Source organism: Ruditapes philippinarum, unplaced genomic scaffold, assembly GCF_026571515.1.
Source record: "Ruditapes philippinarum isolate M1 unplaced genomic scaffold, ASM2657151v2 ctg1396_1_1_1_1, whole genome shotgun sequence".
Classification (NCBI taxonomy): Eukaryota; Metazoa; Mollusca; class Bivalvia; order Venerida; family Veneridae; genus Ruditapes; species Ruditapes philippinarum.
The window spans coordinates 1-144,179 of NW_026859488.1; the positions used below are offsets into that span (position 1 = coordinate 1).

The following is a 144,179-nucleotide window of genomic DNA, read 5'->3' on the forward strand; positions in this document are numbered from 1 at the left end:
TAAGAAATCCAATGTATGTATATGGTTAAAATCAAGAACAAAATATTCAGTAGAAAATGGTAACACCTTGATCCAAGGTGAAATAGAGGTTGATAATCATCTTTTTCTGAAAATCTGCATTAATTTTTTTTTCCAGCAGCAGATTAAATCCGGATTATCAACTGATACCTACTTTCATTGTGAGTATGAATTTTTTTTTTATCATGATAATATATTTGATTCTCCATCAGTAGTTGCTGACATTTCTTTAATACTTCATTAAAAATAAGGCAAAAGTTAATGATAAAAATTCAAAGTTTCGCCTTTATTGTAAAAAGTTTATTCATACTTCAGACATAAAAACGAAATGTATTTTATAACCACTAGAGTTACTTTATAAAAGCTCAGAATACCTGGTGTTTGACATTTTTTCTCTCCACTCAAGATCACCTGAGTAAATTTGGGTGACCTATTGCTTTTTTATATATTTTTCATGACTCCAGGATCAAGCTTATTGTCAGATTTTTTGTTTGTTTTTCTTTTAGCTCACCAGAGCTGAAGGCTCAGGGTGAGCTATTAGTATCAAAGAGGGATGCTCCGGCATATGTCGTCCGTCGTCGAGCATCAACAATCGTCTTCTCTGACACTACTAAGCAGATTTACTTCAAATTTGGTCTGTAGCATGCTTGTGACAGTTACACTTGAATTTGCTCATGTCATTCCAATTAGCCCCTTTTAGGGGTCAGCAGAGCTAAAAATAGAAAAACCTTTAAACATCTTCTACAGAACTATTTGATGGATGATCACCAAATTTTGTCTGTAGCATTCTTGGGTAGTCTTTAATCAAGTTTGCTCATATGAATTTGATTGTCCCCTTTTAGGGACCGCTTAAGCTAAAAATAGAAATACCTTTAAATGTCTATTTCTACTGAACTAATAGATGGATGATCTGTGACCAAACTTTGTCTGTAGCATTATTGGGTAGTCTTTTATCAAGTTTGCTCATATTAATTTGATTGGCCCCTTTTAGGGGCCCGCTAAAATTAAAAATAGAAAAACGTTTAAACATCTTCTACTACAGAACTAATTAATGGATGATCACCAAACTTTGTCTGTAGCATTTTTGGGTAACATTTTATCAAATTTCTTCTCGTTAATTTGATTGGCCCATTTTAGGGGCCGCTAAAGCTAAAAATAGAAAAACCTTTAAACATCTTCTTCTTCAGAACCAATTGATGGATGATCACCAAACTTTGTCTGTAGCATTCTTGGGTATTCTTTTATCAAGTTTGCTCATATTTATTTGATTGGCCACTTTTAGGGGTCGCTAAAATTAAAAATAGAAAAACCTTTAAACATCTTCTACTTCAGAACAAATTGATGGATGATCACCAAACTTTGTCTGTAGCATTCTTGGTCAAGTTTGCTTATATTAATTTGATTAGCCCCTTGTAGGGGCCGCAAAAGCTAAAAAGAGAAATACCTTTAAATGTCTATTTCTACAGAACTAATTGATGGATGATCACCAAACTTTGTCTGTAGCATACTTGGGTAGTCTTTTATCAAGTTGGCTCATATTAATTTGATTAGCCCCTTTTAGGGGTCTCTATAGCTAAAAATAGAAAAACCTTTAGATATCTTCTTCTACAAAACTTATTGCTGGATGATCACCAAACTTTGTCTGTAGCATTTTTGGGTAGTCCTTTATCAAGTTTGCTCATATGAATTTGATTGGCCCCTTTTAGGGGCCGCTTAAGCTTGAAATAGAAATACCTTTAAATGTTTATTTCTACAGTACTAATGGATGGATCATCACCAAACTTTGTCTGTAGCATTATTGGGTAGTCTTTTATCAAGTTTGCTCATATTAATTTGATTAGCCCCTTTTAGGGGCTGCTAAAATTAAAAATAGAAAACGTTTAAACATCTTCTCCTACAGAACTAATTAATATTTAGATGATCACCAAACTTTGTCTGTAGCATTTTTGGGTGCTCTTTTATCAAGTTTGCTCACGTTAATTTAATTGGCCCCTTTTAGGGCCCGCTAAAGCTAAAAATAGAAAAACCTTTAAACATCTACTTCCGAACCAATTGATGGATGAGCACCAAACTTTGTCTGTAGCATTCTTGGGTGCTCTTTTATCAAGTTTGCTTATATTAATTTGATTAGCCCGTTTTAGGGGCCACTTAAGCTAAAAATAGAAAAAACCTTCAAACATCATTTCCTACTGAAATAAGTGATAGATGATCACCAAACTTTGTAGCATTCTTAGGTAGTCTTTTATCAAGTTTGCTCATATTAATTAGATTAGCCCCGTTTAAGCTAAAACTTAAATGCCCCATGTCAAGGCATTTCTTCAAATTATTGTTTAAACATATTCTATGCTCAAATTTAATATATGAATATATTGACATTCCAACACTGTAAAGTAGTTGTTTCTGGTGAGCGACCCAGGGCCATCATGACCCTCTTGTTTTTTTTTGGGTTTTTTTTTTTTGGGGGGGGGGGGGAGCGGGGAATTCATACCCTCCGCCCCCATAAGGGTTTTATTGCTTATTGCTCCCCACCCACAGGCGCGGAGCTATTTGTGTTTACTTTTTTTGGTCCACGGACCTGATTTTTATCAATTAATCCCTTTGATTTACAGCTAATAATAAATTCGGATTTAAGAATTCCTTACGAAAGTCATATATTGTTTTCCCCTTCGGTGATTTGCAGCATTTTATATTTATGAACGAGGACGGGATTCAGCCGCTGGAAAGACAGAATAAAAGACAAAACAAAAATTAACTCAAATTCGGTAATTTATTTCTTACATTTGATCTTCTGCAGGCAATTACTTAATATTATGTAGTATATAGTGGGGTAAGTATTGAATGAATTCGAAAGCTTTATATAGATGGCGTAGCTTAACATTGTGAAAGTCTGAAATTCTATTTATAGAAGTGGTTTAAGTTTTGAGTCTGAAACTAAAGGAATGTGTCATTCGTGTCGCGCTATGGTAACAAAATAATAACGAACTGGAGAATTGGCAGGAAATTAAATGCAAACATATTCAACAATAAATTGCACCCTTTATAGATTTATAAATATTAATTTTTTATGATATTTTAACAACTGTACAGAAACTTTCGTCTGCAATTTTAACATGAGGTGTTATTGGTTTATTGATAGAAATGTAAACACACTGGTCAGATTTTGAAGCAATTCAACAAAATAGTAGATTGATCTCCCAATAAATCAATTAACAATAGCCCTTTTTTATCACCAATATCAAGTAGCTTTTACATATATCTTTGATTAATGTGGAACATGACGTAAGTGAACTTCCTCATACCTGTCTAAAATTCAGGTAACAGTCTTCCATGATATTGATAAATAATGTTTCACCATATAACATGTGCTAGTTCATCATCATTTGCTGCATATCTTGCTTGGACCCTCGTTGATGTTTTGCCTCAATGCTTTTCTTGTTATATCATGATATGCTGCGAAACATGTTAAGGACATTTTGAATGTTTTTAGCTTATTTACATATAGATTTTTAGCTCACCAGAGCCGAAGGCTCAGCTAGAGTGAGCTATTACAATGTAACTTCTGAAAACCGAACACCTATGGGACTAGCCAAAAAGTTCGGATTTGGAAGTTTCCGGAATTGGAATTGGAAGATACTGACATTTTGTATGATTTTGAAGGTTTTATAATGTCAATTATAATACTCCTTCACACCTTTTTAGCTCACCTTGCACAAAGTGCAGATGAGCTTTTAGGATGGCCAACCAAATGTGTCCGTCTTCCGGCGTCCGTCCGCATTTTATTCAAACGACATCTTTTACAAAACCACATGGTCAATATTAATGAAACTTGGCAGGAATACTCTTTGTATGAAGCTCTATCAAGATTGTTCAAAGAATGTCATTCCATGTTAAACTCTGGTTGCTATGGCAACTAAAAGAAAAAACTTAAAAGTTCTTATACTTCAAAATGGAAAGGGCTAGAGCTTAGATATTTCTCACAAGGCATAAGCTTGTTAGTTTCTACAAAGTATATTCAAATTATGGTCTAGAGTTGAAAATTGGTCTCTGTTTTGGGAGTTAAAGGGTTTTTTATTGCAAGGTTATACAATGTATAGACTTTCTTTGTAGGGATAAATTGAGATAGTGTATCTTGTATTTTTTGTCTCAACAGACATTGTTTTGTAGATTTTTCTGTTAAAACATAAGAAAGATGAAAAGTTTGTTGAATGTAAATGTTAATTCAAAACAGAGTCAATCAGAATAGCACAAATTTAAGAGCTACAGTGAAGTTGATTTCCCCATTCAATAATGGATTCTTTAATTAATTTCGTAACACCATCAGAAAGGGAGACTGTGTCATTTCCGAAATACAATGTAAAATATTTCGGTTCTTGACAATGACTTGCACTTTTTATTGTGTAAGATATTGCACAAAGAAACGAAAGTGAACAAAAAAATGTTGTTTTTTTTTTCACAAAAATTAGTTGATTAAGATAAAAGTTTAATTTACAGTACGGATATTACTTTTTGTATCCTTCCGGTTTGCGGGAAAAATCATATATTTCAACATCGTCTACACCGCTCTTACTGATGAACGAATTATGTCATAATATTTCATTCTGAGAACAAACATACGATTCAAATCATTAAATAATGCATACCAATCAGTCCATAAACAAGAAAAATATTATATACCAGGGGCGTACCTTGGCTTATTATGAGTGTACGGCGAGTGTCAGTTTTTGGCTGAAGGATCAAATATAGCTATGTGCTTTAACTAAGTATTTAGGGGATATTTAAGCTAATTGTACTTCTGTTGTCTTTATCTATAGTTATGAAAATAACATCAAGTACATATTTTGAATGTAAGAGAAATAGCACAAAGTCTAACGTGTACACTGTTTTAAATAGTTCTTTAGAAAAACAAAACATAGCCAGGTATCTCTCTTGTAAAAAAGATGGGTTTTATTTCCTTTTGTAACAAGTTTAGTTTTTTCTTTGTTATTTTTCTTTTGTTTCACCATAACTTAACGTGAGATATAATCAAGGAAAATACGCTTTAAAATGATCTGTATGACTTTAATACAAACACAAGAGCTTAAATGTTTTTATCGTATTCACAGCTAAAATGTAGTATCGCACGATCATTTAGCTTCCTTAAAATAGTTTTTAATGCGTATTATGTCAATGTTGTAGACAATAAATATTGTCTTTAACATTATTGTTCCAACTCTAGTCTTTCAATTTCCATTCGAAATATTTAACCAGGTTTTCCGAAGGAAAAAACTGGTTATTAGATTGAGGTATGTCGGCGGGCGGACGGGCGGGCGTTAACAATTTCTTCTGTGCGCAACTCCTTCTACATTTCTCAACAGATTTTGACCAAATTTTACAGAAGCTTTGTCATCAAGTGCCCTGGCGCATATTGTCGGGGTTTTGCGATTGGATAATATTTGACCTAATTATGGCCCTTTGTTTTTTTTCCTTATAAAGAATATATAGTGAAAAATTTCTTCTGTGCGCAACTTCTCCTACATTTTTCAACAGATTTTGACCAAACTTTCACAGAAGCTTTGTCATCAAGTGCCCTGGGGCATATTGTCGGGATTTTGCTATTGGATAATATTTCACCTAATTATGGCCCTTTGTTTTTTTTTCCTTATATAGAATATATAGTGAACAATTTCTTCTGTGCTGAACTCCTCCTACATTTCTCAACGGATTTTGACCAAACTTTCACAGAAGCTTTGTCATCAAGTGGCCTGGGGCATATTGTCGGGGTTTTGCGATTGAATAATATTTGACCTAATTATGGCCCTTTGTATCTTTTCCTTATATAGAATATATAGTGAACAATTTCTTCTGTGCTGAACTACTCCTACATTTCTCAACGGATTTTGACCAAACTTTCACAGAAGCTTTGTAAGCAAGTGCCCTGGTGCATATTGTCGGGGTTTTGTGATTGGATAATATCTGACCTAATTATGGCCCTTTGTTTTTTTCCTTATACAGAATTATCAATATATAGTGAACAAATTCTTATGTGCTGAACTCGTTCTACATTTCTCAATGGATTTTGTTCAAACTTTCACAGAAGCCTTGTCATCAAGTGCTATGGCGCATATTGTCGGGGTTTTGTGATTGGATAATTTTTTACCTAATTATGGCCCTTTGTTTCTTTCTTTATATAGAATATATAGTGAACAACTTCTTCTGTGGCAATTCCTCCTACATTATTCATGTTTTACATTGCTTGTTGCTTGTATTTCAAATACAACATATTTATCTACAATGCTGATAATTGAAAACCTGGTTTCATGGCATTGCCATGTTTCTTGTTAAGTTATTTCATTACGAAGTTAAATGCCTCAGGCACATAAAGCATGTTGGTATAAACAGACTCGCCAATTTGTTATCTAAAGTCGGCGAAATTAAAAAGAATTTAGACATGATGTTTCTTAAATGGTTATACATTGTTCTCAATGTTTAAATATGTATAGATGAGACTACGTATAAGAAGGAAATATATATATGGATGTTGGCAAAAGTTCACTGCAAAGATCCGATTCACAGTGTCAAAACTATTCTACATAATTTTTAATGAATATAAGTTGTATGAATATTACTAACTTAAAAATGATATACTGATTTACAGTAACAAGGTAAAATATAAAAAGACATTCCATACAGCTAACTCACTCCCTTGCATTGTGCTGCAAACGCCAAGTTGCAAACAAGATCTTTATTTTGCATATAGATCCAGATGTAAAAAATGAAATAAATGTTTACTTTTCAGTGATTTGATTCTTCTGAAAAAAAGGAAGATTTCAGTTTATTGGAAAATTTCTTATCCTAATTTAGATTTTGACGAGGTTTATTGGCATTATAACGCTTAACTCAAGCTGAAAAAAGAGAAAATTCCAAAGGAATTGTTCATATCATTTTTTACTCCCTTTCTTCATAATTGAAGTTTTGATTGTGCATAAAAAGGTACGCGTATTCGAATAAGGTAACATCCTAAGCATACCTGTAGAATCAATTAGCAGCTACGAATATGTTGATCGAGCTACGCCCAAAGTAATGATTTCATTTTTGAAATTTTATTGTTTTCGAAACTTTCTTTTTATACGCCCGTGCGTACTGGCATATCGGTAGGTACGCCACTGCATACATTCGTATGTAATATAGGTACGATTGCATACTACTTTCTGTGAAGACTTTTTAGCTCACCTGAGCATGCTCAGGGTGAGCTTTTAGGATCGATGATTGTCCGTCGTCCGTCCGTCGTCCGTCCGTCGTCCGTTCACATTTAGTTGTTAACACTCTAGCGGTCGCATTTTTGCCTCAATCATCATCAAACTTGGTCAGGATGCTTATCTAGTTGATAGCTCGGATGAGTTCGAACATGGGTCATCTCGGATGAGAAACTAGGTCACAAGAGCTAAAAATAGAAAAACCTTGTTAACACTCTAGTGGTCACATTTTTGCCTCAATCATCATCAAACTTGGTCAGGATGTTTGTCTATGTGATAGCTCGGATGAGTTCGAACATGGGTCATCTCGGATGAAAAAGTAGGTCACCGGAGCTAAAAATAGAAAAACCTTGTTAACACTCCAGCGGTCACATTTTTGCATCAATCATCATCAAACTTGGTCAAGATGCTTATCTAGTTGATAGCTCGGGTGAGTTCGAACATGGGTCATCTCGGATGAAAAAGTAGGTCACCAGAGCTAAAAAAAGAAAAACTTGTTAACACTCTAGCGGTCAAATTTTTGCATCAACCATCATCAAACTTGGTCAAGATGCTTGTCTAGGTGATAGCTCGGATGAGTTCGAACATGGTCATCTCGGATTGAAAAAGTAGGTCACCGGAGCTAAAAATAGAAAAAACCTTGTTAACACTCTAGCGGTCACCATTTTTGCATCAGTCATCAAAAAAACTTGGTCAAGATGCTTGTCTAGGTGATAGCTTGGATGAGTTCGAACATGGGTCATCTCGGATGAAAAAGTAGGTCACCGGAGCTAAAAATAGAAAAACGTTGTTAACACTCTAGAGGTCACAATTTTGCCTCAATCATCATCAAACTTGGTCAGGATGCTTATCTAGTTGATAGCTCGGATGAGTTTGAACATGGGTCATCTCGGATGAAAAAGTAGGTCACCGGAGCTAAAAATAGAAAAACCTTGTTAACACTCTAGCGGTCACATTTTTGCATCAATCATCATCAAACATGATCAAGATGCTTGTTTGGGTGATAGCTCGGATGAGTTCGAACATGGGTCATCTCGGATGAAAAACTAGGTCACAGGAGCTAAAAATAGAAAAACCTTGTTAACACTAGTGGTCACAATTTTGACTCAATTGTCATCAAACTTGGTCAGGAAACTTGCCTAGGTCATTGCTGGCAATAAATCGAACATGGGACATCTCGGATGAAAAGGTAGGTCACAGGAGCTAAAAATAGAAGAATCTTGTTAACACTCTAGCGGTCACATTTTTGCATCAATCATCATCAAACTTGGTCAGAATGCTTATCTAGTTGAAAGCTCAGATGAGTTCGAACATGGGTCATCTCGGATGAAAAAGTAGGTCACCGGAGCTAAAAATAGAAAAACGTTGTTTACACTCTAGAGGTCACAATTTTGCCTCAATAATCATCAAACTTGGTCAGGATGCTTATCTAGTTGATAGCTCGGATGAGTTTGAACATGGGTCATCTCGGATGAAAAAGTAGGTCACCGGAGCTAAAAATAGAAAAACCTTGTTAACACTCTAGTGGTCACAATTTTGACTCAATTGTCATCAAACTTGGTCAGGAAACTTGTCTAGGTCATTGCTAGGAATAAATCGAACATGGGACATCTCGGATGAAAAACTAGGTCACAGGAGCTAAAAATAGAAGAATCTTGTTAACACTCTAGTGGCTACTGTTGTGATCCAAATATTCTGTTAATTGGTCTGAAAGTTTGTTTGGTGATTTCTAAGTCAAGATCGAACATGGGTCATCTTGGATGAAAAACTAGGTCACACCCCGCCCAAATATGGAAAAACCTTGTTAACATTCTAGTGGTCACATTTTCGACTCAATTATCATCAAACTTGGTCAGGATGCTTGTCTAGGTAATTCCTTGGATGAGTTCGAAATCGCATGTGAAACTAGGTCACCGGAGCTAAAAATAGAAAAATCTTGTTAACACTTTAGTTGCTACTGTTTTGATCCAAGTATCCTGGAAATTGGTCTGAAAGTTTGTTTTGATGATTTCTAGGTCAAGTTTGAATATGTGTCACCTGGGTAAAAAACTAGGTCGCACTGCTAAAATATGGATAATCCTTGTTAACACTGTAGTGGTCACATTTTTGACTCACCTGTCTTGAGATTTGGTCAGAATGCTTGTCTTGGTAATTGTTTGGATGAGTTTGATAAGTCAGGTGAGCCATCTAGGGCCATCATGGTCCTCTTGTTTATGTTTGCTGCATGAAAGGTGTAATGTAAAATGAACATGTCATGAGATATTTTATATCTTTAAACATTTCAATGGAATGTAATTAATGTATCATCATATTAAAGTAGCATGCCTTCAGATAAGAAAAATGATTTCAAGGAAATCAAAATATGAAAAGAAAATATACGATCAATTGACTGCTTTGAAATAAAATTACAGGAAATTAAAAACCTTTTTAATACACTAAAGGTAGAATTTCATTGTTAATCACAGTCGCAGACTTGAGATATGATTACTTATTCATATGTGTCATGGAATGCAAAAAATGGGGTTCCTTGACCAAATTTTGGATTCCACTTTTTTGAATTTTCTGAATCTATGAAATATTAGAAATATTATTATTGACAAAGATATACATAATTGTGTGTGTATGGTGCCCAGAAAGCAATTAGAAATATAAAGCATTAAAAACATGGATATTTGTGATGTGATGAAGGTGCATGGGGAAACAACTTATCATGTTATGAAACCAAAATGACTTTAGTGAAAAAAGTCATTTTGACTTTTTAAAGTTAATAAATCTTATAGAATATATCTGGGATACAACTATCATAATTAAAGCATCATTTACATTCTGTTGCCTAGCAACAGACCTATTCCTGGGTTCTTCCTGGGCTTTTTCATGTAAAAAGTCATGTGCAAGGTGTATTTTATAACACTTGTAACAATCAATACCAAATGGTTCTATTGCATTTCTATAGAGTTACCAGGTCATAATACTGTTTAGATATATCATAATACAACTCTAAAAGAACTGAACAGAGTGTCCATTTATCATTCATTTATTATTTAACCTCATTCTGACAGACATTTACTGTGACAGCAGACAACAGTTTAATACAACAGTAAATGAAATATGACTAAAGTGTAACATCATAAAAGGTAGCTGTACCAAATAAAGGACATGATTACACAAATAAAACATAAAGGTAGCTATATTCTGTTACCTAGCAACTATGGAATATTCTTTTTTTTAAAATTTATTTTACACATTACACAAAGTTTACACATTTCTTGGCAAAATACAGCTAACAAAGCAGCAGAAATAAATTAATTTTCAATAAAATAACAATGCCTGTTATTTACTTTTAAAGAATTTTTCATTTAAGATAATTTAAATTACATACATTACATGTACTGTACACTTGACCAGTGATAGAAAGCCATGTTAATTTTAGCAGAAACTCCGTATTTTTGCCAGAAATATTGCTCTGTATGTTATTGTTTACAATAACCAATAAGCATTTGATCAAATGTTAATTTCCATATAATATAATAAATATATCTATCTGCTGTATAACTGGTTTACTTAATACCTTAACAATTAGAAACAAGAGCTGTAGGTAGGAAAGCAACGCTCGACTATTCTAAGTGCTTGACAGTAAAAAGGCCTTGATGATGTAAAATTTTCTAAGTCAACAAAAGGAGATAATTTTTCTTAAAAACCATGTTACAGTTATAGGCCTTGAAATGAGTCATATTATGCTCTCAAAGAAGAGTATAAAATTTCAACTTGTTTCAAAGCCAGATGTCAATAGAATATGAAAATATCTGTGGTGGTATGCAAACAAATGTAAATTCTAAGTCGCAAAAAGGGGCATAATTCTGTCAAAATGCTTGATACAGTTACCTACTCCTGTCTACAGGCTAGGGCCATGTTGGAGAATAAGTGTGCAAAGTTTCAAAGCCATATGTGAATGGACTATGAAAATATTTGAGATATTACAAAAACTTTAACGTAAATTCTATGTCGAAAAAGGGGCATAATTCTGTCAAAATGCTTGATACAGTTACCTCCTCCTGTCCACAGGCTGGGGTCATGATGGTGAACAATTGTGCAAAGTTTCAAAGCCATATGTCAATGGATTTTGAAAATATTTGAGGTATATCATAAAGACTTAAACATAAGTAGTTACGCCGACACTGACGCTCGGGTGACTACAATAGCACTACTTATTCTTATCAAATAGCCAAGCTAAACATCAATCAGTGTTGCCAAGCAACCACAATATATTCCATAATTTTCTTTCAAATTTAACAAATTGTAAGTGCACAACTGGCTATTTGAATAAAAAAGATCTCAACATATCATGAACAAAGCAGCATGACCACAAAAACAAAAATATTAGAACTACAAATGCAATCTTAACAATGATTCTTTGATCAATTTTGATCAATCTTGTATCCTTAAACTCACTTCACTGTAGTTTTGAACTTGTTAAGATAATAAACATATTTTCATAAAAGTATTTTCAGGAACATCTGGTGTTAACTACACTGTGGTAGTAAGGACTTTGAATTGACTAGCATAATTAATTATTTAATGACATAAAGAACATTCTTACCAAAAAATGTCACTTACTCTCTTTGTATATAATTAGGTTGCTTAGCAACCAATGAATAATTTTTATTTTGTTATAAATTTCTACATTTTAAAATTTTACAGGCATATAGGAGATTAAGTTACTAAAAGAGTTACAATGAGATCAAACATACAGAGTTATTTTATGATGTTGTTCCTGTTAAAATCCTTTCTAACTGAAGGAAATTTTGGTTGCCTAGCTACCATGAAATATTCTTTGATTTTGATGCTTCTTTTAACAATGTTCAGGATTTGTGATAATTTCACAAAGTGATTCTACACTTATATCAACATAAAAAACTAGCTGACCTATCATTGTTAGAGTTTTTGTTTTGTTTGTTTGTTTCATTTTACGCCTTTTTCCAACAGTATTTCAGTCATATAGGCGGGTAGTTTCCTAACCATCGTTCCTGGAGAGTTACACCCGTACAAGACTACCTTCCTCCGCGCTATCATTGTTATAGATAAAATAGTTTTCATATTCTACAACTATAAAATGTTTAAAACTTGACAACAAGTACTGAAGCTTATTACTTCACATTTTCATGCAGTCATTTTCAATCTAGGACACAGCTTAAGATATAGTCACACAACCAACTAAAACTGTTTATTTATCTTGAAATCAATACTATAAAAACTTGTAAAGACAGGATTACAGTTGATCAATTCATAAAATGCATAGGTTCAATGCAATTCTATAACTTAAAATGACATGACAAATGTTGTATTACAATATACTCAATCACATGAGATGTTTTAAACATGATGGAAATAAGTAACTGGTAAGCTGACATCCAAAACTAATAAAGGAAACCATTAATTAATGTATACATCCATGATCCACACACTTGTCAATATAGCATTAGTCCTTAGAGCAGCATTTATGCAACACAACACTCGCAGTCTTATCTTATGAAGCATAAAGACAATCATCTCACTTCTACTTGTATCATAAGCTATATTTGAAATGAAGAAAATAATGAAAGTCCATACATGACCACTATGTTATAGGAACTTCAATTATATTAATAATAATGGACTGCTCTTTCTCTTTCCATCTTTTTCACATTATTGTCAATATCCAACTTTATTTGGTCACAAAGTATTTTAGCTATGTCAGATTTGAAGAACTGTACAATTTGCTGCATCATTACTTTACTTCAGATAAGGCATTTGTTTGAGTTAATACATTTTTACCTCCCCAGAGCTAATATAGTCTATACAGGTTATAACACCTGGCTTCATTGCACTTGCAAAAAAATGGTGGTATTAGGATAACTGTTAGAGGGGTTTTACTCAAGAAATGATTTCCAATGGCTTTTTAGATCATCTATAAGCTGTGGGATATTGTGACCATGTCTTGATGACTGCAGGACAGTACTGGCAACCTGTTGCATTGTTTCCTCACTTTCCAGAGCATGTTGAGACTGACACTTCCATGAAGTCCTAAAATACATATTAATTAGATGTTCAAAAAAATTGTATAGGATATAAATAGTACTTAAAATTAAACTAAAAACAAGAATGTCGCACGACACATATGCCCCACTTTCTAGCCCTTGAGTCACATAATTGGTAGTTTTGTTAAAGGAACTTGCCTTAAATGGGTACATGGAAGTGTTCAATTATGGAATAAAGAGAAATAATGAAGACTGTGATAAATAGTTTTCAAGATAATGAGAACTAGTGACCCAAAATCAAAAGGGGTCACCTTATACGTATCACCAAACAATATAAGAAATATGAAGACTTTGTGATAAATAGTTTTCAAATTAATAGGGGTCATCTACCACTTATAAACAATCAATATGTGAAATATGAAGACTTAGTGATTAATACTTTTTAAGATAATCAACAAAAACCGTTCTGACATTTAAGGCCCCTGTGACCTTGATCTTTGACCTAGTGATCCCAAAACCAATAGGGGTCATCTACTAGTAATGACCAATAACTATGTGAAATATGAAGGCTTTGTGATGAATACTTTTCAAGATAATCACCTGAAACCATTTTGACATTTAAAGCCCCTGTGACCTTGACCTTTGACCTAGTGACCCCAAAATTAATAGTTTTCATCTACTAGTTATGATTAATCAATATGTGAAATATGACAACTTTGTAATGAATACTTTTCAAGATAATCAGCTAAAACCGGTCTGACATTTAAGAACCCTGTGACCTTGACCTTTAACATAGTGACCCCAAAATCGATAGGAGCCATCTACTAGCTATGACCAATCAATATGTGAAATAAGACTTCTTTGTGCTGAATACTTTTCAAGATTATCAGCGGAAACCATTTTGACATTTAAAGCCCCTGTGACCCTGACCTTTAACATAGTGACCCCAAAATCGATAGTGGCCATTTATTTGTTATGGCCAATCACTATGTGAACAAGAACGTGTTTGTTAAACACAAATGCCCTTGGCTCCCATTCTTGTCAGTAGCAATATTTCAAAAAATGTTTACCCATTCACTCAGTTATGGACAGAAACATTGCCAAAAAATTGTAAACACAAGTTATATAGCTTGACAGAGTCATGGCATTTTGTAATTGTGAAGTATATAAGTTGCCAAGTCATTGCTATGACTTGTTGAAGTGATAAATATTCAACTTTATAAATATTATATAAATGTTTTAGAATCTATACTTGGCACCCTTGACCTTGACCCACTGACACCTATAGAATATCATGCAAGTTTCTTCCTATCAATATGAAATACACCTGTCAATAAATAAAGGCTGTATAGCAAAAATGTTAAATCTATTTTTGAGCATTGATGGACCTTGATCAAACTGACCCTAACTCCATCGAAAGGAAGAATACCATGCAAGTTATCTTCCAACCAAATATGAAATAAATTGTCAATAAATAAAGGCTGTATGGGCAAAAGTGTAATAATCTATTTTAGCACTTGTGACATTGACCCAACTGACCCCTAACTCATCCAAAGTAAGAATAACATGCAATTTATTCCTACAAATATGAAATATATCTGTCAATAAAAGGCTGTATGGGCAAAAGTGTAAAAATCTATTTTTAGCACTTATGACCTTGACACACTGATCCCTAACTCAATCAAAAGAAGAATACCATGCAAGTTATCTTCCTATCAAATATGAAATACACCTGTCAATAAATAAAGGCCTGTATGGGCAAAAGTGTAAAAATATTTTTAGCACAAGTGACCTTGACCCACTGATCCCTACCCCAATCAAAAGGATGAATACCATGCAAGTTATCTTCCTACCAAATATGAAATATATCTGTCAATAAATAAAGGCTGTATGAGCAAAAGTGTAAAAATCTATTTTTAGCACTGGTAAACTTGACTCAATCTGACAACTAACTCCATCAAATTTTATGTTCCTATCCATTTTAAATGACATCTGTCTATAGAATATGGTTAACACACTTGTAAAAATCTATTTTAAACATTGCTGACCTTGACATTGGTGACATTGACCTTGACCCAAATGACCCTCTACTATGCCCAAAGAAGGGGACCTCCCTTGGCATGTTTGTATTAAACATGAAGCATCAAGCCGAAAATAAAAGCTGTATGAAGCAAAAAAGTTTAAATATTTTCTAAACCAGCCTTGAACCTTGACCCCTAGAGAAACCATTACTCCACAAAAAATTAGGAGAACCATAATATCCACTATCAAAATTGCAAGATATCATTAGATTAATTAAGAAGATTAGAGACATATTACGATCACATTCAACTCGCCGGAACTACGGTTACCAGACCAAGGCCCATTCTTTCAAAGCTGACACAAAACGCGAACTCAACTCGGAATTTAGAATGACAGCTATATACACTTGGCCTATTCATGTACTGTGTTTCGTAAGCGTAACGCTGTGAAATGTAGTAATTAATCAACTTAAAGACTATTTCCCAACCTTGCCTTTTAGTGTTAACCACTTATCTCATATCTGCTAAGTGCTAAAGGGCAATACTTGGTAACCATGGCAAGTCTATCTTAGCTAACTTGCACCGATTCATGTACTTCTGATTGCATTAGCTTACAGAATGTCGTAACTAAGCGCCATTGGGAAGTAGACGTTACAGAACAAATCCACAACTGGCCGTTTAGTTAACTTTCATACGGAACCAGACAGACGGCACGCGAACGGATTCCACATTCACCATATGCCCGGCCGGCACTTACAACCATGAAGCACCTTGGTGCACTAATAGTTTTCAACGATCAATCACGTCGGACACGATGTGGCTCTCTACGCACGGACCAGACGCACACATAGCAAACAATACACCCCTCTCATATCGCTAGCTGCGGGCGGCCAAATTAAATCTTTTACATCTGAATATTCTTTCCTGCTGAAATCCCAGTGGCATAAAGGTTCATAATACAACTTTCTGCCAAAGAACGTCTCTTCGACATAATAACTTACAAATACCTGTTATCAATCTTCTCTTAAATATTTTTCTCAATTGCATTATGCCTCACTGAAAAGATGTCAAAAAAATGTTCATCTGCCAACACTACCTGCTCGCTCTGCAATAACAACCAAACATGCAATTTCTTGGTCCTAAATAATGAACCCACATTGAGCCTGATTGGGCACTACGCCTGCACTTGCCTTGGCATACATCGAATCGTTAGGAGTTACCTCTACCATACCAAGAGTCGCATCGGTGACATGCAGAACCTCTTCACTAGCTTAAACTTTAAAACATTCATTACTCGAATACAGATTTAATTTACTTAACAGATTTTCCTAAGTCCCAGTTTGCTACAAAAATTCTGCCAATATAATTCTTCATATGTCCTTCTAGGAAGCTTGTCATACAGCTGTGACTTTTTTTATCACAACATATATTAGTTAAAATTCAGGCTGTCTAAAATCACGAATGTGCGTTCTAAGTCTGAACAACATTTGGACTATTTCCCCTGACGATCTTTTGCCGTGTATTACAAACATTATAGTGTTAAAAACATAGTGTAACACTATAGATTAGGTCAAATGAAAATTATTTCTTTTCCGCTTCAAACAGTCTGAATCATGATAGGATATGTGATTAATAGAATATTATAGTTCAGGTTATGTTAATCCTTAACCTTTCTACCCCAATGTAGCTATATTGCAAAAAGATGGCCTTTTCATTGAACAGCCTCCTGTAATAAGTTCACAACTTGATATGCAACTATGAAAAATGCTTCAATACTGATGAAACTTGGGCACATATGTTGACTAGTCTAACCTCTGTAACAGCTAGCTCAACCGTTAATTTCTATTAGTAGGGCAACGGGGGAACTCTCAAAATGCCAAAAAGACCACTTTGCCTTGTTTTTCCATCAAAACTGGATTTCAGTGCTGCAATTTCCTAGGAAATTGAGATAGAGTGCTTTCCCAGCCTCAGTAACTATACCTTAAGTTGACTGAGGCCTTTTAGACCTGTCAAATGTCCAGAAATTTTCTTGCAATGAGGGGCGACTACCCCCTTCAAAAGCCCCCCCAAACTGAGGGCACGGTCCTCCTTTGGCAACGCCCGAATGTACTTATGACGGCGCCAAAAAAGTGGTTCACTTTAACAACATTTCTCAAACAAAAAAACTTGTTATGGAAGTATCCACTATGATAACCACGCCAAGGCACTACATGCAATATAGGGAAACGTTAGGGAAAAGCCTCCAAAACAGATCATCCAAAAGTGATATGGTTGCATATAAAACATACCATAAGCAGTTTGCGAATAACTCTGATAAATCCATGCTAAACAGACACTTACCTCTACCTATTTCTTTAGCATATTTTCCATCTCCTTAGTCCATAACCTTGCCTCCCAATGGTTCAGATTTACCAATACTAACGCTTCAAGCTTTACAAACACATCTAGACCTGAAAAGAGTTAAAAAAAAACAACTATATTAAACTGCAACTGCCCAAAGGCCCTTATTAGAGCTAAGCAAATATTTTTGCCCCAAGATTATACAAAATAACAACATTCCCCATTATAAACAGTTATTTTATAATATTTACTAAAAATCTTGGGAAAAGCAGGTCCATTGCTTTAGGCTGTCACATTTCAAGGCCTGTTTATTTTTTGGCAACTTTACGTTTAATCCATAAATAGCCAAAGGTAAATGCGCACTTGGATGCCTTCTTTTTCCTATCCCCAGCAATAATATGCCCATTCAACAATATGTGATTATTTATTGAACAACATTTTCTCCACCAAAAATCTAAATTATTCTATGAAACCAGCGCATAACACCAAAACAACCCGAGATGCCATAACAGCAATGCACATAGAAATTCATATCCCCCACTGGGACTTTCCATGCCTCATAAAACAAGAGCCACCGCCGGGCAAGGGCAACGCTCGACTTTTACTTTTTCTAAACGCAAACATAGAAAGGTTTGAACATTTCTTAACGTTTCCTTTTTTATAATTTAGTTGGTCTGTCTTGTCACATTAGTTTTGTTTATCTATTTTTGTATATATATATGAATAGAAACACGTAATTCTATAAATAGAAACACGCAATTTCTAAAAATAGAAACATTACGCAATTTCTAAAAATAGAAACATTACGCAATTTCTAAAAATAGCAACATTACGCAATTTTTCTAAAAATAGAAACAGTACGCAATTTCTAAAAATAGAAACATCAATTTCTAAAAATAGAAACATTACACAATTTCTATAAATAGAAACATTACGCCAATTTCTAAAAATAGAAACATTACGCAATTACTAAAAATAGAAACATTACGCAATTACTAAAAATAGAAACATTACGCAATTTCTAAAAATAGAGACATTACACAATTTCTAAAAATAGAAACATTACGCAATTATTAAAAATAGAAACATTACGCAATTTCTATAAAATATTACGCAATTTCTTAAAATAGAAACATCAATTTCTTAAAAATAGAAACATTACGCAATTTCTATAAAATAGAAACATTACGCAATTTCTAAAAATAGAAACATTACGCAATTACTAAAAATAGAAACATTGCGCACTTACTAAAAATAAAAACATTACGCAATTACTAAAAACAGAAACATTACGCAATTTCTATCAATAGAAACATTACGCAATTTCTAAAAATAGAAACATTACGCAATTACTAAAAATAGAAACATTACGTAATTTCTATAAATAGAAACATTACGCAATTTCTAAAAATAGAAACATTACGCAATTACTAAAAATAGAAACATTACGCAATTTCTAAAAATAGAAACATTACCCAATTTCTTAAAATAGCAACATTACGCAATTTCTAAAAATATAAAACATTATGCAATTTCTAAAAATAGAAACATCAATTTCTAAAAATAGAAACATTGCGCAATTACTAAAAATAGAAACAAAAATAGAAACATTACGCAATTTCTAAAAATAGAAACATTACGCAATTACTAAAAACAGAAACATTACGCAATTTCTATCAATAGAAACATTACGCAATTTCTAAAAATAGAAACATTACGCAATTACTAAAAATAGAAGCATTACGTAATTTCTATAAATAGAAACATTACGCAATTTCTAAAAATAGAAACATTACGCAATTACTAAAAATAGAAACATTACGCAATTTCTAAAAATAGAAACATTACGCAATTTCTAAAAATAGCAACATTACGCAATTTCTTAAAATAGAAACATTACGAAATTTCTTAAAATAGAAACATTACGCAATTTCTAAAAATAGAAACATTACGCAATTTCTAAAAATAGAAACATTACACAATTTCTTAAAATAGAAATATTACGCAATTTCTAAAAATAGAAACATTGCGCAGTTACTAAAAATAGAAACAAAAATAGAAACATTACGCAATTTCTAAAAATAGAAACATTACGCAATTTCTTAAAAAAGAAACATTACGCAATTTCTAAAAATAGAAACATTACGCAATTTCTAAAAATAGAAACATTACACAATTTCTAAAAATAGAAACATTAAGCAATTTCTAAAAATAGAAATATTACGCAATTTCTAAAAATAGCAACATTACGCAATTTCTATAAATAGAAACATTACGCAATTTCTAAAAATAGAAACATCAATTTTTAAAAATAGAAACATTACGCAATTTCTAAAAATTGAAACATTACGCAATTTCTAAAAATAGAAACATTACGCAATTTCCATAAATAGAAACACTACGCAATTTCTAAAAATAGAAACATCAATTTCTAAAAATAGAAACATTACGCAATTTTTAAAAATAGAAACATTACGCAATTTCTAAAAATTGAAACATTACGCAATTTCTAAAAATAGAAACATTACGCAATTTCCATAAATAGAAACACTACGCAATTTCCATAAATAGAAACAGTACGCAATTTCCATAAAGAGAAACATAACGCAATTCTATTAATAGAAACACAGTTGTTGTTGTTGTTGTTGGTCAGTTATTTAACCTTCAAGGTCAAGGTCATTAAAGAGCCCAAGCAAATTTGGGTTTGATTAACAACAAGGTCTGGTCCTTAAGAATATTCTGTTATAATATGAAGTTGATCCCTTCAATAATAGCAAATTACAGTCAGTTACCGCCAAAACAATGAAAATTTCAATAATTTGACCTTCAAAGACAATGTCATTAATGAGTGAAGGTCAAGGTCTTTCGGTATATTTTTAACAGTTATCTTTGAAGATTATTATGTTCAAGTTTCAAGACAATCCATTCAAAAATAACAAAGTTACAACCAATAATTTCCAAAAAAATGAAAATTTCAGTAATTTGACCTTCAAAGTCAAGGTCATTTATGAGTGAAGGTCAAGGTTTGGCTGGCTATTTTTAAGGGATATCCTTGAAGATTATTATGTTCAAGTTTGAAGACAATCCATTGAAAAATAACAAAGTTACAGCCAATAACAGCATGAACAAGCAAAAATTGGACTTTTAACCTTGAAGGTCAAGGTCATTTATGGATGAAGGTCAAGGTTAGTGTGGTCTACTGAAAGGTCTTGTCCCAATGGTTGTTGTGGCCAAGTATGAAGACAATACACCAAGAAATAAAAAAGTTATGATCCAGGTACAAGTTTGCGGACGGGAACGGTAACGGCAACGGCAACAGCAACGCCGACCCAACTATAACAAGCAATTATCATAGTATTGCAAGCAATCCATAAGTCCCCTACCGGTTAGAAACCCAGCAACTTTCTGATGGGCCATTGGCCAGTCAATTTTACCAGTGAATGAATGACATGAATTAACTTAAATCCTTTGAGTTCTAAGTTTGTCTATATCACAGTAATGTGTTAAGTTTCCCTGCCAAGTAAGGAAATTATGTTTATACAACCTTGTCATATTATTACGATGTGGGATTTTAAAGTAAATCCTATAAGGAATGAAGAAGTTGGAGTGAAAAACACCAATTTCTCGAAAAAAATCTATGTTCAAGGGGGACATAATTCTGGAAATAGTCTTGCTAGAGTATTTAACCCATTCAAAAATGTTGAGTGATAATAAGAAACATATATATGAAGTTTGAAGTAGATACATTATGAAATAAAGAAGTTATTTAAAAAAGACAACATTATTTTCATAAAAATTCTAAGTTCAAGGGAGGTAATACTGATAATTTTTGTGCTAGAGTTGTAAACCTTGTCACATATGATGTGGTTGATGACCAGAAACTTATATTTAAAGTTTGAAGTAAACACCTTAAGAAATAAAGAACTTATAGTGAAAAAGCTGAAAAATTTAAATCAGAAATCTTGAAATTCAGGCTATTTGTTGCCATAGCAACCAGAATTTTCAACATAGGAAGAAAAAAAAGACGTGCATAATCTCCATACTGCCATCTATCCATATATCAAGTTTCATAAAAATATTTTCAGTACTTTTTGTGTTATCGCGGGATCCAGTTTTGTGGACGGACGGACTGACAGACAGACAGACTGACAGACGGACAGACAGACAGACGGACAGACGGACGGAGGGTAAACCTAAAGTCCCCTCCGGTTAAACCAAAACAAAAAAGTCGAGCCAAAAATGCAAAAAAACATTCAGATCAATAATTTAACCACAACCCAAGTTTTCAGACCAACCTGCCAATACACGGAGGCGGACCTCCAACACAAAAAATTGTGAACACAAGTTATATAGCTTGACAGAGTCATGGCATTTTGTAATTGTGAAATATATAAGTTGCCAAGTCATTGCTATGACTTGTGAAGTGATAAATATTCAACTTTATCAAATATATATAAATGTAAGAAATCTATACTTGGCACCCTTGACCTTGACCCACTGACACCTATAGAATATCATGCAAGTTATCTTCCTATCAAATATGAAATACACCTGTCAATAAAAAAAGGCTGTATGGGCAAAAGTGTAATAATCTATTTTAGCACTTGTGGCATTGACCCAACTGACCCCTTACTCCATCCAAAGTAAGAATAACATGCGAGTTATATTCCTACCAAATATGAAATATATCTGTCAATAAAAAAAAGGCTGTATGGGCAAAAGTGTAAAAATCTATTTTTAGCACTAATGACCTTGACACACTGATCCCTACCCCAATCAAAAGGATGAATACCATGCAAGTTCTCTTCCTACCAAATATGAAATATATCTGTCAATAAATAAAGGCTGTATGAGCAAAAGTGTAAAAATCTATTTTTAGCACTGGTAAACTTGACCTAACTGACAACTAACTCCATCAAATTTTATGTTCCTATCCATTTTAAATGACATCTGTCTATAGAATATGGTTAACACACCTGTAAAAATCTATTTTTTTACATTGGTGACCTTGACATTGGTGACATTGACCTTGACCCAAATGACCCCTTACTATGCCCAAAGAAGGAGGACCTCCCTTGGCATGTTTGTATTAAACATGAAAGACATCAACCAAAGAATAAAGGCTGTATGAGCAAAAAAGTTCAAATTTATTTTCTAAACCAGTGACCTTGACCTTGACCCTAGAGACCACTTACTCCACAAAAAATTAGAGGACCATTAAAGGTATCCACCTATCAAATATGCAAGATATCATTGAATTAATTAAGCAATTAAGAGAAATTTACGATAAATCCAACTCGCCGGAATAAGTTTACCAGACAAGGCCCCATTTTCAAAGTGAAAAAAGGGAAATAACTGGGAAATATGAATGACACAGTTATATAACTTGGCAATATCATGTACTTTGTATTGATAAGTAAGTGTGGAAATTATGAAGCCATTAGTATAGATAAAACTTAAGATATTTCCAACTTGCCGTTTTAGGTTAACCATTATTCATTTTCTAAGTGCTGAAAAGGGCAATAACTTGGTAAATATGGAAGTCATATTTATGTAACTTGACCAGATCATGTACTTTGTATTGATTAGTAAGTGTGTAAACTAAGAAGCCATTGGTACAGGTAGAACTTAAGAAAAATCCAACTTGCCGTTCTAGGTTAACTTCGTACGGACAGACAGACGGACGGACGGTTCAATTACTATATGCCCGGCGGCATAAAAATGAAGACTTTGTGATAAATAGTTTTCAAGATAATCAGCGGAAACGATGTGGTCTACCGACGGACAGACCGACATTAGCAAAACAATACACCCCGCTTATCCGAAGGGGGGATAATTAAAATTATTTTTAACTGAATATTCTTTTCCGGCTGAAAATACCATGGCATAAAAGAATAATAATAAAATATATGGCAAAGGAACACGTTTGACATTATAAATTACAAAAATATACCTGTATAATATTCTTAAATATTTTTTACAATGATTATGCTCATGAAAAATATGTCAAAAAATGTTATTGGCAAACTAACCTGATCGCCTCTGCACAAACACCAAACACATGGAATTTTCTTGGTGTCCTAAAATATATTGGACCAACCTATTGAGAATGATTGGGATAGTGCACTTGTTGGGCATAATCCCAAGGGTAGGAGTACTCTACATCAAGAGTGCATGGTGGAGTGCCTGAAATGTACAGTAGTTAAATTTATAAATTATGTATTACTGATATACAGATTTTACAATTTATGTAACAGATTTTCCTAAAGTCCCCAAGTTTTGCTAAAAAGGCATCTGCCAATATAATTCCTTTATTATATGTCCTTTCTAGAAAGCTTGTCATAAGGCTGTGACTTTTTTATCAAAATATATTAGTTAAAATTCAGGCTTAAAAAATCATGAATGTGCTTCTAAGTGTGAACAAACATTTTGATATTTTGATGTGACATCTTTTGCCTTATACAAACATAGTGTAAATACATAGTGTAACACTATAGATATGTCAATGAAAATTATTCTTTTCCGCTTCAACAGTCTGAATGTAGGATATGTGATTAATAGAATATTATATTAGTGTATGTTAACTTAACCTTTTACCCCATGAGCATATTGCAAAAAATGGCCGTTTTCATTGAAAAGCCTCCTGTAACAAGTTCAAACTGCTATGCAACTATGAAAAATGCTTCAATACTGATGAAACTTGGCACATATGTTGACTAGATCATAGCCTCTGTAACAGCATGCTCAACCGTTAATTTCCTATTAGCATGGCAACGGGGGAACCTCTCAAAATTGCCAAAAACCACGTTTTTGCATTGTTTTTTTCCATCAAAACTGATTTCAAAGTGCTGCAACTTCTCAATGAATTGAGATAGAGTAGCTTTTCAGCCTCAGTAACTATTACCTTAAGATTGACCTGAGGCCATTTTTAGCCTGTCATATGTCCAAAATTTTCTTGGCAATGAGGGGGACTACCCCCCTTCAAACCCCCCAAACAGAAGGGGGCACGTCCCCTTTCTGGCAACCGCCCGATGTACCTTTATGACGGCGCCAAAAAAGTGGTCACTTTTTTAACAACATTTCTCAAACAAAAAAAAACATTGTTTGGGGATATCCACTATATAAACCCACAGCCATGTCACTACATGCAATATAGGGAAAAGTTTGGGAAAAGCCTGCCAAAAACAGATCATCCAAAAGTATATGGTTGCATATGAAACATACCATAAGCAGTATGCGAATAACTCTGACAAATCCATGCTAAAAACAGACACTTACCTCTACCTATTTCTTTAGCATATTTTCCATCTCCTTAGTCCCATAACCTTGCCTCCCAATGTTTCAGATTTACCAATACTAACGCTTCAACTTTACAAACACATCTAGACCTGAAAAGAGTAAAAAAAACAACTATATTAAACTGCAACTGCCCAAAGGCCCTTATTAGAGCTAAGCAAATATTTTGCCAAGATTATACAAAATAACAACATTCCCATTATAAACAGTTATTTTATAATATTTTACTAAAAATCTTGGGAAAAGCAGGTCCATTGCTTTAAGGCTGTCACATTTCAAGGCCTGTTTATTTTTTGGCAACTTTACTTTAATCCATAAATAGCCAAAGGTAAATGCGCACTTGGAGCCTTCTTTTCCTATCCCCAGCAATAATATGCCCATTTAACAATATGTGATTATTTATTGAACAACATTTTCTCCCACCAAAAATCTAAATTATTCTATGAAACCAGCGCATAACACCAAAACAACCCGAGATGCCATAACAGCAATGCACATAGAAATTCATATCCCCCACTGGGACTTCCCATGGCCTCATAAAACAAGAGCCACCGCCGGGCGGGGGCAACGCTCGACTTTTTACTTTTTCTAAACGCAAACATAGAAAGGTTTGAACATATCTTAACGTTTCCTTTTTATAAATTTAGTTGGTCTGTCTTGTCACATTAGTTTTGTTTATCTATTTTGTATATATATATGAATAGAAACACGCAATTCTATAAATAGAAACACGCAATTTCTAAAAATAGAAACATTACGCAATTTCTAAAAATAGAAACATTACGCAATTTCTAAAAATAGAAACATTACGCAATTTCTAAAAATAGAAACATTACGCAATTTCTAAAAATAGAAACATTACGCAATTTCTAAAAATAGAAACATTACGCAATTTCTAAAAATAGAAACATTACGCAATTTCTAAAAATAGAAACATTACGCAATTTCTAAAAATAGAAACATTACGCAATTTCTAAAAATAGAAACATTACGCAATTTCTTAAAATAGAAACATTACGCAATTTCTAAAAATAGAAACATTACGCAATTTCTAAAAATAGAAACATTACGCAATTTCTAAAAATAGAAACATTACGCAATTTCTAAAAATAGAAACATTACGCAATTTCTAAAAATAGAAACATTACGCAATTTCTAAAAATAGAAACATTACGCAATTTCTAAAAATAGAAACATTACGCAATTTCTAAAAAAAGAAACATTACGCAATTTCTAAAAATAGAAACATTACGCAATTTCTAAAAATAGAAACATTACGCAATTTCTAAAAATAGAAACATTACGCAATTTCTAAAAATAGAAACATTACGCAATTTCTAAAATAGAAACATTACGCAATTACTAAAAATAGAAACATTACGCAATTACTAAAAACAGAAACATTACGCAATTTCTATAAATAGGAACATTACGCAATTTCTAAAAATAGAAACATTGCGCAATTACTAAAAATAGAAACATTATGCAATTTCTAAAAATAGAAACATTACGCAATTTCTAAAAATAGAAACATCAATTTCTAAAAATAGAAATATTACGCAATTTCTAAAAATAGAAACATTACGCAATTACTAAAAATAGAAACATTACGCAATTACTAAAAATAGAAACATTACGCAGTTTCTTAAAAAAGAAACATTACGCAATTTCTTTAAATAGAAACATTATGCAATTTCTAAAAATAGAAACATTACGCAATTTCTAAAAATAGAAACATTACGCAATTTCTAAAAATAGAAACATTACGCAATTTCCATAAATTGAAACATTACGCAATTTCCATAAATAGGAAGATTACGCAATTCTATAAATAGAAATACAGTTGTTGTTGTTGTTGTTGTTGGTCAGTAATTTAACCTTCAAGGTCAAGGTCATTAAAGAGCCCAAGAAAATTTGGGTTTGATAAACAACAAGGTCTGGTCCTTAAGAATGTTCTGTTATAATATGAAGTTGATCCCTTCAATAATAGCAAAGTTACAGTCAGTTACCGCCAAAACAATGAAAATTTCAATAATTTGACCTTCAAAGACAATGTCATTAATGAGTGAAGGTCAAGGTCTTTCGGTATATTTTTAACAGTTATCTTTGAAGATTATTATGTTCAAGTTTCAAGACAATCCATTCAAAAATAACAAAGTTACAGCCAATAATAGCCAAAAAAATGAAAATTTCAATAATTTGACCTTCAAAGGCAAGGTCATTAATTAGTGAAGGTCAAGGTCTGTCTAGATATTTTTAAGGGATATCCCTGAAGATAATTATGTTCAAGTTTGAAGACAATCCATTGAAAAATAAAGTTACAGCCAATAACAGCATGAACAAGCAAAAATTGGACTTTTAACCTTGAAGGTCAAGGTCATTTATGGATGAAGGTCAAGGTTAGTGTGGTCTACTGAAAGGTCTTGTCCCAAAGGTTGTTGTGGCCAAGTATGAAGACAATACACCAAGAAATAAAAAAGTTATGATCCAGGTACAAGTTTGCGGACGGGAACGGTAACGGCAACGGCAACAGCAACGCCGACCCAACTATAACAAGCAATTATCATAGTATTGCAAGCAATCCATAAGTCCCCTACCGGTTAGAACCCCAGCAACTTTCTGATGGGCCATTGGCCAGTCAATTTTACCAGTGAATGAATGACATGAATGAACTTAAATCTTTTGAGTTCTAAGTTTGTCTATATCACAGTAATGTGTTAAGTTTCCCTGCCAAGTAAGGAAATTATGTTTATACAACCTTGTCATATTATTACGATGTGGGATTTTAAAGTAAATCCTATAAGGAATGAAGAAGTTGGAGTAAAAAACACCAATTTCTCGAAAAAAATCTATGTTCAAGGGGGACATAATTCTGGATAGTCTTGCTAGAGTATTTACCCATTCAAAAATGTTGAGTGATAATAAGAAACATATATATGAAGTTTGAAGTAGATACATTAGGAAATAAAGAAGTTATTTAAAAAAGATAACATTTTTTCATAAAAATTCTAAGTTCAAGGGAGGTAATACTGATAATTTTTGTGCTTGAGTTGTAAACCTTGTCACATATGATGTGGTTGATGACCAGAAACTTATATTTAAAGTTTGAAGTAAACACCTTAAGAAATATAGAACTTATAGTGAAAAAGCTGAAAAATTTAAATCAGAAATCTTGAAATTCAGGCTATTTGTTGCCATAGCAACCAGAATTTTCAACATAGGAAAGAAAAAAAAGACGTGCATAATCTCCATACTGCCATCTATCCATATATCAAGTTTCATAAAAATATTTTCAGTACTTTTTGCGTTATCGCGGGATCCAGTTTATGTGTTCAATTTGCCATATTTTCAGGCTATTTGTTGCCATAGCAACCAGAATTTTCAACATAAGAAAAAAAAAGACTGGCATAATCTCCATACTGCCATCTATCCATATAGCAAGTTTCATTAAAATATTTTCAGTACTTTTTGTGTTATCGCGGGATCCAGTTTTGTGGACGGACGGACTGACAGACAGACAGACTGACAGACGGACAGTCTGACAGACAGACAGACGGACAGACGGACGGAGGGTAAACCCAAAGTCCCCTCCGGTTAAACCGGTAGGGGACTAACAATACCTCTACTTTTTTTTTCAAAAAAAAAGTCGAGCTAAAAATGCAAAAAAGTATTCAGATCAATAATTTATCCACAACCCAAGTTTTCAGACCAACCTGCCAATACACGGAGGCGGACCTCCAACACAAAAAATTGTGAACACAAGTTATATAGCTTGACAGAGTCATGGCATTTTGTAATTGTGAAATATATAAGTTGCCAAGTCATTGCTATGACTTGTGAAGTGATAAATATTCAACTTTATCAAATATATATAAATGTAAGAAATCTATACTTGGCACCCTTGACCTTGACCCACTGACACCTATAGAATATCATGCAAGTTATCTTCCTATCAAATATGAAAAACACCTGTCAATAAATAAAGGATGTATGGGCAAAAGTGTAATAATCTATTTTAGCACTTTGACCCAACTGACCCCTTACTCCATCCAAAGTAAGAATAACATGCGAGTTATATTCCTACCAAATATGAAATATATCTGTCAATAAAAAAGGCTGTATGGGCAAAAGTGTAAAAATCTATTTTTAGCACTAATGACCTTGACACACTGATCCCTATCCCAATCAAAAGGATGAATACCATGCAAGTTATCTTCCTACCAAATATGAAATATATCTGTCAATAAATAAAGGCTGTATGATCAAAAGTGTAAAAATCTATTTTTAGCACTGGTAAACTTGACCTAACTGACAACTAACTCCATCAAATTTTATGTTCCTATCCATTTTAAATGACATCTGTCTATAGAATATGGTTAACACACCTGTAAAAATCTATTTTTAACATTTGTGACCTTGACATTGGTGACATTGACCTTGACCCAAATGACCCCTTACTATGCCCAAAGAAGGAGGACCTCCCTTGGCATGTTTGTATTAAACATGAAAGACATCAACCGAAAAATAAAGGCTGTATGAGCAAAAAAGTTTAAATTTATTTTCTAAACCAGTGACCTTGACCTTGACCCTAGAGACCACTTACTCCACAAAAAATTAGAGGACCATTAAAGGTATCCACCTATCAAATATGCAAGATATCATTAAATAAATTAAGCAATTAAGAGAAATTTACGATCAATCCAACTTGCTGGAATCAGTTTACCAGACAAGGCCCCATTTTCAAAGTGAAAAGGGGAAATAACTGGGAAATATGAATGACACAGTTATATAACTTGGCAATATCATGTACTTTGTATTGATAAGTATGTGTGGAAATTATGAAGCCATTAGTATAGATAAAACTTAAGATATTTCCAACTTGCCGTTTTAGGTTAACCATTATTCATTTTCTTAGTGCTGAAAAGGGCAATAACTTGGTAAATATGGAAGTCATATTTATGAAACTTGGCCAGATCATGCACTTTGTATTGATTAGTAAGTGTGTAAACTAAGAAGCCATTGGTACAGGTAGAACTTAAGAAAAATCCAACTTGCCGTTCTAGGTTAACCTCGTACGGACAGACAGACGGACGGACGGTTCAATTACTATATGCCCGGCGGCATAAAAATGAAGACTTTGTGATAAATAGTTTTCAAGATAATCAGCGGAAACAATGTGGTCTACCGACGGACAGACCGACATTAGCAAAACAATACACCCCCTCTTATCCGAAGGGGGGGGGGCATAATTAAAATTATTTTTTTAACTGAATATTCTTTTCCGGCTGAAAATACCATGGCATAAAAGAATAATAATAAAATATATGGCAAAGGAACACATTTGACATTATAAATTACAAAAATATACCTGTATAATATTCTTAAATATTTTTTACAATAATTATGCTCATGAAAAATATGTCAAAAAATGTTATTGGCAAACTAACCTGATCGCCTCTGCACAAACACCAAATACATACAAGATACAAGATACAAGAAACTTTATTTTAAGTCGGTTTACATATTGCAATAAACATTAGCTAATTAGCTATTTACCGACAATAACAAAGGCATAAAACATATTTACTAACATATAACAGTTCTGAAAATAAAAACATATAAACTATTAGCAGCTTTAAGCATGAAATAAAAGTATCAAGGTTAAGAAGAACTTTACAATAAAGTGGTAAATTAAGGCATAGTTTGATGACATGCACAGTACATATTGTATTAAGAGTAATAACAGTTTCTAAAAGTAATAAATGATTGTAGTCTAGAAATTAAAGTATGATACATATAGCAATGTGAAATAAGAATAATAATAAAATTTAAAAAAATAAAATAAATAAAAAATAAAAAAAATAAATAATAAAATACAATTTATAAATACGTAATTGAAGATTTCCTAAAAAATAAATATATAAATAGATAAATAAAACTTACTTATAAAAGTGCATAAAAATTTATGATAGAACTAATACAGCATAAAAAAGAAACAAGATAAAGCACATTCAGGGTAACAAACAAAGTTAACTAAAATTAAGTTGCATGCATAGCCTAATGGAATGGGGAATAAGGAGTTTTAATATGAACAAAGCATACAGATCATACAACAAAGACTCAGCTAGCATAAATATAGGGTTTAAGGAAAATTAACACACAGCATATAATCAAAGCATCATAGCAAACTAAAAAGGAATGCACAAAAGCAAAGCAAACAAACAAAACATGTAGTCTAATCATTTTACATAAATCAAAACTAAGCAAAATAACAAACACATAGCAAATTTACAAACACATAGCACATTTACAACTTCGGCCACTCCAGACCTGGATCAGTCTCACATGGAATTTTCTTGGTGTCCTAAAATATATTGGACCAACCTATTGAGAATGATTGGGATAGTGCCTGAAATGTACAGTAGTTAAATTTATAAATTATGTATAACTGATATACAGTTTTTACAATTTATATAACAGATTTTCCTAAAGTCCCCAAGTTTTGCTAAAAAGGCATCTGCCAATATAATTCCTTTATTATATGTCCTTTCTAGAAAGCTATTCATATGGCTTAGACTTTTTTTAACAATATATATTTGTTAAAATTCAGGCTTAAAATATCATGAATGTGCTTCTAAGTGTGAACAAACATTTTGATATTTTGATGTGATCTTTTGCCTTATACAAACATAGTGTAAATACATAGTGTAACACTATAGATATGTCAATGAAAATTATTCTTTTCCGCTTCAACAGTCTGAATGTAGGATATGTTATTAATAGAATATTATATAAGTGTATGTGAACTTAACCTTTTACCCCATGAGCATATTGCAAAAAAAGGCCGTTTTCATTGAAAAGCTTCCTGTAACAAGTTCAAACTGCTATGGAACTATGAAAAATGCTTCAATATTGATGAAACTTGGCACATATGTCGACTAGATCATAGCCTCTGTAACAGCATGCTCAACCGTTAATTTCCTATTAGCATGGCAACGGGGGAACCTCTCAAAATTGCCAAAAACCACGTTTTTGCATTGTTTTTTTCCATCAAAACTGATTTCAAAGTGCTGCAACTTCATAATGAATTGAGATAGAGTAGCTTTTCAGCCTCAGTAACTATTACCTTAAGATTGACCTGAGGCCATTTTTAGCCTGTCATATGTCCAAAATTGTCTTGGCAATGAGAGGGACTACCCCCTTTCAAACCCCCAAAACAGAAGTTGGCACGTCCCCTTTCTGGCAACCGCCCGATGTACCTTTATGACGGCGCCAAAAAAGTGGTCACATTTTAACAACATTTGTCAAACAAAAAACATTGTTTGGGGATATCCACTATATAAACCCACAGCCATGTCACTACATGCAATATAGGGAAAAGTATGGGAAAAGCCTGCCAAAAACAGATCATCCAAAAGTATATGATTGCATATAAAACATACCATAAGCAGTATGCGAATAACTCTGATAAATCCATGCTAAAAACAGACACTTACCTCTACCTATTTCTTTAGCATATTTTCCATCTCCTTAGTCCCATAACCTTGCTTCCCAATGTTTCAGATTTACCAATACTAACGCTTCAACTTCACAAACACATCTAGACCTGAAAAGAGTAAAAACCAACTATATTAAACTGCAACTGCCCAAAGGCCCTTATTAGAGCTAAGCAAATATTTTGCCAAGATTATACAAAATAACAACATTCCCATTATAAACAGTTATTTTATAATATTTTACTAAAAATCTTGGGAAAAGCAGGTCCATTGCTTTAATGCTGTCACATTTCAAGGCCTGTCCATTTTTTGGCAACTTTACTTTAATCCATAAATAGCCAAAGGTAAATGCGCACTTGGAGCCTTCTTTTCTTATCCCCAGCAACAATATGCCCGTTCAACAATATGTGATTATTTATTGAACAACATTTTCTCCCACCAAAAATCTAAATTATTCTATGAAACCAGCGCATAACAATAAAACAACCCGAGATGCCATAACAGCAATGCACATAGAAATTTCTATCCCCCACTGGGACTTCCCATGGCCTCATAAAAAATGCAAAAAAGTATTCAGATCAATAATTTATCCACAACCCAAGTTTTCAGACCAACCTGCCAATACACGGAGGCGGACCTCCAACACAATATATACACAAAATGAATATGGTATTTCAGCCCAACTTAGTTTCAAATACTGAACATACAATATTTAATACAGGCACCTGTTGACAGTTTATTTTTCATTCCACCAAGTAGCCCAACTAAAATAAGTAAACACATACATATAAAAATAACTAAGTAAGCAACACATTAAAGTTTATATACCAATGACAGCTCAAATCAAATACATGAGTTAAACAAAGGATCCAACCTACCTGCACACTGCACTATAATCTTATCTTCCTATGTCCTACATTTGCAAATAACATGCACACTTTACTATAACACAATTTTCTAATGTTTCAAATTTGCCAATATCGACTCTCCAACGACACAAACACAACTAAACCTAAAAAGGGGAAACAGAACTATAATAAAGGCTAACAGTGATAAATAAATGGACTGGGACTGTCAACGGAACACAAAACTAAACATGCGTACCACCAGTTTTTTTATGCAATTACCTTTTTACCTAAAAAAATAAGCTTATCCCTTGCTTTAAGTTTTTTTGTGTTTCCAGTCCAGACGAGCTAACACTTACAAACTCGCTTGCATGATTTTAGTCGGCCATATTCCCTAGCCACGAGAAATAACTGCTGTTTTCCTGTCTAAAATTCCGCCAAATTATTCCCCTTTTAAATGAACTCAAAGAAGAGACCTTTTCTAAAGACTGTGTATTTATTAATTCTAATTTTTGTGAAGAAACTGACATTTTTTCAATAACCTTATTTAATTCATTTTCTATCTATATATGGTTGCTATGGTAAACATATGAGTTTTGATGGTAAAAAAAGGGAATTTTCTGGATCGGAACTAATCTAAAACAGTGTTCGACTGCTAATTAGCTGTCTTCACATGTAAAAAATATATTAAACGGGAAAAAATAGAAACTTAAGATTTTTCATTTATCGTCTCAGCAACAACCAACTATATCTTTAACAAACTGTTGGATATTTTAGATGCACACCGAATTTTCTTTTCTTCAACTTTAAATTTTTTTATAAAAAACAAATGCACATAAAAATTCAATCCCAATACATTAAATGTCCCAGGCATCCAAATTCCCACTGAGATAGTAAGCAGCTAGCCATCAACCCATTAAAATAATAAAAAATTCTTGCCAAATTAAGGCAAGAGCATAATTTCTTTTTTAATACGAACTAGAACTGTGTCCATAGGACACGGATGCCCCCACTGACAACATATATACAATGGTATATAGTGACAAAATCAACAAAAGGCCACAATTCTGTTAAATTTGGTCGCAGCAAAAATTCCTTCCTTTACTGCCATATACACATTAGGGTTGTTCATCCCTGGAAGTTTAAGCAAAATCTGCCACCCGGTTTAAGAGGAGTTGCGTTCAGAACATTTCTGCATGGTATATAGTGAAAAAATCAACAAAGGGCCATAATTCTGTTAAATTTGGTTGCAATGAAATTCCTTTCTTACTACCATCTACATTAAGGTTGTTCATCCCTGGCGGTTTAAGCAAAATCTGCCATCCGGTTTAAGAGGAGTTGCGTTCACAAGATTGTGGGGGCATAAAAAGTATTCATCAACAAGAAAAGCACACATATGCACAAACACTATAAATGTGAATGGCAGCCCCAACCAAACCCATGATTTCCACAAAGAAAACAAATAACTTACCTAAACACCTGGCTATAACTGTGCCTCCCAACGCCTTCGTTGTGCCAATACCAATCCTTTAACTCCACAAAACATCTACACCTAACTTTTAAACTTCATAGACACATTGAGACCCTAAAAAAGGATAAAAACAATCTATTAAATCTTAACCACCCAAACATCTTAAATAGTGCCAAACAAAACACGTGTCACTGTTATATAAAAATAACATAATATCTCTATTATAAACCAAATTTTGTAACGTTTTCCTTTAACTTGAGGAAAAAGCATTTCCCCACAATCGCCTCTGCTATGTACCACGCATGTCAAATTAAATTGAAATAATTTCTTTTTCCACAAATATGAAGGTAAATACCATTTTCAGATGTTTGAATCTCATTTCTGGTACCCCCTTTTCTAATTCTAATTTATTGCGCTATATTTTCCCCAACAGAAAGCCACAGGCACTCCATGCGCATACGCCACCAACTATACTGCTACCGACTGAAGATATCCCCCCCCCCCAAAAAAAAACCGACTGAAGATATCCCCCCCCCCAAAAAAAAAAATCTGTTCCCTATAGCATAAGTTCTTAAATAAATTCTTAACCAAGGTGTCAAAATCAAATGTTTCAATTAGTTTTTGTTTTTTTTGCATTAAATAGGAACAAAAAATATACTCCAAAACCAATAAAGAAATGCAACTCTTGCATAAAAGGGAAGTAATTTGGGCTTCTCATCAGGAAATTATCATGACAATTCCCCTATACAACTGATACCAGTAAAAAGGCACCGCCCCAAATAGAAAATAGGCAACAAATTCCCAAACTCATGACCGATAAATCCCTAGAAAAACACTGGAAATTTCCTAAACAAGAAAGATATTACATACATTCGTATGTAATATAGGTACGATTGCATACTACTTTTTTGAAGACTTTATGTTTGCTGAATTAAAGGTGTAATGTAAAATGAACAAACATGTCATGAGATATTTTATATCTTTAAACATTTTCATGGAATGTAATTAATGTATCACCATATTAAAGTTGCATGCCTTCAGATGAGAAAAATGATTTCAAGGAAATCAAAATATGAAAAGAAAATTCACGGTCAATTGACTGTTTTGAAGCATAATCACAAAATAAAATTACAGGAAATTAAAAACCTTTTTAATACACTTAAGGTAGAATTTCATTGTAAATCATAGTCAAATTGAGATATGATTATTTATTCATATTAACATCTTTATTGGTTATATATTGATAAAAAAAAAACCCGAAAGACACAGTTTGTAAATATTTATTACAATAAAATATGAAAAAGGTATACGCGCCGAGTTTAGCTAAAATTAAAATTCCCGCGCAAAGTCGCGGTGGTGCTTGGGATAATCACTTGATACTGTAAATGGCAGCCATTTTACGATACGAATCCTCGGACAGTTTATCCTGCCGAAAAGATATGAAAAAATACTTGCAATTCAAAGTTTGCTGGCTACATAAAGATTATCGATTTACTCTTTGTACACCTTTTCTCTGCCTGAGTATAATAATATTGACGTGTCTTTATTGGCTTAAACCATCACGTTACCAATACACATGTAGGTGTGAACTAATTTCGTGTTCATTAAAATTATTCCGTTAATAGACATATAACAATCTTATTTACAAATGAATTGATAAAACAACAATCCCAGAAGCATTTTAGATAATAACAATCATTGGAAAAAATAAATGCATATAAATTGTAAATTTGTGTATGACAACTCAACCCCCTAAACAAAACATAATAGACTCAACCAAAACAATCGCCTGCTTCTTACCTAACTATGTAGTTGCATGACCATGATTAGCAATTTAGCAAACCAAATCTAAGAGATAAACCTATTGTAAAAATAATACTATGACCACAGAAGATTTCGTACAGAAAAAATCATCAAATTTAAAGACGAACAAAAACAGAAATACCATTGTTAAGCGATATGCGATAAAAATTAAGTATAACCACATGAGTGATATTCCCTGAAACATTCATTTTCCTCTTTGAACTAGATCAAATCAAATATTTTTATGGTTTAAAAATTTAACTTTCTCCGCTTTATCAAGGATAACCCACCAACTGAAGCCCAAAATAACCAAAACCATTGCAGGAAACCGCAAGTAAAATCTCAACATGGAGGCTGCCATTTTTTCTTGACTTTAAAGGGAATATTAAATGTTTAGAATTCTAATATCTAATAATAAATGAAGTTGCAAATACAATTACCAACTATATGGATGCATTTTCATCACTCTTAAGTCATTTCAAACTTTGAAGTTCCCTTTTATCTAACAAGCGCCATTATGCCGCATTCCGAATATTCTGAAAATGAATGTTAGCATGTGATTTTCATACATAATTCATTATTCTGAAGCCAATTTTGTAACAACTTCTATAAAACACTCAGATAGCAGTACTACAACTGTTGCTCATTGACATGAAGTTGATTCAAAATAACTATTTTGTAGCAAAAGGATGTAGCAGGGAGCAATTTTAATCACCCCCCAATAACAAAATAGAGTGATTTTTTCACGACCAAAGTTCAACTATTTTATTACCAAATAGACTTCCTGAATGAAGATTGAGCTTAGCAAACATACTTAATAACTACTGTCACTGGGTATACCGTACCCCGGATATTGGCTCGATATTAATAGGACTTTCATCCCATTTCGGCTTTGAACGGGGAACGAAAGGTAAGTTCCAGCGACGATAATTTTCGCAAACTTATGCTATTTCATTTATCTCACGGGATTTTATATATCGTAGAGGTATTTTTGTAAGCTCTAAAAGACAACGTAAAATATTACAGGTGTTTTGTAAAAATTGATTAAACTACCCCTAAACGATGCCGCTGCTCAACTAGAAAATACTGACCGCGAATACTGTAGATATCGTTAGAAATTATTATATTACCAATATAAAAAAAATTGAATCGAGGCAATTTTTTTATTACAATCCAAGTATGCCTTGTCCCCAAATTTCAGAACAAAAAAGTGTTGAAAAGTACAAAAAGATACAGGCCAAAAAAGATACAAGAAAGTGTACCGAGTATTGATTTTAAGTGTACAGGAGTATTGCAAAATATGCCCAAACTTTAAAGTGTACAGAGTATTGCAAAACAGAAATGAAGCACAATTAGTATGGAAAATCGATATTTTTTTTTTTGTCTAATTTTCACAGTCTGTTTATCGATTCAATTTCATTTTTCTGATAATGTACTGTTTATAATGAAATATTTATTCAAATATTTCAGATTCAACAATGCATTTTCAGTGTTTATTACTTGTTCTCTTTTCTAACGGGCAAATACAGAGATTTAATTTCCCATTTTGATTGAAAATCACACTATGGATGAAATAAAGGATGGCAGGGTCGGAAGGCGCAGGGTAGAAACCATCAAAATTGACGATAAAAAACTTTAAATACATGTCTCAAGAAACTTTGATCAAGGAGACCCATCTCTGAAAAAGGACAAGAAATAAAAAAAACATATTTAGTATGACATTAATAATAAGGTTTTACAGGGCAAGTTTGCCTTAAGAAACATATCGACGCACTTTAATCGGGCACAAATATTGGCCCAAGGGCTTAATGCCGTCCCAAGCATGCCGGTATCGTCTTAAACCCTTTTACTGCATGAGCATCATGCGAAAAATGGCTGTTTTCATTGAATTATTGTTACAACTGCTATGAAACTATAAAAAATGCTTCAATACTGATCAAACTGGGCACAAATGTTAGCTGGACCATAGCCTGTGGAATAGCATGCTCAATTTTAAATTTCCAGTTACCATGGCAACGGGGGGTGGCGTCTCAAACTTGCCAAAAATCTCTATCTACGTTGTTCTTTCCCAATCAAAACTGATTTCAAGGTGCACCAACTTCTCAATTGATTGAGATAAAGTCTAAGGTTTTCGGCGTTGATTACACTGTACCTTTAAATCGACCTGAGGCCATTTAGCCCCGCCCCCACAAGTCCCAATTCTTTTCGACGATTAGAGGGGCTACGGCCCCACTTCAAACCCCCAAACAGAAGGGGGCACATCCCCCTGTGTAACCCCTTGTGCTTTTTAATTGGGTGGCGGCCGAAAAAGTGATCACTCTTTTTGAACAACCCTTTCTCAACGAAAAAAACAGTATTTGGGGCCTAAAATAAGCGCATGTTTTACAACTATTTGAGGCCTCAAAAGGGGTGGGGTGTAAAGTCTTTAAAAAAACCACGCATTTATGAGGTAAACGGTTATAAGGAACATAACCTTTTTATTGCATCTGCTGCTGCCCTTTATCATAATTTTTATCAAAATCCATTATTCGTTTTTTTTTTTAGCTGTACCCGCTCGGCAGTCATACGGTAACTCATTGCTAAGGCGTAACAAAATTTCACGTGCAGAAGGTCTGCCGTTGCTAGAGTGCAGGTGCAAAATGCCCGAAAATTACCTTTATATGGATTTTTGGCATTGAATGAAGTCGGTTGATATTAGATATTGGCACACTTGCTCAATAACATCTAATATTGACAATCTTGAGGCAGTATTAATGCACTTTGGATGCATTTTTTTTACTAATTAAAGTAACATATGCAATAATTATTAACAAATTCTGGAAAGGTTGATCCTTCGATAGCAACGAAAACATTTTAAACACAGAAAACTGAGATTTTTCACGAGCAGGAATGAAAATCTGGATTATTCGCAGATGTTTCCAGTAAAGTACCTCCGAATTCTGCATATTCTGCACATATAGTGTAAATAAGTATACACAGTAAGAAATATTTAAAATTAAATGTGGTAAATACTTTGTGTTTACTTCTTGCATTTACTCTTTATTGATAAGCAATACTCGTTACACTAAAAAGCAATACTTCGTGAACACCGGCGGGCAACTCCAAAGCAATACTCGGTACACTGACATGTGTATTTATTCTCAAAATGCACTGTCATCTGAGGTTCTATTTGTTGATTGAACATTTACAACATAAACATTATCATCATTATCACATTTCACTCGATTCAAGTTTTTCTTTTAAGGAAGTATTGCACAAAAACATCAAATTTGATTGATCTGAGCTCATTTATCACGTGAGCAAAGAGACGAATTTTACCTCCTAATTACATTTCAAAGCTATTTCTCAACATTTTTGGGGTTTCAGTAACTAGAGAAATTATCGAAGTATTTGTTTTTCTACAAAATTTAAATCAAACCAATTCAAAATGACTAAATATCGTCACTAAACATACCTTCTTTCCTCGTTCAAAGTCGCGAAATGGGATGAAAGTCCTCATAATATCGAGCAATATCCGGAGTACTGTATACCGCAGTGACTGTATAGTGACCTGATTATGGATAACATGTTATTTGTACACACATAGCAACATTTTGGGTGTAACTAGGTATCTTAAAACTGCCCCTGCTATATTTTTCTACTGCAAATATTTGCTAATATAGTCTTAAATACAAGCCTAAATGTCAATAAAATGCCAAAATTAATTTATATATATTTTGTTTCTCTCTTTCATGGATATAAAAAATGAAATATATGGAAAAACCAAGTTCCTCTGGACTTAACAGCACTGTTATAGCCTAAAATTTGACTTCTTCACCTATTTTTTGACAATTTTTGCATTCATTTAGAGCCAAATATGGGAATTGAAACCTTCTTTCAGGTGTTTGACATGTAAATCACCTCTTCAGGCCAAAATGTACTTGGAATGGAAAGTATTTGTATATTTTCTTCACATTTAGGTACCCAAAAACTAGAATTTATGCACTAATCTAATTTTCTTAATAAATAAAGGGAGGTAATTCACTGAATGTGTGCATAATCACCCCCTTTGTGTACATTTATCTACCTGAATAAGTGCTTTTTCTCTTTATAGACACATCAGATACACTAAAGCTGTGTTATAATTGTGCCTAATATAATTGTGAAAAAGTAGATCAACTTTAACTTATCAATAAAACTTTTTCTACAAAATAATTCTACCCTTGGCCATTATGATGCTCATTCAAATATGCCTTTAACATACATAAAGTCTAAAAACTATGGCATTATGCATTGTGAATGTGTAAATATGTATTACCAAATAGAAAACATTAAATTCTTATCACTATTTTGCATCTAAACCACATAATAAGAGGCTATTCAGAGGCAACCTTACTGAATTATGCTACATTTTTCAATGCATTTCAATTTCTAAGTATGTGTTGATATTCATGCCCTGAAACCAAATCAATTTTAAGACAGAAGCCTTAAAATGCTATTTATTTGAAGCTTTTATGCTATCTATGCCTGTAATTGAAACACATAACATTCTTATATGGGAAACAGACACAGAAGCAATTTATTTGTGACATTCTATGTAAATATTTGAGCAAAATGGAAACAAATTAGTGCCGAGCGAAGAACTTTCCGCCCCTAAACAAAGTAAAAAAATGATAACCGAAACAGCACCCTAGACTTTTTTAAGTATTAATATATTAGTTTTGAACCCGACAATATGCATTCGTAGTGATATACCTGCAACACCCATCAAAAGTGGCCAATGTGCTTACATCAGGTCCTGTCAAGTTATAAATGAAGTCTTCAAACCTGGCATGTGTATAGCCAATGTACAGCATTTCTTTGAAATCTGAAAAAAAGAATTAATGACCAAGGTCTACATTATTCATCATCAACATATCACCAATTGATTTTCACTCAAATTCACTGTTTAAAGAAAATATAAACCATTATTAACTGTTAAGTAACACTAATACACTAGTTCATATGTATACAATGCTTGTAGATTGACCCCTGTAATTGAAGTGTCATCAAATCTGACCTGGATTCACCTACACTACCTAAGACAATTAGTAGGCATTTACACTGGTACTTTTTTAACCTTTAAATGTATGTTTGTTCAGCATTTTATTTAAGCATACCATGTATTGTAATCATACATGTAATCATTGTGATTACTGATTAATTGGTCATGTTATTGATAAAATTATGATTAAATTAAAGGGAAAAAAATATGATTACTGATTACTGTGATTACTCAAAAAATTGTAATCGATTAAATTAAATTAAATTACCGATTACGAATACCCCATGTCTGAACACTACCTACCCCAGCCTTCGAAGCATCACATTGTATAGTAATTGGCTTCGTATGATCAAAGTATGCAAGAACTGGGGCAGATGACAGAATAGTATTGACTTCCTGAAGTGCCTTATTTTGTGCATCTTTCCACTCAAATTCTACATCTTTCTTAAGTAATGCACGCATAGGGGCTGTGACCGTAGCTAATTTTGATAAAAATTTTGACATGTACGTGCACATTCCTAAGTATGTTTGCTCAGCCTTATTATTGGGCGGTTGCTTTTGAGGATCGGGCTTCACACCAGTTTCAGATAGAATAAGACCAAAATAGGACACTTGTGTAACTCCAATTACACATTTGTCAGGATTGAATTTTAACACCACATGTTTGTGCACGTTTTAAGACCTGTATCAAATTTGAGTCATTTTAGTCCTTTGTCTGTCCGTATAATAAACGCCTTGTAATCTTTCGAAGGCTTCATCAAGTTTCTGTTGAAATATGTCCTGTGAACATATAAGTCCAAAAGGTAATCGCTTGAATCGATACCTACCAAATGGTGTGTTAAAGGTTGTGTAATATGATGAAGTTTCATCCAATTTCACGCTCCCGTAACCACTTGTGGCGTCCAGTACTGAGAAGTACTTTGCACCTGCAATTTGCGAAGTGACTTCTTCGAAAGTTCTCATAGGGTAATGAGGTCTGTACAGGGCTTCATTGAGTGCCTTGGGGTCCAGACATACCCTTAGTTTTTTTTAGTTTTGGGCTTCTCTACAATCACTAGATTGTTAACCCATTCAGTTGGATATTTGACCATGTCAATTATTTCAAGCCTTTCCATCCGATCAAGTTCCTCTCGTAATTTGTCTTTTAATGCGACAGGAACCCGTCGAGGTGGGTTTACGACTGGTATAGAGTCGGGCCTCAAATGTAATTTAACTTCACCTGACATTAAACCAATGCCATCAAATACAGGTTTAAATTCATTGAGTATAGAGGGCTTGTAGCCAGTCTCAGGAGATATTTCCTGGCTATCTAATGTGTAAACAATTTTGATTAAATTTAGGTCAGTTGATGCCTGGAGGGATAACAGGGGTGATGATGTAGTTTCTGCAACATAAAATGTAATAGGCATAGTGACTTGTTTACAGGTTACTTTTAACCTAATTGTACCTTTGACCTTAAGGCGGTTGCCAGTATATGACGAAAGCTTTGCACTTGAGGGTTCTAAGGGGTACTTAATACCAAGGTGTTTGAATTTTGATTCTGGCAAGATATTGACCTGACTTCCTGTGTCAATTTTAAATAAGATGTTGATACAATTTGGACCTATGCTTAAAGTGGCAAATGCTTGATCTTTTTGAGATAAAGAAATATTTACCGTATTAACATAGAAATCAACATCAGAATTTTTGGAACTATCATAATCCGTATTTGCCTCAATGTCATGCACTGTTTTTGCTCCCTGGAGTATTCATAATTTTGACAGATTTGAATAGCTTTTTCTAAGGTTAAGTCCTTTCCTTGATTTATTAATTTCTCTCTAATTTTGTTCGAATTTGTCCCAAATACAATCCTGTCACGTAACATTTCATTTAAATTTAGAAAATCACAATCTTTAGCTTTAAGTCTTAATTTTGTTACAAATGGGTCTATTGATTCGTCTTTTTGGATTTCGTTGAAGAACTGGTATCTGGAAAAAAGTGGATTAAGAGTTGGTCTCAGATAGTTTCTAAATTTTTCATAGAATGTATCTAGCTTCTTTGCATTTCCCTCCGTTATGTCTGTCCAAGAATGACGTATGTCACGACCTTTATCACCAAGCCACAAAAGTAGGTATGACACTTTTTCCTTTTCTGGTTTGTCTGCTAGAGGTCCACTAAATACTAAATTTGCATGTCGTACAATTTTTTCAAATGCCTCTGGTAAATTGGTGTCGTCCCATCTCATTGATGGCGGTACAATTCCTTCCTTTTTTTACTGTTAATTATTTAGTCCATAATTAATTATCCATCATAACAAATATTGAACAGTATTTAATCCAATATATATTAAAACATAGTATTGTTTATGTCCAAATTATTTCTGACACCATGTAATATTTGGTACTTTGTATAGACAATAGTCTATAATATTATAATGACATCTAAGTCATTGTATAAACAACTAACACAAAGTGTGTCTTGACTGTTTAATTTATTCACTCCAAGTGCGCTGTAGCTGCATACATTTAAGCGGGAATACATGTTAAAGAGAATCATGGGAAGTATAGACTTGCTATAGTGATAACATAAATGAATTATAAGTACATAACTCTACAACCCCCTTGACACATTATCTGCTGTAAACACCAACAGTTGCACTGAAATAATGAAATTTCATACCTAGAAAGGCTGTATACATCCATTCTTCCAAAATATCAGCTTTTCATGGTGTAATCAATGAAGACAAAGTACTACAAAGAATTCTGACAGTTCAAATGTCCCTCTCTTTAGGTCAGACACTCACATTGATATTTCCATAGACTTACATTATAAGAAATGGTCCCTAATCCTACTTTAAAATTGAGTTTTCATGCTAAAGAGGAGATTTTTCTAGCAGAATGAAATGCCTGAGACATAAAAATGTTCCTGTTGTATAGTGGTAGCCAACCGAATTTTTTGCAAAATGACTTCAAAGAGGATTACCCCCCATTTCATTGAAATTTTCTGCTGATCACAGGACTAACATACACTTTTTATAAATGCAAATATCCAAGTCAAAATTATCATAGAGACTCATGAAATATTTCATTTTCTTCAGAAAACAATGTAGTGTTACTTTTTAAATTAGTTTTTATACCTAAAAATACCCCATTCTCATCCAATCACCTCATGTATAAAGTGATTCATACGGTTTTCCCTGCACTTTTTTCAGCCAATCGCTGGCCATGTTACAGTGCGATTCCCTGACCTATATCCCGTACTGAACGGTACTATCTCTGGAAATCAGTTGCTATCAAAATATTGCCACTTTCTTGTTTATTTTTAGGAAAGTAATAATCAATTATATTTTTGTATTTCTTTTTATTAAAATGACTTGTATGGAGCCAAAGTGCGCCACAGATACACTATTACACCTATAATATACCGCATTAAATTTCATACAAAAATAGAAGTATAAACAACAATCACCACCATACATAATAAGGTGTTATTCCGAAAAGAATATTTTGCATGATGATAAAGTCTTTAAGGGAACAAAATATATTGCATAGAAGAAATAACCCCATAATTTCCCCAAATCGACTTATTTTGCATATTTTATCCCCTCCCTACCAGCGCCCAGCGTCTTCCCCTTTCCGTAAAAAAAACCTGCGTCGCAAAAGGAATAATTTTGTATTGTGCAACGAAATTGCATTTGTCGTAAATTCCTAATTATTTCCTTATAGAATGCCAATTTCCTGTGCCCACTTCATCTGTTCTTTGCACAACGTACGGTTCAAACTGCATTGGCCGCCAAGGAACAGTGTAAAAAACAATTACATTATATTTACATAAAAATTCAATTTAAAGACCAATATTCAACATACTCGTATATTGTCTCAACATCCCTTCTTAACAAAGATAATTTCAAGGAACAAACAGTGCAAAAAACAATTACATTTATTTTCATAAAAATTCAATTTAAAGATCAATATTCAACATTTATTGTCTGGACATCTCTTCTTCACAAAGATTATTTCAAACAACAAGTACATGTCCACTGCCAACTTTTTCAATTTCTGTTTTTTCAGCGATCATACCTTTGAATACTTCTATAATAATTCACTCCTTATTTTTTTCCCCAAACTAACAATGTTAACAATCCATATTGTAATAGGTTTCCAATAGAAGGCCAAGTTGACCTGTGTCGAGTTAATATAAGCCCGAGTCGACCCTTTACCACAAAAAAAAACCACAAAGGCTAAACGCCCATGTGAGCAGCGATTTCTCTCACTTAATCGGGAAGAACCCAAAGTTAGCCTCTTGGCTTTGAGGGAAAAGTTATAGCCAAAATTGCTAATTTGATTAGCAAAAAAGCAATTTAAGATCAAATTTTTTAGGAAACTGCACAATCTAGAAGTATATTTCCTTTTGGACGAGACCATTTATTGGATTTGTCATATAAGAAAGAAAATCACCAGCGAAAAGACCTGGAATATTTACAATGACCATGCCAACATTAGGCACCTTACCATGACATGCCTAATCGGGCTTATGACATAAAAAATCACATTTCTAGAAAAATAATGAAGACATTTCGAAACTTTATTTCGTTATTTAGCATAATGTACAACAAACAGAAAGAAAAATATTTGGTAACTGTCACTTTTGTGAGAATTATTACCCCTTTTTTCATGTTTATATAACACATAATTTTCCAAGTCATTAATAAATGTGTTACATATACAAAATATAAAACAAAATAGGTTTAATAACTTCTTTATCATCCAATTCATATCGCCAACACCTTTTAACATACATTTCATTAAGTTGTCAAAGGTAGTTTCAAAGTATAATGTTCAGTGTCAAAGAATTGTCCAAGTAATTATGACAGAAACAGAATATTAAATCCAAATATATATAATAAAGGTACTGGCGCAATAATTTGGAGCAAAATGAAGAAGTTGGACACATTTTTGTTAAGAAATTTACATTGCAACATATTTCTTAAGGACTTCAAAAATTACGTGTCATATAATAATGAAAAAGGGGAAATAATTCTCACAACAGTGACAGTAACCTATTTTTTTTCTATCTGTTTATGTCATATATTATGCTCAATAAACAAACAAAGTTTAAAAGAAATATCTTTATTATTTTAATAGAAATGTGATTTTTTATGTCATAAGCCCGATCAGGCATTTTCACCAGCCTGATGACCGTCATACATGCCAGTAGAGTAGAGAAAATTACTAAATCGACAAAAAAACCACCGTTCCAACAAAAATTAGACGAGAAAGTGCTACAACGCATTTATATTGTCAAGTAATGTCCGTGGTGCTACGCAGGCTAAATGCACATACTATTTACTACTTTTAATCACTTTATGAAAAATATACAACCTTCAGTGCAGACAACATAATGAAACATAAGCAAATAGAACAAAGACAGATAAAACAATAACAAACCAACCATTTTTTCCCGCCAAAAAGTCCTTTGTTCTCCAAGCCAGCTGGTAAATTAGGTCACCTGGGCATTCTAAATCATAGCTAACACGAACTGCCAATGGGAAATCAAGCAGATCATTAAATAAATACTTATCTACAATATAAATAAAGCATACAAAATCAATAATTACAGTTTAAACTTGCTAGTATATTTAAATTATCGCTCTGAAATAAAACCCTCTCTCTTCCTTAATGGCTGCCTGTTTGTCGATGTTTTTTCATTGGCTTACATTGTCACGTGATCAAATTAACAAAGGTGTGGACTAAGTTTATTTCTATTGCAGTTATGCCTTTAATTTTTTTATCATAACTTAATCCCGAAAAAAAAAATATGTTGAAACAACTCCAGAATCATAACAAATATTAAAATTATCGAAAACATTAAATGTCATATAAATTGTAAATTTAGGTTTCACATTTCACCCCTGAACAAAACATAATGGACTCACCCAAAGACAAGCGCCTATTTCTTTATCTAATGATGTATTTACATGACCATGATCAACAAATGTAAACCTAGTGTAAGACCAAAGCTATTGTAAAAATAATACTATGACCACAGCAGATTTCGTACAAATAAATGAGTGCAAGTCAGTTGAGTTTCGGCACCTTTGATGATTCCGATTAAACACCGGTTTAACCGGAGGGGACTTTACGTTTACCCTCCGTCCGCCTGTCTTTCTGTCTGTCAGTCCGTCCACAAAATTGGATCTCGCGATAACGCAAAAATTACTGAAAATATTTTTATGAAACTTGATATATAGATAGACGGCAGTATGAAGATTATGCACGTCTTTTTTTTCTTCCTATGTTGAACATTCTGGTTGCTATGGCAACAAATATTCTGAACATATGGCAAATTTAACACATAAACTGGATCCAGTGATAACTCAAAAAGTGCTGAAAATATTTTTATGAAACTTGAAATATGGGTAGATGGCAGTCTGGAGATTATGCACATCTTTTTTTTCTCCCTACGGTATGTTGAAAATTCTGGTTGCTATGACAACAAATAGCCTGAATTTCAAGATTTCTGATTTAAATTTTTCAGCTTTTTCACTATAAGTTTCTTATTTCTTAAGGTGTTTACTTCAAACTTTAAATATAAGTTTCTGGTCATCAACCACATCATATGTGACAAGGTTTACAACTCTAGCACAAAAATTATCAGTATTACCTCCCTTGAACTTAGAATTTTTATGAAAAAAAAGTTGTCTTTTTAAAATAACTTCTTTATTTCCTAATGTATCTACTTCAAACTTCATATATATGTTTCTTATTATCATTCAACATTTTTGAGAAGATTAAATACTCTAGCAAGACTATTTGCAGAATTATGTCCCCCTTGAACTTAGATTTTTTTTCGAGAAATTGGTATTTTTCACACCAACTTTTTCATTCCTTATATGATTTACTTTAAATTCCCACATCGTAATATATGACAAGGTTGTATAAACATAATTTCCTTACTAGGCAAGGAAACTTAACACATAACTGTGAAATAGAAAACTTAGAACTCAAAAGATTTAAGTTCATTCATGTCATTCATTCACTGGTAAAATTGTAATCAGAATGTTGCTGGGGTTCTAACCGGTAGGGAACTTATGAATTGCTTGCAATACTGTGATAATTGCTTGTTGTTTTTTTTCCTCCTCCGACCCTACCTTTTTTTGGAAAAAATCAGTTAACCAAAATATAAAAAAATGGCATAATGGGATATCTGTTACAACTATAGTACTGGTTTTCGAAAAAAAAAAATACATATATGAAAAAAAAAATACTGTTAAGCATCATGTATTGATACTTGATTCCGGGCAGGCAGGCGAATTGGTTGGGCCATTTTTCGTTACAGTTTTCTCAGCAACTACTTATCAGAGCCTCATGATATTCATTATAAAACATTAACCCATTGTCCCATACCATGGGATTCGATTTTAGCTCTGTCACTCACCAACTTCATGTTTACTGACTTAGTTAAATTCATAATAATGGTCAATGGAACGAATTTTCTCAGCAACTACTTATAACAGCCTCTTGATATTTGGTCTACAGCAGTGATATGATTTCAGGTATGTGGCTCATCCACTTTCCGTTTGCTTACCTAGTTAAATTTCCGGCATTTATTGTAAATGGAAAGAAATTTCCTTAACAGTTTTCTTAGCAACTACATATTACAGCCTCTTGATATTTGGTATTGTGACTGCATTAACACGTTGTCCCAAGTTCAGGTATATCCACTTCCTGTTTACCGACTTAGTTTAATGTTCGATATTAATGGTCAATGGTAGGAAATTTTTGTAACATCACAGCCTCATGAGTCATGTTATTTGGTATACAAATGCAACCCGGCCATTTTGTCTTTGACCCATTTTTATTAAAGTATATCCAAATTTGTACTTCGTCTTGTTAATTATGATGTCATTGTTAAAATTTTCATGATGTAAACACGCTACAAGGGGTGTATTTTTTAGCAACCTGTTCTTTAAAGAAAAGAAAAAAAGAGGTATTTCTATACACTTGTTAGCATTCCTGTTGCTGTCAGCCAAAATACATTACATTTGACACTAACCTTTAAATGACATTAAAGAAATTTATAAACATATTGCTTGTTTTTAAAAAGAAAAATACTTATAAGATCTATTCCGTAAGGTGAGCGATATAGGGCCATCATGGCCCTCTTGTTTCAATTTCCGGATTTTGGAAGTACATTTTAATTGATTTACCCCAAATTTTACCAGAAAATCGTTCGGAATTCAGAATTTAGAAGTTACGGAATTCAGAGATATTTATAACATTGCAAATAGAAGGAGAAATTTCAGAACCCTGAAAAATGTTCGGATTTTAGAAGTTTCCGGATTTTAGAAGTTCCGGAATTCAGAAGTTACACTGTAGTGTCAAAGGGGGATACTCCGTCGTTTGTCGTCATGCGTCAACAATCTTCTTCTTCTCTGAAACTGCTGGGCAGATTTACCTAAAATTTAGTCTGTATCATCCTTGTGACAGTCACACTTAAATTTGCTCATGTCATTTCAATTGGCCCCTTTTAGGGGTCAACAGAGCCAAAAAAATAGAAAAACCTTTAAACATCTTCTTCTACAGAACTAAAAGATGGATGCTCACCAAACTTTGTCTGTAGCATTCTTGGGTAGTCTTTTATCAAGTTTGCTCATATTAAATTGATTGACCCCTTTTAGGGGTCTCTAGGGCTAAAAATAGAAAAAACCTTTAAACATCTTCTACTACAGGACTAATTGATGGACGATCACCAAACTTTGTCTGTAGCATTCTTGGGTAGTTTTTTTATCAAGTATGCTCATATTATTTTCATTGGCCCTTTGTAGGGGCCGCTAAAGCTAAAAGTAAAAATACCTTAAAACATCTCCTTCTACAGAACTTATTGATTGATGATCACCAAACTTTGTCGGTAGCATTCTTGGGTAGTCTTTTATCAAGTTTGCTCATATTAATTTGATTGGCCCCTATTAGGGGCCTCAAAACCTAAAAATAGAAAAACCTTTGAACATCATTTCCTTACTGAAATCACCAAACTTTGTCTGTAGCATTCTTAGGTAGTCTTTTATCAAGTTTGCTCATATTTATTTGATTGGCCTCTTTTAGGGGCAGCTAAAGCTAAAAATAGAAAAACCTTTAAAAGTCTCCTTATACAGAAGTAATGGATGGTTGGTCACCAAATTTTGTCTGTAACATTCTTAGGTAGTCTTTTATCAAGTTTGCTCATATTAATGTGATTGGCCCTGTTTAAGCTGAAGCTTAAATGCCCCAGGTCATAGTATTTTTTCAAATTATATATAGCCCAAATTTAATATTAGAAAATATATACAATGGATACAGAGTCTCTTTATGAATATAAAATAAACGTGTGTTGACTTCACACATAGTAGATATGTTATGTTTTAAACTATTCACACTATAGTTGGTCACAGTATAAATATAATGATGTTGGAATGTGTACATATGTTATGCAATTTTTAGCTCGACTTTTTTTTGAAAAAAAAAGTAGAGGTATTGCTATAGTCTTGGCGCCGTAGCCTTTGCCGTCCGCAAACTTCTACCTGGATCATAACTTTTTTATTTCTTGGTGTATTGACTTCATACTTGGCCACAACAACCCTTGGGACAAGACCTCTCAGTAGACCACACTAACCTTGACCTTCATCCATAAATGACCTTGACCTTCAAGGTTAAAAGTCCAAATTTTGCTTGTTCATGCTGTTATTGGCTGTAACTTTGTTATTTTTAAAAGGATATCCCTTAAAAATTACCAGACAGACCTTGATCTTCATTCATAAATGACCTTGACTTTGAAGGTCAAATTATTGAAATTTTCATTTTTTGGCTGTTATTGGCTGTAACTTTGTTATTTTTGAATGGATTGTCTTCAAACTTGAACATAATAATCTTCAAGGATAACCCTTTAAAATAACCAGACAGACCTTGACCTTCACTCATTAATGGCCTTGACTTTGTAGTTCAAATTATTGAAATTTTCATTGTTTTGGCTGTAACTTTGCTATTATTGAAGGGATCAACTTCATATTATAACAGAACATACTTAAGGACAAGACCTTGTTGTTTATCGTGACTTCACCACGTGACTGACACCAGGTGACACCACCACGTGACTTCACCACGTGACACCACCATGTGACTCCACCACGTGATTCCACCACGTGACTCCACCACGTGTTTCGACCAAGTGACACCATCACGTGACTCCACAACATGTCACCACCACGTGACTTCACCGCATGTCTCCACCACGTGTTTTCACCACGTGACTTCACCACGTGACTCCACCATGTGAAATCACCACGTGACACCACCACAAGACACTCCACCACGTGAATTCACCACATGTGTGCACCACGTGCCACACCACGTGACACCACCACGTGACTTCACCAGGTGTTTCCACCACGTGACTTCACCACTTGACACCACCACGTGACACAACCACGTGTCACCAAGTGACTCCACCACGTGTATCTACTTATAGAATTTTCTATTTTTAGAATTGTGTGTTTCTATTTATAGAATTTTCTATTTATAGAATTGCGTGTTTATATATATATATATCAATTAGTATATTTATATATACAAAATATATAGACAAAACTAATGTGACAAGACAGACCGATTAATTTTATAAAAAGGAAACGTAAAGATTTGATCAAACATTTCTTTGTTTGCTTTTAGAGGAAGTAAAAAGTCGAGCGTTGCCCCCGCCCGGCGGTGGCTCTTGTTCCAAAAGAGATTCAATGGCTTGGAGAAAGTCTTAATGTTATGACATGTTTTTGATGTGAAAATATCTTTCAGCTCTAGAATTCGGACATCATATTGCATCATTGTAAGGTCAGTTGTAGGTCATTAACCAAGAAAAAAATTAGGCCTAAAGAAACATTACATTTCCTTACTAACAAAGTTGAGTTTGTATGCTCAATGTTTTTATTGAATTTTGTTAAAAAATTAAATTTTTTCCTTTTGTTTGTTGAATTGGATTTAAACTTGGAGAAAGCACATTTCAATAAAATTTGGGACATACTGTTGAACCTGAGTTTCATGTGCATAATTGAATTTTGGCATCAGTTATGCTGTTTTTGATATTTTTGAAACCATTGCACATACTTTCTTGTTTTTGATGTATAGAGACTTGAAATTTGGAATGATGTACAGAGACTTGAAATTTGGACCAGGAATGTAATTTCTGATAGGAGTTGAATTAAGATATCAACTGACTACTTTTGATATTATTATTTGATATTGTTTGACCTAGTTTGTCGTTTTTAGCTCACCTGTCACAAAGTGACAGGGTGAGCTTGATCACTTTTCGTCCGGTGTCCGCCGTCCCCCGCGCCCGAAAAACTTCTATTTTAAATAATTCTCATAAACTATAAGCAATTTCACCCCAAAAATTAAAGAATGTTTTTTTGGTACTTTGAAAATTTTAAAAAAATTTAATTCAGGGAAAACTTGGTTGAAATGGAACCCAAAAAGAAAAAATTTAAATATTTTTTTTTTTCTTAAAAAACCCAAAAGCTAAAATTTAGATTTTTTGATGAAAATCTTAGTGAGTTTACCAAAGTTTGTTAAAATAAAGCCTGGGCCCAAAACGGGCCCCCCTTCGGGGTTTTTATTTCCCGATATGCATACGAAAAAACTTAAAAAATTTTTTTAAAAAGCCCAAAAGTTAGAAAGTTTTAGCATAAAAACTGTTCTCTGGGTTACCAATTTGTTCAAATAAGAGCCCTGGGGTCAAAATTGGCCCCGCCCCGGGGTCATTGATTTTCCTTATATGTGTATAACAAAAACTTGAAAAATCTTCTTTGATAAAAACTAAATAGCTAGAGTTTCGATACTAAGCATGAAATATTTTCTAGTGGGTGTCTACAAAGTGTGTTCAAGTAAAAGCCCTGGGGTCAAAATTGGCCCCGCCCCGGGGGTCATTCATTTTCCTTATATGTGTGTAGCAAAAACTTAAAATCTTCTTTGAAAAAACTCAAAAAGCTAGAGTTTAGATATTAAGCATGAAGCATCTTCTAGTGAGTGTCAACAAAGTTTGTTCAAATAAAAGGCCTGGGGTCAAAATTGGCCCCGCCCCGGGGGACATTGATTTTCCTTATATGTGTATAGCAAAAACTTAAAAATCTTCTTTGAAAGAACCCGAATAGCTAGAGTTTAGATATTAAGCATGAAACACTTTCTAGTAAGTGTCTTCAAAGATTGTTCAAATTAAAGCCCTGGGGTCAAAACTGGCCCTGCCCCAGAAGTGTCATTGTTTTTGTTTACTATATGTGTATAGTAAAAACTTAAAAGATATTCTTTTAAAAAACCCAACGAGCTAGACCTTAGATGTTTAGCATGAAACATCTTCTAATGGGTGTCTACCAAGTTTGTTCAAATAAAAGCCCTGGGGTTTAAACTGGCCCCGCTCGGTGGGCCTATATACAGGTGAGCGACTTCAGGGCCATCATGGCCCTCTTGTTTGATGTACCTGCTGAAAATTTGGACAAGGGATTTAATTTCTGATCCTGAATTGAATTTTTATATGAATTGGCCTACTTTTGATATATTTGATATCCGATCGCGGCTTTACCTACTTTTTTTTGTCTTTTATGTTGACTTGAAATTTGGACCAGGGTTGTAATTTGTGTATTTTTTGATGTTGAATTCAATTTTGCTACCAACTTACCTACTTTATGTATTATTGACACCATTTGACCTACTTTCTTGTATTTTGACATTCAGATTTTAAATTTGGACCAGGTTTGTAATTCTGATGCCGAAATGAATTTTGATATCAACTGACCTTTTTTTGATATTTTTGATATTATTTGACCTTCATTCTTCTGTTTTTTGACATACAGGCTTGAAATTTGGACTAGGGGTGTAATATTTGATGCTGAATTGATTTTTGATATCAACTGGCCTACTTTTCATATTTTTTACAATGCTTGACCTCTTGTCTTTTTTTTGAGGTACAATTATGTTACCATACAGAATGTTTAAAAAAAATGTTGTCCCAAACTGTAAACTTCAAACATCTACACCTTACATGTTTGCATGTGACATTTTGTGTTTTCATTCATAAAAGTTATAAAAAAAATTGTCCAGTCAAAATTAATCCTGCTCTAGTGGTCATTTATTCTGCATTTATTCACTATTCATAAAACTCTTGCAACTACAATTTTTACAAAAGCCTTTTCCAAAAAAATTAGGGCAAATATTTTAATTTTTATAGTGATAAGAAATGATGGGTTTGATAGAGATCTTTGGCCAATTAGTGGTTTTTATGTTTATTATGAAAGGGAAAAAACTAAAAAAATATGTTGTAAAATATATTACTAAGGGGCAAATTTAAAATTTTATTAACTTGCCCAAGAGTGGACTTGCTTTACAAGTCTTTTGAAAATTAAATTTTAAAACTTTAAAAGGGTTGTTCTGGTGGCGACACAGGGGGTAAAGGCCCCCCTTGTTTTTATTTCTTACATGATTTGTTTTTTTGGGTATCGGAAAAAAAGGGGTAGCATTAGGGGGAAAAAAAAAATGTAATGCTTTTTATATTTTTTTGCCCCCTTTAGTGGGGGGGCATTTTAAAATTTACCCCTTTTCCCTTTCCCTTTTTTTGTGTCGCACGAAACTCAAAAAGTATTTGACCTAGAGTCATGAAACTTTACAAGAATGTTGATCAGCATGTGTTGTTGTGCACCTGGGTATTTTCGTCTGGATATTTTTAGTATTTTTAGAGTAATTGCCCTTGACTTAGTAAAATTTTGCAATTCTCAACTGGTGTCGCATGTAACTCAAAAAGTATTTGACATAGAGTCATGAAACTTTACAGGAATATTGATCAGCATGTGTTAGTTGTTCACTGGGTAATTTCGTCTGGATTTATGTAAATTTTGAGTTATTGCCCTTGACTTAGAAAATTTTTGCAATTTTCAACTTGTGATGTCGCATGTAACTCAAAAAGGATTTGACATATAGTCATTAAACCTTACGGGAAGGTTGCTCAGCATATTTAGTTTTGCAACTGGGGTTTCGCTTGTGGATTTATCCAGTATTTGTAGTGTTATTTCCCCTGACTTAGTAAAAACCGTTTCATTATGTTGTTATTTGTTCCTTAAGTGCTTGAGTTAGAATCAAGCGTCTTTACAGGAATAATGATCAACATCACTGAATTACAGGAATAATGATTCACATCGCTGTTAATCTATGCACCTGGGACTTTGCAAGTGGATTTTTTTCAGTTTTGTAAGAGTTATGACCCTTGACTTGCAGTAGTATAAATTTGCAATTTTCTTTTTCCAGAAAATTGTGATAGAGAAAAGCGTTTGCCCTGATGGATTTTACCAGCCAGTGAGTGATGACTGCTACAAAGCATGCACTGACTTTAAACACGAAGATGCAGATTTAGTTGCACATTGGGGAATAAGAGTGTTGTATCCAGGAAAGAATACCGATCCGGGGCGTGGATACTGTGATGTGGATAATGAATTTGTAAGCTCGAAAACCTAAAAAATGTACACAAGTTTAGGCCATAATGAGGTCTCTGTCTGTGAAAAATTGGTTGAATTTGAGACTTACTGCCCTGCCGATAAACGCCTTTTACTAGGTAAGAATAGTATGCTTAGAAGAGCTCCTCCAAATTTATGTTATAAATCAATGCTTAGTCATGTTATGTACTTTAAATACTGAAGTCTTGAATTCTTCTGTTAATAATGTATTGGTTATACCAGTGTAGTCAGCTAGTCAACACATCTATACATATTGGTCAGGCTATATTACTGACTTCATTTTATATTGCTGTATATCCACCACTAATTGACTGGGGAAGAGGATATTGTTTTGACGTGGTCTATCTGTCCATCTGTATATCTCAGCAACTAATCATGTCCTTAAGTTTTACAATGTATATTCCTGAGATCAGAGACAAAAAGAAAATTAGAAATTTAAGGCAGATCTATGCAGAAAAGTTTTTTCAAGGTCTTATTTTCTATATTCAAGAAAGTTTACCATAACTTTGTGATATAATTCAACAAATTTGAGAGTGTGGCTTTGTACTTTATGGTATTAAAACCCGATAGGTTCCAGATAGTATCTGCACACAATATTTTAGGTGGCAGCAAGCAAACTTTTAACTTCAAGTCTTCACTTGCTTGAAAAAAAAATGACATCCCAGTCTAGAGGCAACTGTTTTTAATAAGCTAGATAGATGCATGTTTATTTCTGAAGAAAACTCCCTTAGGCTTTGTAGTTGTGGACATATATACTTGACATATATACATAGGATGGAGCTCATCAGTTTACTCCTATTGAAGCAACATTTTACATAGAATATATTTTCCCATAAGGCCATAACTTTAAAAAAAATAGTTTTCATAGGTTGTTTTTAAAATAAATGTCCCCTGTCAGAAATACTGCAAAAATCAGCTTGTATTTGAAATTTGATCCTCCTATGTCTTATTATAGAATATATATTATAGAAAGTTTCTGGCCTTTAAAGCACAATACTTACTGCTTGAATATTCAGACTGTAGCTTCATTCTTGCTGGGGTTTAGTTTCCTCTGTTCCGCTTTACATAGTTTACATGCAATCATTTTTATTGACATCTGTTATTGTAGAAGTTCATATAAAATACATTTTCGAAGGTCTGTAGCCTACAAATGTTCTTTGCAAGTGTATACATGTAGTAAGTGTATAGTAAGTAAAACGAACAATTTCTGGATAGTAAGTCGCACGAAAACAAAATAGTAAGTTTCACGCACAGTTTCCATTAGCATACATATACATTAAAAGAAAGAAAAAGTTCATATGTAAAGAGATAGAAAATACTTATTTCAATTATTCAAGATCAAATATTTCACTTTTTGTCTAAGGACGAATGCTTTATTGGTTGTTTTTATCATATATCAAATGAACTTTTGATGGGATTTGATATTACACGACTCAGTGTTATTATTCTGTTGCGATAGTACTCAGCTGTTCTTTGACCTCTGCAGTGTCAGGTGTGTCTTGGCCCTCATTGAAATGTAATAAGAAAAAAGATGAACAAATATAATTGCTTGTCATTTGGTATGGTGATGTTTATTAACTTAATAACATGGTGGTATTTACATTTAGTCACTAGGTTACTTAATTTTACATTTAGTCACTAGGTTACTTAATTTAAGAAAATATATTGAAGAATTCGCAAGAACAAAATAACTTCTTACAAAAAAAACAAACAAACAAAAAACAATGATACAGTGATTCAAGTTTTGGGCACATTTTGCCCCTGAAATCCATATTGTTTTAATTCTTTAGAAATGTCAAACATGTGTTTAATAATGTTTAAATAATGGATAAAATGCATGATAGTATTTTATTACAACTGAAAAAGGTAACGCTGAACATTAAGTGATGTGTCGTAAAGCAAAATGTAGCAAAATATAAAAGTAGTATTTTGACTTCCATACAAAATACTTATTTACCAAAGGTATACCAATTGCCAACAGAACCAAATACGCAAAAGATACTTTGAGTATCTAGCAAATGAGTATATTTTCGGAAACTGTAACAAGATACCAAAAATAAACAGTTTTTTTAAAATAAAAATGATAGCATTTCAGAGGCATAATGGACCTTTAAAGAAAAACGAATATTTGAAATCAAACGGTCAAAGATATTTATACTTTTTAAAGTAAGGCTAGCGGAGTTAAAAAAAAGTATTTACATAAAACAATCATAGAAGCTGGGTTTCAAATCACACCGCCAATGTCAGGACACCTGAGTTTAAAGCACCGACGTTTTGTTAGCTAGTTTGATGAAAGAATTCAAGGACTCTGATGGGACTAGAATCCATAGTAGTGCATGTGAATAAAAATCAGGGACTTTAACCATTCGGCCATGGACGCCCTGATTATTAGCTCACCAGAGCCGAAGGCTCAGGGTGAGCTATTAATATCAAAGGGGGATGCTCCGGCGTCCATCGTCCGTCGTCATGCGTCAACAATCGTCTTCTTCTCTGAAATTGACTTCAAATTTAGGGACGTCCGTGGCCGAGGGGTCAAGGTCGTTGACTTCAAACCACTTGCCCCTTACCGCTGTTGGTTCGAATCCCGACAGGGACTTTGGATTCTTTCATATAAGGAAGCTATCCAGCTAGGTTACGGAACGTCGGTGGTTCTACTCAGGTTCTACTCAGGTGCCCGTCCTTGCCTGAAATAATGCACGGAAGGGCACCTGAGGTCTTCCTCCACCAGTAAAGCCGGAACGTCGCGATATGACCTATACTGTGTCGATGTGACGTAAAACCCAAAACAAACAAACAAACTTCAAATTTGGTCTGTAGCATCCTTGTGACAGTCACACTTGAATTTGCTCATGCCATTCCAATTGGCCATTTTTGGGGGTCAGCTGAGCTAAAAATAGAAAAACCTTTAAACATCTTCTTCTACAGAAGTAATGGATGGATGATCACCAAACTTTGTCTGTAGCATTCTTTTATCAAGTTTGCTCATATTGATTAGATAAGCCCCTTTTAGGGGCCGCTAAAATTAAAATAGAAAACGTTTAAACATCTTCTCCTACAGATCTAATAAATATTTAGATGATGACCAAACTTTGTCTGTAGCATTCTTGGGTAATCTTTTATCAAGTTTGCTAATATTATTTTGATTGGCCCCTTTTAGGGATATCTAGGACTAAAAATAGATAAACCTTTAAACATCTTCTCCTACAGAACTAATTAGTGGATGATCACCAAACTTTGTCTGTAGCATCTCGGGTAGTGTTTTATCAAGTTTGCTCATATTAATTTGATTAGCCCCTTTTAGGGGCCGTTAAAGCTAAAAATAGAAATACTGTTTAATGTCTATTTATAGAGAACTAATTGATGGATGATCACCAAACTTTGTCTGTAGCATTATTGGGTAGTCTTTTATCAAGTTTGCTCATATTATTTTGATTGTCCCCTTTAAGGGGTCTCTAGGTCTAAAATTAGAAATACGTTTAAACGTCTTCTCCTACAGAACTTATTGATGGATGATCACCAAACTTTGTCTGTAGCAATCTCGGTTAGTGTTTTATCAAGTTTGCTCATTTTGATTGGCCCCTTTTAGGGGCCGCAAAAGCTAAAAATAGAAATACCTTTAAATATCTATTTCTTTAGAACTAATTGATGGAAGATCACCAAACTTTGTCTGTAGCATTCTTGGGTAGGGTAGTCTTTTATCAAGTTTGCTCATATAAATTTGATTAGCCCCTTTTAGGGGTCTCTATAGCTAAAAATAGAAATACCGTTAAATGTCTATTTCTAGGGAACTAATTGATGGATGATCACCATACTTTGTCTGTAACATTCTTGGATAGTCTTTTATAAAGTTTGCTCATATGAATTTGATTGGCTTAAGCTAAATTTAGAAATACCTTTAAATGTCTATTTCTACAGAACTAATGGATGGATGATCACCAAACTTTGTCTGAAGCATTGTTTGGCAGTCTTTTATCAAGTTTGCTCATATTATTTTGATTGGCCCCTTGTAGGGGCTGCTAAAGATAAAAATAGAAAAAAACCTTCGAACATCATTTCCTACTGAAATAATTGATAGATGATCATCAAACTTTTTAGCATTCTTAGGTAGTCTTTTATCAAGTTGGCTCATATTAATATGATTAGCCCCGTTTAAGCTAAAGCTTAAATAACCTAGGTCATGGCATTTCTTCAAATTATTGTTTAAACATATTCTATGCTCAAATTTAATATTATAATATATTGACATTCCAACACTGAAAATCAGTTGATTCTGGTGAGCGACTCAGGGCCATCATTGCCCTCTTGTATTTACTCTATTACAAACAAAAAGTAAGAGTTTACGACGCAACACATTTGCACATGAAAATAAGTGTATCGTAATACATAACGTTTTAACAAAACTTCTTGGGTTAATTTATAAAATCTGCCAGTGTATAAAAGAATAAATTTAATGAAAACTTTGTATACCAGTTCTATGATGGCATTAAATATCAATGTGATATGGCGAATGTCTTCTTCTTTGCGTTTTGGGTCCAAATTGCAGATACTGAAAAGTAAATGATGGTGTTGTTCTACTTCCTTCTTTATATATCTTGTTCTACAGATGATGGATAAGTCTATGTGAAAAAGGGCCATTTGTAACGTACATTGTTGAGTATCAATGTCAATGTCTCTTTTATTTTTTTTAAGTTAAGTAATTAATCTTTTCGGAAATTATACGAATATGAATACATGTATTTATGAATAATATGAATTATTATTAAAATACTTTCTCGATGTTTGTTTCTCTGTCACCGTAGACGGAACACTTTTGCAAATTGGTAACCAAAAGAATTATAAAATAGTATCGTCACATTTTAGTAAGCTATTGGAAACTGTGCGTGAAACTTACTATTTTGTTTTCGCGCAACTTACTATCCAGAAACTGTTCGTTTTACTTACTAAACACTATATAAAAATCATATATAATATACATATATATATATATATATATATATATATATATATATATATATATATATATATATATATATATATATATATATATATATATATATATATATATATATTGTTGTCTTTTACCAAACAAGAGCCACCGCCTGCCTGTACGTTTTGTATTGATTTTGACATTTTCACATTTGTAGAATACATGTACATAACCTAGCAATGCACTGGCTCTGTAACTCAGATTTAGCAGGGAGGTTTTCCTTGAGCTCTAAATGGCCACTGTTGATTCTGACAAAGTGGTATGCGGGGGTATTCATACCCCGACAGTGGAAGTTCTAGTTATGCCTGTGGACATAAAGTAATTGAATGGCCTGTCCATTAGTATATCCGTCTATACATTTTGTACATTGGTGGCTATAGGAACTATAGGTAACTGTTCTTGCTCTATGATGTCATTCATTCTGTAAGCTTTTTATGCCCTCGCTATAAAATGCCCAGGTCAAGTTGAAATTTGGTCATGGTTTGATGATTTTTGGCAGAGGTATGTCTCTATAACTTTGAAAAAAAATTTAGTTTCTGTTCCTTTATAATCTCCCCAATAGTTGCACATATTCAACTTAAATTTGACATATGGATATGCAGGTTAAGTTCGAATTTGGTCAAGGTTCGATGATTTTTGGAAGAGTTATGCCCCTTTAACTTTGAAAAAAAAGATGAAATTTTCAGTTTCCGTTAGTTACCTTTCCAATAGTTGTACACATTCAACTCAAATTGCAGATATGGATATGCTGTAGGAATACGCAGGTCAAGTTAAGGTCATGGTTTGATGATTTTTGACAAAGTTATCCCTCTTGAACGCCAGAAAAAACTATGAAATTTTTAGCTATCACACTCGTACTATCGTAGGCACGTATATATTTCAAGTTGAAACTGCATGAGCAGGTAGTTAATCAGAAAATACAAGTCAAGTTCAAATTTGGTTTTGGCTCTATGATTTTTGACAGAGTAATCCTCCTTGAAATTTACAGTTTAAAAATAGGAAATTTACAGTTTCTGAATGTATGTCCAAGGTTGAGATTGCATGTGCTGCTATTTTACAAGAAAATACAAGTCAGTTTCTAATTTGGTCATGATCAGATGTTTTTAAATAGTTATTGAACTTGGAAAGATTTGAAAATTCACAATTTCTAATCATTATTTCAGCTAAAAAAATGCAATATACAATTTGCAAATGGTTAACTGAATAATTTCAGAACCTTGAACTTCGTATAAAAATGTTTTGTATTAACATTGAATAGTTTAAGGGCCTTGAATTTAGAATGGTTTGTGTAAATAAAATATTATTATAACATATGAAATTTGGCAACATCCCGTCTGTAGATTTTCCACAGTCTTTCTGGAAAAAAAACTCTGGAAAAAATAACTGATTTTCCATGAATTTTCATGGAAACAAGCTTTCTTCCACAGTATTTACAGAGTACTCTGGAACAATTTTCATGGATAACTCTGGAACTTGACTTTTCCATCAAAGAAATAACCATGAAACAGTTCTGAAAACTCTGGAAAGTTAACACTTAGTCATTTTTGAGAAAGTTTTGGACTTAGGAAATTTTCATTTGATTTCTATATTTAATATACACTGCACTTCACTTAATACATTAAACTTTAATATTTTTTCCTAAGTAGGCATAAATAATCTATTTAATATAAGACAGTTTTCTGGTTTTAAGACATAATTAAAATAAAGACAATTTAAAATATGGCATTGACAAAATTGTAAATTGTTGACCAGATATTTAAAAACAGCAAGAACAAATGACTTTAATTACTTAGCATTGAGATTGGTCATACATGCATGTGTACTCATTGTAAATAAAAGTAGCAGTTAGCAAGATAAACACTTATGGTTAAACAAAATTTAAACGGTTTTTAGCCCCTAAGGAGCTTAACTGTTACTATGGTATTCACTCTAGAACATTCTGGAATTACTATGGAATTCACTCTGGAACATTTTGGGATTACTGAAAGGATGGTTGCATACTAAAATCAAATGACCTTTTAATTTGCATTTGTGTTTTTATTAAGCAAATCCAAAAAAGCACTTAAGTCGTCAAGAATTCAAACACTTATAGTAATTTGCACATTTCACAATTATTTCTAAGTCAGAGTGTTTTATTCAAACAAATGTAATTTAACATCCATCTAGTACACATGTATATATCCTTCACTTCACATGATGCAACATCTTCTTGACTTGTGGTGTGACCTCTCCGATGGATACTGAAAAATATGAATTAATTGTATATAAATACATGTACTTGTGTTTTATGCACAATGTCAATATAATTATCATTGTTTAAACATGATTGATAAAAACATGAAAGGGTGAAAAAGTTAAGATGGAAAACTTTCAATGAAATGATTTTTGCAGAATATCAGCACCGATCAAGTAAACACCATGCTTTGATGGAAATAATTTATTTTTGGTCAAATTAACATTATGATAAACTTGTGTCAACTAGTTCCCTGCTTTTCCTTAATATCTATGTAATGACAACTTCATGTAATGGCAGTTTAAATTACTCAGTGATCTTCACAAGTACTTAATTACCACTGAAAGTTTGAGATGTGTTCAGTGGAGTCAGTATAGAGATGTGTTCAGTGGAGTCAGTATAACAATGATATATGCATAAAACATGAAGAACAACATTTTGTTAAGTGTTTGGAAAATAGCATGCTTTTATATGAAAACATGTTACTTCGACTTTTTTCAACAAAACAAACTAAATTATTACCGGGATAGTACTGTAAGCATTCTGTATTCAACAGTACATTATTCATTTTCCCTCATCTGATATCCTTTGAGTTGAAACATCTCATGTGACTCCAAGGCTTAAAAAGTTGCAATCTAATATGTTGAAAAAAAAAACATAAGTACATGAGTAACAAGAAATTACAATTAAGGCACATTGTAATTTTATTAAATGTAGATTTGGAAATTCATTGCTTGATATGGAATCTGTTTCAATCACCAATATTTTAAATGGAAAATTATAATCTCTGATTTAAAATTTCCCGCCATTATTTAAAAATGAAAAGGATTTTCTTAACTATTAATATTGAAAAATTACATGTATGTAGAATACAATCACTAAAACAGTGTATACTTGCGAAGAAAGTTTGAAAAAACTAAAATAATAAGTGTTCAAAAATAAAAATACATTTGTACTTACTGTTAGAAATGGTTATATACATGTAGTTCCCTCCATTTTAACTGAATCATGAAAATTAATACACATGTTTAAAAGTTCATATTTCCAGAAAACGTTTGTTAATTTGTCCAGTTTAAACTTATTTGATCTAATTTCCAATGCTCAAACATAATATTTCATGTTATAACTTTTAAGCAGTTAGGCACTAATAAACATTATCTTTCAATGCTTCTGTTCAAATGACCCGCCTGGAAGGAGTGTTCTGACCTGTGATTTGTTCTGCAAGGGTATTAAGTTACTGGGAGCTACAGTGTAATATAGTATGTTGTAAACCTGCTTTACCTCTTTCTATTCTCTTATATCAGATAAGTGAGTTTTACTTTGGTAGTTATGAAACCAGTGGGTTCCACTTGAGGGGTCATAAATATTTACATTATGGCTGATGCTGATTTGAATGTCCAGAAATTAATCACTATACATAAGTTACTTCTACACCGGATGAATATATAAATTATATATACTTCAATAGAGATACATAATAAATTTATAAAGAAACATAAGTGCATAACAATTACATTTGTTCTTAAATTTAACTTGTTTCTCTTTAATTGTGTATTTATTTTTTCTAACTTAGGGTAATATATAATAATGAACCACTCAGATCAGGCTTGATATGAGATTCCTTGAAAATAATGAGAGTTAAATGAAAAAATACCTTAATGTATTTTCAATGCCAAAGTGTGCCAATGGGGCTGCATGTGTTTTTGTTTTGCTTTTTGTTGTTGTTTTTTTTTTTGGCAATAAAAAAAGAAACAGTTAGGCTCTTGGGGGGCTATATAAATAAAATATTAAAGTTTAATGTATTAAGTGAAGTATTCGTAAATGCAGAAATCAAATGAAAATTTCTTAAGTCCAAATTTTCTCAAAAATCACTTAATGTTTTCCAGAGTAAAACTCCTTGAAAATTGTCTAAGTGTTAACTTTCCAGAGTTTCCAGAACTGTTTCATGGTTATTTCTTTGATGATAAAGTCAAGTTCCAGAGTTCTCCATGAAAATTGTTCCAGAGTGTAAATACTGTGGAAAAAAGCTTGTTTCCATAAAAATTCATGGAAATTCATGGACAATCGGTTATTTTCCAGAGTTTTTCCAGAAAGACTGTGGAAAATCTACAGACGGATAGGCAGCTTAAACTGTATGACTATTAATATATATCTTTCTGTTAACCTTAATGGGCAAGTTGGTTTTATCTTAAGTTCTACCTGTACCAATGGCTTCATAATTGACACACTTACTAATCAATACAAAGTACATGATTTTGGCAAGTTGCATGACTATAGCTTCCTTTTAGACCGATTTTTATCTCACCTGAGCACAACGTGCTCATGGTAAGCTATAGTGATCCCCCACCATCCGTCGTTGTGCGTCTTCAACAATTTCTTTAAACAACATCTCTTCAGAAACCAATGACTGCACAATAACCAAAATTTGCAGGAATGATCCTTGGATGGTCCCCTGCCAATGTTGTTCAAATGGTTCCGGTCTGTTGCATAAGAAGGTCACGGGACCAGAAAAGGAGTTTAAAAAATGCGAACTTAAAAAAAACTTCTTGTCTGAAAGTACAAAGCCTAGAGCTTTGATATTTTGTATATGATATTACCTATAGGTCCTCTACCAAAGTTGTTCAAATTATAGCCCTGGGGTCAAAATTGGCCCCGTCCCAGGGGGGGGAGGGTCATAGGTTTTCCTTAAATATATATAGTAAAAACTTAGAAAATCTTCTTTTTCTGAAGATACAAGGCTTAGAGCTTAGATATTTGGTATATAATATCATCTATAGGTCCTCTATCATATTATAGTTCTGAGGTCAAAATTGGCCCCGTCCCAGGAGGTCATAGGTTTTCCTTATAATTTATTATTATGTATAAAGTAAAAACTTAGAAAATCTTCTTGTCTGAAGGTACAAGGCTTAGAGCTTAGACATTTGGTATATCACCTATAGGTCCTCTACCAAAGTTGTTCAAATTATAGCCCTAGAGTCAAAATTAACTCCGCCCAGGGGATCATAGGTTTTCCTTAAATGTATAACGTAAAAACTTAAACAGTCTTCTTGTTTGTAGGTACAAGGCTTAGAGCTTAGATATTTGGTATATAATATCATCTATAGGTCCTCTACCAAAACTGTTCAAATTATTGCCCTGGGGTCAAAATTGTCCCCGCCCCGGTGGTCATAGGTTTCTTTCTATGTATTTCATAGTAAAAACTTAAAAAATCTCTACTCTGAATTGACAAAAGCTAGAGGCTAGATATTTGGCATGAAGCATTGTGTAGTGTAACTCTACCAAGATTTTCAAATTATAGCCTTAGGGTCAAAATTGAATTTAAGACTGGTAACTTCAATTTTGTATTTCAATTGCATTTAGTACACAGGCGAGTGCATTTGGGCCAATGACCCCTTTGTTTCATAGAAAGATTTTGAGCTATTGATACAGTTAGATTGTTGTTTCTATTTCCATCCAGAGCCATTATTTTAAGGTGAGCTTTTGTGATTCCACTTTGTTCATTTGCTTTTACTGCCAAAAATGAAGTTTAGAGCGGTATTTGTTAATCAAACTCGGTATAACAATTTTATATGTGTATGGAAACTCTGCTTTGGATTGCCTTCGGAAAGTGTAAGTGTTAGCAATCAGATATTGTAATCAAACTTATTATATAGCAAGCTAATATAAAGACCTAGGTTACGATAGCTTTGGACCCCCTGGGGCCAATGTCAAGGTCACTGTTTCTATAATTAGAAAAATGGTTTCTGGACAATAACTAGAGTTAAGATGGGAATATTGTAATGCGTTTTGGTATAAATCAAGCTGATATGAAGACCCAGTTTTGAACCCCCTGGGCTCAAGATCAAAGTCAATGTTACTAAAAACAGAAAAAAATTAAATTCTAAACCAGCTTTCACACTGTTCTGCAGTAGTATTAACTAAGCTTTTTTGAATTTTCCCAGGAATAATTTAGTTTCTGCCCAAGTACTAACCTAGTTTTTGTAAGAGTACTAATCTTGTTTCTGTATAAGTACAGTCGAGACTGTCATATGTGAACTTTCCAAGGGATTTTCATAAAAAGGTCACATATGACAGGGAGTCTCTTAACACAATCTCATACAAAATTAATATTAAATACCATCTATCAGTCTATATACCATTGTGACTTAACATATATATACTGTATAACTGTGTGAAGGAATAATATCTAACCAATTGCAAATACACATAGGTACTTTAAATATTTGATGTAAATAAAATAAGAATTCCTGTAAAGCAAATATAATCGCATGTATATCATATGAAATTTAATGTTATTTTTTTTGTATTTGATTTATATTGAATCATTATTGTACAAAATAAACTTGAATTAGGTGCATTGAAATCCTTAAAATAAATATCATACTTTTAAACACATATCCATATCCAAAGGATTTTCTAGTCTGGTATCAACATGTTTCCGTATTATTCATGCAGCCATAGAACTTATAGGTAAATAATAAAAAAATGCTGCCTAAAAATCTTCTGTCGGCACTCCATAATTTTTAAAACACAAGTCTTAATCCAGTTTACTCAGTTCATTATGTTCATTACACCTGTGACATCAATTTGTACATCGATTGCATCATGCTACCATATTTGGCAGTACTACTCCAGACGCTACGTCACTTGATACCTGTATACATATAATCCGTGTAATTGAGGCAGTGGTAGAGTTTGTTTGAAGAGTACTGACTACTGGATTATAATAGCCTTCAGTCCGAAGGTAACACTGTTCTAAAAATAGATTTTACCTTATCACCACTCCATCACCTGTACTGACTTTCGGACAAGCGATTAGGGAGTACACATTATACATGATGTTAACCAGCGGATAGTTACTTTGTTTACATGCAATATTTACACTTGTAGAAAGCAAACAAGTTGGAAATGGAAGTTAGTGTGTTAAGAAAAAGGACAACTTCACACTGTACTTTTAATTTACATTTTAACATATGTCAAGATCTTCTCTGGCCTCTATATACATCTATACATCTTGTTAATGAAAAATGCACCAGTAATTGTCGATGATTTTAACAACAGAATATGATATCAAAGGGAAATAAAAATACAAATGACTTACATTTTATTGTCTATACGTAAACATTGTACACACGTATGTTAAATCACTAAGTTTAAATTAGGTTTAAATATACATGCAAGCATACATGTACGTACACATTATTTCTGATACAATAAATACTAGAATCGGCATTTTTTATTAGGTAAACTAGGAAAAATGCAGAGTTTTGCTTATTTTAAAATTATCAAAGAATTAAGATATTAAGCATTATATTAATCTAATGCTCGTAGTTCTTTGGTGGATAGATTCATAACATCTTCAATCTAAGTATTTTACATAGTTCTAAACAAAATTTCATACGGTATACCTGGATAGAAAGGTACACTTTCTTTTTTAGTCTCAATTTCTTAAAATCATACAATATCATCTAACCATTTCAAATCTTGATAAATAGTGAAACAAAAACAAATTGCCAAGTGCCGGTATTTTTCTCAAATTGACATGCAGGGTGAAAAAGAAATTACTGTCCGGGCATTACTTTACTGCCCCGAAAGTAATTTCTGTTTCACCATATCATCTTTATTCTCCAGATGTTTTTAAACCATCAAAGTTTAACCCCATGAACATCATTTTCATTGAGAGAACTGTGAATAAAAGTATTCGTAACCATTATATTGTATAATCTACATGTAGATTAATCCGGATTCTTTGTCCGAAACTTTCGATATGTGGCTATTTTTAGAACAGGTCTCATATCCGTGACGTATACGATAGGAAAATACGTTGGGAGGACTGAAACAAGGTCGGATAAGAGAGGGAGTCGTTGCAATCAGGGGGTCGCTAAGGCAGTCTCGTCTGTACTTATTTAGTTTCTGTCCCAGTACTAACCTGGTTTCTGTCCTGTACTAACTTACTTCATATCTTAATTCTTACCTGAATTTTGGAGACAAACTAACCTGGTTTATTTTACAGCTGGATTCTGTACCAGCACAATTTTTGCTTACGTCCCTATATTTGCTTGGGGACTATACAAGTAAAAACAGAGTGATACCAATTATGAAGTTTATGATTTTTAGCTCACTTGTCACAAAGTGACATGGTGAGCTTTTGTGATCGCTTTTTGCCTGGCGTCCGTAAACCTTTACTTTTAACATCATCTCCTCATAAACTGCTAAGCCAATTTCATCCAAACTTCACAGGAATGTACCTTTGGTAGTCAACTTTAAAAATTGTTCAAAGAATTTGATTCCATGCAGAACTCTGGTTGCCATGGCAACCGAAAGAGAAAACTTCAAAAATCTTCTTTAAAAAAAAAAAAGCTTGAGCTTATATGTTTTGCATAAAACATCATCTAGTCAGTGTCTACCAAGTTTGTACAAATAAAAGCCCTGGGGTCAAAATTGGCCCCGCCTGCAGGGTCATTGATTTTCCTTATTTGAATATAGTAAAAACTTAAACAATCTTCTTTTAAAAAAGCCAAATAGCTAGAGCTTAGATAATTTGCACGAAACATCTTCTATTGAGTGTCTACCAAGTTTGTTCAAATAAGGGTCCTGGGGTTAAAATTGGCCCTGCCCCGGGGTCATTGATTTTCCTTATACAGTGGAACCCCTTCTAATCAGGAATCCTTTCTTATCCAAAGGAAGTGTCCGGTCCCGAATGTATTCGTTTTCTTGTCAATAGTATAAAACTTTCGGCTCCGGAACCTGTCTTCTCTGATTTCCGGACATTTTTTTGCAGCCGCAGTATCTGCGATGCGGTGGTATATAACTATTCACCTGTGTGTGTGTGTGTGTGTGTGTGTGTGTGTGTGTGCGTGTGCGTGTGCGTGTGCGTGTGTTGGTGCGTGTGCGTGTGCGTGTTCTATAGATTATAGTGTGAACTTAAAAAATCTTCTTGTGAAAACCTCTTGTCCAATTTCAACTAAACTTGGCAAGATTGATCCTTGGGTAAAGGGCTTCCAAAGTTGTTCAAAGAATTTCATTCCATGCAGAAATTTGGTTGCCATGGCAATCAAAAGGAATTATAAGAATAAATTGTAAAATATCTTTTGTAAAGAACCAAAAGGCCTAGAGTTTAGATATTTTGCATAAGGCATTGTCTGGTAGACCTCTACCAAGATTGTTCAAATAATAGCCCTTGGGTCAAAATCGGCCCGCCCCAGGGTAAAAATAGTAAAAACTTAAAATACCTTATTGTCTGAAGGTACAAGGCTTAGAGGTTTTATATTTGGTATGTGATATCACCTAAAGGTACTATACCAAATTTAAATTTTGTCTTTAGTGTCAAAATCAGCACCGCCCCGGGGGACATCATAGGTTTCCCTTATATGTATATTAGTAAAAACTTTTAAAAAAAATCTTTAAAAAAAATTCTCCTCGCAATTGACAAATACTAGAGGTTAAATATTTTGCATGAAACATTGTGTAGTGAATCTCTAGCAAGATTGTTCAAATTATAGCCCTGGGGTCAAAATCGGCCCTGCCCCCCCCCCCCGGGACATTGATTTTCACTATATGTACATATAGTAAACACTAAAAATACCTTCTTGTCTGAAATTACAAGGCTTAGAGGTTTGATATTTGGTATTTGATATCACCTAAAAGTACTATACCAAAGTTAAATTTAGTGTCAAAATCAGCCCCGCCCGGGGGTCATAGTCGTCCCTTATTTGTATATAAATTTAGTAAAAACTTTAAAAAAAAACTTAAAAAAATTCTCCTAGATACTTTGCATGAAACATTGTGTAGTGAATCTCTAGCAAGATTGTTCAAATTATAGCCCTGGGGTCAAAATTGGCCCTGCCCCCGGGGACATTGATTTTCACTATATGTACATATAGTAAACACTAAAAATACCTTCTTGTCTGAAATTACAAGGCTTAGAGGTTTGACATTTGGTATGTGATATCACCTTAAAGTACTTAACCAAAGTTAAATTTTGCCTCTAGTGTCAAAATCAGCCCCGCCCGGGGGTCATAGTCTTCCCTTATTTGTATATAAATTTAGTAAAAACTTAAAAAAAAAAAACTTAAAAAAATTCTCCTAGATACTTTGCATGAAACATTGTGTAGTGAATCTCTAGCAAGATTGTTCAAATTATAGCCCTGGGGTCAAAATCGGCCCTGCCCCGGGGGTCATTGATTTTCACTATATGTACATATAGTAAAAACGTAAAATACTTTCTTTTCTGAAAGTAAAAGGCTTAGAGGTTTGATATTTGGTATGTGATCTTTTCTTTAGGTACTCTAACAAAGTTATTCAAACTTTGCCTCTAGTGTCAAAATTAGCCCCGCCCCGGGGCCATAGGTTTTCCCTATATGTATATAGTAAAAACTTAAAAAATCGTCTTCTCTAAATTGACAAAGGCTAGAAGTTAGATATTTTGCATTAAACATTGTGTAGTGAACCTCTAGCAAGAATATTCGAATAACAGGCCTAGGGTCAAAGTCGGCCCCGCACCAGGGGTCATTGATTTTCACTATATGTACATATAGTAAAAATTTAAAATACCTTTTTATTCTGAAGGTAAAAGGCTTAGAGGTTTGATATTTGGTATGTGATTTCAACTTTAGGTACTCTACCAAAGTTGGTCAAATGTTGCCTCTAGTGTCAAAAACAGCCCCGCCCCTGTGGTCATAGGTTTTCATTATATGTATATAGTAACAACTTAAAAATCGTCTCCTCTAAATTAACAAAGGCTAGAGGTTAGATATTTTGCATGAAACATTGTGTAGTGAACCTCTAGCAAGATTGTACAAATTATAGCCCCTGGGTCGAAATTGGCCCCGCCCCGGGGGTCATTGATTTTCACTATATGTACATATAGTAAAAAATCAAAAATCTTAATGTCTGAAGGTGCAAGGCTTAGATGTTTAATATTTGTTATATGATATCATCTATAGGTACTCTACCAAAGTTGTTCATATTTTGCCTCTAGTGTCAAAATTAGCCCCGCCCCTGGGGTCATAGGTTTTCCTTATATGTATATAGTAAAAACTCTAAAAACCGTCTTCTCTAAATTAACAAATGCTAGAGGTAAGATAGTTCTCATGAAACATTGTGTGGTGCTTTAGCAAGATTGTACAAATTTTAGCCCTGGGGTCAAAGTAAGCCCCGACCCCGGGGGTCATTGATTTTCACTTTGTACATATAGTAAAAAATTGGAATACCTTCTTGTCTGAAGGTACAAGACTTAGAGCTTTGATATTTGGTATTTAATATCATGTACGGGTCCTCAACAAAAGTTGTTTTAATTATGCCCCTAGTGTAAAAATTGCCCTGCCCCAGAGGCGATAGTTTTCCTTATATGTATAAAGTAAAAACTTGAAAAATCTTCTTCTCTTAATTGACAAAGGCGTGAGGTTAAATATTTGGCATGAGACTTTGCGAAGTGAACCTCTACCAAGATTGTTAAAATTATAGCCCTTGGGTCAAAATCAGCCCCGCCCCGGGGGTCATTAATTTTTGCTCTGTACATATAGTAAAAAAAAAAGAAAATTTGTTTGAAGGTACAAGGCATAGAGCTTTGGTGTTTGCTGTATAATATCACCTATAGGCCCTCTACCAAAAGTGTTTAAATTTTTCCCCTGGTGTCAAAATTGGCCCTGCCAGGGGCATTGATTCTCATTATGTACACATAGTAAAAACAGAAACTAAAACAAATGTTTTCTGAATTGGAGAAAGCTACAGCTTAGATATTTGACATGAAATGTTGTTTGGTGGACCTGTATCAAGATTGTTTAGAATCAAACCCTTGGGACAAAATTTTGCCTCGCCCAAGGGTCCATTGACCTACTTTCTTGTCCTTTGATGTACAGCAATGAAATTTTGGCTATGTGTACAGTTTTAGTTGTAAAATTGAACTTTGATATCAGGTGACCTCGATTTTGATGATGTGACTTACTTTCTTGTCCTTTGATATACAGCTGTGAAATTTGAACCATGTGCACAGATTGATGTAAAGTACACTTTGATATCAGCTGACCTAGATTTTGAGAAAGTGTCTTACTATGTTGTCCTTCGATGTAGTCATGAAATTTAGGCTGTTTGAAATATGACCTTCACCACCAAATTCACTAGACTCAACTGCATTGATATAATCCTACTCTGATCTTTTATTTGAATAACAATAGATTTTACCACTAATCTGATGATAAGAATGAGACAGGTCAGGGATCTATGAATTATGACAATCTTCATTTGTATATAAACAAAAAAACATATGTTCCTACACTATTATTTAGTGTTGTATTAATGCGGTGACATAGCATTTTTCACAAATGCAATCTTGCTGTTCTTATTTTTCTCTCGGATCTGAACAGATTTTGCCAAATGTCTAACCTACATTCAAAAAATCAAATCATCCCACATCTTGAAGGGGTAAACATACACCAAACTGATAAAAGTAATTTCGCTTGATTAATGGATGAAACGTATGATCTGCGAAGATGTGAATATTACACTTAGCTTGCCTTGATATCTACTATAATTGATTAATTAATTGTTTTTGTCACCTTCAATAAATATTTTGATATAATGCAATAGAAATATCTTTTAATCTTGTGTTATATCCGTACTGTAAATAATTTTTTTATCTTAATCAGCTTATTTTTGTGAATAAAATACAACATTTTTTGCTCATTTTCGTTTCTTTATGAAATATCTTACACAATAAAATGTGCAAGTCATTGTCAAGAACCGAACTATTTTACATTGTATTTCGGAAATGACAAAGTCACCTTTAATCTGATGGTGTTACGAAATTAATGGAAGAATCAAATATATCCAATCAACTTCACTGTAGCTCTCAAATTTGTGCTATTCTGATTGACTGTTTTGATTTAACATTCACAACCTTTTCATCTTTCTAATGCTTTAACAGAAATATCTTCATTACAATGTCTGTTATGACAAAAAAATACAAGATACACTTATGATCTCAATTTATCCCTACAAAGAATGTCTCTATAACCTTGCAATAAAAAAACCTTTAACCTTCAAAACAGAGACCAATTTGCAACTCCAAACCATCATTTGAAGATACTTTGTAGAAACCAACAAGCTAATGCCTTGTGTGAAATATCTAAGCTCTAGTCCTTTCCATTTTGACGTAAAAGATCTTTTAAGTTTTTATGCTCCGCGAAAAAATTTCGGGGGAGCATATAGTCGCCGCCTTGTCCGTCCGTCCGTCCGCCCGTCCGTCTTTCCGTCCGTCCGTCCGTCCGTCCGTCCCCTTTTCTTGTCCGGGACATAACTTTGAAACAACAAGAGGTATCAACATGAATCTTTGTAGGTAGATAGATCTCATTGAGTAGGTGTGCAGTGCACAAGAACCGTAACTCTGCCTTGCCTAATTTTTGAATTATCCCCCTTTGTTTATTTTACACTTTGAACTTTGTCCGGGACATAACTCTAAAAGTATAAGAGGTATCAACATGAAACTTTGTAGGTAGATAGATCTCATTGAGTAGGTGTGCAGTGCACAAGAACCGTAACTCTGCCTTGCCTAATTTTTGAATTATCCCCCTTTGTTTATTTTACACTTTGAACTTTGTCCGGGACATAACTCTAAAAGTATAAGAGGTATCAACATGAAACTTTGTAGGTAGATAGATCTCATTGAGTAGGTGTGCAGTGCACAAGAACCGTAACTCTGCCTTGCCTAATTTTTGAATTATCCCCCTTTGTTTATTTTAACACTTTGAACTTTGTCCGGGACATAACTCTAAAAGTATAAGAGGTATCAACATGAAACTTTGTAGGTATATAGATCTCATTGAGTAGGTGTGCAGTGCACAAGAACCGTAACTCTGCCTTGCCTAATTTTTGAATTACTCCCCTTTGTTTATTTTACACTTGAAATTTGTCCGGTACATAACTCTAAAAGTATAGATCTCAGAGGGTATCAACATTTTTTTTACACTTTTGAACTTTGTAGGTAGATAGATCTCATTGAGTAGGTGTGCAGTGCACAAGAATTGTAACTCTGCCTTGCCTAATTTTTGAATTATCCCCTTTGTTTATTTTACACTTTGAAATTTGTCCTCGACATAACTCTAAAAGTATAAGAGGTATCAACATGAAACTTTGTAGTTAGATAGATCTCATTGAGTAGTGTGTGCAGTGCACAAGAACCATAACTCTGCCTTGCCTAATTTTTGAATTATCCCCCTTTGTTTATTTTACACTTTGAAACTTTGTCCGGGACATAACTCTAAAAGTATAAGAGGTATCAACATGAAACTTTGTAGGTAGATAGATCTCATTGAGTAGGTGTGCAGTGCACAAGAACCGTAACTCTGCCTTGCCTAATTTTTGAATTTTCCCCCTTTGTTTATTTTACACTTTGAAATTTGTCCTGGACATAACTCTAAAAGTATAAGAGGTATCAACATGAAACTTTGTAGGTAGATAGATCTCATTGAGTAGGTGTGCAGTGCACAAGAACCGTAACTCTGCCTTGTCTAATTTTTTAATTTTCCCCATCTTTGAACTTTGTCCGGGACATAACTCTAAAAGTATAAGAGGTATCAACATGAAACTTTGTAGGTAGATAGATCTCATTTAGTAGGGGTGCAGTGAACAAGAACCATAACTCTGCCTTGCCTAATTTTTTAATTACCCCCCTTTGTTTATTTTTACACTTTGAACTTTGTCCGGGACATAACTCTTAATGTATAAGAGATATTAACATGAAACTTTGTAGGTAGATAGATCTCATTGAGTAAGTTTGCAGTGCACAAGAACTGTAACACTGTCTTGTCTACTTTTGGAGTTATTGCCCTTTTTTCATTTTGACACTTTGAACTTTGTCTGGGACATTACTCTAAAACTATTAGAGATATCAACATGAAACTTTGTAGATAGATAGGTCTCATTGGGTGGAAGTGCAGTGCTCAAGAATCATTACTCTGCCTTGCCTTATTTTGAAGTAATTGCCCTTTGTTTATTTTTACTTTTTGACTTTTGTCCTGGACATTACTTTAAAACTATTAGAGATATCAACATGAAACTTTGTAGGTAGCTAGATATAATTGGATAGAACTGCAATGCTTAAAGAACCTAAACAAAGCCTGGTCAAATTTTGGAGTTATTGCCCTTTGTTCATTTTTACACTTTGACTTTTACCCGGGACATAACTCTGATAATTATCATCAGGAAACTTTATAGATAGACAGATCTCATTGAACAGAAGTGCAGTGCAAAAAAACACAACTCCGCTTTGCCTAATTTTGGAGTTTTTGCCCTTTGTTCATTTGTTTTTATACTTTCCTGTGTCCAGAACCTTCTCGGGGAGCATCACCCGGTTCAACCGGTTCTTGTTTCTTTTAGTTGCAATAGCAACCAGAGTTTAGCATGGAATGGAATTTTTTTAACACTCTTGATAATGCTTCATATAAAGAGTATTCCTGCCAAGTTTTATTAATATTGGCCAAGTGGTATTATAGAACATGTCGTTTGAGAAACTATAAGAGTTATCAGCATGAAACTTTGCAGATAGATATATCTCATTGAGTAGGTTTGCAGCGCACAAGAACTGTTACTCTGCCGTGCCTTATTTTTTTAATTATTGTCCTTTGATTATTTTTACACTTTGAACCTTTTCCGGGACATAACTGTAAAAGTATAAGAGATATCAATATTAAACTTTGTACGTAGATAGATCTCATTGAGGAAAAGTGCATTGTTAAAGAACCATAACTCTGTCTTCCCTAATTTTGGAGCTTTTTATTGTTTTCTTTGTTTATTTTGACACTTCGAACTTTGTCTGGGACATTACTCTAAAGTGATAAGAGTTATCAACAGGAAACTTTGTAGGTAAATAGGTCTCATTGGGTAGAAGTGCAGTGCTAAATAACCATAACCTTGCCTTGCCTTATTTTGAAGTTATTGCCGTTTGATTATTTTTACTTTTTGACTTTTTTCCGGGACATAACTCTAAAACTATAAGAGGTTTCAACATGAACCTTTGTAGGTAGATAGATCTCATTGGATAGAACTGCAATGCTAAAGAACCTTGAACACAGCCTTGTCTAATGTATTTGCCATTTGTTCATTTTTACACTTTGAATTTTACCCGGGACATAACTCTGAAACTATAAGAGATATCATCACGAAACTTTATAGGTAGATAGATCTCATTGAATAGAAGTGAAATACAAAAAAACGTATTGCTTAATTTTGTAATTTGTGCCCTTTGTTCATTTTTTATACTTTCCTGTGCCATAAACCTTCTCGGGGAGCATCATCCGCTTCAATCAGGCCTTGTTTTGGTTTTCTAACTATAAATAGAAATATTGTTGCTAAAAATAAATTAGTTTTGGCAAAGTTCAAGAAATCTTGTATGTCTGGTGCATAGTTAAATAAAAGAATCACAAGCTTTGTTAAGTGTTCCCTATCTCTGTCCAATGTTTATAATGAGTTCATTTTCTGCATTGAACATACCAAACTCATCTTGGCAAACTGTCTGGAGGATGGGGAGGGTAAATTCAGTCAAATTTATGGTTGGTGTTGCCGGTTTGCTACGCTTTGTATGTTTGAAAAAAATTCTGGAGACAGTAAGCATCCTTAACAGCAATAAAATCAAATGTGAAAATTGAGGATTCAGTTGTTTTAGTGTAATCAAAAAAGGTACTAAAAGCACAATCGTCCTTAAAATATGTAGGTTTATTATAATAAATCTGTCTTTTTAGTTGCAACAGAAAAGTCAGGAGTTGGTAACCCTTCTCAACATGGTGAGAAAGCTTTGACTAGCAAGGCAGTTGCAGAGAGTGTTGCAGAAGAATAGCAACGCACTTCTGAATGGGAAAAAGCACAGAATCAAAGTGAGTTCATCAGGTAAATACTTGTACATGAGTAAAAGGGTTGAAAATTTTATTATACTTGAATAATGTTTTTATACCCCCGAAACGAAGTTAGAGGGGGGTGGGGGTATATAGGAGTCACCTGGTGGTTGGTCGGTCGGTAGGTCGGTCCAGACGTCCGTTGCATTTTCCTTGTCCGGAGCATAACTTTGAACTATGGTTGGAATTCAAAACAAACTTCATACAATGGTCAAGCACAATAAGGGGAAGTGCAGTGCATAAGAATCATGACTTTATCTAAAGTAATTTCAGGGTTATTGCCCTTTGTTACTTTTCCATTGCTTATTTTTGTCCGGAGCCAAACTGGAAGACTCGTGGTTGGAATTCAATACAACTTAATACAATGATCAAGCACATTGAGAGGAAGTGCAGTGCACAAGAACCATAACTCCATCTTGACTAATTACAGAGTTATTGCCCTTTGTTACTTATCCTTGTCCAGAGCATAACTTGAAAGCTACTAGTTGGAATTCAATACGACTTCATACAATCATCAAGCACAATAAGAGGAAGTGCAGTGCATAAAAACCATAACTCTGTCTAGAGTAATTATTGAGTTACTGCCCTTCGTTACTTTTCCATTGCTTGTTTTCGTGTCCAGAGCATAACTTAAAAATCACTAGTTGGACTTCAATACAATTTCATACAATGGTCAAGTATATTGAGAGGAAGCGCAGTGCACAGAAACCATAACTCTTTCTTGACACATTTAAGAGTTTTTGCCCTTTGTTACTTTTTAATGTGCAATGCATCACTTGAAAATTAATGCTTGGAATTCAATGAAACTTCATACAATGGTCAAGGGCAGTGAGATGAAGTGCAGTGCATAAGAAGCATAACTCTATTTTGACTCATTACAGTAAATGCCCTTTTTTACTTTTTGGTCCAGTGCATAACTTGAAAACTAGTAGTTGGAATTCAATACAACTTCATACAATGGTCAAGGGAAATGAGAGGAAGTGCAGTGTACAATAACCACAACTCCATCTTCATATTTGTAGAGTTATTGTCCTTTGTTGCTTTTCCTTGTCCGGTGCATAACTTAAAACTAATGTTAAGAATTCAATGCAACTTCTTACAATGGTCAAGCGTAATGAGAGGAAGTGCAGTGCTCAAGAAGCGTAATTCTTTCTGGATTTATTATGCCCCCACTTCAAATAAGAGGGGGTATATTGCTTTGCATTTGTCTGTCTGTCTGTCCGTCGGTCCGTAGACCTAATGGTTTCCGAGTGATAACTAAAGAACCCTTAGGCCTAGGAACTTCAAACTTGGTATGGTAATTGGTCATGACCAGTAGATGACCCCTATTGATTTTGGGGTCAAGGGTCAAAGGTCAAGGTCACATTGACCTTGTAAGTAAAAACGGTTTCCGATCAATAACTAAAGAACGCTTAGGACTAGGAACTTCAAACTTGGTATGGTGATTGGTCATGACCAGCAGATGATCCCTATTGATTTTTGGGTCAATGTCACATTGACCTTGTAAGTAAAAACGGTTTCCGATCAATACCTACAGAACGCTTAGGCATAGGAACTTCAAACTTAGTATGGTGATTGGTCATGGCCAGTAGATGACCCCTATTGTTTTTTGGGTCAATGGGTCAAAGGTCAAGGTCATATTGACCTTGTAAGTGAACACAGTTTCCGATCAATAACTAAAGAACGCTTAGGACTAGGAACTTCAAACTTGGTACGGTGATTGGGCATGACCAGTAGATGACCCCTATTGATTTTTGGGCCAAAGGTCAAGGTCACATTGACCTTGTAAGTGAAAACGGTTTCAGATCAATAACTAAAGAACGCTAAGGACTAGGAACTTCAAACTTAGTATGGTGATTGGTCATGGCCAGTAGATGATTCCTGTTGATCTTGGGGTCAAGGAGTCAAAGGTCAAGGTCACATTTACCTTGTAAGTGAAAATGTTTTCCGATCAATAACTAGCGAAGGCTTAGGCCTAGGAACTTCAAACTTGGTATGGTGATTGGTGATGACCAGTAGATATTCCCTATTGATTTTGGGGTCAAGGGGTCAAAGGTCAAGGTCACATTGACCTTGTAAGCGAAAACGATTTCCGATCAATAACTAAAGAACGCTAAAGAATTCAAATTGACTTGGGCTCTTTAATGACCTTGACCTTGAAGGTTAAATTACTGAATTTTCTCAGATTTGTGCATAAAATGACCATAATTATATATTGATTGGTGTATGTGAGTGTGTGCGTGCGTGTGCGTGTGCGCGTGTGTGTGTGTGTGTGTGTGTGTGTGTGTATAATATATATGAATAATATATATATATATGAAAGAAAGAAAGTCATGAGCGGGAAATTATTCATAGAACAATCGCACGAAAAATCGGCACGCCGCAGCCGGGACTCGAACCACGGGTCTCTGGATTGCTGGTCCAGTATGCTAACCACTAAACCACAGCGGCCGTGCTAATTGGCCTTATTTATTTAAGTTATTTTTAACTTTATTGTGACGTCATCACTTTTATTACCATAGCGGCGAGCTATTTATAGCTTCTTTTACCGCAGTTGGCTGACTCAGTCACTATTAATTTATTTTTTTTATTACAAATATCTTATGGCAAAAACATTTATTGTTTTATAAGACCATTCCCACCCAAGAATGAATATATATGAAAGAAAGAAAGTCATGAGCGGGAAATTATACATAGAAAAATCGCACGAAAAATTGGCACGCCGCAGCCGGGACTCGAACCACGGGTCTCTGGATTGCCGGTCCAGTATGCTAACCACTACACCACAGCGGCCGTTGCTTTTTCTTCGTGCCAATGGCCTTATATATTTCAGTTATTTTTAACTTTATCATCAACAACAACAACTGTGTGTATCTTTTTATAGAATTGCGTGAATCTATTTATAGAATTGCATGTTTCTATTTTTAGAATTGCGTGTTCTATTTATAGAATTGCATGTTTCTATTTATAGAATTGCGTGTTTCTATTTTTAGAATTGCGTGTTTCAATTTATAGAATTGTGTGTTTCTATTTATAGAATTCCGTGTTTCTTTTTTTAGAATTCCGTGTTTCTATTTATAGAATTGCGTGTTTCTATTTTTAGAATTGCATGTTTCTATTTAAAGAATTGCGTGTTTCTATTTATAGAATTGTGTGTTTCTATTTATAAAATTGCTGCTTGTTTCTGTTTATAGAATTGCGTGTTTCTATTTTTAGAATCGCCTGTGTCTATTTTTAGAATTGCGTGTTTCTATTTTTAGAATTGCGTGTGTCTATTTTTAGAATTGCTGCGTGTTTCTGTTTTTAGAATTGCGTGTTTCTATTTATAGAATTGCGTGTTAATATTTTTAGAATTGCTACGTGTTTCTATTTTTAGTATTGCTGCGTGTTTCTATTTATAGAATTGCTGCGTGTTTCTATTTCTAGAATTGCGTGTTTCTATTTTTAGAATTGCGTGTTTCTATTTTTAGAATTGCGTGTTTCTATTTATAGAATTGCGTGTTTCTATATATTCAAAATATATAGACAAAACTAATGTGTCAAGACAGACCGATTAAATTTATAAAAAGGAAACGTTAAGATTTGTTCAAACCTTTCATTGTTTGCTTTTAGAAAAAGTAAATAGTCAAGTGTTGCCCCCGCCCGGTGGTGGCTCTTGTTGTTCTCTAGGTCAGAAGTCATGCATAATAACCTGATCACATGACTAATTGGCTGCCGATAGGGGGCATACGTGTTTTACAAACATATCTTGTTTTATTTTAAAATATGTAATTGATAAATGATATTATCTCATGGTTGGTCTGCATCACACTTTGGTTAAGTTTTTGTGTGAATGTTGGTAACTCTAAAAATTCTAAAAGGAATGTATTTTGTTTGAAACTTTACCTGCTTGTTCTCTGAGATTATCTTATATGAAAGAACAAGTCCCATAATTCTAATTTGTTTTTTTGCATAATTATGCCCTTTTTGTGTCACCTAGAAAAACGCAACATATAGGGATTACTTTTGTTGGTGGTGCGTGTCGGCGTACCCTTATGCTTGTCCTGAGCATAACTCAGTCACTATTAGTCAGATTGACTCCAGAATTGGTATGCATATTTTTTACAATGACCCAAAGTGCAGAGCACAAGAAGAGTTATTATGCACTTCTTAATTATCCCCCACCGAAAAGCGGCATGGGATATAGAAATAGTCCTCGTCCTTCCGACTGTCCGTCCGTCCGCACTAACAGGACAGTAATTATGTGGCTTAACTGTTCTTTCACTTTGATGTCATTCATTCCCTAATGCTTTTATGTGGCTATTTTTAACCAGTTTTTCCGAAGAATAAAACTGGTTATTAGATTGAGGTATGTCGGCGGGCGGGCGGGCGGATGGGCAGACGGGCGGGCGGGCGTAAACAATTTCTTCTGTGCGCAACTCCTCCTACATTTCTCAACGGATTTTGACCAAACTTTCACAGAAGCTTTGTCATCAAGTGCCCTGGCGCATATTGTCGGGGTTTTGCGATTAGATAATATTTGACCTAATTATGGCCCTTTGTTTTTTTTTCCTTATATAAAATATATAGTGAACAATTTCTTCTGTGCGCAACTCCTCCTACATTTCTCAACGGATTTTGACCAAACTTTCACAGAAGCTTTGTCATCAAGTGCCCTGGCACATATTGCCAGGGTTTTGCAATTGGTATATATTTGACCTAATTATGGCCCTTTGTTTTTTTCCTTATATAGAATATATAGTGAACAATTTCTTCTGTGCGCAACTCCTCCTACATTTCTCAACGGATTTTGACCAAACTTTCTTAGAAGCTTTGTTATCAAGTGCCTAGCACATATTGTCGGGTTTTGTGATTGGATAATATTTGACCGAATTATGGCCCTTTGTATATTTTTTCCTTATACAGAATATATAGAGAACAATTTCTTCTGTGCTCAACTCCTCCTACATTTCTCAACGGATTTTGACCAAACTTTCTTAGAAGCTTTGTTATCAAGTGCCTGGCACATATTGTCGGGGTTTTGTGATTGGATAATATTTGACCGAATTATGGCCCTTTGTATATTTTTTTCCTTATACAGAATATATAGTGAATAATTTCTACAGTGCGCAACTTCTCCTACATTTCTCAATGGATTTTGACCAAACTTTCACAGAAGCTTTGTCATCAAGTGCCCTGGCGCTCACTAAATTCCCATGTTTCTTCCAAGACATCATTCAAGTTTTTTTTAAAATTGTGAACATACTTTTTTGATATCGCACAAAACACCACACGCCAATATTGTTGACAAAAGAAAATGACAAGAGACGCAAAAATGCAAAAATTAAGCAAAAATAAAGTACTGTTTACCTTTCTAAAATATTTGGGAAAAAAAGGCGAATAGACAACATAAAATTTCTCAATCATTTTTGTTTGAGGAATATTAAAAAAGCCATAATTCCTCCTAAAAGTTCAATTAAAAACAAATGCCCCTTCATGACAAAGCTTCTGTGAAATATTTTGCTGAAAACCTGGTTGCATCGCATTGCGATGTTCCTTGTCTTTTGTGTGGCTAAAAAAACAATAGGGAGAACAATATAGTAGCTACATTATTACTCTCCTGTTAGAACGTCCGTCCTTCCTTCCTTCCGTCCGACATTTTTGTCCGGAGCATATCTCAAAAAGTAATTGAGGTATCAACTTGAAACTTCATAGGTGGATAGATCTTATTGAGGAAGAGTGCAGTGCTAAAGAATGATAACTCCACCCTGCATAATTTTTTAGTTATTGCCTTTTGTTATTTTTCAAATTTAATTTTTGTCCAGAGCATAACTCAAAAACGCTTTGAGATATCAACATGAATCTTCATAGGTGGGTAGATTTACTCAGGAAGTGTGCAGTGCACAAGAATGATAACTCTACTTTTCATTATATTTGAGTTATTGCCCTTTGTTATTTTCAAACATTATTTTTCACCTGAGTGGAGCATAACTCAAAAAGTCAACATGAAACTTCATAGGTGGATAGATCTTATTGAGGAAGAATGATGTCTGCAAGAATGATAACTCTTCCCTTACTAATTTTTGAGTTATTGCCCTTTGTTATTTTTCAAACTTTTTGTCCGGAGCTTATCTAAAAAAGTGTTAGAGTTATCAACTTGAAACTTCATACTGGTTGATAGATCTCATTGAGGAGGAGTGCAGCACACAAGAATGATAGCCTACCCTGCATTATTTTTCAGTTATTGCCCTTTTTCAGCCATCTGTATTCACATAGGTTTCAATAGCTTTTATCACTCCAACCATAAGTTTTCATTACCAAAATACCTCTTAAAATTGAATTATTCTGCTCTACTACATATATATTCTTCCAATGAGCTAACATATTTGATGGGGTATGGCCTTAATAACATGGCTCTTGTTTTTGAGTTTTTGCCCTTTGTTAATTTTCTTACTTCATTTTTTTCCGGGCCATTTCTCATTAACTATAAAACTATGGACTTGAAACTTCATAGGATAATATATCTCATTAAGAAGAAGTGCAGGTGACAGTAATTGATTAAACACCATAATTATAAAAGGCATTTGTACTCTAAATATGGGGCAACAAAAAGATTATTTTATTGTCACGGTTCAGTACTGTTTACTATTTAGGGTAGATGATCTGTACGCGGCCGGAGATCTTAGGTAGTAGAGCCACGGTACGGTATTCTGAGGGTCCCGGGTTCAAGTTCCGGTCAGGCTGCACATTTTTCTCACCCTGTAACATTTTGCCCCCAAGGGGGGCCGTGACTGAATATAGCCCAGCGTTTAATTTACATTTCTCTGTAACTCTGTAAAATTTGAGAAGAAATTCAATATAGCAGAGGAGAATGTCACGGTTCAGAGCTTTCAATATTTAGGGGAGATGATTTGTAAGCGGCCGGATAGCTAAATCGTTAGATACTGACAAAAGGTAAAAAAGTGAGTGACAAAATAAAAAAATTATGTTTCTCAATCTGTCACTTTTTCAAGGTTTTGCTTCTTGTGACAACCACAACCAAACAAAATAACGAAATGACACAAATCAGACATAATAGTTTTGTGATCCTCAATTGGCAAAGTGGCAGCTCATTTAAATGCAGTAAAGCTGTGGAGTTCTATTGTTAATTTGAATTGTCATTTTTGTCTAAATGATTTGATGAGTTGAGAAATGTTTTGAAACATTTGGATATCAGAGTTATTGCAATCTAATTACGCATTTGTACAAAATCAGTTAAAAGAAAGTACATAGATAACATTTTAGCAGGATTTGACCGCCATTTTTAAAACCTGCCGAAGGCTACAAGCCACTTTAAATCGTGTTATTTTTTTATGGCGTTTGTTGATTAAAAACCATCATTAATTGTGAATATTAATATATAGGACAAGATATTAGACCTTTATTCTTAAGAATAAATGTGTATGGTTATTAATGACTAGTTTTAAATTTGTAGTACCCTTTCGGGCAAAATTTTCGGGTAATTTGACCTAGTTTTTGGAGAAATTGGCCATTTTCAACTACAGCTTAAGAATAGTTCTAGCCCATTTAAAACAATGGACAAGAAACAAAGTTTAACACCGCTGACAAGTTTTAAAAGCATTTATTTTCATGAATTTAATACTTTTAGAACCTTGCAGGTTTTTTCAAAATGCCCTACGAAAGATGCAAAATTTGACAATTTTGCTCAATATACGCATATATTCTGAAGAAAACAAATATTGTCAAATACATACACCGAAATAATTGTTCTATGTTGAAGATTTATACCAATTTTCAAAGCACTTTGTTTGTAAACAAAGTTACAGGCAAGTTTTAAAAAACATGTATAAACTGTGGTAATATAGCGCCCGTGTGATTATTACGCGACACCGGTAATCTGCACTTTATGATTTTAGAGTAATTGCCCTTTGTTAGAGTAATTGCCCTTTGTTAATTATAATACTTTATTTTTGTTCAGGCCAAATCTCCTACACTTTAAAAGCTATTAACTTGAAACTTCATGGAATGATAGATCTCATTGAGAATAAGTTTAGTACACAAGAACTTGTACTCTGCTCTTCATTATTTGCACTTTGTCAATTTTCTTACTTAATAGGCTTGTCCAGAGCATAACTTGGTCACTATAAGTTTGATTGACTCCAAATTTAATATGTAAGCTTTTTTTATTGACCTGAAGTGCAGTGTGTAAGAATCCATTATAGAGTCCTGAATTTGATCTGTCAAAAGTAAAACTTTTCCATGGTATTTTTATTTTTGATAATATAACAGTTTTATTAATCCTGATGTAACATTGTTACAATTAGTTCAAATGTCACTAAAGTTTGAGGTACATGTACATTGTAGGAGCGGTGTTTATATAACCTATATTTAAAATGAAAATGCCTACTTGACGGCTATACTGTGTACAAGGCGATACATCCGACTCAAGGAGTTCTAGTTTGGCTTAGAAATTCTTGGTTGAGTTTTTAGCTCACCTGACCACGAAGTGGTCAATGTGAAGTATGGTGATGGGGCTTTGAACGGCGTCCGTACTTGTGCGTCCTCAACAATTGGGTTGTTAACACTCTAGCAGTCACAATTTTCATCATCATCAATTTTTGTCAGAATGTTTGTCTCAATGAAATACAGGTCAAGTTCGAAAATGGGTCATCTCAGGTCAAAAACTAGGTCACAGGAGCTAAAAATAGAAAAAAGCTTTTTAACACTTAAGGCTGTAATTTTGATCCAAATATTCAGGAAATTTGTTAGGAAGGTTGTTTTCATGATTTCTAGGTCAAGTTCGAAGATTGATCATCTCCGGTCAAACTTGGTCACAGGAACTAAAAATAGAGAAAACTTGTTAACACTCTAGTGGCTGCAGTTTTGATCTAAATTTCCTGGAATTGGCTCCGGAATATTCTTTTAATGATTTCTATGTGAAGTTTTAATATAGTTCATCTCCGGTCAAAAACTAGGTCACAGGAGCTAAAAATAGAAAAATCTTGTTAACACTCTAGTGGCTGCAGTTTTGATCCAAATATTCTGAAAATTTGTCACAAAGATTCTTTTGAAGTTTTCTAGGTCAAGTTCGAAGATGGGTCATCTCCGATCAAAAACTGTGTGACAGGGGCTAAAAATAGAAAAAGCTTGTATACACTCTAGTTGCTGCAGTTTTGATCCAAATATTCTGAAAATTTGTCAGGAAGGTTGTTTTGATGATTTCTAATTCAAGTATGAAGATGGGTCATCTCCAGTGAAAAACTAGGTCACATGAGCTAAAAATATAAAAAGCTTGTTAACACTCTAGTGGCTTCAGTTTTGATCGATCCAAATTTCCTGGAAATCGCTCCGGAAGGTCCTTTTGATGATTTCTTTGTGAATTATAAATATGGGTCATCTCCGGTCAAAAACTAGGTCACAGGAGCTAAAAATAGAAAAATCTTGTTAACGCTCTAGTGGCTGCAGTTTTGATCCAGATATTCTTGAAATTTGTCACGAAGATTCTTTTGATGATTTATAGGTCAAGTTCCAAGATGGATCATCTTCGATCAAAAACTGTGTCACAGGGGCTAAAAATAGAAAAAGCTTGTATACACTCTAGTGGCTGCAGTTTTGATCCTAATATTCTGGAAAATTTTCAGCAAGGTTGTTTTGATGATTTCTAATTAAAGTTTGTAGATGGGTCATCTCCAGTCAAAAACTAGGTCACAGGAGCTAAAAAAAGAAAAAGCTTGTTAACACTCTAGTGGCTTCAGTTTTGATCCAAATATTCTGGAAATTTGTCACAAAGATTTTTTTGATGATTTCTTGGTCAAGTCTGAATATGGGTCATCTCCGGTCAAAAACTAGGTCAAAGGTGCTAAAAATAGAAAAAGCTTGTATATACTCTAGTGGCTGCAGTTTTGATCCAAATATTTTGGAAATTTGTCAGGAATGTTGTTTTGATAATTTCAAGGTCGAGTTTGAAGATGGGTCATCTCTGGTCAAGAACAAGGTCACAGGAGCTAAAAATAGAAAAAGCTTGTTAACTCTCTAGTGGCTGCTGTTTTGATCCAAATGTTTTGGAAATTTGTTGATGACTTCTAGGGCAAGGATAAATATGGGTCATTTACAGTAAAAAACTAAGTCACAGGGCTAAAAATAGAAAAATCTTGTTAACACTCTAGTGGTTGCAGTTTTGATCCAGATTTCCTTGAAATTTGTCAGGAAGGTTGTTTTGATGATTTCTAGGTCAATTTTGAATACGTATCACCTGAGGTCTAAAACTAGGTCACACTGTCCAAATATGGAAAAACGTTAATACTCTTATGGTAACATTTTGACTAAATTCTCATTAAACTTGTTTAGGATGCTTGTTAATTGCTTGGAAGAGTTCGAATAATGGTATCCCTGATGAAAAACTAGGTCACAGGAGCTAAAGATAGAAATTCTTGTGAACTCTCTACTGTCTACTGTTGTTATCCAAATATCCTGGAAATTGTTCTGCAAGTTTGTTTTGATGATTTCTAGGTCAAGTTTGAATATGGGTCACCAAGGGTAAAAAGCTAAGTCACACTGCCCAAATACGGAAAAACTTTTTAACACGCTAGAAGTCACATTTTGACTCAATTGTCATCAAGAATGCTTGTCTAAGACATTGCTCGGATGTGGTTGTTGGGACAGGGGAGCGACCTAGGGCCATCATGTCCCTCTTGTTTATGTAATCTGAGTAATCTCAAAAGTACTGAAGGAAATGATTGAAACTTCACATAATTATTTGAGAGCATAATAGAAGGTCACTATCTAAGGCCCTTAACTGTAACATGGACTTTCACAAAATAATGGGCTTTTTGAACTTTAAACTTAGAAAATCATACATTATGATGGCTATTGTAAATTTCAAGAAGTACGAATAGTTTAGCATGGTGTCCTTTCCACAGCTGTAGAAATATTTAAAGAAATCTCCTTGCATATTTATAAAATGGCCATGGTGGTGACAAGATTAAAGAAATTACAAAGTTATAAGATAAAAATGATCAAATTTACATCCATTGAAAATTGTTTATCTATAATGATTGCGATGCTACCAAACATCCCTGACAAAAGCATTTCAATTTAATAAATAAAGTTCACAAAAGCCGTATCATCAAATTTACAGCTAGGACAAAAGCCCTCTTATAATTTTATGCTTCAAATTAAATGTAAAACTAGATGAAAGCCCTCCTATCAAATTTACAACAAGGACAAAGCCTTCCTCTTGAAATTAATAGAAAGAACATTACATTAGAACAAACTGCAAAAGACAGTCACTGCCACAACTGTTATAAGTAGTATAATTACCCCCCCCCCCCTTCAAAGAGGTGGGGTATATTGCTTTGCATTTGTCTGTCGGTCGGTCTGTGGGTCAGTCCGTAGGCAAAATGGTTTTCGATCAATAACTAAAGAACTCTTAGGCCTAGGAACTTCAAACTTGGTATGATGATTGTTCATGGTCAGTAGATGACCCCTTTTGACTTCAGGGTCGAGGTCAAGGCTCCATTGACCTTGTAGGTAAAAACGGTTTCTTATCACTACATAAAGAATGCTAAGGCCTAGGAACTTCAAACTTGATATGATGATTGTTCATGACCAGTAGATAACCCCTGATAATTTTGTGGTCAATGGGTCAAAGGTCAAGGCCACATTGTCCTTGTAGGTAAAAACGGTTTCCTATTAGTACATAAAGAATGCTAAGACCTAGGAACTTCAAACTTGGGATGATGATTGTTCATGACCAGTAGATGACCCCTATTGATTTTGTGGTCAATGGGTCTAAAGTCAAGGTCATATGGACCTTGTATGTAAAATCGCTGTCTGATCAATATCTTAATAACTCATTGGCCCTTTACCTTCAAACTTCACAGGTGCATCAGTCTTGGCCAGTAGATAATATCTATTGATTAAAGGGTCAAAGTTCAAGGTCACATTGACCATTTAAGAAAAGACGGTTTCCAACCAATAACTCGACAACTCAAGTTGCCTTAGTTGATATTTTTTATTAAACTAAAAAATGTTTTTGGTACACACATTTTAAGGTCTTATGTAATCATTAAGGAGGCCTACATAATTCATGAAATGTATGCATATATTATTAATTTTGGTAAGATTTGTGATGCACACAACCTTTACAGTCACACTTACCTAGTGACTAGTCATGACCAGCAGATAATTCCTATTGATGTTTTGGTCACTAGGTCAAAAGTCAGTCATAATAACCTAACCATGACCAATTGGCTGTATAGGGGGCATACATGTTTTATAAACATATCTTATTATACCACAAAAAACAAAGTTTGGGGTGGGGGGTATATTGGAGTCACCTGGTGGTCGTCGGTCGGTCGGTAGGTCCAGCGGTCCGTTGCATTTTCCTTGTCCGGAGGATAACTTGAAAACTAATGGTTGGAGTCAATATAACTTCATACAATGGTCAAGCACATTGAGAGAAAGTGCAGTGCACAAGAACCATAACTTCATCTTGACTTATTACAGAGTCATTGCCCTTTGTTACTTTTCCTTGTCCGGAGCATAACTTGAAAACTACTGGTTGGAATTCACAACAACTTTATACAATTGTCAAGCACAATAAGGGGAAGTGCAGTGCACAAGAACCATAACTCTATCTAAAGTAATTACAGAGTTATTGCCCTTTGTAACTTTTCCATTGCTTTCTTTTGTCCGGACCATAACTTGAAGAATTCAATATAATTTTATACAATGGTCAAGCACATTGAGAGGAAGTGCAGTGCACAAGAACCATAACTCTATCTTGACTAATTACAGAGTTATTGCCCTTTGTTACTTTTCCTTGTCCAGAGCATAACTTGAAAACGACTGCTTTGAATTCAAAACAACTTCATATAATTGTCAAGCACAATAAGCGGATGTGCAGTGCACAAGAACCATAACTCTATCTTGACTAATTACAGAGCTATTGCCCTTTGTTACTTTTCCATTGCTTTCTTTTGTCCAGAGATTAACTTGAAGACGATTGGTTGGAATTCAATACAACTTCATACAGTTGTCAAGCACATTAAGAAGAAGTGCAGTGCACAAGAACCATAACACCATTTTGACAAATTACAGAGTTATTGCCCTTTGAAACTTTTCCTTGTCTAGAGCATAACTTAAAACGTAATGGTTGGACTTCAAAACGACTTCATACAATGATCAAGCACAATAAGAGAAAGTGCAGTGCACGAAAACTAAAACTGTGTCCAGAGAAATTATAGAGTTATTGCCCTTTGTTACTTTTCCATTGCTTTTTTCTTGTCCAGAACATAACTTGAAAACTACAAGTTGGAATTCAATACTATTTCATACAATGGTCAAGTATGTGATAGGAGGCACCAGTGTACAGAAATCATAAACTCTTTCTTGACTCATTTTAAAAGTTTTTGCCCTTTGGTTACTTTTTATTGTCCAGTGCATAACTTGAAAATTAATGGTTGGAATTCAATGAAACTTTATACAATGGTCAAGGGCAGTGAGATGAAGTGCAGTGCAGAAGAAGCATAACTCTATTTTGACTAATTACAGTTATTGCCCTTAGTTACTTTTTTGTCCTGTGCATAACTTGAAAACTTGTAATTAGAATTCAATACAACTTCATACAATGGTCAAGTGCAATGAGAGGAAGTGCAGTGTACAATAACCATAACTCCATCTTCAGTATTTATAGAGTTATTGCCCTTTGTTACTTTTCCATTGCTTTTTTTCTTGTCCAGAACATAACTTGAAAACTACAAGTTGGAATTCAATACTATTTCATACAATGGTCAAGTATGTTGATAGGAGGCACAGTGTACAGAAATCATAACTCTTTCTTGACTCATTTAAAAGTTTTTTGCCCTTTGTTACTTTTTATTTGTCCAGTGCATAACTTGAAAATTAATGGTTGGAATTCAATGAAACTTATAGTCAATGGTTCAAGGGCAGTGAGACTGAAGATGCAGTGCAAGAAAAGAAGGCATAACTCTAATTTTGACTAATTACAGTTATTGCCCTTTGTTACTCTTTTTGTCCATGCTGCATAACTTGAAAATTGTAAATTAGAATTTCAATACAACTTCATTACAATTGGTCAAGTGCAATGAGAGGAAGTGCAGTTGTACAATAACCATAACTCCATCCTTACAGTATTTATAGAGTTATTGCCCTTGTTCCTTTTCCTTGTGCTTTCTGGAACACACTTATTGCAGAGTAATTCAATAAAACTTCATCAATGGCCACACCACATTGAAAGGAAATAGCAACATACAAGAACCACAACTACCTTTAATTGCCCACAACCATAACTGTATTTCAATTGTTTTACAAGGTTTTCTGTTACTAGTAACATCCTCATTTCCGAAGCAGTCTTGCAGGGGTATTAATCACATTTAGTGATAGTTCTAGTTTTATTAGTACAGTAAATCCCCTCAATTTAGACCATAATTTGGACTGGACTCAATTGTGTTCTTGCATACTTTATGACAATGCGGAATGGTGTATTTTAGTCATTTTGTATGAACACACAAAATGTATCTTAACCTTCGAATAAAATGTTAAGTATGTTACAATATTTAACTTGATAAGAGGTAAACATAATTCTGAATGAAATTTATATTAAATTCTCTTTGGTCTGATTTCAATATTAATTTGAATAATATCAGTGTTTATTTTCTACTTGCTTCAGTGTGTAGATGAACATCCTCACCCAGGTCCTGCTTCAGATAAACGTACTACTTCACCGAAAGAGAGACAACCTCAATATCCATGCACAAAATGTGAAAGAGGAGTTACCTCTCGCAGTAAAGCAGTAAACTGTGATCTTTGTCAACAGTGGACTCATATAAAATGTACCACCGGTATAACAGAAAAAGATTATGAATCACTATGTAGTGGTGAGACTTTACTTGCAATAAATGCTCATTTACTGAACTTCCATTTTCACAAGATGCTCCGAATTTTAATGGCTCGGAAATGTTGTTTACAACAAATTTAAATGGAACTCAAATTCCTTCTGAAATAAGTCAAGATCATTTCCAGTGTTTCTTTCAAAAAGGACTGCATTTTATTCATGTTATTGCAAGAGCCTTGCTTCCTAAAATATATCAGAACTCCGGCTAATCACAATAAAATCCAAAGCAGCTGTTATCTTAGTGTCAGAAAACTGGCTCGAATCTTCAGTACCTGACAGCGAAGAATGGAGGTGGAGTTTGTATGTTTGTACATGATGACCTGGCTTTCAATATAAGAACAGACTTATCATGGGATGGCGAAGAAATCTTATTCCTGGAACTAATCTTGCCAAGAAACAAGCCTATCATTGTTGGGATTGTCTACAGACCTCAAAAACATTCTAGTTTTTTAGATAGTTTTGAAAACATTTTCACTTATTTAAAATCAGATTGTGAAACTATTATTTTAGGTGATTTTAATATTTGTGTATTACATAAGTCTGGTTCTTTTTATAAGTCTTATTACAGTATTTTACGGCTTTTTTATTTAGAACAGATACTTTCAGAACCTACTAGAATTTGTAGTTCATCTATTAGTTTACTTGATCATATTCTATGTAATAACAAAGAAAAAATATCTCAGTCAGAAGTGTTCCTATTGGTCTGAGTGATCATATGCTTACTTTGTGCACAGGAAAAATTGCGAAAGTTCCAGCAAAATAGCATAATTATGTGAAAATCAGGTCTCTAAAATATTATGATAAAAAAGATTTTATTTCCAGATGAGCAAATGCTAACTGGAGTACTTATTTTTACTCTACTAATGTTAATACTGCATGGATTCTTTTAAAAATGTTTTGCTAGTGTTTTAGACTCTGTGACCCAAGTAAAGGAATTAAGACTTCGTGACTAGTCAGAGCCCTGGATTAACTCTGAAATACTAGATAGCACTAGATAGTATCAAGCAAAGAGATTCGTATTTATATAGATATAAAAAGTATGGTGAAAGAGAGGATTATAAGGCTTAAGTTAAGGGAATTCTGATTTCAAAAGGAATAAAGACGCCTAAGTCGGAATATCTTTCACAACAAAGAGAGGAAAAACAAATTTAATCCTAGCAAACATACTGGCCAAAGACTTAAAGATTTTGGGCATATAAAAATGACAAAAAGATAATCCAAATACTGATTATCAATTAATGTGAAAACTGTCATGACGCTGATAACTGTTTCGAAATATTTTAACGATTTTTTTACAAGTGTTGCTTCTAAACTTGTGAAGAAACTGCCTTCAAGTAAAAAGATGTATGATTAAGCGTCTGAAAAACTTTCTAAGTTTTATAGTTTTAAATCACAACATGTATGTGAGAATTTTGTTTTTTTAAGGAACTATGCAACCTGAATGTTTGTAAAAGCACATAATTAGATGGTGTTCCTTCCAGATTTTTGAAGGATGGTTCTAGTGTTTTGAAAATACCAATTACTTACATTGTTAATCTATCTTTTTCTGAAGATAAAGTATCTGATGAAATGAAGTTGGCTAAAGTAAAACCATTTTATAAAAAGAATAGTGTTCTTACTTACTTACTTTCTGAATCCTCTTCTCTCCTTGTGGTGCAAAAGGCATTCGCCACATCACGCCATTTGCTACGGTCAATGGGCTTAGCCTTGATTTCTCCCCATGACATTCTGGTTCTGCGAAGCTCATACAACGCCCAGGAGCCCCACTCGCCGTTACCTTAAGCATTCCAATCTAGGCTTGTCTGGCTATATTGGGCTGTGGTCTTCGCAGGGTGTGTCCAATCCATCTCCATTTCTTGTGCGGCTTAAAATGACTAAAAAGATCAAAAGAAAAGTCACACAAGTACCATTTTATAAGTACATCTGTCTGTCTGTCCGCTTTTCTGTTCTTCCACAAAACTGGGTCCCTTAAAATCGCAAAAAGACAGTTTCAAATGTATTACTGAAAATGTTTTATGAATTGTAAAATGTGGGTAGATGGCAGTCTGGAGATTTTGCCCGTCTTTTTATCTCACCTGAGCTGGCTCAGGTTGAGTTTTCAGGACTGTTGAATGTCTGTTTCAGGCGCACCCACATTAAGTTTGTTAACACTCTAGTGGTCATATTTTTGAAGTGTCATCAAACTTGGTCAGGATGTTTGTCTAAGTAATTGCTCGGCTCGAATCAAAAATTAGGTCACATAAGCTTAAAATAGATGTTAAAACTCTTTGGCTACTGTTTTGATCCAATTTTCCTTGAAATTTGGTCAGAAAAAATGTTTTGACGATTTTAGGTTAAGTTCCAATATGGGTCAGTGGGGGTCTAAAACTATTTCAAACAGCTCAAATACGTAAAAACCTTGGCTACTGTTCTGGTCCAAATATGCTGGAAATTGGTCAAAAAGGTTGTTATGATGAAATCTAGGTCAAATTCTAATATCACTTGGGGACAAAAACTAGATCACACATCCATAATATTAAACAACATCGTTAACACTCTAGCGGCTACTGTTTTGATCCAAATATCCTGGAAATTGTTCAAAAGGGTTATTTTCATGATTTCTTTGGAATCAAAAACTTGGTTAGATAGCTCAAATATGGAAAAAACTTTAATAACACTCTTGAGGCAATTGTTTTGTTCCAGATATCCTGTATATTGTTTAGAAAGGCTGTTTTGGTGAGTTCTTGGACAAGTTCGAATATGGGTCACCTGGTGTCAAAAACTAGGTCACACAGTCCAAATAGGGAAAAACCTTGTTAACACTCTAGAAGGTACTTCAAGTCCAAATATCCTGGAAATTGGGATCGAGCTTTCATAATCAGATGAGTGATATCATCAGGGCCCTCTTGTTTCATTTTAATACCAATATTGATAGAATTCATGATGGACTGTTACATAAATTGGAAGCTGGACAAGTCCATGCAAGAAATGTAGCTTTTTAAGGGCTTAACTTTGGAGAAATTAATGTATGTTGTTTTCTCGTCTACGGTTAGTATCTTCCCCATTACCCCTAGTTTTTATTTCTTTGATTAACCCCCCTTCCCCCGGTCTCCTGTCCCCTTCCCCTTTTTGGGCCTATTCTATCATTTATTTCTTTGAATTCCTAATCAGTTACAAATTATTTATCATTTAGTGATTAACCTGTCCGTGCTCTGTCTTGCCCTGTGCTGTTTTTGTTTGGGGTCCGCTTGGGCTCCTTGCCGCTGGTTCTTGTTGCTGGGTCATATGGGGGTCGCGTTTATTGAACGCCGCCTTTCTTTTTTGATCTTGTTTATCATATTTTGATATTATAGGCATTTAATGACAGCGTAAAAGGTGTATCAGTCCAAGAGAATACAGGAACGTCAGCATCAAATGAAGATAGGTTTGAGTTTAACATACCATCAGATATGTGTGGGAAATTTATTGGTAAAGGAGGTGAGAGGATTAAAATGATCAGGCAACAGTCTGGGGCGAAGATACATTTACAGTACAGTACTTCTACCCCAGAAGTTAAGACTTGTGTTATCGAAGGTATTTTCTTATTTCACATTTGTTATTAATTATTTCTGTTTTGATCAATGTACGCAAAAACTTTAATTTATAAGGCAGGAAGAATAGGAAATTATGCATAACTCAATAGTATATATAAAGGAGAAGAAGTCGGTTTGTAGAAAAAGTCTCTATTGATATGTTGGGAAAGTCTTTGAATTTTCCTCTTGATTTATCTAAACAGAGATCCAGGGATGCATTTTTTGATATTTTTCTACAATTGCCTCAAAAAACTCAGAAATCACATTTTATTGCGAAACCAAAAATGACTACATAAAATTCAAGAAAGAACATCTGATAATTTTTAATTTTAAATTACAACCTAGCAGATCTCTGTATAATGCTATAATTCTCCTTAAGCCGGTGCTAGGGGGCGAGACGGTAACTTGCACTTTCCAGTACCGTCCATGAACAGGCTGAATCACACCGAGCCTGCAACATTTACCATTTTGCCATGTTGGGCTTTCTTTAGGGATTCTGTTTTTTCTCTATTTTGTATGTATGTGTGTTCTATAGATTATATAGTGAGCTTAAAAGATCTTCTTGTGAAAAACCACAAGTCAAATTTCAACCAAACTTGGCAGGATTGATCGTTGGGTGAAGGGCTTCCAAAGTTCTTCCAAAGTTGTTAAAAGAATTTCATTCCATGCAGAAATCTGGTTGCCATGGCAACCAAAAGGAATGATTAGAATAAATTTTAAAAAATCTTCTTGTAAAGACCCAAAAGGCCTAGAACTTAGATATTTTGCATAAAACATTGTCTGGTAGACCTCTACCAAGATTGTTCAAATTATAGCCCTGGGGTCACAATTGGCCCCGCCCCGGGGGTCATTGATTTTTACTATATGTACATTTAGTAAAAACTTAAAATACCTTCTTTTCTGAAGGTACAAGGCTTAGAGGTTTGATATTTGGTATGTGATAACATCTATAGGTACTCTACCAAAGTTGTTCAAATTTTTTCCCTTGTGTCAAAATTGTCCCCTGCTTGAGGGAATTGATTGTCATTATGTACATATAGTGAAAACAGAAACTAAAACAAATGTTTTCTGAACTGGAGAAAGCTACAGCTTAGATATTTGACATGAAATGTTGTTTGGTGGACCTGTATCAAGATTGTTTTGAATTAAACCCTTGGGTCAAAATTTTGCCTCTTCAAGAGGACAGTGACCTACTTTCTTGTCTTTTGATGTACAGCAATGAAATTTGACCATGTGCACAGTTTTAGTTGTAAAATTGAACTTTGATATAAGGTGACCTAGATATTGACGATGTGACCTACTTTCTTGCCCTTTGATGAACAGCTATGAAATACCTTTGATCTTAGAAATGTTAATCTTTTAAATAAATAGAATAATTGTTGCATTGGAGATTTGCAGAGATTCTTGTTGATTTCTTGTCCGTTGAAGTCTGGTTAGAACTGTTCAAATGATTGAAACTATCATTATCATGTTGTTAGATATACACAGATAGCTCAGGAAAACAAACATATACCATTAGTTAATCTTGTTCTCTACTGGGCGTTTTTCTGCTAGAATATCATGTTATCTGCTCTTAAGGAAGATTGGTAAAAGTTTGTTTGTTTAATCTCACAATTTTAAAAGTTTTTACATTTTTGGAACTGAGGAAAATTGACAGTGAAAGAAATATACTTTAAGATTCTGAGAAAGCTTAAAGTGCATTGCTTGGATAAAAGGTCAACTGCAAGAAAGTGTGATTTGTGATAAGAATAAAAAAGTAAATTGGCATGTTCAAAAAGGGTCAGGGTGGTGAGGTGATGGGTGGGGTGGGGTTGTTGCAAATTACTGTAAACCATAAAAACATGAAAGTAATGCTAACATAAGCCACTAGGAAGTATTTATGATAGCAACAAGGTGAAAGATGTAAATACCAAAAAGTGTGAATGATAGATAGAAACTACTGTGACAGAAGTAAGTTCCAAAAAAGTGTGAAAGGTAGAGAGAAATGAAGTGAAAGAAGAAAGTACCAAAAAGCATGAACGATAGATAGAAAAAACTGTGACAGAAGTAAGTTCCAAAAAAAAGTGAAAGGTAGAGAGAAATGAAGTGAAAGCAGTAAGTACCAAAACGTGTAAATGATAGATAGAAACGAAAGAAATGAGTACCAAAAAGTGTGAAAGATAGATAGAAACAATGCGAAAGAAGTTACAGTAACAAAAATGTACTAAAGATAGATAGTAAGTAAGTTCAGAAGTAAGTTTCAAAAGAGTGAAAGATAGATAGAAATCACTGTGACACCAGAAAGTACCGAAAAAGTATGAAAGATAGATAAAAACAATGAGAAAGAAGTAAGTTCTAAAAAAGTGTGAAAGGTAGGGAGAAATGAGGTGCAAAAATTAATTACCAAAAGGTGTGAATGTTAGATAGAAACAATTTGAAAGAAGTAAATGCCAAAAAAGTATGAAAGATAGATAGAAACAACAATTACAGATGTAAGTTCCAAAAAAGGTGTGAAAGACAGATAGAAACAAGGTGACAGAAGTAAGTACCAAAAAGTGTAAAAAATAGATTGAAAGGTGAAAGTCTCTGTTAAAGACCAAACCAGTGAGAAAGATAGATAGGGACAACTGTATTAGAAGGTAAGTACCAATAAGTGTGAAAGATAGATAGAAACAAGGTTGAAAAGTAAATACCATATAATTATGATAGCTAGATTTAAATAAGGTGAAAAAGGTAAATACCAAAAAGGTGTGAAAGAAGGTAAGATAAGGTAAGAAAGTTTTGAAAACCAACAGGGGACAATTCAGCTAAAAGTCTACTGAGAAGAAACAAAGTGGATGTTGGCAAGCAACAAGAAAGTGTGAAATATTGCCAGGGGTTTGAAAGTATTTTATTTCCATAAATGGAAAATGTATAATAAAAAAACATAATACCCTTTATACTTATAAAACAGCATGTGAATTATAGAATATTTCAATTTAGAATCCTCTTTCAGCACCAGAATTTAAATGTCACAGTCTCCTATTACTGCAATTCATTAAGAAACCTGGCCTATTTCTTTGAGAGTTATTGCATAACAACCTGTCGTAAATTGTTTCTGTAAATAGAATGTTTTTAATTGTAACAAGAATCATAAGCAAGAGTTTATAATGAGTTGTTGACTTTAATATGTCAAAATAAGAAACATTGAATTTTTGTGTTTTCCAACATGAATTTTATATTTATTTGATCCAGGTCTTCTTATACATTATGTACTGTCACATATCATTGGAGAGTCATTTAAAGGGGTATTTCCCAGTTTTAGTCTGTCTGGTTGGACTGTGAGTCTGGGTCTTAAATTATTAAAGATAAAGTTTTGAAGGAATGAGATAAGAAAATCTTTGTTTTTGAGTATTTAATGAAGTTGTAAAATTTCAGCCACTAAATTTGTATGGGGCAGATAAAGAAATAAATTTTATCATTTTTTGCCTTGATATGAATTATACATTTATTTGTCAGAATTTGTCTTTAAGGCTTATAGTGTTTAGTAAAAAGATTTATCAGTCTGTACTCCAGAATAAAAGCAGCATGCCTCCAGATTCATGTCAATTTTCATGTATTTAAAAGTAAATAGAGTGTGGTGAACAAATAAACTAATTAAAATATTGCAATCGGCACTTACAATCCAAGAAAATTACAAAATAGTTGTTAACATATGATTTTTTCTTGAAATATTTTAGCTCATCTGGAGGCGTGCAGCTTTAAAATAAGATTTGAATATATACAGTCTTTACCACCAAATTCACTAGACTCAACTGCATTGATATATTCCTACTCTGATTTTTTATTTGAATAACAATAGATTTAACCACTAATCTGATAATAAGAATTAGATAGATCAGGGATCTATGCATAATGACAATCTTCAATTGTATAGAAACAAAAAAAGCTGTTCCTACACTACTATTTAGTCTTGTTAGCTCACCTGAGCACAACGTGCTCATGGTGAGCTATTGTTATCCCCCACTGTCCGTCGTCGTGCGTCCTCAACAATTTCCTTTAACAACATCTCGTCAGAAAACAATGACTGCACAGCAACCAAACTTTACAGGAATGATCCTAGGGTGGTCCCTTGCCAAAGTTGTTCAAATGGTTCCGTCTGTTGCATAAGTAGGTCACATGGCCAGAAAAGGAGTTTTTAAAATGCAAAATTAAAAACCTTCTTATCTGAAAGTGCAAGGCCTAGAGCTTTGATATTTGGTATATGATATCATCTATAGGTCCTCTACCAAAGTTGTTCAAATTATAGCCCTGGGGTCAAAACTGGCCCCGCCCCAGGGGTCATAGGCTTTCCTTATATGTATATAGTAAAAACTTAAAAATTCTTCTTGTTTAAAGGTTCAAGGCTTAGAGCTTAGAAATTTGGTATATATTATTATGTCTCCCAAACATTTTGGGAGACATATTGTTTTTACCTTCGCCATACGAACCCAGAGGTACATGTGTGACTTGGAGAACAATGGGTAACAGTAAATTCTCTTTGATCCTATTCATTCCGTTTTTACTTGTGTGTCTTTTTCTAAGCCTTATGTGACTAAAAATGGTCAAAAAGATCAAAGGTAAATTCGCATCAGTACCATTTTGTGAGTGTGTCCGTCTGTCTGTCCGTCTGACCGTCCGTTGTCTGTCTGCATTAAACTTGTCCACCCTTCACAGGTCAAACTACTGGTGGGATTTCAACCAAACTTGTCAGGAGTGATCAGTTGCATCCCTAGTTTTGCACATTACCGGCATGTTCCGCTTGACTTCACAAAATGGCCGCCAGAGCTAAAAATATAAAAAATATTGTCAGCCCTTCACAGGTCAAACTACTGGTGGGATTTCAACCAAACTTGTCAGGAGTGATCAGTACCATCCCTAGTTGTGCACATTACCGGCATGTTCCGCTTTGCTGCACAAAATGGCCGCCAGAGCTAAAAATAGAAAAATCTTGTCTGGCTCTTCACAGGTCAAACTATTGGTGGGATTTCAACTAAACTTTACAGGAGTGATCAGTAGACGTGTAACGATTCATCGATGCATCGATACATCGCGATGTGCAATGTCCTTGATGTATGCATCGTAATGAAGTTTTAAATTCCAATATATCGGGATGCAATACATATTTCACCTCCCGATGCATCGATGTAGCGGGAAAGTATCGCAATACACTAATAGTTATGCTATAATGATAAATACCCTTAATCTTTTAGTAAAAAGTAAAAATCCTTAAGTAATAAGAAAAGTAAATTGTTGAAAATTCAAAAATTGAAAACAAGTTATAATAACAATTTGAAGAGTTTATTGTTTTGTTATTGTAATACATGTAGTTTTATATTATATTCGTACTAATGCTGTGAGCAAATGACCAAGGTTTTTACACAGATGAAAGTCAGTATTGTGACATGTATCACATGGCAACATAAGAATTGCAATATGCATCACATTTCATCAAAATATGCAATACATATCGTGAACCGCATCGTTTGGAAATACAAGTATCGTGATATGTATCGTGACAGAAAAGTGGCAATGCACAGCCCTAGCTGACCAGTACCATCCTTAGATGTGCACATCACCGGCATGTTCTGCTTGGGTGCCCAAAATGGCCGCCCGAGTTAAACATAGAAAAATCTTGTCTGGCTCTTCACAAGTCAAACTACTGGTGGGATTTCAACCATACTTTACAATAGTGATCAGTACCATCCCTAGTTGTGGACATCACCCCCACCTTTAGCTCGTCTGCACAAAATGGCTGCCAGAGCTAAAAATAGAAAAATCTTGTCCGGCCTTTACAGGTCAAACTACTGGTGGGATTTCAACCAATCTGTACAGGAGTGATCAGTACCATCCCTAGTTGTGCACATCAACCGCATTCCGCTTCGCTGCGCAAAATGGCCGCCAGAGCTAAAAATACAAAAATCTTTTCCACCCTTCACAGGTCAAACTACTGGTGGGATTTCAACCAAACGTTACAAGAGTGATCAGTACTATCCCTAGTTGTGCATGTCACCGACACGTTCTGCTTTGCTGCACAAAATGGCCGTCAGAGCTATAATTAGAAAAATCTTGTCTGGCTTTCACAGGTCAAGCTACTGGTGGGATTTCAATGAAACTTCACATGAGTGACCATACATAGTTTTGGGAGACATATGTTTTTGTGACAAAAACCCTTCTAGTTATCTATAGGTCCTCTACCAAAGTTGTTCAAATTATATCCCTTGGGTCAAAATTTGCCCCGCCCCGGGGGTCATAGGTTTTCCTTATATGTTTATATTTAAAACTTAAAAAATCTTGACCTCTGAATTGACAAAGGTTAGAGGTTAGATATTTGGCATGATGCATTGTGTAGTGGAACTCTACCAAGATTGTTCAAATTATAGCCCTAGGGTCAAAATTGAATTTAAGACCTGGTAACTTCACTTTTGTTTATTAATTGCATTAAGTACTCAGTTGAGCGCATGTGGGTCAATGTTCCCCTGGTATTAATGCGGTGGCATAGCATTTTTCACAAATGCAATCTTGTTTCGTAATGTTGGAATTAGTTCAGGCAATACCCGAATTACAAGTGAAAAGTCATTGCCTCCAGTATAGATCCATGCCAGACTGTACAGCCATGCAGGCATGACCATATTGTTATACTGTTGACTGACCAATTTCAAAAAGTCATTGTTAAATACATGAAGTAAAAAAATAAAATAAAACTTGTCAAGCTATCCATCTTGGGGCTAATTGTAATTGTTAATAGTTGACAGTTCATTTTCATGGGTACTTCATTTTATATGGATAAATGTTACTTAATTAAAGAACTAAAGATAGAATTTGCATTACTGTTGTTTTAAATTATCATCCAGGTCCCCAGAGATCCATAGACACAGCATGTAGTATTATAAAAAAAGAAATTCCTGCCATCCATCTCCCTGGTATAGACAGAACACCAGCTGCTAACCCAGCCATCAGGCCAGAAATTATGCAGGTATGTTGATCACTAATTTATATGCAGAAAGTCGAAAGCGAGGCCATAGGCCCTGCGATGGCTGTAGCACTATTAGGGGTTCGTCAAGCCGAGACGTTCTGGTCAAGGTCCCTGAACGTTTCAATCGTTCAAATTTAGAACGTTCTTAACTGAGGTTGACACATCTAGCATGTGATAAACATGCGTCTAAAGCATAACGAGTGTGTGTCTAGCGAGTGTCTAACGCACAAGAAGCGTGTAACAGCGACCAAGTAAGGTATGTCTGAAATCCATAAGCTTGTGATGGCGTATCATTGGCGTGGGATGAATTATTTGTCAACACCTGATGAGCGTTGTGAGCGTGTGACTAACGCGTTAATAATTTTTATTAATAAACACATTCAGAAAGCTGAAAATTTCTTAGTGAATATGGTTGTTCTTGTGTGTTTGTAAAGTCAGCATTATGACGCCAAGAACATCGATTGGAGTGAGTGCTTATTCTACTAGCTACATTTTGTATTTCCAAATCCATGAAGTCTTTATATTCATGATATAGACCAACACCGTCGTTTTCGTCGGGGTCTTCTTCTCTGAGGATGAATGTTGGGGTCTTCTCTGTGGATGAATTCCCTAGATATGTTCAGCTATGTTTAAGTTCAGTACATCAACTGGATGCTTGGCTATAGCAAACATATATAGCCTACTAAATCTTTCAGGATCTTCCATTCTACGCATTCTCTACGATTGAACCTTGCTTTTTACATATGCATAGACGTTTGTGAAACAGTCAAATGACACGCAATGGACGCAAAGAGGACGTTTGTTTACCTTTAGTCCCATGTTTTTTTGCGGTTGAAGACCGTGTAACGGTCGTTGACAGGTCGTCAGTGAGTCGTTCACTGCAAAGCAAACGATAAGTAACAACCAAGTAGCGATTGAATAACGACTGAATAACGATCCATGAACGTTCTTAAACGTTATTCAGCGTGTGCAACAGCGTTAAAGAACTTTTGTGCATGTTCAAAAGTTTTTTCTGGACCAGCGTTCTACTATTACCGGTGATTACTGACGTCACTGGCGTTCACACAACGTTCTTCTTGCGCTATCCCAGCAACCATTGGCGAGTAACGTCCCTATGTTGTGGCCACGAGTTACTAAGTCGTGGCCACGAGATACTACGTCGAGGCCACGATATAGCTAAGTCGTGGCCATAAGTTACTAAATTGTGGCCACGAGATAACTTATTCGTGACCACGAGATCAATAACCAATCATACATAGTATCTCGTGGCCACGACATAGTATTTCGTGGCCACGAGATAAATAAAAATACACACATCTCACCATTGTGCCACCATATTCACATGCTTATTTTTGTGTATATTTAATTTGTAGCTTAACTTTTTCCGAATAAAAGTTAGAGGTTATTGTTAGTCATGATGCCCTAAAATTAGTAAAAAATTTGCAATTTTCAACTTGTGTTGTAGCTAAAAAGTATTTGACCTATAGTGATGAAACTTTACAGGAATGTTGATCGGCATGTCTTTATTTGTTGATGTTTCTGCATAATATTTCATGTCATTCATAATTGAATGATTTTTGTATTCATTAAATAAAGACTTTATTATTAGTATAAATGTTATTATTAGAAATATATGGTAGACATAAGATAGAGAAACAGAATCCAAACACAGCAAAATTGAAAATATTGCACATTTTGAATGGAGCCTGTTAATTGACCGTAATGGTAATTGCTAGCTACCCTCCATGCTCCCTAGCAACGGTCTAAACTGAATTCAACATCAAACATGACCTTGTAAAATTTTTTAACTTCCCCACGCAGTTTACATTGTTGGCAGAGTACATGGAAATGAAATTTACCTTGTAAACTTAAAATCAATATTGGTCATCTACTACTTCCATCCGAGATGCATCAACCTATCAAGTATGAAGTGTCTCAGCTAAAAGGTTTTTGAACTATAGGTTGCACAAACCTAGACAATTAGGAAGGGTTAACTGTACATTTAAACTTTAAATTATTATCAATAACCATATTCGACCAACCTGTTTTTGTGCCCCTACTTTAGGGGGCATATAGATGCCCTCATTTTAGCGGGGGTCATTTAGATTTACCCTTGTCCGTCCGTCCGTCCGTCCTACCGTCATTCCATCCGTTCTCTTTTGTGTCGCATGAAACTCAAAAAGTAGTTGACCTAGAGTCGTGAAACTTAACAGGAATGTTGATCAGCATGTGCAGTTGTGCACCTGGGTATGTTTGTGTGGATTTATTTAGTTTGTTTAGAGTAATTGCCCTTGACTTAATAAAAATTTGCAATTTTCAACTTGTTCTCATGTAACTCAAAAAGGATTTGACCTAGAGTCATACAACTGTACAGGAATGTTGATCAGCATGTGTAGTTGTGCGCCTGGGTATTTTTGTGTGGATTTATTTACTATTTTTAGAGTAATTGCCCTTGACTTAGTAAAATTTATCAGCATGTGTGATTGTGCACCAGGTTATTTTCGTGGAGATTTATATAGTGTTTTAAGAGTTATTGCCCTTGACTTAGTAAAATTTTGCAATTTTCAACTGGTGTCGCATGTAACTCAAAAAGGATTTGACATATAGTCATGAAATTTTACAGGAATGTTGATCAGCATGTGTAGTTGTGCACCTGGATATTTTCTCCAGTATTTGGATTTATCCAGTATTTGTAGAGTTATTGCCTTTGACTTAGTAAAAAGCGTTTCATTATGTTGTGTTATTTGTTCTTTGAGTGCTTGAGTTAGAATCAACCAACTTTACAGGAATAATGATCAATATCACTAAATTACAGGAATAATGATCAACATCACTGTGAAGCTATGCACATGAGACTTTGCATGTGGATTTTTTTCAGTTTTGTTATTAGAGTTATTGTCCTTGACTTATAGAAGTATAAATTTGCAATTTTCAACTTGTTCATGCATAGCTCAAAAAGTATTTGACTTGTAGGCTTGAAAGTTTACAAGAATGTTGGTCAGCATGTGTTCTTATGCACCTTGGGATTTGCTTGTGTATTTTTATTCAGTATTTGTAACGTTCTAACCCTTTATTTAGTAAAAGATTTTAAGTTTTCAACTTGTGGCACATGTAGTCAAAAAAATATTTGCCCTTGAGTCATAAAATTGACAGAACAGTGATGGTGGGGCACCCGTGTCCTATGGACACATTTCTAGTTCTATTGTGTCTTTATTTCATTTTATCAGTAGTTAAAGAGTTAATTAAAAATGGTCTGACAGACAGCAGCAAAGCAATATGCCTTCCCTTTTTCAGGGGAATGGGGGCATAAAACAGAACAGAGGCAACTACTTTAGGGCAACATAATACTGTAACCAATTATAAAATTTTGTTCAAAGCTTTCTAATAGTAATTTAACATTTACAGCATGCATTAATTGACTTGATCTTTTTTCCAAATAATCTTCTACAACCTGTTATCAATAAACAAGTTGTACCGGGATAGTACACATAAAAACAAGAAAAGCATTGATGCAAAGCATCAAAGGCGATGCCAAAAAAAAAGAAAATGATCAAGTTTGCACCTAAATACTTATCAGAAGATGTGTACTTTATAGCAGTACCATTACATGTGACATGGAGGCTAGGCCATTTTAAGTTGAAACTTAAATCAAAAAGAATAGACTCTGTCTTGCCAAGATGCAAAGACAATTTTTAGTCAATTAACAAATCACAGATAAGACCCATGCCATAAGAGTGAATTTCTTCAAATTTATTTTACCAGATACATGGATACACGAGTCATCAGCATATAATAAAAGCTTATTGTTTAGAGTTGCAGACATGTCATTGACATATATTAGCCATAAAAGAGGACCTAAAATGAACCTCAGGGGAACACTATTGGTACTCAGAGCAGTAGTAGAATGAGTAAAAGTCACATCCACTAGCTGCTGTCTATCAGAAATAGGACTTGAACCATGCCATGTCATTACCTATGGCAGATGCTAGAACTTACATGAAGAAGAAGAAGAAGAACATCATCATGTGCAGTATAGTGTGATCAACTGCATCAAGTGTCTTTTGTAGATCTAAAGTATCATGTATACAATACTGCCTTTGTCCATTTCAAATTTAATACAATCTGTTAAATGAATCAAACAAAACCACTTTTGGTACTCAGAGCAGTAGTAGAATGAGTAAAAGTCACATCCACTAGCTGCTGTCTATCAGAAATAGGACTTGAACCATACCATGTCATTACCTATGGCAGATGCTAGAACTTACATGAAGAAGAAGAAGAAGAACATCATCATGTGCAGTATAGTGTGATCAACTGCATCAAGTGTCTTTTGTAGATCTAAAGTATCATGTATACAATACTGCCTTTGTCCATTTCAAATTTAATAAAATCTGTTCGATGAATCAAACAAAACCACTTCTAAACCCTGACTGAAACTGCTTGACCATGACTACGCTCCCTTCGCAGCTCACTGAAATACACTCACGTTACTTCAGAAAGTGAGCGATAGTGGAACATTCGACCGATGCGCAGGAGAGTAGACCATGACTCGAACCCATGACTGTCAGAAGATCAACTAAGCTATCCGGCCGGCTAAACATTTTCTCTTTGATAATGAACAATTCTAAACGACAACATATTTCCCAAAATATCTACTCTATGAAAAGTCAGTAGTTGGGTTGACTCTGGAGTTCTGGAGGTTGAGACCGGTGTCCCTCCATTACAAATTGATAAGACAGATGCTGTCCTTTCAAATTATGCATATTTTAGAAAAAAAAATAGAATAACAATTCAGAATATGATTTTTTGAGTTTTGAGACTTTATAAATTATATTGCTTGATCTAAGTTTAAGGACATTTTCTTCCCTTAAAGGACCAGTACTGACCTACTAGCACAGAGAGTGTGGAATATATATCTATATTGCCATGCAACTGTCCGGTGGAATTGCACCATGAACCCTGCCATTTACTTGTAATGGACACTAATTTAACCTCAATTCTGGATAGGTCATTATGTAACCTGCCAAATCTCACAAGTTCAGAAGATAAACCACAACATCCAGGCTAAGAGTCCTTTAACTCTATTATAGATATTATTTTTAGCCAGCTAACACTGGGTATAAACCTTTAACCTGTATACTAATCAATACATGTATTATCATTTATAACTTTTAATGAAAGTCCTCCATCACTAATAATACTGTCATAACTGTAACTCCTTAAATACAGAAATATTATAAGTCTCATCATTTCCATATACTAAGATATACATGTATGCACATAACATTAACAATTTCCAGTTTCTATTTAATAAATATGAAATCCAAACATTAACATTGGTACTAATGGATGGAATTCAAAATCAAGTAGAAAGAATACTATAATATATTACTCTATTATAGATACTATTATTAGCCAGCTAACACTGGGTATAAACACCTATAACCTGTAGACCAATCAATACCTGTATTATCATTTTATATAAATTTAAATGCAAGTCTCATTCATCATAACTGTAAGTCTTTAAATACAGAAATATTTTAAGTCACATTATATCCATATACTAAGATATACATATATGCATATAACATTAACAATTCCCAGTTTCCATTCCCTTTGTTCATGTTTTTATAACACAAAATTTTTGAAGTCCTTAAAAAGTATGTTACATATGCAAAGTGTAAATCAAAAAAGGTTAAATAATTTCTTTATACTCTAATTCATTGCGCCAACACCTGTCAGCATACATTTTATTCAGTTTTCAGAGAAAACTTCAAAGTATAATGTTCAATGTTAAAGAATTGTCAAAATATAAATGCCAGAAACAGAATATTTGATCCAAATATATAGAATGAAGGTATTGGCGCAATAATTAGAGCAAAATGAAGTTGTTAGACACATTTCAGACATTTTCACCAGCCTGATCATATAATAATGATTGAGTTGTGTGAGTGTCTAAACATTAAATGCATATCTCTTACAGTAACAAATACTGTTCCATTAGACTTTACTATATAACTAACTGCATATACATTGTATATCAAGTGTTTAAAGTTGAAAACTTCAGGATATTATCCTTTCTCTGTTTCAATATATGGACATGAGCACCTATATGAATAGCTTTAATTTTCTTACTTTCGTTTTTACCAAAGGTTATTTTATTAACAATCTATATACAGACACATAGAAAATAATAATTAGTTTCACATAGTGATTAGAAGATTCCAGTGTATCAAAATACCTGTAGGTATGTACTAACTGAACAGTACTTACTTAACAAACTAAAGAAAAGTCCAGTCTAAGGTAAAGCCAGTAAAAAAATCTATTAATATTCACTCCTCAGGACCTCTATGCCTTTCATGAGCTTACAACTGGTAAATTTTATACAATAGTAAGTAATAACTAAGATAGACAGAAAAGAACAAATAATTTTGTAAACATGAGTTAATCCCCCTTAAGATAGAGAAAACCTGAAACCCAAAAGAACACAATAAACAGCAAAATTATGAAATGTTGCAGGATCAGTTTTATTAAGCCATGCAAAGTAATGGTAAAGTATTCATAAAAAGTTAGATGGCCATGTGACAGCATTAATTGCAGAAAATCGGATACTTTCATCATCCGGATACTGGTACACTTTGTAAAAACAATCATTCTGTGAAATAGATAAACGTAATATGGATAAATATTAACAGAATAATCATTTACAACAGTTACATTACCAATCTTAATGCTCATTTGCAGGTGAACGTTCTTCTTGTAGGAACATTTCGAAAATATATAAATGAATGGCATCAATGTAGACTACAACGATATTCGAAATCCGGGTTTTAGTATTGCCAATAAAGCTAAGGGACAAGCTGTAAAACTGAGCCTGCAATTTCGTGAAAATAATATCACAATGCACATACTTTTTACATATCAGTTTACTTGATTTTTACGAATCAAAATAAAACTAATTAACACAACATGACATTAACTGCTAATAATAACAGTTCCTTCCATACGCCAAAATAAAAAGCATTCCATAAGAGACGACGCCGCTCACCGGCGTCGCCAATAAGACCACATAAAGATTTGTTGTTGTTCTTTTTCAGAAAGGGTTAGAAGAAACATTTGGAGATATTAAATTAAAACAGGACAAACTGGCAGCAATAATGTTTGTCGATCTTGACAACTTCAATTTCTTTGAGAAATTGCCCAAAGACATACACTTGCCAGAGAATTTGTACGTTGTTGGCTTCAATGGAGGGGACCAAACTTGGAAGCCATTGAAAAGTAAAGCACTTTCTCACCATGTGCAAAAGGGATTATTTGCACTTGTTCTCTCTGGAAATGAAAAAAATGCTGCGGACAAAGACCTAAAAAACTTGGTAATTATTTTGCTTAAAGTCTTTAACTTATTTTTCTTTTTGATTCAATGATAGGAACAAAAAGTGATTATGCTTGTAAATGCAAAAAAAAATGTTTGCGGTTCTCCTCAGAGATTAAATTTAATTGGTTGTTAAGTTAAAGTGACTGTTAAATTCTAGTCACACTGCATATTAAACTACGCATCATGCATTTAATGTGTGGTTTTCAAGATTTACTGTGACATTCTAAATGTCATTATTTATTGAATGATACCCATGTCAGGGGTGTTGAAATCCTACTGCCCCACTTGTCCCACTAAGAACTTTATGCCAGTGGACAAGTAGATTTTTCCATAGAACTAGACCATGGACAAGTGAAAATCTAAGCTACTAGTAGATATAACAAGAACTGTCGGAGGACAGTATTGGCTCGACTATTCAAAAAGTTGTCACAAGGGTGTTTTATTGAATATAGTAATGCTAATTACCTATGAATACATAAAATTGACCGAAAAGGTACACAGACTTGTTATTAAGATGTTTGAAGTAAATCACTGCTTTATTATTATGAATGCATAAAATTGTCCCAAAAAAGGGCACAAACCCTTCAGTAGTTATGGAGATAACAGCTTACAAGCAAAACTTTACCATGAATTTCTAAGTTGAAAAAGGGGAGAAAAATCAGCCTAAATGCAAGATAGAATTATGGATCTTGGACAGTGATCTACAATTATGGCCCTAAATGCATATGTGAAGTTTTAAATAAATATCTTTAATAGTTATTGAGATATGTAAAACTTGCATATAAAACATTAACTAAGAGACTAAGTAGAAAAGGGGAGATGAATCAGCCTAAATGCAAAATAGAGTTATGGAACTTGGTCAGTGACATACAATTATACCCTCCAATTATCACCCTAAGTACATATGTAAAGTTTCAAATAAATATCTTTGAAGACCTTTAACCTTTAACCAAAATTACTAAGTTTCAAAGGGGCAAATAATTCTGCAAATATTGCAGGCAGAGTTATGCAATTTTGCAAATTGATGTACATTATTAATACTATAAAAAAGTATTGTAAATTTCAATTGAATATCTCAAACAAAAATTGAGATATTTGACTTTACAAAAAAACTTTAACCAAAATTTCTAAGCTAAAAAGGGGCATAATTCTGTAAATACTGTAGGCAGAGTTATCCTACTTGTTAATCTGATGTACATTGTTACTATAAATAAGTATTGTAAGTTTCAATTGAATATCTCGAGCAATAATTGAGATATTTGACTTTACAAAAAACTTTAACCAAAATTTCTAAGTTAAAAAGGGGCATAATTCTGTAAATATTGTAGACAGAGTTATCCTACTTTTCAATCTGATGTACATTGTTACTATAAATAAGTATTGTAAGTTTCAATTGAATATCTCAAGCAATAATTGAGATATTTGACCTTACCCAAAACTTTAACTGAATTTCTAAGTTAAAAAGGGGCATAATTTAGTAAATATTGTAGGCAGAGTTATCCAACTTGTAAATCCGATGTACTTTGTTACTATAAAGAAGTATTGTAAGTTTCTATTGAATATATCAAGCAATAATTGAGATATTTGACTTTACAAAAACTTTAACCAACGCGGACGCCGACGCCGGGGCAACTATAATAGCTCTCATATTCTTCGAAAAGTCGAGCTAAAACATACCGTATTTCTATCCTTACCAAAAGGAACATTTATTCTTGTAAATCAAGATAAGAAATCTTCACTTTTTCATATCATTAATATCCCCTAATGGGAGTACATATGTAGGAAAGCCATCAGAAAGCATTGTCTCCCTGATACATGTAGGTCATAATATAAAGACATTCAGTTGTTGTTAAATGTCTAGTATGCCCATTTATTTTACATTGTTCACTTATTTATAATGGCAATCATTGATTTTCCTCTGGTCTTCATGTAGGATAATATCTTAATATGTTCATATCATACTATGAAAGGACACTTAGCAGTATCTCTCATTAACTTTCATAAACAATTATGCTCATTGTTATGTATATTTATAGGGGCAAGTTAAGTTAACCCAAAGAAAGGTAAAATTTTCAAAAATTTCAAGTGGCAAAAATACATATTTCTACATAGATCTGCCAAATGTATTTAATTGACTTAAATACATAAATGTATAAAATATGTACTGTTTAACTCATTCTTGGGGAAAATATGTCCAAATATCTGCTTGGTTATTTGGTTTCCTTCATGAAGTAATTAAAAATATATTCATTCCAATGGTCTCCTACTTAGTGTGTTTTCCATCCTTTGATTAATTGTCCTACAATTATTCTACTCTTAAATATGAGTAGATAAGTGGAATTTTGCAACCCTGCTTTTGCAACCTAGAAATCTTAGAATTTATAATGCTCCATAGAAAATTGTAGAAAAAGGAAAACCTCCAATATTGAATGTAAAAGAAAACAGTAATAAATGCCACTGATTTGTAAATATGGAACGCCGTGACTGTCTTATGCTATCAATAATTATGCTATCTTCTGAAATGATGCTATTATTTTGTCATTTTAGCATATTAACATGTGCATTGTACATCATATTTTGTCTACAGACAATGCTGACTTGTTCAAACAGCATGTTAACTTGTCAAATAATCATTATGACATGTGCAGACAACATATTAACTTGTCAAAGTATCATGATGACATGTGCAAACGACACGTTAACTTGTCAAAATATCGTGATGACTTGTGCAAACGACATGTTAACTTGTCAAAAATTCATGAGGACATGTGCAAACAGCATGTTAACTTGTCGAATTATCGTGGTGACATGCTCATAATACTTTAACAAGTTAACATGTGTTTTGCACAAGTCATCACGATTCTTTGACAAATTAACATGTTGTTTGCCCAAGTTATTATAATAATTTGACAAGTTAACATGGCATTTGCACAAGTCATCATGATACATTGACAAGTTAGAATGGAGTTTGCACAAGTCATTACGATATCTTGACAAGTTAACATGCTGTTTGCACATGTCATCATGAAATTTTGACAAAATAACATGTCGCTTTCACAAGTCACAATTACGGAAGCTTGTATGTACCCACAATGATACTTGGACAAGTTAGCATGTTTTTTGCACATGTTATCACGATAATTTGACAAGTTAACATACTGTTTGCACATGTCATCATAAAATTTTGACAAGTTAGCATGGCATTTGCATAATCATCATTATACTTGGACAAGTTAACATGTCGTTTGCACAAGTCATCATGATACTTGGACAAGATAACATGCTGTATGCACATGTTATAAGGATAGCTCGACAAGTATACATGCTGTTTACACATGTCATCATTACGGAAGCTTGTATGTACCCCCGCTATGAAGACATGAAGTCGTCTTTCTTGACTTGTAGAACACAACAAGTCGTCAAAATTACGACGACAAGTTTATATATACAATGTCATTTTGACAAAATATATGTCATCATGTCGAGATACGGCATCCCGACTTTCATACATAAATATACTTGTCGGCTTGAAGTAACATGTATGTCGACCTCCATGTTACTTCTAGGCGACAAATATATTAATGTATGAAAGTCGGGATGCTGTATCGCGACATGATGACCTATATTTTGTCAAATGACATGGTATATATAATCTTGTCGTCGTAATTTTGACGACTTGTTGTGTTATATAAGTCGAGGGAGACGACTTCATGTCTTCATAGCGGGGGTACATACAAGCTTCCGTACATCATGGAATTTTGACATGTTAGCATGGCATTTGCACAAGTTATAATAATACTTTGACAAGTTAACAGTACGTTTTGACATGTCAGCATGATACAAGTTAACATGTCATTTGCACAAGTCATTACGATTCTTTGACAAGTTGACATGTTGTCTTCACAAGTCATCAGGGAAATTTGACATGTTAACATGCTGTTTGCACATGTCATCACGATAATTCAACAAGTTTACATGTCGTCTGCACAAGTCATTATTATACTTTGACAAGTTAACATGGCGTTTGCACAAGTCATCATGACACTTTGACAAGTTAACATGCTGTTTGCACATGTCATCACAATAATTCGACAAGTTAACATGTCGTTTGCACAAGTCATCATTACATTTTGACAAGTTACCATGTCATTTGCACAAGTCATCATTATACTTTGACAAGTTAACATGTTGTTTGCACAAGTCATCATTATACTTTGACAAGTTAACATGTTGTTTGCACAAGTCATCACGATACTTTGACAAGTTAGCATGTTGTCTGCACATGTCATCATAATAATTTGACAAGTAAACATGCTGTTTGTACAAGTCAACATGTTCCTTTGACAAGACATGATGTAAATTGCACATGTTAACACGCTCAAACGACAAAATAATATCATCGTTTCACAAGATAACAAAAACATTGATTACATAAGACAGTCACGGCATTCCATATGTAAAGATATGAAAAGTTTAAGTTAAACTGAGGATAATTGCTGACAATTTCTTCATTTCAGGTTTATGACATTGACAGCAAAATAACAGACCATCACATAACGTTTTTAATTGTGTTTAAAAATTGTGGATTGTACACGGACATTAATAATTTGAGAAAATATGTAGAGATAAAGGATCCCAGACAAAAGATGTTTCAAGAAAATATCTACTATGTAGTCCTTAATCATTTAAAAAGAAAGATATCAAAAGAAGCAGTAAAAGTTATGAAAATATGATGTAATAGAGACCAAGTATATCAATGAAACAATGGTTGTATTTTCGTTTATTTTTAGGCGGGAATGACTGACAGCACAATATCTCCCGGCATCACTTTCTTCATATTGTCTGGGGATGGAGGATTCTTCACCTTTCTTAAAACAGCAAAGAGATATGTTGACATTCAAAATCCACATAAGACATTAGTCAGACAAAATCTGTATTATGTTATTTTAAATCATATGAAACCTTAGCTTCGCAGCTCCTCAGATTATACAAAGAATATATTACCTCAAAATCTTAGAGAGTGAAGAAAAAGATAACTGGCAATTAAGTGAGGGCAATGAAAGGTATTAATATTGATATAATTATTAAAGTATGAGTATGGAGACCAGCGTAGACGAAGAAAACATGATAAATGCAGAGAACAGATTGGTGCGCCTTGATGACCTTTAGATGAAATATCATTGTTTACTCTGGACAAGTATAATTTACAAACAGGCTGATATGGGCAACAGTATGGACAGACAATTTCAAATCCATATCCCTCCTCTTTCGACAGGGGGGTAATAAATTCCAGTCGCGTAAAGTATGTGCATTAATTCAGAATGTTCAGAAGTCTTGATGCATATTATTATGTCAACCTTAAATATAGTGTAAAAACCATAAGTTTGATTGAGTGCCAAATGTGATGATAAATAAAACGAAAACGTGATTTATCAAAGTTTACAAACAACATAGTAATGAAAATGAAATTGAAAATGCTGATTATATCATGTTGTCTTATATTTTAATAGTGAATGTTTCCTATGCTTTGGACTGTTGAATATCTAAAACGGCACTGTCACAGATGATTTTCACTGGATATTTGTTCTACAGCTCATATTTTGCAGAGGGTCTGTGACCACGTGATATAAAATATTCTCTGATCCTCTCATCACAGATGAAACACCTGGAGCTGTCAAGAAAGACACCTAAAAAGAAATTCATTGAAATTAAGTTACCGGTAATCAATACATATATTACATGATTTTACTAATGTTGCTCTCAGAAAGTCGAATTTAATACATTAAGAATAGCCCATAGGACATTAATATTTGTTCTGAGTATCAAAAATATGTAATGCATGTATGTATATGTATTGTGTTTTGAATATGTAATTTGTTTGAATGTACATTGTTTTCATGCCCCCCGAAGGGTGGCATATTAAAATCGAACCGTCCGTCTGTCAGTCTGTCTGTCCCGCTTTATACATATAGACAGTGGTGGTCGTGTCCGCTCTGAAAGTTCCGTATGCATGAAAGGATTTTAATTTTTCTTTCATATATAAAATAACCATAGATGAATGGTGTGTTGCAAACAAGACTCGGGTTTCTACGACTAAGGTCAAGGTCACTGTTGCGGTTCAGACTTTGTCATTTTTACTTTATATTCATATAGATGGTGGTGGTTGTGTCCGCTCTAAAACTTCAGTATGCATGAAAGGATTTTAATTTTCATTTACATATGAAATAACCATAGTCGTATGGTGTGTAGCGATCAAGACTCGAGTTTCTACAACTAAGGTCAAGGTCACTGTGGGGGTTCAAACTTTGTCATTTTTTATGTTATAAAAATATTGACAGTGGTGGTTGTATCCGCTCTCTCTGAAACTTCATTATTCATGAAAGGATTTTAATTTTTCTTTCATATATGAATTAACCATAGATGTATGGTGTCTCGAAAACAAGACTTGGGTTCCTACGACTAAGGCGAAGGTCACTGTGGGGGTTCAAACTTTGTCATTTTTTATGGTATATAAATATAGAAATTGGTGTTCATGTCCGCTCTGAAAGTTCAGTATGCATGGAAGCATTGTAATTTTTCTTTCACATATGAAATAACCAATGTGTCGCGAACAAGACTCGGGGTTTCTATCACAACGGTCAAGATCACTGTGGAGGTTCAAACTTTGTCATTTTTTATATTATATAAATATAGATGGTGGTGGTCGTGTCCGCTCTGAAACTTCAGTATGCATGAAAGGATTTTAATTTTCTTTTAAATTAAAACTGAAATTATCAAAAATGTACGATGTGTTGCCCTTAAGACCCGTGTTCCTACGTCTTAGTTTAAGGTCACTACTGGGGTTTAAACTTTTTCAATATTTATGTTATATACATATAAATGGTGGTTGTTGTGTCCGCTTTGTTACTTTCATATACATGAAAGTTTCAATATTTATTTAAAAATATAAAGTCACCATAGATGGACAATGTGTTGTGAACAAGACCCAGGTTTCTTTGTCTAACTTAAAGGCCACTGCTGGGTTTGAACTTTGCAATTTTTTTACCACAACACTTCACATGTGGTTTATAACTAGAATCCTTCAGGGGCATTTGTCACATCTGTGACAGCTTTTGTTTATGTATATATTAAGTAATATATTAAATTTTGAGTTTTCGTGTATGCATTTTTGGTTTTCATGTATGTAATTTGAAAATTTCACTGTATAACCATGATGTAAATTATGAATATTTAATGTATACTCGTATTTATGTTTTGAGGCCTACATGGAAGATTGGGTAACAAAATGTGTAGCATCATTAAATAAAGACTTTACTAACTTACTTACTAAAAATTGAAATCAACGAGCTTGTTTGCGAACTTGCTTATTTTAATAACAGACAAATGCTTTTTGCAATAATTTTTTTGTCTTTCCAAAACCGGTGTATTATTGTCAAGTTGGATTCCAACTACAACAGGTTATATAATCATTTCATATTGTTGCATAATGTTATTGAAGAAAAATGAAGGGTTTAAACTTTTACTAAGATTTAAGTTCATTTTAAAGTTTAATGAAAACAAACATGTATTGTTTTAAAGGTATTTGGTTCTTATCATTCACACTAAGTTTAATTTGATTACAATTGTATTGAGTGACTTTGTAAAACTTCTTGATACACTCTTCAGTAACTTAGCATGGCCTAAGGTTCTTTATATACAATATATAGATAATGGTTCTACTTTCACTTACACTCTTCTCACTTTCCCTCGGAGCGTGCTCGTCGCTGAGAAGGCATAGGGCATCGGCATAAGATTTGAAGACTTGGGATGGCGAAAAAGATCGAAACATGTGTTGCAGACCAGCTGCCGATGTCCTGACTAATGCCGCGGGGAGTGGTCCTACAAAGTAGGTGTTATGCCCCATATTTTACAACAAATTCTTTAGAGTTCAGATTTCTAAAAAAATCTATTATTGTAAAAATAGCTTGTATGCATATCGTTGATTATTTTTTGTATGTTTATAAATGGTTTTATGTTTGTTTGTTTTTTGTTAAATGAAAACTATTAAAGGTCCTGTATGTTTTGTGATTGATATTGTTACTGTGTGTATACCACTCTTGCAAAAAGTTATATATGTATATAATTATGCAAATAAAACAATTTTCAAACATCGAAGAATATGTAAAAGGTGTACTGCAAATATCTGTGCACATTATATTTAATCAATAAATTATATGCATTCATTTCTTTTTGGAAAATTTGACTTAGAATTTATATAAAACAAATTTCTAATTACCTCCCTTTATTTAAATGAATGTTAAATTGGGTAATATCTTTATATATAATGCTTATTGGAATTTACAATATTGACAAATCTTACTTTGAGCATCATATCTATGAAATAAAACCATTAAAAAATGTGTTACAGGATCTTTAAATAACAATTAAGATTTCTTTTCAAAAACCCTGAACTTTGGAAGCCATTGAGGAAATTATATATCTTCAGGTTATTAATTAAATAAACATGTCAAATACCATAATCTCAAGTCTGCCTAGAGTAATAAATTTAAAATATCTTTTTGAAAAACTTGTTAATCTTTCATCACTTTCTATGTTAAATAATAATGATATTTCCTCTATATGTATAATAAAGTGATCAAATGTGCAAAACTTATATATCAAAAAGTCAATCCATCCAAAATCCTTTGGCTTCCAGCTAGTTTGTTACCTGTAATCAGTATTTTTCTATTTAAACAACTGAAATCCATCCAACTTCATCATTGGAAGTTCAGAATTGGATATAAATAAATTAAATTCATTTTGAATTCTTAAATTCCAGGTACGCTCAATTACATATATTTCTTTATTGTAACATTATAAATATTGTTGTTTTTTTTTCATATAGAATTTGTAATTTGTATTTTTGTAAATATGGTTAAAAACTTGTTAACATTTTTGAGTAGCAAGTATTATAACAAAATATTTTTAGAATGATGTTAAAGTCAAACATGAACCTTTAATTATTTTAGTATTATTTTACTTAATTAATTTTAAATTTTGATATTTCATGTCTTGAAGATGTAATATATAATTACAGTATGTTGTACATAATTTCATTTACTGTACATTTTTAATTTACAAAGTAAATTTTTCATAGACAAAGTCTTGTAAATGTAAGCTTTGTTATAATTATGATACAAATAGTTTTAGGTTAGTAGCTTCTTGAAATCATAGTAAAATGAGAACAGTTCAATAAATTAAAGTGATAATTGTAAACTTGTTTAGCTTTTAGTAACTTTTAGTTTAGTGTAAATAAAAACATAGTTCATTAAAAATTTGGTTGATTTAAACTTACTCGATATTTGTGTTTCATTTCCCTTTGCATTCAAAGGGTGATGTCACCCTGACTATTAGACTTTTCCCATTAAAGAGTACTTCTGAGCAAACTAAGAACATCAAAAGGTCCTGTATGTTTTGTGATTGATATTGTTACTGTGTGTATACCACTCTTGCAAAAAGTTATATATGTATATAATTATGCAAATAAAACAATTTTCAAACATCGAAGAATATGTAAAAGGTGTACTGCAAATATCTGTGCACATTATATTTAATCAATAAATTTTATGCATTCACTTCTTTTTGGAAAATTTGACTTAGAATTAATATAAAACAAATTTCTAATTACCTCCCTTTATTTAAATGAATGTTAAATTGGGTAATATCTTTATATATAATGCTTATTGGAATTTACAATATTGACAAATCTTACTTTGAGCATCATATCTATGAAATAAAACCATTAAAAATGTGTTACAGGATCTTTAAATAACAATTAAGATTTCTTTTCAAAAACCCTGAACTTTGGAAGCCATTGAGGAAATTATATATCTTCAGGTTATTAATTAAATAAACATGTTAAATACCATAATCTCAAGTCTGCCTAGAGTAATAAATTTAAAATATCTTTTTGAAAATCTTGTTAATCTTTCATCACTTTCTATGTTAAATAATAATGATATTTCCTCTATATGTATAATAAAGTGATCAAATGTGCAAAACTTATATATCAAAAAGTCAATCCATCCAAAATCCTTTGGCTTCCAGCTAGTTTGTCACCTGTAATCAGTATTTTTCTATTTTAACAACTGAAATCCATCCAACTTCATCATTGGAAGTTCAGAATTGGATATTAATAAATTAAATTCATTTTGAATTCTTAAATTCCAGGTACGCTCAATTGCATATATTTCTTTATTGTAACATTATAAATATTGTTTTGTTTTTTTTTTCATATAGAATTTGTAATTTGTATTTTTGTAAATATGGTTAAAAACTTGTTAACATTTTTGAGTAGCAAGTATTATCACAAAATATTTTTAGAATGATGTTAAAGTCAAACATGAACCTTTAATTATTTTAGTATTATTTTACTTAATTAATTTTAAATTTTGATATTTCATGTCTTGAAGATGTAATATATAATTACAGTATGTTGTACATAATTTCATTTACTGTACATTTTTAATTTACAAAGTAAATTTTTCATAGACAAAGTCTTGTAAATGTAAGCTTTGTTATAATTATGATACAAATAGTTTTAGGTTAGTAGCTTCTTGAAATCATAGTAAAATGAGAACAGTTCAATAAATTAAAGTGATAATTGTAAACTTGTTTAGCTTTTAGTAACTTTTAGTTTAGTGTAAATAAAAACATAGTTCATTAAAAATTTGGTTGATTTAAACTTACTCGATATTTGTGTTTCATTTCCCTTTGCATTCCCATTAAAGAGTACTCCTGAGCAAACTAAGAACATCAAAATGTATTTATTAGGTAATAAAGTAACTACATTCTATTTATATTAAACAAAAAAAAACTTTTATAATTTTTCAACACCACAACAATGGTTTCAGACGAGGGATCAAGGCCTACATCTATTTTTAAAAAAACACGTATTATGCCCTCTTCGAAGAAACGGGGGTATTATTGTTTTGCTAATGTCTGTCTGTCGAAAGACCACATGGTTTCCGCTGATTATTTTAAAAACTATTTATCACAAAGTCTTCATATTTCACATACTGATTGGTCATAACTATAAGATGACCCCTATAAATTTTGGGGTCAGTAGGTCAAAGGTCAATGTCAGAGGGGCTTTAAATGTCAGAATGTTTCTGCTGATTATCTTGAAAACTATGTATCACAAAGTCCTATATTTCACATAGCGATTGGTCATAACTAGTAAATGACCTCTATTAATTTTGGGGTCACTAGGACAAGGTCACATGTGCCTTTAATGTCAGAATGGTTTCCGCTCATTATCTTGAAAATCAATAAACACAAAGTCTTCATATTTTAGGTAATGATTGACCATGACTAGTAGATGACCTCTATTGATATTGGGGTCAGTAGGTCAAAGTTCAAGCTCACAGGGGCTTTAAATGTTAGAATGGTTTTCACTCATTATCTTAAAAGCTAATTATCACAAAGTCTTCCTATTTCACATACTGATTGGTCAAAACTAAAAGATGACCCCTATAGATTTTGGGGACACTAGATCAAAGGTCAAGGTCACAGGGGCCTTGAATGGTAATATGGTTTCCCCCTCATTATCTTGCAAGTTATTTTATCAAAGTTTTCATATGTCACATAGTAATTGGTCATAACTAGTAGATGACCTCTATTGATTTTGGAGTCACTAGATTGAAGGTCACAGGTGCCTCAAATGTCAGAATGGTTTCTGCTCATTATCTTAAAAAACATTTATAACAAAGTTTTCATATTTCATAGAATGATTGGTCATAACTAGTAAACAACCCCTATTGATTTTGGGTCAGTAGGTCAAAGGTCAAGGTCACAGGTGCTTTAAATGTCAGAATGGTTTCCACTTATAATTTGAAAACTACTTATCACAAAGTCTTCATATTTCACATACTGTTTGGTCATAACAAGAAGGTGACCCCTATTGATTTTGGGTGCACTAGGTCAAAGGTCAAGGTCACAGGTAACTTTAATGTTAAAATGGTTTCTGATAATTATCTTGAAAGCTATATATTACAAAGTCATATTTCATATATTCATTGGTCATAACTAGTAGATAACCCCTATTGATTTTGGGTCACTCATTCAAAGGTCTAGGTGACAGGTGTCTTAAATGTCAGAATGGTCAAAATCTTCATATTTCACATCCTGATGGGTAACATTCAAGTAAAGTTTGTTGATTCTAGTTCAAGCACTTTGAGGGGGGGGGTACACATGACAAACCATTTTGGACGTATTTTACTAATTCAAGGGCAAATTTCTCTAGAAGTTCTGAATAAATAATCAAGCAAACCACAATGTGCACAGCTTCACATGCATATTTTGTGCATATTTAATTTGTAGCTCAATTTTTTTCGAATAAAAATTAGAGGTATTGTTATGATGCCCTTAACTTAGTAAAAAAAATTGTAATTTTCAACTTGTGTTGTAGCTCAAAAAGGAATTGACCTATAGTCACGAAACTTTACAGGATGTTGTGCAACATGTGTAGTTGTGCACCTGTGTGTTTGCTGGTGGATTGATTTAGTATTTGTAGAGTTATTGCCCTTGACTTAATAAAATTTTGCATTTTTTAACTCATGTCACATGTAGCATGTAGCTCAAAAAGTTTTTGACATAGGGTCATAAAAACTTTATAGGAATTTTGCTCAGTTTGTGAGTTATTGCCCTTGACATAGTAAAAAATTTACAATTTTAAACTTGTGCTGCATGTACCAATCAGTAAATATTGCTACTTTTTTAAAGATTTATGAGTATTTGTCAGTTTGTCTTGTATTGATATTGTAATATTTTTCACTGTATATATTTTGTGCTCTGAATCTCATTTTATGATATCAAAAATATCTATATCTGTTGATGTGTCTGCATAATAGTTCATGTCATTATAACTGTATGATTTTTATATTCATTAAATAAAGACTTTATTATTAGTATTACTATTATTATAAGCTCACCTGAGCTTGCTCATGATGAGCTTTTAGGATCGGTGAATGTCCGTCGTCCGTCGTCCGTCCGTCCGTCGTCCGTCGTACGTCCACAATTGCTTGTGAACACTCTAGCGGTCACATTTTTGAACCAATCATCATCAAACTTTGTCAGGATGCTTGTTTAGTCAATTATTTTGATGAGTTCGAACATGGGTCATCTCCGATGAAAATCTAGGTCACAGGAGCTATAAATAGAAAAACCTTGTGAACACTCTAGCGTTCACATTTTTGAACCAATCATCATCAAACTTGGTCAGAATGCTTGTCTAGTCAATTGCTTGGATGAGTTCGAACATGGGTCATCACTGATGAAAAACTAGGTCACAGGAGCTAAAACTAGAAAAACCTTGTGAACACTCTAGTGGTCACATTTTTTATCCAATCATCATCAAACTTGGTCAAGATGCTTCTCTACTTGATAGCTCGGATGAGTTCGAACATGGGTCATCTCGGATGAAAAAGTAGGTCACCGGAGCTAAAAATAGAAAAACCTTGTTAACACTCTAGCGGTCACATTTTTGCAACAATCATCATCAAACTTGTTCAAGATGCTTGTCTAGGTGACAGCTCGGATGAGTTCGAACATGGGTCATCTCGGATGAAAAAGAAGGTCACCGGAGCTAAAAATAGAAAAACCTTGTTAACAATATAGCGGTCACATTTTTGCATCAATCATCATCAAACTTGATCAAGATGCTTGTCTTGGTAATAGCTCGGATAAGTTCGAACATGGGTCATCTCGGATGAAAAAGTAGGTCACCGGAGCTAAAAATAGAAAAACCATGTTAACACTCTAGTGGTCACAATTTTGACTCAATTGTCATCAAACTTGGTCAGGAAACTTGTCTAGGTCATTGCTGGGAATAAGTTGAACATGGGTCATCTCGGATGAAAAAGAAGGTCACCGGAGCTAAAAATAGAAAAATCTTGTTTACACTGTAGTGGCTACTGTTGTGATCCAAATATTCTGTTAATTGGTCTGAAAGTTTTGATGATTTCTAAGTCAAGTTTGAACATGGGTCATCTTGGATGAAAAACTAGGTCACACCGCCCAAATATGGAAAAACCTTGTTAACATTCTAGTGGTCACATTTTCGACTCAATATCATCAAACTTGGTCAGGATGCTTGTCTAGGTAATTGCTTGGATGAGTTCGAAATCGCATGTGGAACTAGGTCACCGGAGCTAAAAATAGAAAAATCTTGTTAACACTCTAGTTGCTACTGTTTTGATCCAAGTATCCTGGAAAATGGTCTGAAAGTTTGTTTTGATTATTTCTAGGTCAAGTTTGAATATGTGTCACCTGGGTAAAAGAACTAGGTCGCACTGCTCAAATATGGATAATCCTTCTTAACACTGTAGTGGTCACATTTTTGACTCACCTGTCATGAGACTTGGTCAGAATGCTTGTCTAGGTAATTGTTTGGATGAGTTTTATAAGTCAGGTGAGCGATCTAGGGCCATCATGGCTCTCTTGTTATTGTTAGAAATATATGGTAGACATAACATAGAGAAAACAGAATCCCAACACAGCAAAATTGAAAATATTGCACATTTTGAATGGAGTCTGTTAATTGACGGTAATGGTAATTGCAAGCTACCATCCATACTCCCTAGCACCAGCCTAAACTGAATTCAATCTATCAAGTATGAGGTGTCTCAGCTAAAAAGTTTTTGAACTATAGGTTGCACAAACCTTGGTTGGCATTATAGACCCATAGAAAGGGTTGACTGTACTTTTAAACTTTAAATTATTATCAATAGCCATATTCGACCAACCTGTTTTTTATTGTTTCTTTACTTCATCAGTAGTTAAAGAGTTAAATAGAAATGGTCTGACAGAAAGCAGCAAAGCAATATGCCTTCCCTTTTTCAGGGGGATGGGGGCATAAAATATATGAAAAGATGCAATTACTTTAGGGTAACATAATACTGTTACCAAAATAAAATTTGTTCAAAGCTTTCAAAAAGTAATTTAACATTTACAGCATGCATTAAATGACTTGAACCTATTTTCCAAATAATCTTCTTCAACCTGTTAACAGGTTGTACCGGGATAGTACACATAGAAATAAGACCACATAAAGATTTGTTGCTGTTCTTTTTCAGACAGGGTTAAAGAAGTCATTCAAAAATATCATATTTTAAAACAGGACAAACAGGCAGCAATAATGTTCATCGACCTTGACAACTTTAATAGTATTTTTTTTTTAGGAAAAGACAAACACTTGCCTGGGAATTTGTACGTTGTTGGCTTCAATGGAGGGGACAGCACTTGGAAACCATTGGAAAGTAAAGCACTTCGTCACCATGTACAAAATGGTTTATTTTCCCTTGTTCTCTGTGGAACTGGCAAAGATGCTGCAGATAAAGAGCTTATATCACTGGTGATTATTTGGCTTAAAGTCTTTTACTTTTTTGTTCTTTTGGATTCCTTGATAGGAACAAAAAAAGTGATCATGCCTGTAAAAGCAAAAAGAAATGTTTGAGGTTCTCCTCAGAATTAGTTTTCAAGGTCAAGTGACTGTTAAATTCAAGTCATACTGCATGATAATACTACTTATCTTGCATTTCATGTGTGATTTTCAAGATTAACTGTGACATTCTAAATGTCATTAATTATTAAATGATATCCAATGTCAGGGGTGTGGAAATCCAACTCCCGATTTGTCCCACTAAGGCCAGTGGAACAGTAAATTTTTCCATAGAACTTGACCGACATTGGACATGTGAAAATCTGAGCTACTAATGCATATGAAAACATACTGTATTTCTATCCTTACCAAATAGGAACATTTATTCTAGTAAGTTAAGAAATCTTGGTAGACTGTGAATGAATACACTTTTTCTTATCATTAATTTCCTCTAATTAGAGAACATATTAAGGAAAGCCATCAGAAAGCATTGTCTCCATGGTTCATGTAGGTCAAAATATGAAGGCAACCAGTTATTGATAAAAGTCTAGCATGCCCATTTATTTTACATTTGTTAAGTTGGTTTTGATCAGTTATAAACAAGAGCCATGTTAGCATGGTCATCCCCTGGCGAATGTGTTTGCTCATTGGAAGAATGTATATGAAGAAGAGCAGAGTAGTTCAATTTAAAGAGGTATTTTGGTAATGAAAACTGATGGCTGTAGTGATTACAGATTTGAAACCTATGTGAATACTGATGGCTAAAAAAAAAGAAAGGGCAATAAAAATAATTCAGGGTAGAATTATCATTCTTGTGTGCTGCACTCCTCCTCAATGAGATCTATCCACCTATGAAGTTTCAAGTTGATACCTCTAACACTTTTTGAGATAAGCTCGGACAAAAAGTATAAAAAATAACAAAGGGCAATAACTCAAAAATTTTAAAGGGTAGAGTTATTATTCTTTGGCACAGCATTCCTCCTCAATAAGATCTAGCCACCTATGAAGTTTCATGTTGACATCTCAAAGTTGTTTTGAGTTATGATCCACTCAGTTGAAAACTAAAGTACGAAAAATAACAAAGGGCAATAACTCAAAAAATATGAAGAGTAGAGTTATCCTTCCTATGCACTCCTCACTTCCTGAGTGAGATCTATATACCTATGAAGTTTCATGTTGATATCTCAAAGACTTTTTTGAGTTATGCTCTGGACAAAAATTAAGTTTGAAAAATAACAAAGGGTGATAACTGAAAAATAATACAGGGTAGAGTTATCATTCTTGTGCACTGCACTCTGCCTGAATATGATCTATCAACCTATGAAGTTTTAAGTTGATACCTCAAATACTTTTTGAGATATGCTCCGGACAAATATGTCGGACGGAAGGACAGACGGACGGAGACTATTTCTATATCCCTCGCCGCCTTAATTGCAATCAAATTGGATTTGTCCCTTAAAGGTTCAAAAATTTGGCATCTGGTCGTTCACATTAGGATAAATGTTTTAAAAGCTGTTCCATATCTTACCTTATGAAAGGGCACTACTACCAAATTCATTAACTTCATAACAAACACCATATTGCTGAAGGTAATGTATATTTATAGGGGCAAGTAAAGTAAACCTGAGGAAGAGTAAAATTTTCAAAACTTTCAAGTGGCAAAAATCAATGTTTCTACATAGACCTGCCAAATGTATTTAATTGTCTTAAATACTTAAATGTATAAAGTGTGTACATGTTTAGTCATTCTTGGTGAATATATATCCAAATATTGGTTATTTTGGTTTCCTGCATAAATTAATTAGAATATATTCAATCCAATGGTCTCCTGACTTAGTGGGTTTTCCATCCTTTAAGATTAAACTTCGATTACTTGTCCTACAATTATTTTTCTCTTAAATATGAGTAAGATAAGTGGAATTTTGCAACCCTGCTTTTGGCAACCTAAGAAATCTTTTTAGAATTATGCTTTCCCATAGAAAATTGTAAAGTAAAAAGGAGAAATTCCAATATTAAATTTTTTTAAAAAAAAACAGTTAAATTAAATGCCAACTGATTTGTAAAGATATGAAAAGTTCAAAGTTAAACTGGGGGATAATTTGCTTGACAATTTGTTCATCTTCGTGCACAAAATATTGAACAGTGAAAATACCAGACCAACACAAAAGCGTTGTTTTAATTGTGTTTTAAAAATTGTGGAAATTGTACCCATTCATTGATATGAAAAGATTTATTGTACAGACAATGGATCCCAGACAAAAGGCCCCTTCAAGAAATGTGTACCAATGTAGTCCCCCTGTGCCATTTAAAAAGGCGTCATTAGTCTAAGCAGTAAAAGTTATCGAAAATAATGTATTAAGGGAGCCAAGTTTAAATTCAATGCAAGCATGATTGTCACATTATTTTCGTTTATTTTTAGGTCAGAAGAATAGACAGCACAATATCTCAAAGCATAACATTCTTCATATTATTTGGGGATGGTGGATTCTTCAATTCCTCCAAACAGCAAACAGACATGTTGAGATTCAAAATCCCCACAAGACAATAGTCAAAGAGAATCTGTATGATGTAATGTAATCATATGAAACCTTAGCTTCGCAGCTCCTCAGATTATACAAAGATTAATACCTCAAAATCATCGAGAGTGAAAAAAAGATAACTGGCAATAGTAAGGGCATTGAAAGGTGTTAATATTGATATAATTATTAAAGTATGAGTTTGGAGACCAGCGTAGACAAAGAAAACGTGATAAATACAGAGAACAGATTTGTGCGCCTTGATGACCTTTAAATGAAATATCATTGATTACTCTGGACAAGTATAATTTACAAACAGGCTGATATGGGCAACAGTACGGACAGACAATGCCAAATCTATATCCCTGCCTTTTCGACAGGGGGTAATAAGTTCCAGTCACGTAAAGTATGTGCATTAATTCAGAATGCTCAGAAGTCTTGATGCATATGATCATGTCAACCTTAAATATAGTGTAAAAACCATAAGTTTGATTGATTGCCAAATGTGATGATAAATAAAACTTGACTCATCAGTGTATACAAACAACACAATAATGAAAATGTAATTGAAAATGCTGATTAAATCTTGTTGTCTGATATTTTAAAAGTGAATATTTCCTATGCTCTGGATTGTTGTACATCTAAAACGGCACTTTCACTGAATTTTTGTTCTACAGCACATATTTTGCAGAGGATGTGACCACCTGATATAAAATATTCTCTGTTCCTCTCATCACAGATGGAACACCTTGAGCTGTCAATTATTGAAAGACACCTAAAAAATCATTGAAATTAAGATAATCAATGCATATATTACATGACTTTACTGACATTGCTCTCAGAAAGTCGAATTTGATACATTAAGAATATGACATAAGACATATTTGTTCGGAGTATCAAAAATATTTAAAGCAGAAAAATTGAAATCACCAAGCTTGTTTGTGAACTTGCTTATTTTAATAACAGACAAATGCTTTTTCCAATACTTTTTCTTTTTCCAAAACCGGTGAATTGTTGTAAGTTGGATTCCAACTTCAACAGATTATATGATCATTTCATAATGTTGCATAATGTTATTGAAGAAAAATGAAGGGTTTAAACTTTAACTAAGATTTAAGTTTATTTTAAAGTTTAATGATAACAAACATGTATTGTTTTACATATATTTGGTTCTTATCTTTAATTTTGATTACAATTGTATTGAGTAACTTAGTAAAACTTATTGATACACTCTTCAGTAACTCAGCATGGCCTAAGGCTCTTTATATACAATATATAGAGCATGGTTCTACTTTACCCTCTTCTCACTTTCCCTCGGAGCGTGCTCGTCTCTGAGAAGGCATAGGGCATCGGCAGAAGATTTGAAGACTTGGGATGGCAAAAAAGATCGGACCTTGTGCTGTGGACCAGCTGCCGATGTCCTGACTAATGCAGAGGGGAGTTGCTCTACAAAGTAGGCTTTGGGTCGACGAGGATGCTGTGCTAGGGTGCGTGAGCCCCGAGCACGGTTAAGAGGCTGGAACGGCAGGCCTTTTGCTGGCACCAACAGCCCTTTTCAGGGCTACCCTTTTATATTGTCTCAGGTTACTGTACATTTAGGTTCTCATTGACTGCAGAACAGTGATCAACTTTTGGCTCAAAATTCAAATCTTAGGCTAATATTCCATGGAAATTGCATGGAGGTAAATTATCACCACTTTGTGCTTCAAAATTAACTCTTTAAAGGCATGACTGGTGACATGTCCAGGTCAGTACTCTACAGCGAAAGCTGCATTTTGTGCCTTTTAGGGCGGATGAACCCTCATTAAGCATAGACTAGAATAATACATACATTTTACTTACACTGGCCTTTAATCTTAGTGAAGTATAAGTGGTTGATATAGCATTTACATAATTATGTTTATAAATTGCAAAATATGTTAAGTTTCTTAGTAGTATTTCGATTCTTTTAATTACTTTGTAATATTTATACATTATTATCATCTTTTGCTGAAAATGTATATATTCTTTCATGTTAAACTTTTCCATGATTCATAATCTATTTTTAGAATAGTTATGTAAAGAACTGTTAAACCTAAAGCATTTGTTAAGTAAATTTTAGTTGGTTGTGTGCAGACCAATCAGATGATTTCTTACATACAGTGCCACCTGTGTGTAGATGCAAGCTCCCTCTGGGATTCAGAAGTTCATTTAATCCGCTATCTCATGGAGTTTTGACATTTTGTTGCTAATTTTTGAAGAAGTAACATCTCTAAAAGCTCTCCAAGGTTAATTTTTTAATTAATTTTAGACACTTGGCATTAAGCAAACCTTAGAGATTAATTTAATTCACTGAAACATTTTTTAATAAATTTGTAAGTAATTTTAGTAATTTCTATTTGCAGAATTAATTAAGATTAATTAATTAATATCTTTTCTGTGTTTTAAGTAGCGCCATATGTATATATTTGTTGATATAGATTAAAACAGGACTTACTACTATCAGATTCATTAGTTTTACAGCACAGAATCATTAAGGTTATTTTTCATATCTTCAGTTATCACTTTTTTATCAACTTTCAAATCTTCCAATCAACTTAGTTTATTCTGATTTTCATATTTTGGTTAAATAAGAACAGTTCATATTAAAGTGATAATTGTAAACTTGTTTAGCTTTAAGTAACTTTTAGTTAAGTGTAAATAAAAACATAGTTCATCAAAAATTTGGTTGATTCAATATTTGTGTTTTATTTCCCTTTGCATTCAAAGAGTTATGTCATCCTGACAATTAGATTTATCCCATTAAAGAGTACTCCTGAGCAAACTAAGAACATCAAAAGGTAAATATTAGGTAATAAGTAACTACATTCTATTTATAGAAAACAAAAAGCTTTTATATTTTTTTAAACACCACAACAATTGGTTCAGGTGATGGATCGATGCCTACATCTATTTTTAGAAACACTTATTATGTTTTCTTCAAATTGTTTTGCTTATATTTGTCGGTCTGTCCGTCGGTAGACCACCATTTGGTTTCCGCTGATTATCTTGAAAACTATTCAGTACAAAGTCTTTATATTTCACATAACTAGTAGATGACCCCTATTGACTTTCGGGTCACTAGGTCAAAGGTCACAAGGGCCTTAAATGTCAGAATGGTTTCCGCGGATTATCTTGAAAATTATTTATCACAAAGTCTTCAGATTTCACATACTAATTGGTCATAACTAGTAGATGACCGTTATTGATTTTGGGGTCACTATGTTAAATTTCAAGGTCACAGGGGCCTTAAATGTCAAAAGACAGACGAACATTAGCAAAACAATATACCCCCTCTTCGAAGGGGCGCAAAACAAAGTTACAGCCAGTTAAAGCAAATAATTCATTAACTTGACCTTCAAGGTCAAGGTCATATATGGGTGAAGGTCAGGGTCTGTCTGTTTATCTTGAAGGGCTATCCTTAAAGATTATTATATTCAAGTTTTAAGACAATCCATTCAAAAATAACAAAGTAATAGCCACTAAAAGCCACTTGACCCTGACCTCTGTGGGTTCGAATCCCGACAGGGACTTTGGATTCTTTCATGTGAGGGAGCTATCCAGCTAGCATACGGAACGTCGGTGGTTCTACTCAGGTACCCTTTCGTGCCTGAAATAATGCACGGAAGGGCACCCGAGGTCTTCCTCCACCAGTAAAGCTGAAAAGTCGCGATATGACCTAAACTGTGTTGATGTGATGTAAAACCCAAAACAAACAAAACGAAAAGCCACTAAAAGCAAGAAACAAGCAAAATTTGGACATTTGACCTTGAAGGTCAAGGTCAGTTATGAGTGAAGGTCAAAGTTTGTCTGGTCAACTTGAAGGTCTATCATCATCATCTTCAGTAATCGCCTCACTCTTCATAGAGCATAATCGCGATGAAATTAAAACTATGTACTAGCGCAGCAATTGGTTTCCTCTTTACAGTTAAAAATTGTCTATTTACATCTTTTTAAAATCTGGTAAAAACTGGCAATGTGTCTAGTTGGTGGTTGTGTGTTTTGTCAGCGCCGACTTGAACCCCTCCAAGGTTGGTTTCTCAACAACTTGTATGGGTAGGCGATTCCAGAGGATGATGGTGGCCGGAAGGAAGCTGTTCTGGTACACAGATTTCTTACAAGTGAGCTGGCTGAGTTGTTGTTGGTTGCCTCTTGATGTTCTTGCATTACGTAGTGGGGATCTAGTGTGACATCTACAAGGTCATGTTTGATCTTGTAGAGCATGGTGACTCTTGCCATGTCTCTTCTCTTCTGTAGAGTGGTCCAGTGTAGTGAATTTACCATCTCTGTGACACTGCTCTGGCGTGAGTAGTCGTTCTTGACAAACCGTGCTGCTTTTCTTTGTACCATCTCTAGTTGGTTGATGTGGCTGTCAGCAGCAGGTGACCATACAGAGGAGGCATACTCAACGCTTGGCCGTACGTAGGTGTTGTAGGCTTTGGCTTTGGCATCTGGTGGGCTTGACCGGATGTTTAGGCGCAGGAAAGCTAGGGTTGAGTTGGCTTTTTTCGTTATATTGTCGATGTGGCATTTCCAAGATAGGTCTGGTGTGATGGTGACTCCAAAATACATGGCCTGGTTGGTTACGTTGAGGGTTGTCTGGTGTATTGTGTATGGAAAGATAATAGGGTTCCTCTTGGTGGTAATTCGGATGACCTCACATTTGGCAGCATTGAACTCCATTTGCCATTCCTTCTCCCAGACTTGGAGACTGTCAAGGTCGTCTTGTAGGGCACGGGCATCCTCCTGGCTCTTGATCGTCCTATCGAGGAGACAGTCATCAGCAAACATGCCAGTCCTCGACTTTACCCTAGAGGGTAGGTCGTTGATGAAAGCGAGGAAGAGCAGAGGACCTAAGACGCTGCCCTGGGGCACTCCGGATGTGACAAGGGATGTGTGGGAGTGTGAGCCTTCCAGGACCACGCGCTGCCTTCTGCCAAAGAGGAATCCTTGAACCCATTTTAATGTTAATTTTAATATCCTTAAAGATTATTATGTTTAAGTTTGAAGACAATCCGTTCAAAAATAAAGTTATAGCCAAAGGGGGTTGTAACGGTGCCTGGACTCTATATTGGGGTTATTTGTGACCAAAACTAGGTCCAGACCCAAAAAACAGGTGACAATCCTTATATATAAAATGGGGTTATCTATATATAAGGATTGTCACCTGTTTTTTGGGTCTGGACCTAGTTTTGGTCACAAATAACCCCAATATAGAGTCCAGGCACCGTTACAACCCCCTTTGGTTATAGCCACTAATAATAACTTAGCAAAATTTAGACAAAACAAAGATCCTGATACTGAGTTTTTTGAAGAGTTACTGCCCTTAGTAAAATTTACGCCATGACTGAAACCATTGTCGGCTGACGCCGTGAAGAGCTATGGGGGTTCATAGTCTATGAAATATTCTTAAGGACTCTGGTGAAAACAGTATAACGATCCGAAATTTAAAGGGGAAGAAACTCGGGCCTGTCTAAAACGCGGACGCCTTAAGCGGACAATATAAACATATAGGGAAAACGCTGACAATATAGACAAAGAGGAAAAAAGCGGACGATATAGATATATAGTGTAGTCTAATTGGTGATGATTTTGGGCATTGATGAAGTTTATAAAAATGATGTGTAATTGGATTTATACTTTAATATATAAAAAAATATAATAAATTAGCAAATTGGGAGAAATATTAAAGTAATTTATGATTGAATGTCAATGAATTTTATATTATATTTATATGACACATTTTCGGAATTTCTAAATATTGAAAACTAATATATGAAACAAATGGATCAAATGAATGTCTTTAGAATTACAATGATGGTACTAAATTGGCAACAGCTGATATGTAATTAAGGATATATTTTCATTTTGGCATTGTTTTTGTCTGTCTTTATGTGCAGTAGGCGGACAAATTTTTTGTTCGCAAAATAAAAAAAGCCTTGATTTTTCAAAATCAAAAGTTTGTAAGAGTAATTTTTAATCATAAATTATTGATATAAATAAGTAATGACAGGCTGTTGTTTTTTATTGATACAATATAAGCAGAAGCGTGCTGCAAATTAACGGTAATTATATAAGTGTGAACAACACGCTACTGATTAATCGTGTCGGCACTTAGCTAGAGATAACATGATACGCATTTTGCGGACAATATAGATATATACAATACAATACAATATACTTTATTCCGCTTTAAACTTACAAAGTTTATAGCAATAACAACAACATAAATACATGAGAAATGGTTTACACAGGGTATATGAATACTGTTGGAAATTTACAATTACAATAACGTACGAGACTTCATTTTCAATTGTTCATAGAAAAAAAATAAAACAGTCATAATGACGTATTTGGCTGACATTTTAATTACTCATCGATAAAAAAAAAATGTAAAAATAATGTACGAGACTTAATTTGAAATTTAGTATATAACAACAATTAACACATCATAAATTTGATAACCTGTCATTTCGTAACTTTGATGCAAAGTAAATATATTTTGCTAAGTTGGTAACATTAATTTTTACATTTGTTGACATTAGAATTTCATTTTTTATTTCATTGTTGGCCATCTGCAAAATTATCCTTTGAAGTATTTCATTCTAAGATCTCTGTATAACGGACATACGAGAAGAAAGTGATATTCAGATTCTAAAACTCCCATTGAACAGCATTTGCATAATCTATTTTCTCTCAGAGTACCCTCATATTTCCCTGTTTCTATAGCTAGGGAATGTGCTGATACTCTGAACTTAGTTAATGCTATGCGATATTTTACAACCGTTACGGTATCTAAATATTTCTCCCGATTGAATGAATGTTTAAATAAACAATAGGCTTCTAGTTTTCTAGAATTGTTAATATCGCTGTACCATGACTGATAAAAGGCATCGAATAATCTTTGTTTGATATGTAAAATTGATATATGATCCACAATATCATTTTGAAACAACCAAAAGTAATTAAGCCCAATTTCCTGTAGTACAAGTTTTACCTGATGAGCCCAGTTTTCCCCCCATAAGCAACATTATTGTCAGAGTCACATCTAAGCATTTCATAAACTTGACGTATGATACTAGATTCGTCCGACTTCAGTACTTTTAAGCCAGAATTTTAACATTCGCAACTTACGTATAACAATTAACGGCACTCTGCCCAACTCCCCATAAAGTGCAGAACTATTTGTTGTCATTTTTACGCATAATAATTTTCTTAAAAACTTTGTGTGGATACGCTCCAGGTCAGGGCATGGGTTTGAACCTATGACCTCACTTCCAAAGTGGAGAATTGATGAAACTAATGAATCAAACATATATAATTTTTGACTGATAGGTAGATCTATTCTGTGAAATATTGAAAATAATCGATTCATTGCAAAACTTGCGTGGTGAGCTATTGCTTTCTGGCTACGATTCCACTGACCATTTTTATATAAGTTAATACCCAAATACTTAAATGATGTAACAACTTCGAGTTTTTCACCATAAATAAAAAAGTCTTTCTGTGTGTGACGTCCTTTTTCAAATATCATTACTTTGGTTTTACTTATATTTATTTTTAAGCCCCAGATATTACAATAGTTTTCAATGTCACGAAGCATTGATTGCAATGACTCCGCTGATTTAGCAAATACAACTTGGTCGTCTGCGTAAAGCAGCAAAAATAGACTAAGTTCTGAGTCATTTTCGCTACCGAACATATTTTTAAAGTGTTCAAATAAATCATCTAACTTTAAATTATTTGTTTGAGAGCTTTTTGTATTGTTATTTTTTTTTATTTTATTCCAGAACTGTCTAGGATTTGAATTTACCAATGAGCCAATTCGTTTTCCTTCTTTCTGTTTGAATTTATGTTTGTGTCTATACTTAGTTTTATTATATTTCGTTCTCGCATTTACCATGTTACGTCTATTAGCATCAGATCTGTTTTTAATATATACATTTCTATTTCTGTTAAATTCTCGTTTTGCATCGCGACATTCAGAATTAAACCAGGGTTGTTTACAACCAATATGACCCGGTTTTGTATGGCGACGCGTGATAGTAAAAACATTACTTACTTTTTCATTCATAAGCGTAGTAAATTGACTGACCACGTGATCAATATCCGTATTATCAACCAATGAAATTAAATGATCTATCTGAGTGCGTTCACCTGATAAGAGATTTCTAAAGCGTGGGAGTTTGGACTCGTCCATTTTTACGTATGAGTAGTCACGGTTAATTGACTCATCGGATTCACGTGCCGTTGTTTGATATTCATTTAGTTTGGTAAAAAATGAAAAAAAAATCGGTGCATGATCAGAAAATTCATTACAATTTAGAATTTTAAAATCGTTAAGGCATCTAAAATTATCAAAATTGGTTATTAAATAGTCAACTGTGCTTGACCCCTGCATTGAGGTGTAAGTGAACTCGCCCTCAGGGTCCCCAGGAAGCCTTCCATTTACGATGCGAACACCAGTGTTCTTACAAAAATCTAATAATTTCCGACCAAAAGAATCAATAACTTTGTCTCTATTTTTCCTTAATGGTAGACTTTCGTCTTCAATCAATGAGTAATTATTACTTATATATATGTCAACATCAAAATAATCTAAATAATTCGAGGTTCTACTATTGAAGTCTCCAGTAAAGAAAACATTTCCTTGAGTACAAAACATATTATAGTCAGTTTCTAATAAATCAAATAAATCAACATCATTACCTAAAATCTTAGACATGTTTGGGGGTATATACACGTGGCAAATATAGCAGGGACAGTTTGATACAAAAAGGTTTGCTGAAAGTTCGAGCCACAAAATACCCTCCTGTTTTTTGCTTACAATGTTAATATGTTCTGCTAAATTTGACTTGAAATACAACGAAATACCTCCACTAAAGCGTCCCATTGTAGTCCTTTGAGATTTATTTCCACATATATGCTCACTTTTAAATCCATTTATGTTTAAATCACATTGTTCTTTATTTGATATCCATGTTTCGTTTAATAGGATGATGTCATATTGTTGAATAAATTCGATGAAATCACTATCACTTAGCTTACGCTTTAGTCCGTTAACGTTCCAAGCAATTATTCTAATAGTTCCCTGTTGACATCCCTAGTGGCGAGTGTCATGGTTCCTGCGGTCTGGGGTAGTAGATGTTTCCATAGGTTCTCTGTACAACTTTCCGTCAACGTAAAGTTTGTCTACGACCAATTTGACGTTATGCCCATCCTTTTCTAATTTCTGCAGAATCGGACGAAGTAATCGGCGGCGCTCACGTATCTCATATGGGTATTGCACCCCGATTCCTAGGTCTTTTGATTTAAGATCATCACGCTTTCCATAAGATAGCTGTCTAATGTGTTCTCGTGTTTTAAAGTCACTAAAACGTGCGATGATCGGTCTCACTTTGTTTTTACCCTTGCTTCCTGCACGATTTGCCCAATCAACATGTACTTTTTTAACGCTTTCTTCATCCATACCCAGGCCCGTAGATAGAAAAGTCTCCTTTATCAAAGTTTCGCATATTTCTCCATCTTGTTCTGGTAAACCGTAAAACACTAGATTATGACTCATTGATTTACGTTCAAGGTCAATCAATTTCTCGTCCATATTGTATTTTTCTTTGGTAATTGTTTTCATTTCAGCTTCAAGTCTATTACATTTTATGTTCATTGATTTCATCATTTCCGTAGCATTTTTCAAGTCTTTTGTCATAACATCATGTGTATCTGCTAGAAAAGAACACAATTTCTCATTTTCCAGTGTACGTTCATCCAGTGATTTAACAGTTAATTCTAAGCCAGAGAGCTTTTTATGAATATTTGTAACATGTTTTTCGATTTGGTCTATTTTTGAAACTTTTTCCTTAATATCTTTCATATCCTGCATAAGATGCTTTACGTCATCCATGATCTGAGAAGCCCAAGGTGGTATTCCATGACCCGGAAATATCAGTGGTGCCGCTGGATAAACGCTTCCACCCCCGCTACCATGTGAGGGGGGTGGGGGGCTAGATAGATATGGCTGAGAATGAGGGCTGTGATAAACAAAAGGATTTTGCATCTCGTGTGTTAATTGGCTCCAAATTTCCGAATTATACACGGAAGAGAGACTTACAGAAGAGAGACTCACACTCGGTTGATTTACACTTGGTTTATCAGTGTTAAAATTGAATGTCTGCTCGTCGCCATTAATGGCGGGTATCTGCCCGTGATTCTCGTGCTCGTCGCTGTGTAAAGGCGAACTCGAGTTTCTTTTTCTTCGACGTTTTCTCTTTGGTTCTTTGTTTTGTGGCGATATATCCGATTTAGGCATGAAGACGAAAAGTTTATATTTATATCCATACCAAAAATAATCAGCTTTATATCCTGGAAACCATTTAAAACTTAAATAAATATCCAACCACATTTTCTGTGTAAACCATTAATCAAGAACGACAACTGATATATAGGGAAAACGCTGACGATATAGATATAGAGGAAAAAAGCGGACGATATAGAAATTTAGAGTAGACTTATTGATGATGAGGTGGGAATCGATGAACTTTATAGAAATGCTGTATAATAGAATAATATATTCATATACGTAAAACTTAATGGCAAATAAGATAATATATTTTTTTCAAATTACGAATGATACTAAATTTACCACATTAAAAAAAAATAAGGATAAAAACTTTCATTCACATTTGTACAATGATTTTTGGACAAAAACACGCTTATTTATAAATTCATGTTTTTAAGGTAATTTTAAAGTTTAATGGTCGTTGATAAAAAGAAAAAGGCATGCACGTATACTCTTGTGACGGACACGTGTTGCAAATTAACGACAATTAAGTGTCAACAACATGCTACCTGATTGAACCTGTCCGCTCTTTGCCCCATTTTTGCGGACAATATAAATATATAGAGAAAAAGCGGACGATATAGATATAGAGGAAAAAAGCGGGCGCTATAGATATAGTGTAGAATGATGTGTGAGATAAAATTATAATAAAATAGATAATGATAGTGTATAGTAATATTGTGCAGTAATAAAAACGAAGATAAAGAATGAACTTCATTGCAATTTTATTTAAGCAATATAACACATTCGGTACATGAATTTATTTTACACATACAAATAATAATATCAATGTAACAACTTAATATATGTATATAGCTATAAAGAATATAACAATCACATATTTTAACAAAATCCCTTACTTAAGACAACAATATTAAATAGACAATGTAATACACGTTTATAGGAAAAACGATGGCAATATATACAAAGCGGAAAAAATGCTGTCCAAAAATATATTACATTTAATTTATAATAAGTATTGTTATATCGCTGAAATAAAAATATTCCTTTCACATAAAGAAATATAGCCAGATATTTTTTTATTCATAACAGTTTTCTATTCTCCCGTTCTATACATTTATTTCGTCAGCGTTTTCCTTCTATATCTATATCGTCCGCTTTTTCACTATATGTCTATATTGTCCGCATTTTCTGTAGCCACTTTATTAATTGTACAAGGGTGAGATGTATGATTACTTGAAATATACAAGTGTTGGTGCGTGATTAAGTCAAATACACAGGTGACACGTGGATACTTTAATTAGTTGATTGGTATTTATAGCAGAAAGTTTCTTTTATTTACTTAATGGATAAAATATAAATAAAACTAAAAAAAATTATGAATTAAAGAAAGTTAATTGATATAAATTAATTATATACATGGTAGAAGCCAGATATTTTTTTATTCATAACAGTTTTCTATTCTCCCGTTCTATACATTTATTTCGTCAGCGTTTTCCCTCTATATCTATATCGTCCGCTTTTTCACTATATGTCTATATATTGTCCGCATTTTCTGTAGCCACTTTATTAATTGTACAAGGGTGAGATGTATGATTACTTGAAATATACAAGTGTCGGTGCGTGATTAAGTCAAATACACAGGTGACACGTGGATACTTTAATTAGTTGATTGGTATTTATAGCAGAAAGTTTCTTTTATTTACTTAATGGATAAAAAATATTATGAATTAAAGAAAGTTAATTGATATAAATTAATTATATACATGGTAGAAGCCAGATATTTTTTTATTGAGAACAGTTTACTATTCTCCCGTTCTATACATTTATTTCGTCAGCGTTTTCCTTCTATATCTATATCGTCCGCTTTTTCACTATATGTCTATATTGTCCGCATTTTCTGTAGCCACTTTATTAATTGTACAAAGATGAGATGTATGATTACTTGAAATATACAAGTGTCGGTGCGTGATTAAGTCAAATACACAGGTGACACGTGGATACTTTAATTAGTGATTGGTATTTATAGCAGAAAGTTTCTTTTATTTACTTAATGGATAAAATATAAATAAAACTAAAAAATATTATGAATTAAAGAAAGTTAATTGATATAAATTAATTATATACATGGTAGAAGCCAGATATTTTTTTATTCAGAACAGTTTCTATTCTCCCGTTCTATACATTTATTGCGTCAGCGTTTCCCTTATATCTATATCGTCCGCTTTTCACTATATGTCTATATTGTCCGCATTTTCTGTAGCCACTTTATTAATTGTACAAGGGTGAGATGTATGATTACTTGAAATATACAAGTGTTGGTGCGTGATTAAGTCAAATACACAGGTGACACGTGGATACTTTAATTAGTTGATTGGTATTTATAGCAGAAAGTTTCTTTTATTTACTTAATGGATAAAATATAAATAAAACTAAAAAATATTATGAATTAAAGAAAGTTAATTGATATAAATTAATTATATACATGGTAGAAGCCAGATATTTTTTTTATTCAGAACAGTTTTCTATTCTCCCGTTCTATACATTTATTTCGTCAGCGTTTTCCTTCTATATCTATATCGTCCGCTTTTTCACTATATGTCTATATTGTCCGCATTTTGGAAATGAGGGATGTGCACAAAAATTGACTGTATTTATACCTTACCATTAACAGTTTTACCATTGAATAAGTTGCAATTAAAAAGTTGTGAAAAAAAATACAAAAGATCAAAAACATAACGACTGAAATTAATTTCATTATTGGTCCCAATGTTGTTTTTTTCTATATTGTTCTTTGAAATTTATGTCTTAATTGCTCAATATCTAAAGAGCCGACAATTTTAATAATGTGACAAAGTCATTCACACTTAATTGTAATGCTTTAAGTTAATTTGCAACACGTGTATTTTCACCGGTAAACGTTAATTTTCAAAAATATACTCATTCGCCCACTATTTCATAATTATATATGTACACAAAAGAAGATTCGGCTAATATGTCAATTAATGTGCAATATAGAAACAAAAGTAAATTACAAATCTTAGTAAATTGTATATTTTGAAAAGAATGTCAATCTACACTATATATCTATATCGTCCGCTTTTTTCCTCTATGTCTATATTGTCAGCGTTTTCCCTATATGTTTATCATGTCCGCGAATTGCGTATGCAAAGTGTTCAAATATATTCAAACTTATTTCTTGTGCCCTTATTCAGTTTTCCGCACGTGACTGTTGCATGTTTTGCACCGTTTAATTAAAAGTTATTAAGTCAATTAACATGAACAAATAAAAAACATAAATTTAAGAATTTGAACAAATAAATAAACTACAGTCTTTTTTAATTATTATAATAATTACACCTTTCAGATATTACTTTATAAAAGCCAATTATTAGCCTTTAATATGAATTTAACTATGCTCAGTCATTTTACACTATATATCTATATCGTCCGCTTTTTTCCTCTTTGTCTATATTGTCAGCGTTTTCCCTATATGTTTATATTGTCCGCTTAAGGCGTCCGCGTTTTAGACTGCGCCAAGAGACTCGCCGTTGACTTGAGTGCATGGATTGTAGAATTAAAACAAAGCAAAGTTACTTCGCAGTATCACAATATTTACATCAGGCATGTTGAATCATGTGTCAGATCTTTCTGACTTTTTTGTTGAACAGTTGAATAGGTTTATCAGGAATCTTTGTCATGGAGTACTGCAACATGGCTTAAGTTTAAATTAATCTGGTCAATGAAAGAGTGGAACCAATCACCGACATTCGAAAGTGGTCAGACTTTGATGAAACTGGACAGTACATAACAAAAACTGCTCTAAATCTGGGGAATATCATATAACATGACAAACCAGTGGGGCCCGGGCTTCAGGGCTGCAGCCCCCCAAACCCAGCTCGGCCCAAAGATACCTTTACCAGCTGGGCTGGAATATATTTTTGCCAGTTGGCTGCAGTGTACTCCCTTATCAAAACAGTTATTGCTGTCATTCAGTTGTTAATCTCCTGCCTGGGGGCTTGATAGAGATCTTTATCTATCAACATGCTTGAATGACTTCAAAGTAACATTGCCACCCTGCCCAACCTGAATCAATTCAAACAGGCAGTGGTGGGTTTGCAGTACTAGTCTTACTCCCAGTGTTTTTAAACTATTTTATCTCTTATCATCTTGTTTCACTATTAACATTTTAACCATGACTAGAATACATTAATTTTCCAGTCTCACCTTCCAAGCATGTCAATGTTTGGACTTTTCTTATTTAGCTTTTCTTTTCACCTTTTACTAACAATCCGACGTGCACTAAATTCCTGCCTTTAACATTCGTAAAAGGGGTTGGCAGTATCCAGAGAAAGATAGATAGATGTTTAAGCTGCATAATTGATTGGTTTATTACTTTCCAAAAGTCTAATGAAATTAATAGTCACAGATAGTGGCAAATAGATGTGTAACATTGTACACTATATTTTACTATTATTTAGGAAATAGATATCAATTCTGAGTGCATTGTTGTAGAATAATGCACGGTTTGAGTTCAAATGCATAGTAATATAATCACGAAGGCCGATAGGCCTGAGTGATTAATTACAAAGCATTTGAACGAAAAAGTGCATTATTATACAATAATGCACGAAGAATTAATATCTATTTCCATTCTAACATGTCAAGAAAAAATAAAATTATTATTATAAAGTTGGACTTTATGTTTGGTGGTTAATTTTTTTTTTCGCCTCAGAGTTTCCAATAGAAACTGTTCCAGCGGGTTGAACTACCATGTGTGGAAACATTTTGAGGAAAACGTTGATAAAACTTTGTTTGTTTATTTTATTTCAGTCTATAATTTTTCAAGCAAAATACAAATTATTAAAAGTGAAATAAATGTTAAACTTAACTCGTTTGCGACATTAAAATAGCATACTTGATTTGATTGTTTTGCACGTGCTGTTTGGCGCTGCATTGTGACGTCATGTA

General features: G+C 33.7%; 1 protein-coding gene, 1 long non-coding RNA gene and 2 other non-coding genes across 4 annotated transcripts in view; 2 read left to right on the plus strand and 2 right to left on the minus strand.

Annotated features, from left to right (window-relative positions):
• Positions 1 to 121: 121 nt before the first annotated feature.
• Positions 122 to 94,128, plus strand: LOC132756682 (uncharacterized). The gene is made up of 4 exons (XR_009629364.1): positions 122 to 179; positions 55,854 to 56,157; positions 78,015 to 78,159; positions 92,836 to 94,128. It is a non-coding gene; the product is annotated as an uncharacterized LOC132756682 (long non-coding RNA).
• On the minus strand, positions 80,543 to 80,615 carry Trnaa-agc (transfer RNA alanine (anticodon AGC)). The gene has a single exon. It is a non-coding gene; the product is annotated as a tRNA-Ala (tRNA).
• Positions 80,885 to 80,957, minus strand: Trnaa-ggc (transfer RNA alanine (anticodon GGC)). Its single transcript has one exon. It is a non-coding gene; the product is annotated as a tRNA-Ala (tRNA).
• Positions 94,129 to 142,752: 48,624 nt separating the features above from the next.
• Positions 142,753 to 144,179, plus strand: part of LOC132756680 (flap endonuclease GEN homolog 1-like) — an 18,722-nt gene continuing 17,295 nt past the window's right edge. The window contains exon 1 of the mRNA XM_060747809.1: positions 142,753 to 142,832. The gene's annotated coding sequence lies outside the window, so the exon portion shown is untranslated. The remainder of the gene's footprint in view (positions 142,833 to 144,179) is intronic.